The sequence below is a fragment of the Ovis canadensis genome, chromosome 19, assembly GCF_042477335.2.
Source record: "Ovis canadensis isolate MfBH-ARS-UI-01 breed Bighorn chromosome 19, ARS-UI_OviCan_v2, whole genome shotgun sequence".
NCBI lineage: Eukaryota > Metazoa > Chordata > Mammalia > Artiodactyla > Bovidae > Ovis > Ovis canadensis.
In genome coordinates, this window is record NC_091263.1 from 34782134 (window position 1) to 34926312 (window position 144179).

Here is a 144179-nt window from a genome sequence, read left to right on the forward strand (position 1 = left end):
GAGTATTATTTCATTCTGTGCACATATCTGTTATTTGATACCTGGACTGTTACGGTTTTTTGAGTAAAGCTGTTAATGTTCTTTCATAAAAAGAAGGCAATGGTATATAGATAAGTCTGCCCCCAAAGGGAGGGCTATGTTAAGACTGACATTGTTTAGAATTTCTACAATATAATGATAAAAGCAGACCAACTTTATTCCCTTTTACTCTTGTTTTTAAATTCTTCACATGCAATGCATTCACTTACTGCCTGCATCTGAGTTGTTCCCACTATCTATCACGCCCCACCCCCATCAACAGCTCACTAAGACTGTGTTCACTTGGTTCACATTTATTAGTCTATTTCTGGTGTAAAGTCTGGCACACCTGTGGCTCAACAAATGTTTATTAATTTGCTAAACGTATGACCTACCATTGACAGTGATAGATAAAAGCAGTAGAATTCAAGTGAGCTTTCTTGTTTCTAAAGCTTCTCTTAAAGCCCACTATATTTCTATGCTAAAATAAATATGCTAAAATATGAGTAAATGTTTTTACTCTCCTGAAAATACTTATTAAAAAGTCTCCTGGAGGTTTTGATTTTAGTCTGTTAGGCAAACCATGTCCTATGTCATGATACTTGGCATTAGTTTAAAGTAAATGACATATTGCCACTGTTCATTGAAATTTAAAATGTATACACATTGAGTCCTTTCTAACCATTTAACTTCAGTTCTAAACAAACAGCCAACATTCATTTTTATGTGATTTTCAAAGGAGTTTGCACCTGTGCGAATAAATGGCTTAAGATTGATCAATTTACTTTGGAATATTGTTTGCTTATTTTCAACGCTGTTTTTACAAGTGAGAAAGCCAATTTAAAATGTCACCACATCTATGAACAAACCAAAAATTGTCTTCTTGAGATTATACTGACTCTTAAATGTGTATAGATAAACAACTAGCGATTTATTTGTAATTAGTATTCTTTTGTATTTGCAATCCTAATTTCTTGCATTATCTTGACCTCCCACTTGTGGTTTTTCGACAAATAAATGATGTTATGGTCATGTTTTATTGAGGGAAATGACTAAAACTGCCCATGAAATGCACAACTGCTATTTCCTTGGAATCAGTACAAAATTATTTCTGAAGATTTGAAAACAAAAGTTAGCATTTAATTCTTTCCAAGATCAAAGGCATAATTACCAATGCTGGAAGCAAACAATCAGTCCTTCAGACTCAATCTCATTATTTCCTATTTGTGTGAACTCAGGAAATTTACTAAATTTCTCTGTACTTTAGCCTCCTTTGGAAAGAGCAGCCAAACACTTTGAGCCAAACTCACAGGAAGGTTGTGAGGACCAAATGTGTTTTTGTGCAGACCACACTGAGTCCACAAGGACAGCTGAGTTTAGAAGTCAGAGCCTCTATCTCTCTCAGTCCTCTGTGCCCAGAAATCTGTCTTCAACCTTTACAACCATGATATAAATTATGGTGAGTATTTTAGAGACAATGCCACTGAGGCTCTGAAAGATTGATACAGGATTACAACTCTGTCTCAAACATCATCTCGAACTTCACAAACCCTTTCCCTGGTCATTACACTGTAGCTTAAAAGGATATGTCTGGCAATAAGCAAGGTCAAGCTCTGCTGGCTGTTCAACTACTGCAAATTCAACAAAGAATTTTACTGCATTTAATAAATATTTCATATAAAGATCTGACACAAATTCTATCTCAAGTTTCACTTAAAATTTTAAGAAGTAGAGTTATTTAGAATATCCTTTTCAATAAACTAAGAAAACTGACTTCCCCTGAAGTGAAATATGTGAAAACTGCCTGAACATTTGAAATTTAAGACCTACTCCATTATCCATCTAGGCACCTGCATTTCACCAGCTTTGACTTGACAGACAAGATAAATTCTCCAAAATGCACTGATATATCTCTGAAGAACAGAAAATTCCCAGCTTCATCGAATGGGTTGTGTTAGGCAATTTAATTTTTGTATGTCCACTTTGCCCCCTTAAAAGATAATACATCAACAGAGCAATATATTTACAACTGTAGTACTAAGAGTCATTGTTATACATGCTTCGCTGAGTCAAATTCAATGGTCAAAGGTGGAAGCTGAAAATAAATATTCAATCCCCAGGTGGGAAAGATAAGCAGTGAGGCAGAGAACTCCTGAATCATAAATCTTTGCCCTGTCAGACAGGCAGGGAGAATGTAAGCTAATGAGGTGTAAAAGGTACAAATCCATTTCTGGGTTACTATCTGTCTTCAGAATCATGGGTCAGAGATGCCCAAAGTAAGCTGGAACAATCTGTTGAGACAGTTCCTGCCACATTCCCTCATTCAAAGAGTGAAACTTCTAAGTAAACCTATTCATATCTAAGATAGCAGGAGCTCTGGGAGTCAGGATTTATGGCACATGGTTCTTATTTTTTAGGAACCAGGAATTTAATAAACGGGAGGAAAAAATTAAAATGTTTTAAACATCATCTAAATTAGAGTTTATGACTTAGAAACCATCTGATATCCTTCTATGATGATTTTTTTTGTCTCCCACTTAGGCAACATCTGTTTATGCACAGTGTATTTTTCAAGTAGCTCTGTTTATTCTTTTCCAGGATAAGACAGATTTTCACCAAAATCATGTTTAGATGAATATGTAATTATCTCTGGGCTTCCCTGCTGGTAAAGAATCCACCTGCAATGCGGGAGACCTGGGTTCAATCCCTGGGCTGGGAAGATCCCCTGGGGAAGGGAAAGGCTACCCACTCTAGTATTCTGGCCTGGAGAAATTATCTCTAGTAGTGAATGTATGTGTCCACATTATTTAAAACCCCTAACATGAGACCACCTACACTTGGGGTCAGGTTTTTTCATCTCTTCTGGGCCCTCCACCATCCACTCTTGAGTTAGAGTTGTTCCAGAAAACAGGAGTAAAGTGTAGACTGAGGTGACTTCATCAGTGTGCAAAGTAGGCAGGCATGCTGAAAAGGGCCTCACTCTTGATTTAAAGCTTTGTTGTTTCTGTCTTGGAATTGCTACTGATTTTAGCTTTGCACCTATGTTTTGTCAATGAAGTCTGATGGGACAATGAGAAGATGACACAAGGAAGAGATACACCCAAAATGCACATCTGCTGCCCTTCCTTGCCATCCTGCCTGCGTGTAGTGGTGCCAGTGCCCCATAAACACAAAATTCTGATGGATCCATGATATGTGGGAACTCAGGGAGACTTGAAGGTTGTATAATGTAGGCCTGTTCCTTTTATAATGGAGTAAGTGGGGTGCTGATAGCTCTGTGAGACTACACTTTCCATTCAAACCAAAACATGCTTTGAAGATAAAAAGACAACATCATTCTAAGAAACTAAACAGCTAAGGATTCCTATCATATATTTTCTTCTGTGCCAGCCAACTACATATGTAAAAATGGGGACACAGAAGGAGATGGGAACATAGGGAAGCCCATAGTTTATTCTGATTCTTCCCCATTACTTACTGTAAGTTAAATATGTTAGTACAACATGCCTGAAGTGAAGTGAAGTCACTCAGTCGTGTCCAACTCTTTGTGACCCCGTGGACTGTAGCCTACCAGGCTTCACCATCCATGGGATTCTCCAGGCAAGAATACTGGAGTGGGTTACCATTTCCTTCTCCAGGGGATCTTCCCGACCCAGGGATCGAACCTGGGTCTCCCTCATTGGAGGCAGACGCTTTAACCTCTGAGCCACCAGGGAAGCAAAGTAAAACCAATTGTTAGTTTTGTGCAGTGTTTCTATTCTTCTGTTAAGAATGAAAAACATATGCATAAATGAATTAGAAAATATGAACAGTGTAATTTTGGTGAGTTCACCTATGAATGAAATATGCCTATGTTTTCATTAGTAACTAGTATTGCCCAATATAAAGATGAAAAGTGTGTGCGTGCATGCTAAGTCACTTCAGTAATGTCTCACTCTTTGCAACACTATGGATGGTAGCCTGCCAGGCTCCTCTGTCCATGGAATTCTCCAGGCAAGAATACTGGAGTGAGTTGCCAAAAGATAAAAGGTAAAGTCAGGCCAATAATTTAAAATTTTAATTTTTCTTTACATAGATTCTAAAATATCAAGATATGACAAGGTAAGAGAGATCACAAAAGAAAAGGAAAACAAGTCTTTATATTTTAGTGCCCTTAATGGCACTTTTACTCGCTTTTTTAGACACAATCTACATTTTCATTTTGCACTAGATTCCATGCTTTGCTTAGTTGACCCTGAATGCAAGACAATGTTTTAAATTATTAATTATTAGGACAAAATATCATTCCTAGTAATAACTAGATCCAACAGAAATACACTGACTATAAAATAGATGATTTTGGTATAAAAAATCTTATATGGTCTTCCTCTTCCTTCCAAACTAGGTTCTATACATGTAAGTCAGTTGGTTTATTCTGCCCAGTTCATATTCCAAGTTCACTATACATTAAAAATTAACCCTCACTTAGAATACTGGTTAATCAAAATCAAGTACAAGGAAGCATCAGTACCTTTGTCTTCAAGGGTCTGAGGTAAATGAGTGTTACATGGTATCTGAACTCAGATCCTGATATATCATTTTACTGTTTTTCTCCTTTGCTAGGAACACAATGTTTCAGAAAACATTGAGTGAATCACTTTGTTTTCTAGATTCTTCCCCTTGGGACCACCTCTCTGGGAACCAAACTTCCTTGCTGTGATATGCTCATTAACCATAGAGCAGTCATATGTAAATGTTCTAACCAGCAGCCAGTCATTCACTGCCAGCTATGGGAGGAAGTCAGCTTGAATATTTCAGCCCAAAGCTTTCAGTTGATGGTAGGCTTAGGCAGCTAACCACTGGCAGCACACGAGAAATATCAAGTAAGTACTGTTACTCTTTCTAGAACTTTCCTGATTTCCAATCAAAATTATTATAGCTATTTAAATCCACTGAGTTTTGAGGCAATTTGTTATGTAACCATGAACAACCAGAACATCAAGTCTTGTAAACTTGAAAATAGCAGGTACAAAGTCCCATTTAAATGCCCATACAGTTTCTACATTCTATACAAATAGGTTAAAAAAACAACAACATGGTGAACTAATTAGGAGAATTTTTCCGGAAAAGGTGTCATTTGATTCCACAAGACAAGAAACTTGTCAATCAAATTTTTAAGAGAAAAACTATAGGTATACACAATTAAATACATGCTAGAATCATTAAGAGAATTTTTCTCAATCAGCATGTTTGAGGTTTCATTATTCATGACAGAAACATGTCATTCTTTCATAGTGAATTACTGCATGGTTACTTCCAAGAAAATAATCTAAATGAACACAGAAAATTTCCTCAAGGGTTGTTTATTAATTGCCCTCTAACTGTATCATTGTAGTCATAATGGAAGATTGAACAATTTTTCTTTCCATGGATTTTGTTGATCTCCTTGCCTTCTTTGTTAACATCAAAGAAGGACTTGCTTGATTACAATCTACTCGCCAAGAATCAGTAAAATTCTAATCTGAGCAACCACTATGTTTTTAGAAAGTCTTTTGAGAACAGAATAAAGCGAGCAGACAAGTAGAGCACACTGCTTGTTTGAACAGGGATGTATTCAATTCCCCAACTTGCAGTGTACTGAGATACCATAGAGATAAGCATGTAATCTCTTTATCTACTTCTAACAAGCAGAACTTTCTACCTTATTTGTAGGGATAATGTTCTCAGGCTCTACAGAGAAAAGGCAAGTTCAAAACCTTAAACAGCAACTGCAGCAAATACTAATTGAGAATGCAGCCACAAAGGCTTACTCCTTGGTTTGTTTCATAAACTTGGACTCAGAATATCAAGGGGGCTAAGTGTTCATATACCTTGCAGTTGGATTACTGTGAGTTTCTTTTGCTCTTTGAAATCAATTTAGTCTAGCAAATTTGGCTATAACACAAACATTTGTTGAGAAAACCTATATACCTCTATCTATCTGATCTCTTAGAATTCTAGAATGTGAGAATTGGAAATAAGAGAGATGCTACAGCTCTGTGGTTTTCAGACTCTGTTCCATGGAACTCTCTAGTTTTTCATATGTTCCAGAATTTTGGTTTAGCATTTATGTGTAAAACATACGTAATATATTTTCAAATTAAAATATGAATACTACACACATTAAAGATACCTACTGACTGTATCAGGCTTCCCTGGTGGCTCAGAGAGAAAAGAGTCTGTCTGCAGTATGGGAGACCCTGGTTCGATCCCTGGGTTGGGAAGATCCCCTGGAAATGGAAATGGCAACCTGCTCCTATATCCTTGCTTGAAAAATTCCACAGACGGAGGAGCCTGGCCGGCTATAGTCCATGGAGTCGCAAAGAGTTGGACAGGACTGAGCGACTTCACTTTCTTTCTTTCTTTTTTTTCCACTGAATGTATTAAAAACCTCAAAGCCTCCAAAGGGTGGGGTACTCTGAAGATCCCTCTTCTACCTGGGGTGTTTCAGAAGGCATCCTGGGGATCAGACTCATGACTTTGAAAATTTACCCACATTCGGGTTCTGAGAGGAGACATGAACACTAAATGCAGTGAGGTATTATGTATGGCATCCTGGGTGAAAAAGAGAGGTACACTGGGCTCTTCTGAGCATGCTGAGTAGCAGTCTCAACAGCTGTGGAGCAGAGACCATACCCTTGAGGCCCTGCCTTACAGTTTGTTGTTGTTGTTGCAGGTCAGACATTGTGTCAGAAAGTTTACACTGAAGTGAAGTGAAATGAAGTCGCTCAGTTGTGTCCGACTCTTTGTGACCCCATGGACGGTAGCCTACTGGGTTCCTCCATCCATGGGATTTTCCAGGCAAGAGTACTGGAATGGGTTGCCATTACCTTCTCCAGAAGATCTTCCTGACCCAGGGATTGAACCCGGGTCTCCCACATTGTAGGCAGACCCTTTACCATCTGAGGCACAAGCAAAGCCCATGCAGTTTTTATGCTTAGAAAGGATCATTCCTTTTCTTCTGCCATGCCTTTAGGGTTGGGTATTTTGGTAGCTCTTAGAGTGGAGTTAGACTGGGTTTCTGGTTTGTTATTGTGGTGATTACCCCCAGAATACCACAGGCTTCAAGACCCCTAGAGATGCTTTGAGTAGAGTAGGGGCTGGCTTTGCAGAGTTTTGATTAATGTCCCTCTGAATTCAGGTTTAGACCTTTCCCTCCTGATATGCTTCAGCGAGAGTCTCTTTTCCAGCTCCCCTGGAGGGACCTCACCACTGCTTCCTGTTGATGCTCCTCAGCCTAATAGAGAGGAGCAGGGGAAAGTCCTGAGTGGCTGGTCTTCAGTCTTGGGAAAGAACTGTGTTCCCAGCGTTATGGTGGAGCCTGTCCAGGGCCCCAGTTCTGCCTATCCTTGTAGTTCCTCCTGCATATATTCCTGCCTCTCTTCTGGGGGCTTCCCCAGTGGCTTCGCAGTAAAGAACCCTCCTGCCAAAACAGAGAGTGCAGCAGGAGCCACAGGTTTGATCCCTGGGTTGGGAAGATCCCCTGGAGAAGAAAATGGCAAACTGCCCCTCTATCTTGCCTGGAAAATCCCATGGACAGAGGAGCATGGGGGGCTATAGTTCAGGTTCAGTCCAGTCCTGGTCACAAAAGAGTCAGAAATGACCTAGCAACTAAACAAAAAAAGACAACTTCTGGGAATATAATTACTTTTTTAAAAAAATTCCATTTTCCAGTACCCTAAGGATGACAGGTTCTGTCTTCTATACCCTACAAGTTGGAATCAACATTGCCAGAGAAATATCAATAACCTCAGATATGCAGATGACACCACCCTTATGGCAAAAAGTGAAGAGGAACTAAAAAGCCTCTTGATGAAAGTGAAAGAGGAGAGGAAAACAATGGCTTAAAGCTCAACATTCAGAAAATGAAGATCATGGAATCTGGTCCCATCACTTCATGGCAAACAGATGGGGAAACAGTGGAAAATGTCACACTTTACTTTTTTGGGCTCCAAAATCACTGCAGATGGTGACTGCAGCCATGAAATTAAAAGACGCTTACTCCTTGGAAGGAAAGTTATGACCAACCTGGACAGCATATTAAAAAGCAAAGACATTACTTTGCCAACAAAGGTCCGTCTAGTCAAGGCTATGGTTTTTCCAGTTGTCATGTATAGATGTGAGAATTGGACTGTGAAGAAAGCTGAGTGCCGAAGAATTGATGCTTTTGAACTATGGTGTTGGAGACGACTCTTGAGAGTCCCTTGGACTGCAAGGAGATCCAACCAGTCCAGTCAAAAGAAGATCAGTCCTAGGTGTTCATTGGAAGGACTGATGCTAAAGCTGAAACTCCAGTACTTTGGCCACCTCATGCGAGAATTGACTCATTGGAAAAGACTCTGATGCTAGGAGGGATTGGGGGCAGGAGGAGAAGGGGATGACAGAGGATGAGATGGCTGGAAGGCATCACCGACTCAATGGATGTAAGTTTGAGTGAACTCTGGAAGTTGATGATGGACAGGAAGGCCTGGTGTGCTGCAATTCATGGTGTGGCAAAGAGTTGGACATGACTGAGTGACTGAACTGAACTGAACTGATAACACTCAGGTTAAGAACATTCCATCTAGGAGTTGAGAAGGGTTCAGGGGAGTTCTATGCCTCAACCACAGTAGCTATTCTTGCTGTCCCCCAGTCAGTTCCATGAGGGAAGATTTCTTAGGATCTACCACAGTCTTCCTTGTGAGAAGCTGGTGGAGGGCAATATACAAATGTCTGCATCTTGTGAACTACTCCTCATGTGAATCGCCCCCATATACACCATCCACTGGTTGACAGACTCCCAGATTCCCACACTTGACATCCACCAATTCATCAGCTAGTCTCAATTTATCCAATGTTGAAAGAAGTGAAATGCCTCGGTCCTTAGAACTGGCTGAGAGAAAAGAAGTTAAGACTAGAATATTGAAAAACTGCACTATCTACTTCCCACCTTCAATGAAGGTGAGCCATCATTTCTTTTCTTCAGTGTGTCTCATACCCATTTTCTTTTAACTTTATCTTGAAGAAGAATGATATGTTGAGAAATGCTAGTATGTATAGGTAAAAAGGAGTGAAGAAAAGATGAGGCCAAATCAAAAGGACATCTTCAACTTACTTGACCAGGTAATAGTTTCTGACTCTGGGGAGAGCCAAAGCTTCATGTATCATATGTTAGAGGGAGAACAGAGAAATTAAGAAAATTTCCTTCACATGTATTATTAATAATAAAAAATAAATTTATAGGGACAAGACTACAAACCCTATAAACTTATGGTGACTATCTCTAAAGGTAAAGTTTCAGAAATATTGACTGAGTGTTGCAAGAAGGAGAGGTAATGAGCCCTGCAAAAATGGAAAGACCATATGCTCTAGGTCAGAGAAGGCAATGGCACCCCACTCCAGTACTCTTGCCTGGATAATCCCATGGATGGAGGAGCCTGGTAAGCTGCAGTCCATGGGGTCGCTAAGAGTCGGACATGACTGAGTGATTTCCCTTTCACTTTTCACTTTTTTGCACTGGAGAAGGAAATGGCAACACACTCCAGTGTTCTTGCCTGGAGAATCCCAAGGAGGAGCCTGGTGGGCTTCCGTCTATGGGGTGGCACAGAGTTGGACACGACTGAAGCAACTTAGCAGCAGCAGCAGCAGCAGCATATGCTCTAGGTAAGCAAGTGATTCCATCTCATATATCCCTGCAGGTGCCTCTCTCTCTCCAGATTTTCTTTTAGTTATTTGCCCTGAGACTTCAGGGATAATTTCAAGAAAAGTCACAAACTTTCAGTCTGTCTTTTTCTTGTTATAATAGTTGGAGAAGCACTATTCCTGTGGTAGGTACTATGAGAAAGAAAAAAAAAAGATAAAGAAGACAGGAAAGAAGAATGCATTAAATGCATTCCTGACAAAGAAGAATGCATTAAAAGGGAAAGACAAAACCAAGATAAAACTACCACCAATTTGTACCCGAAAATTTTCTACAGAGATCACAATAAAGCTTTAAGAAAGAAATGACATTGAGTTGTCCTTAAAAACACAGAATTTTAAGAAATGGAGAAACAAGATCAGGACAATAAGAGAGAGAGAACGGAATAAATAAAACGAGTTAAAAGGATTTAGAAGAGTTCAGCTTAGGTGGAGAGTAGGGTTCAGGAAGAGAACAGTGGAAACAAGGCTGAAAAGGGGATTGGGAGTAATATTATGCAGGCCTTCAAACACCAGGTTATAGTTTGCATTTTTGATGTCTGTCACTATACATCAAACCAACTTAGGGGAACCCTTTTATAGCGTGCAGAGTATCTATTTCTGGAAACCAATAGGTAAGCCCAAAGACATCCAGCATTACAAGAAAGCAAAGGAAAAGGCAGGTGTTTTCCACCTATTCAAAAACTTTGAATGTTTTCCTTAGACCCAAATACGTGTGATTTGCAGTGGATGTCCTTTTCTGGCCAGATTCTGACTATATACCAACTTATTTTTAGAAAGTTCATCTCCTTCCTCCATAAACATGCTGGGCTGAATCTCATGCCCTGTGTATGCCCAGTAGATGGGTTAATAAGACAATAACACTTTATGCAGAGGCTATTCCTGATACTTGTTTCTTATCTATGTGATCATGCATAACTCTCTGAATAAAGTAGAGCAGTATTGTTCCAGGGCTCATTCAAGCACAAAATAGACTTCCAGTGAATTACAGCAGGCTCCTACTTAAAGAACTATTTGTTTAGATGTTTCTTGAAAGAGTTGAACCAATACTTTGCACACTTTAGTAGACCAGTTTATACAGCCTGGGATTTATGGAGTTGGATTAAAGCTTATCTTGAGGCATTAGTGGGGCATGTCAGTTGCTATGCCCCACAGCAGTGTCTAAAGAGTGATTCAAGGGGAAGTTGAAGAACTGCCCCCATTGTTGACTAAAAAGAAAGACATCTCCTCTAGAGAAACAATGGAACCAAGACCTAGTAAGAAAGAAATGTCCATCTGTTTCATCTGCATTTTCATTAAGGCTTTACCACTTTCAAACTCCTCTGTTAAATAGAAATCGCAGGAGTAGTATCATTTAATAAACCAAATCCCTTCTTTATGGGGCTTAGTTTATATAGTGGCTTACAACTTCCTCAACTCATTTGAGGGATGATATATCTAATTAATACCAGTAGCTCAAAAACTACATTGTGGTGAAAATGAAATAGGTGGGAGGAGGGGGAGGAAGAGGGAGAAGATTTCAAGTAATTATATCTAACATACTGATTGCTAGATATGTTAGATCTTGTTCCTGATTAATTTCAGATCAGGAACTTCTTATTGCCAAATTCAGACTCAAATTGAAAAAAATAGGGAAAACCACTAGACCATTCAGGTATGACCTCAATCAAATCCCGTATGATTATACAGTGGAAGTGAGAAATAGATTTAAGGGCCTAGATCTGATAGATAGAGTGCCTGATGAACTATGGAATGAGGCTCATGACATTGTACAGGAGACAGGGATCAAGACCATCCCCATGGAAAAGAAATGGAAAAAAGCAAAATGGCTATCTGGGGAGGCCTTACAAATAGCTGTGAAAAGAAGAGAGGCGAAAAGCCAAGGAGAAAAGGAAAGACATCAGCGTCTGAATGCAGAGTTCCAAAGAATAGCAAGGACAGATAAGAAAGCCTTCCTCAGCAATCAGTGCAAAGAAATAGAGGAAAACAACAGAGATCTCTTCAAGAAAATTAGAGATACCAAGGGAACTTTTCATGCAAAGGTGGGCTTGATAAAGGACAGAAATGGTATGGACCTAACAGAAGAAGAAGATATTAGGAAGAGGTCGCAAGAATACACAGAAGAACTGTACAAGAAAGATCTTCATGACCAAGATAATCACAATGGTGTGATCACTCACCTAGAGACAGACATCCTGGAATGTGAAGTCAAGTGGGCCTTAGAAAGCATCACTACAAGCAAAGCTAGTGGAGGTGATGGAATTCTAGTTGAGCTAATTCAAATCCTGAAAGATGATGCTGTGGAAGTGCTACACTCAATATGCCAGCAAATTTGGAAAACTCAGCAGTGGTCACAGGACTGGAAAAGGTCCGTTTTCATTCCAGTCCCAAAGAAAGGCAATGCCAAAGAATGCTCAAACTACCGCAAAATTGCACTCATCTCACATGCTAGTAAAGTAATGCTCAAAATTCTCCAAGCCAGGCTTCAGCAACACATGAACCGTGAATTTCCAGATGTTCAAGCTGGTTCTAGAAAAGGCAGAGGAACCAGAGATCAAATTGCCAACATCCGATGGATCATCGAAAAAGCAAGAGAGTTCCAAAAAAACATCTCTTTCTGCTTTATTGACTATGCCAAAGCATTTGACTGTGTGGATCACAAGGAACTGTGGAAAATTCTGAAAGAGATGGGAATACCAGACCACCTGACCTGCCTCTTGAGAAACCTGTGTGCAGCTCAGGAAGCAACAGTTGGAACTGGACATAGAACATCAGACTGGTTCCAAATAGGAAAAGGAGTATGTCAAGGCTGTATATTGTCACCCTATTTATTTAACTTAAATGCAGAGTACATCATGAGAAACGCTGGACTGGAGGAAGCACAGGCTGGAATCAGGATTGCTGGGAGAAATATCAATAACCTCAGATATGCAGATGACACCATCCTTATGGCAGAAAGTGAAGAGGAACTAAAAAGCCTCTTGATGAAAGTGAAAGAGGAGAGTGAAGAAGTTGGCTTAAAGCTCAACATTCAGAAAACTAAGATCATGGCATCCGGTCCCATCACTTCATGGGAAATAGATGGGGAAACAGTGGAAACGGTGTCAGACTTTATTTTATTGGGCTCCAAAATCACTGCAGATAGTGATTGCAGCCATGAAATTAAAAGACACTTACTCCTTGGAAGGAAAGTTATGACCAACCTGGATAGTATATTAAAAAGCAGAGATATTACTTTGACAACAAACATCTGTCTAGTCAAGGCTATGGTTTTTCCAGTTGTCATGTATGGATGTGAGAGTTGGACTGTGAAGAAAGCTGAGTGCTGAAGAATTGATGCATTTGAACTGTGGTGCTGGAGAAGACTCTTGAGAGTCCCTTGGACTGCAAGGAGATCCAACCAGTCCATTCAAAAGGAGATCAGTCCTGGATGTTCACTGGAAGGACTCATGCTATAGTCGAAACTCCAGTACTTTGGCCACCTCATGCGAAGAGTTGACCCATTGGAAAAGCCTCTGATGCTGGGAGGGATTAAGGGCAGGAGGAGAAGGGGACGACCAAGGATGAGATAGCTGGATAGCATCACAGATGAGATGGACATGAGTTTGAGTAAACTCCGGGAGTTGGTGATGGACAGGGAGGCCTGACGTGCTGTGATTCATGGGGTCGCAAAGAGTCAGACATGACTGAGAGGCTGAATTGAACTGAACTGAATTTTAAATATTGTCATTGAGCCTCTCAACTTATTACTATTACCTTTATAAGAAGCATTGAGGATTAAAGACTTGGTATTTTCTTAAAATACTTATCAGGAAGTGACAAAATCTATATATACACTACTACCTGTACACATTTTCATCCACTGCATTCCACAGTACGCATTTCCATCCACTGTATTATTCTGCCTCCTACTGGGAAAAGAAGCATGCCATGATAACGCTTCTGAGGTGCTTGATACATCAAAATGAGATTACTGAGAATTATTAGCAGCTATTTTTTCCTTATGTGTATTAGGCATGCATATTTTATTTTAGCTTAAAAAAGAATGAAATATTAAAGAATGATGCTATAGACAAAAAAGAGTGAAGAGTAAACAATGATACACCAAACAGACTATTTCATCCTACCTTATTTAACTAGGTTTCCTCCCTGTGATGTAATATTTACTAAGATTTAATACGTGATTCCTGAGAAATGAAGCTTTTTGTGGATCAGTAGTTTGGAAAAGACAGTGAAATTAAGGGAACACTTCAAATATATTACATTTAAAACATGTAGTCAGCAAGATTATAAATCCTACAAATCCAGGGTGATTCAGTTCAGTTCAGTCACTCAGTCATGTCCAACTCTTTGCGACCCCATGAACAGCAGTACACCAGGCCTCCCTGTCCATCACCAACTCCCAGAGTTTACACAAACTCATGTCCGTTGAGTCAGTGATGTCATCCAAGCATCTCATCCTCTGTCATCCCCTTCTCCTGCCCTCAATCTTTCCCAGCATCAGGGTCTTTTCCAATGAGTCAGTTCTTCACATCAGGTGACCAAATATTGGAGCTTCAGCTTCAACATCAGTCCTTGCAATGAATATTCAGGACTGATTTCCTTTATCTCCTTGCTGTCCAAGGGACTCTCAAAAGTCTTCTCCAACACCACAGTTCAAAAGCATCAATTCTTTGGGGCTCAGCTTTATTTATAGTCCAATTCTCACATCCATACATGACTACTGGAAAAACCATAGCCTTGACTAGATGGACCTTTGTTGGCAAAGTAATGTCTCTGCTTTTTAATATGCCATCTAGGTTGGTCACAACTTTCCTTTCAAGGAGTAAGTGTCTTTTAACTTCATGGCTGCAGTCACCATCTGCAGTGATTTTGGAGCCCCCCAAAATAAAGTCAACCACTGTTTCTACTGTTTCCCCATCTATATGGCATGAGGTGATGGGACCAGATGCCATGATGATGTTTTCTGAATATTGAGCTTTAAGCCAACTTATTCACTCTCCTCTTTCACTTTCATCAAGAGGCTCTTTAGTTCTTCACTTTCTGCCATAAGGGTGGTGCCATCTGCATATCTGAGGTTATTGATATTTCTCCCAGCAATCTTGATTCCAGCTTGTGCTTCCTCCAGCTCAGCGTTTCTCATGATGTACTCTACATATAAGTTAAATACGCAGGGTGACAATATACAGCCTTGACATACTCCTTTTCCTATTTGGAACCAGTCTTTTGTCCCAAGTCCAGTTCTAACTGTTGCTTCTTGACCTGCATACAGATTTCTCAAGAGGCAGGTCATGTGGTCTGGTATTCCCATCTCTTTCAGAATTTTCCACAGTTTATTGTGATCCACACAGTCAAATGCTTTGGCATAGTCAATAAAGCAGAAATAGATGTTTTTCTGGAACTCTCTCAGTTTTTCCATGATCCAGTGGATAGTGAAGTGAAAAATCCCTTAGTCATGTCCAACTCTTTGCGATTCTATGAACTTTAGTCTGCCAGGTTCCTCTATCAATGGAATTCTCCAGGCAAGAATACTGGAGTGGGTAGCCGTTCCCTTCTCCAGAATTTCTGAATAACTAGGTATTATAATAGATGCTAAGATTATACACATTTGGAATAATAGCCCTTGCCCTCAAGGGGCTCACACTCTCAGTACATATATCAAATAATTATGTTCTACACCCTGGACTAATACTACATATCAATTATATTCCAATAAGAGTGGGAAAAAATTAAAGAATAGATTCATATTCTCTAAGTGAAAGTAGATACTATGAAACTACAAAAAAAAATTCCATAAAAATTTGGAAATATCAAAAACACCACCATGTTAAATGAACAAATCAATTATAAAACACTTATAACAATAAGTTTGAACTTAAAATAATAATAATAAAACACTTATAAAACCAATGCACTGAAATACATATTTTAATACAACAAATTGAATATTATATAATACTGTAAGCAATGTAAAATAAAATAAATTTGTAAAAACAAAATACTATGTGAGTATAGCTTAGGCTAGAGATTATTCTTCAGTTTAATCCAGAAAACCTGCACATGCAGAGATATTGGACTTCCAAGGGCAATTCTGGGAAAAAAGAGTAAGCATATTACAGATTCCCAGAAAGCTTTCTGCAGATACGCTTTGTGTAAATGATAACAGTATCCATATACAGAAATTACAGACAAATAATAAACATTACGCATGTGATTTAGCCCTGATGTCTTTTAAAAACAATGACAGTATTATCAGAAAGGTCTAATCATGAAGAATTAAAAGCAAAGCAAGAGTGACTCTTCAATTACAGAAATGAACAGCCCAGGAAGCTAGATCCCACATTTCTAAATTTGCCTCAACACCCTCATTCATGGAGACAATTCCTTTTCAATTAAAAGGCTCTCTCTTTCCAAGTTAAATTTAGCAATGAGAAAGATTTATATTGGATTTTGTGAGGCAGGCATGGTTACCTTCTGCCTGAAAAGACAAATGGCTCTACTGACATAGATTCTATATGTTATTAATAACTGATAGGGACTTTGTGAGGAAAAAAACCCAACCTGCTTCTATGCATACACAATATTTGCGAACTCATTTCAAATAAGAGCCAGTGGAGAGGCGGAGTGAAGGGCATCTGACATCTTCTGCAAACAGGTAGCAAGGTGAATCTTTAAGATAGCTGGATTTCAGAAGAAGTGAGGAGGAAAAATGATCCCTGATGAAAAACTTTTCACTTTTTTGCTAATATCAAGGAAAGTTCAACAATAAATAAATGAAGGGAGAAAGAAAATAAATATTGAATAAACAACTTACTGAAAACAGACCAAGACATTTGGCGAGACTCTGAAAGCCATTGGATATCTGAAAAGGAAACAGAACTGACAGTCCTTTACTCACCATAATGGAAACATGTTTACTAAACACACTGACAAAGTGATGACGCCATCCCCAAAATAAATGCAGTGTATTATGTTATCTGACAGCATTCTCCATGTACATGATATTTTATGTATGAAAATTATATAGGGAACAATTGCACATCTGCTTCTGTGTTCTTATAAATAATGAAGGGGAACTATTTCTTGATGATGTAGCCTCTCATGAATTTGCTCAGATCAAACCAATTGTGACCCAATTTTTCAAAGTGTCAAAGGCCACCCTTCAGCTCAAGTTGTGATGTAAAATATTTATGGGATTGGCCAAGGGAGAGGGACTAAAAGTCCTTCAATTAGAAATATTGTGTCCTACTAATATGAAGGGTAGAACACTGGAGCATTACATAGCTCCTATCATAGCATTACAGCTGCCTAGTAAGAAAGAAATGACTTTATTCATCAGAAAAACTGATCAAAGGTCAATACTCCTCTTTTATCAGACAACCAAAATAGACCTTGCATGTGGATCAGGTCATGCGGAATCGAGTGCAAGGAGACCTCCTAACGTGTATTCAGCCTGATCCAGTCAAGTCATAATTTAGAAATAAAGTAGAGCTCTACAGATCAACAGTGCCCTGTGGATTTCTTAGAGCATGAAAGTTCTGTAAACTTGCTTCAGTAGTCTTTGGTAGCATCTAAAAAGGGGAGGCCGTCGTCTCCTTTTTAACCAAAGCAACTCTGTCCTTAGGTGTATGATGTATCACAAAATTTTCACTTGAAGAAGGATTCTAGGGATGTAAAAAGTTTGAAACCAACTGGACAATATCTCGTGAAGCATCAAGTGTAGCACTTATTAGAAGTCACAAACCAATCACTGAGAGAGAGGAAATCAAATCCACATCTCCTGACTGTAATGCCAGTATGTGTGCATGTGTGTGAGTGAGTGTTGGGGTGATGATTTGTTTGTTTGGTATTATTATTTATTGTAGGTCAGTGGTGTTTAACTTTGCCTTGAGTTTGATTCACTTGGGGAGCCTATGCCCAGGACACAACTGAGTGTTACATTCAAAACCCCTACAGATAGGACCCAGGTGTCTGTGTTTTTTTGTTTGTTTGTTTTTGGTTTGGGTTTTTTTTTAAGCATCCCAAGTGTTCCCAACAGGTAACCAAGGTGGAAAATCAGGGGCTTTGGCAGAAATTTTGAAATTATCAATACATTTTTAAGCTCATTTTATCAATAAATGTGCCTGGAGTTTGATTTCCTGCTCTGATATGCATCAGCTGTCAAAACTCAGGAATGAAGTGATGTCTTGTGGTCTGTTTTTTCATGTGTAACAGGATGGGTATGGAGAAGGTCAGTTGTTTTCCAATTGTGTTCTTGGGAAGCATATGATTTCGGAAGGGTACAAAAGGGTTAAGAGATGCAATAGTAGATAAGATTCAGTAACTCTTCACCAATTTTTATATTTCTCCATAAAATATTTTCAACTGAGCTTTTCTTTGAAGAAAAAAAATGCTACACTACAGCTTTTCAAGGTTTTAAGATTGCAGAGCTAGAAAACGTCTAAGATGCTTTTAAAATTTAGCATCCAGGTATTATAGAATTTTACAAAAAACTAGTCAATTTAGTCATTCTAAGGTCAGAATTCTAGAACTGGTGTTTTCAGCTCCCTAATTTTCACCAATGTTTTCATCATACACTGGGAGCAAGGGCAATAGAAGGAAGGTTAGTGCTAGTCTATCAAGTGCCTACATTAAGCAGCCTTCCTTCCAGATGCCTAAATAACTAATAGGGAGTAATCATCTCAGTTTTCTCCAAGAACTGTTCCAGTTTTGGTAATGAAAATCTGGTGTCCCAGCAAACCCCTCAGTCATGGGTAAACTGGGACAGTTGGTCATCTATGACTAGCAGACAGATTTGGGTGGCTTCATTCCATTTTTAACTTCATCCCACAATCTCTGGGTATGCTCATTTGATGGAACAGATGAACCCTGGGTGGATGAGTTAATATAACCCAGAAAGGATCTACATCATTTCATCTGAAGGTCTCTAAGAGGGTCTGCAAGTATCAACAGTAGCTTATGTCTAGAGAAGAATGCTGTAATAATCCATTACACTTGGATAGCATTTAATATGTGAGAGCATTTCTAGAAGCTCTGTTCTACTTAAGTGATCTTTGCATATTTTGCAAAACAAAAGATTTAAATTGTATCCATCTTCATACCATCCTCATGAAGTCAGCACATTTTCCATTAGTCTCTAAATGATATATCCATTTCCACCAATCAGTATACACTTAAAATGCTATTTTCTTCCCTTCTTGCTTTTTCTCTCATGTTTCTAGCTTACCCTTCTTACTTTCATTTCTTGTAATGTGACAAGTGAACTCCGGGAGATGGTGATGGACAGGGAGGCCTGGCGTGCTGCGATTTATGGGGTCGCAAAGAGTCGGACATGACTGAGCAACTGAACTGAACTGAACTGAACTGAATGTGACTCAACCCTTGGATATTTCTGCTGTGGCAGGAAGTCTTCATGCCTCATGGGATGTTTTCTCCTTCCTCGATCAGGGTAGCAACAGTAATAGCTGTCATTTACTGAGGACTTACTCTGAACCAGGCACTGTGTTAAACAGCCTTAAGTACATCACCTTATTTGATCTTCACAATTCTAAGGGACTAATACTTATATCCTTCTTTTGATGGTGACCAAAAAGTGGCTTTGAGACATCAAGGATCTGGCAGAAATTCCCATGGAAAATGGCAAAGTTAGGATTTGAGTTCCTGGCTCTCTCTTTCCACCATATCAGTTATCACACTAATTTGTCTTCCCCAAAATATTTTTGCTGCTATATGCTATTACTTGGTCCTAAAACATTTGCCAATTGCTTCCAAAAATCCCTATTCAAAACCACATTATGGTAAACTCAGTAGATGTTGTATTTCCCATAGAACAGGTAAGATGACAGAGACACAGACTTTCCTAAGAATCAAAAGTATATTACTAAGAACCAAGACTTAACTCATTTCACTCTTTAAGATATTTATAAAATCAAATTTAGTTTACCCCTGGGAGGTTTGGGAATCTATATTAGGAGCTTATGAGTTTTCCTAGACATAGGTACTTACATTTTGTGTCATAAGCATAATAATCACTAGAGTTAGTCGTGTAAGCATGTTTGAAATCCTCTATCAGTGTGGTTAATAGAATTTTTTGTAAAGATAAAAATATTCTATATGCAATGGTCTAATATGGAAGATGCTAGCCATATGTGGTTCTTAAGTGTTTAAAATGTGGTTAGTGTATGGGGGAACAAAATAATGATGCTTAATGTTAATTAATTTAAAGTCAATGTCAATAGACCCATATGTCTAACTGGTATCATACTGGAGAAACCAACATCTAGATCAGAGGTCTGCAAACTTACAGCCACAGAAAAGCAAGTTTAGGTAGAACACAGCTACTTTCATTTATTATAGATTGTCCTAGTAACTCAAAAGCAGTCACAGACAAAGTCAAGCAGTTGCAATGGAGCTGTATGATCCTCAAAGACTAAAATATTTATTACTCGGCTTTTAACAGGGGAAAAAAAGTTGCTGATCTCTGGTCTAGTTGGCTACCTGAGGCCTATCTTTGCATTTGTGTCCATAGTGGCCTTTATGCCACTTTCCTTATGCATCTTAATGTGAAAAAGGAAAGAAGATGGGCAGTTTATTCAAAGCACTATAGTATAGACATGCCAAATGCCTACTAATCTGCATTGTAGCAGTTAGTATGATATTCACATAACAATGGATATCCTGAGTCACTCTCAATTTTGTGCCAGTTTACCACAGATTCTTAATAGAAAATGTGGTAGTAAATACACCAAGAAGAATTTTTCTGTCCCTAATTTACTCATTAATTATACAGGGTATTAATTGAATTGAGCTTCCCTAGTGACTCAAACAGTAAAGAATCTACCTGCAATGTGGGAGACACAGGTTCAATCCCTGGGTTGGGAAGATACTCTGGAGAAGGAAATGGCCACCCACTCCAGTATTCTTGCCTGGAGAATTCCATGGACAAAGGAGCCTGCTGGACTACAGTCTATGGGATTGCAAAGAGTCTGACACTACTGACCTGAGTGACTAACACTTTAACTTCTTTCTTTAATTTAATTTGAATTTTAATAGCACTGTAACATTAACTATATCTTCAATTGAACCTGACCATTGTAGGGAATTATCTTAAAATCGGCACTTTTAATGACTGGTCAGTGATGAATCTGAATGCCCTGAACACAGCTAAAAAAAATCTTAAAGTTAGAAATGTTTTATATCAGCCAGCAGTCCCCAACATTTTTGGCACCATGGACAAGTTTCATGGAAAACAATTTTTTCAAGGCCAGGTGAGGGAAAGGTATGGTTTGGGGATGATTCAAGCACATTACATTTATTGTGTACTTTTTTTCTATCATCATTACATCATCTCCACCTCAGATCATCAGGCATTAGATCTTGGAGCTTGGGGACCCTTGTTTTATACTACACACTAGGCAGACAGACATTAGAAATATTCAAGAAAAAAAAAAAAGTACCAAAATAGACTTGAGTTTCTATATTTCCATTATTATCTTCAACATAAGCATTCTGTTTTAACCAAACATGATCATTTACCTCGTTTAATTAGTGATGGTAATTTGAATTTCATAAAACTTGTACCTTTGTTTGCAATTACCATATATATATTCAAATTTGTAGGTAAAGAAAAAAATAAAGGCAGACAATAGAAAACAGGTGAAAGAATAGAAAACAGCACAACACTGACAAGGATTTCAAGAAGCCCTCAGAGCTTAAGAATCTTCTGATGAGGATGCCTCACAGAGACCCCTCCCCGAACTCTCTTCTCATTCTCTCTGGAAGTAGGCTGAATGGAGAATAAATATGAAATTGTTAGTGGTAAAGAATCCCCCTGCCAATGCAGGAGATGCAACAGAGGTGGGTTTGATCCCTGGGTTGGGAAGATCCTCTGGAGAAGGAAATGGCAACCCACTCTAGTATTCTTGCCTGAAAAATTCCATGGACAGAGAAGCCCGGTGGGCTCCAGTACATGGGGTCACAAAGAGTTAGACATGACTGAGTGCACGTGCACACACGCAAACACACATTTTATAATTAACTATTTTGTATAAAATATCTGAATTTTCTGTTTGTAAAATCTTTTGAGATGTTTAGATGACAGAAACAGTATCAAAACAAAGGTGTCATTATGGTTAATAAAATTGCATGAATGCAAAAGTGACGTGGGGTGGGCAGAAAAAATAGACAGCTTTAGTTTTCAAACTAAAGCAAACAGTACTAGCCATTGAGCCTTTTTTACAACCTCCACTTTGTTGACTAGATTAAAAGTATATTTGGACCTTTGTCATAGCCATAATCAGCCTATACAATCACAAGCAAAGGTAAGAAAGAATCCCACTCTGTTGCCATAATCCCTTCACAGGCCCTCCAAGGGGCAATGCATTTTCAACAATCCCTACTATTCATCGGTATAAATAAGAAATCAGAAACATTGTCAACAGATATTCAAAAAAAATAGATATTCAGCTCTTAAAGTTATAAAATTATTATATGAAAAAATTATCTAAATTTCTATGTTTTTTGTCTCCTTCTTTGCCAGTATAATTCAGGATCACACTTGACTGGCAGACATTAGAACATTAGTCTATATTTTCAATTATAACATTTGATAATAAGTGTGATCACTTAGTTATATATTAATAATTAGAGTTGAGTGATCAATAAACTGTGGAAAACTCTGAAAGAGATGGGAATACCAGACCACCTGATCTGCCTCTTGAGAAACCTGTATGCAGGTCAGGAAGCAACAGTTAGAACTGGACATGGAACAACAGACTGGTTCCAAGTAGGAAAAGGAGTACATCAAGGCTGTATATTGTCACCCTGCTTAGAAACGCTGGACTGGAAGAAGCACAAGCTGGAATAAAGATTGCCAGGAGAATATCAATAACCTCAGATATGCAGATGACACTACCCTTATGGCAGAAAGTGAAGAAGAACTAAAAAGCCTCTTGATGAAAGTGAAAGAGGAGAGTGAAAAAGTTGGCTTAAAGCTCAACATTCAGAAAACTAAGATCATGGCATCTTGTCCCATCACTTCATGGGAAATAGATGGGGAAACAGTGGAAACAGTGTCAGACTTTATTTTCTGGGGCTCCAAAATCACTGCAGATGGTGACTGCAGCCATGAAATTAAAAGACGCTTACTCCTTGGAAGAAAAGTTATGACCAACCTAGATAGCATATTCAAAAGCAGAGACATTACTTTGCCAACAAAGGTCTGTCTAGTCAAGGCTATGGTTTTTCCTGTGGTCATGTATGGATGTGAGAGCTGGATTGTGAAGAAAACTGAGCACTGAAGAATTGATGCTTTTGAACTGTGGTGTTGGAGAAGACCCTTGAGAGTCCCTTGAATTGCAAGGAGATCCAACCAGTCCATTCTGAAGGAGATCAGCCCTGGGATTTCTTTGGAGGGAATGATACTAAAGCTGAAACTCCAGTACTTTGGCCACCTCATGTGAAGAGTTGACTCATTGGAGAAGACATTGATGCTGGGAGGGATTGGGGCCAGGAGGAGCAGACGACAGAGGATGAGATGGCTGGATGGCATCACGGACTCAATGGATGTGAGTCTGAGTGAACCCGGGAGTTGGTGATGGACAGGGAGGCCTGGTGTGCTGTGATTCATGGGGTCACAAAGAGTTGGACATGACTGAGTGCCTGAACTGAACTGAACTGATGAAGAATTGATCCTTTTGAACTGTGGTGTTGGGAAGACTCTTGAGAGTCCCTTAGACTGTAACAAAATCCAACCAGTCAATCCTAAAGGAAATCAGTCCTGAATATTCATTGGAAGGACTGATGCTGAAGCTGAAACTCCAAAACTTTGGCCACCTGATGAAAAGAAATGACTAATCAGAAAAGACCCTGATGCTGGGAAAGATCGAAGGCGGGAGTAGAAGGGGATGGCACAGAATGAGATGGTTGGATGACATCACCAATGCGATGGACACAAATTTGAGGTCCAGGAGTTGGTGATGGATAGGGAATCCTGGTGTGCTGCAGTCCATGGGGTCACAAAGTATCAGACATGACTGAGCTACTGAACTGAACTGAATAATATCCAAAGTAAGTTAAGAAATAAGATCTAAAAAGGTGTTAGCTACAACTTCATCTTAGTGAATTTCTAATGTGTTAGGAGCTAAGGGAAAGAGAACACAGAGAAAGGGAAATATAAACCTATTTCTTGAGTTCACAGTTGATACTAGTCTTCTACTGCAGTCTCATCAAATGAATGTCTGAACCCTCTCAAAGAAAGTAAGAACCATGTCACAAGTTAGCTGACTCATTTGTGATATCAGACATCATTTAATCCTGCAGTCCTATCCTTTTAAGACCCAGTAGATAAAGCTGGCATCTTGGAAGCAAATCTATGACTAACTTCTGCTGAAAAATCTCTTTCTCATAGTAAGGAGGAAGAACATCCTCTAAAGATTCTTACATACTAATCACTCCACTTTGGAGATGTTTCCTTTATACACTGCTAATTAAAGGAAAAAGTCTGGGTTATTCAACTGCATATATTAAGCCTGATTGATGTTAATCCTTTTTATATTTAATAAATCTCCAAATCATTTCTATTTAAGACTTCATCATGTCAGGAGTAGGAAATGTTTATAGCTCTCAAAAAATGCCCAAGGGAAAAACAAATCTGCACACATGTAGAAAAACACACACTCATATTGAAATAGGAAGAGACTTCTAATGCAGTAAATCTACAAATAAAATATACCCCAAATTATTGATGGTACAATAAGAAAGCAAAGCTTCATTAACCTTTATATGTACATGCAGAGGTCACATTGCATATATATTCAACTTAGAAAAAAATATTCCAATTATTAACCACCCCAAAATACAGTGATAGATTTTTTTGTGAGCTCTGTGATTTCAAGGCTCTTAGGTTGAATTGGCATGGCAGTGTGGGTTAGCTATTCAGTAGCTCTCATCCACTGAAATAGAGAAACTATTAATAAGGATGCAGTTAGAACCAAACATGGAACAACAGAGTGGTTCCAAATTGGGAAAGGAGTATGTCAAGGCTGTATATTGTCACCCTGATTATTTAACTTTTATGCATGCTAAATGCTGGACTGGATGAAACACAACCTGGGACCAAGATTGGAGGAAGAAATATCAATAACCTCAGATATGCAGATGATACCACCGTTATGACAGAAAGCAAAGAGGAACTAAAGAGCCTCTTGATGACGGTGAAAGAGGAGAGTGAAAAAGCTGGCTTACAACTCAACATTCAAAAAATGAACAATCATGGCATCCAGTTCCACCGCTTCATGGCAAATAGATGGGGAAACAATGGAAATAGTGAAAGACTGTATTTTCTTGGGATCCAAAATCATTGCAGATGGGGACTGCCGCCATGAAATTAAAATACACCTGCTCCTTGGAAGAAAAACTATGACAAACTTAGACAGCACATTAAAAAGCAGAGACATTATTTTGCCAATAAAGTTCTGCATAGTCAAAGCTATGGTTTTTCCAGTAATTATGTATGGATGTGGGAGTTGGACTATTAAGAAAGCTGAGCACCAAGAATTAATGCTTTTGAACTGTGGTGCTGGAAAAGACTTGAATGTGCCTTGGACTGTAAGGTGATCAAATCAGTCAATCCTAAAGGAAATCAGTCCTGACTATTCATTGAAAGGACTGATGTTGAAGCTGAAGTGCCAATACTTTGGCCACCTGACATGAAGAACTGACTCACTGAAAAAGACCCTGATCCTGGGAAAGACTGAAGGCAGGAGGAGAAGGGGACGACAGAGGATGAGATGGTTGGATGGCATCACCGACTCTATGGACATGAATTTGAGTAAGCTCCAGGAAATGGTGAAGGACAGGGAAGCCTGGAGTGCTGCAGTCCATGGGGTTGCAAAGATTCGGACACGACTGAGCAACTGAACAACAACACATCTGTCACTCTTTTCCTCAAGAATCATGTCTATATCCTCTTTATTTGGATCTGTATGGTGTGTGACTGCTTTGGCTAATAAAATACAGTGAAAATGATTCATGGCAGCTTCTAGACCCAGGTCTTGAGCCAATGGCAACATTCATTTTCTGTCTTCTGGAATATTTACTCTTGGAAGCATCTTGTCATGCACTGAGGAAGTCCATGTGCAGTCACCAGCCTTGAATCCTCATAAAATTGCAAGCCATGTAAGTAACCTAAGCTGGAGGTGGATTCTCCAGCTTGGGCTGACACTGCATGGAGAAGAGAGGAGTCATGCCCTTCGGTCCTGTTCAAATTGAAGACTGTGAGCAAAATAAATGGCTGCTGTTGTTCAAATCACTAAGATTTGAGTGGACAATGGGTTATAAGCAGAAGAGACACTTGTCACTTTCAGGCCACAAAAAGTAACAGCTACTGTAATAGACCTTTTCGATCTATCTACTCTCCTGTCAAGAGGGTTTGTAGGAGATGAATGTGGAGATGGAGGAAACAGCATGGGAAACTCTAGATTCCCAGGTAGCTACACAAAAGGAAATTGTCCTGGAATAGCAGCCAGAGCTGCAACAGACTTTTTGCTGGAAAGTGTTAATGCTATTTTGTGATGAAATATAATTTAAGGTCATGTGTTACCATAGTAAAGCCATGCCCCACTCCTGATTGTTACAATATCAATTTCATTCTTCATAGAGAATAAGAATTGCAACATACAAAAATAGGCTTTCAAAACAAGTTATAAGGGAATATTATTTTGGTGAACAGTGAGGATTTTACAGTCAATATCTGGAGAAGGCAATGGCACCCCACTCTAGTACTCTTGCCTGGAAAATTCCATGGGCAAAGGAGCCTGATAGGCTGCAGTCCATGGGGTCGCTAAGAGTCGGACACGACTTCACTTTCACTTTCACTTTCATGCATTGGAGAAGGAAATGCCAACACACTCCAGTGTTCTTGCCTGGAGAATCCCAGGGACGGGGGAGCCTGGTGGGCTGCCATCTATGGGGTCACACAGAATTGGACACAACTGAAGCGACTTAGCAGCAGCAGCAGCAGCAGCAGCATACAAGCTGGGAGGGGGGAAGAAGCTGACTTTGTGTCTCCATGAATATCCGTAATTGTTTCTGGACTATCAAAATCAACTCAAAAATAACTTTCATTAGGAAGCAGATGCAATATTTCTGATAAGTCATCCCGAACCAAACTGGAACAACTGAAAAATCCTTAACCAGTACTTTGATTCTATCTTTTTAATGACAGGAATTTTCCAAAAATAAAGTCCTTCCCTGAATGTTTTATTGAAACTTTTAAAAGACATTTTAGGATGGGAAAGACATGTACACCCATGGTGGATTCATGTCAATGTATGGCAAAACCAATACAATATTGTAAAGTAAAATAAATGAATAAATAAAAGACATTTTTCTGTTATTAAAAAAAAAAAACAACACTAAATTGTGAGACACTGAAAAGGGTGTCAGGCAGTGGTAAGAATAAGCTACTTAAAAATTTTTTTAAATGTGCAGAATTAAGAAGGCCCTGATTTTTCAAAATGTTCCATGATTATAATAAAAATCATACTGTTGATATAGTTTTAGACCAAAAAAAGGAAGTAAAAATCTCACTGGAGAATTTTTTTCCTGGAGAATAAGATTCATGGTACTAATAAGCAACATGGATACTGGTATTCCTGATTGCTGAATTTTTGCTTCTCCTGCTCCTGTCTCCATCTCAATAAGAGGAATCTGCATTTACCCCATATCTGACTTCTGCTTTGGTGGGGCTTAAATTCCAACTCTTTTCCCTAGCTCTGTGCACCTGCGGCACTCTCAGCTCTGCTCTTTAATTTGCTGAGCTGTTGAGTTTTTACTGATGCTGTTGTTGGATTTCCCAGAGCTTTGCTCTGGAACATAAATAATCTAGGATTAAGTATGGCCTAATGGTAATCTGAATGCAGATTTGGGATATATTTCTGTCTTTTACCCGCTGCCAAGATTTCCCTTGTTCCCAGCCACCCAATGACAGTTCCTGCTTAGGTTCTACTCTGCTATGCTATGATGTGCAAAACAGTCGCAGAAAAATATCTGGGCTCAATGTGCTTTACTTCTGTGCTGGTTATTCAGCATTTTTATATAGTTATATCATGTATCTTGTCCAGATTTTATGGTTGTTGTTTATGAAACGCTTTTTCACAGCCTGAACTGGAAATATCCAAACTAACTTTAAAATGTAGTCCTTATCTTTAGAGATACAAGTCAAACATTAATAGCTGATACGAGCTGTTATTTTGGATTTGCATCTAAATAATTTGGAGGGAGAATGTTTAGGGAAGACTGATCATGAGAAAGGCTGTTTCCTTCCTACGGTGAAAAAGTTTGACCCACATAAGACAAGAAATATTCGAGGAAAGGGCAGATAACTTTTTATCTCCACACCCCCTCCAATGGACTGCTCCTAGGCATAATCTCTTTCCTAATCGCTTCTTCCAAGGCATATCATGAGGCTGTGACTCTAACAGTGACCTCCATTATTATTTTTTTATGGTCTGTTACAATGCAGTGGTCAGCAGATAACATATCCCCCGGTATTGTTCCCATTCTCTGTTTCCTTTCTCTTTTATCTTACTCGCACTGCCCTGGGTTAGGACCTTCCCAATAAAGCATGAGCAGTAGAAAAGCTCTTCTACTTTTGATTCTATTTGACTGAATAGAAATACCACAAACACATTTGTTCTCTTTGTAATTCCTAAAGACAATAATATATGGAAGTAGATCTATTTGAATTTGTGATACTACTGTCAGATGGAGGTCAAGTATAGTTGAAATGATATCGGATATGTTGTAAGAAATTACCACATACCATCGACTTTCTGTTTTATATTATTCATAAAGAGAAGAAGCTGAGTCCTAAGAATGTTCAAAATCTTTTCAGGATCACAATGCTACTTAACTAAAGTTAAGTTTGAGACTCAAACATCCAATTCTGAGCTCTTAATCACTATGCTGTTACTTATTATATTACAATACTTTATTATTATAACTAAAGTTTTATTCTTCTCTCATTTTGTTGAGAAAAATGAATACTTGGATATTGTGGGATAATATTTCAATGGCCTAAAAATAAACTTCAGTTGATTGACATTTAAAAGAAAAATCTGTTACTAAATTTTGTGCCATTTTTAAGAATTAGGTGTTTAGAGCTAAATTAGATTTTACTAAAAACAACAAATAATTGGAGTGTTTTGCTCCTCAAGTGTTCCATAGTGAAATTATCTGTTATATTTGAATCCACAGATTTAATGGATTCAATGAATGGCTTCTTTTCCTTTTCTAAGACTTGAATTCCAAGATCTGTGTCTAGATTGTCCCCATAATTCATACATTTGGCTCTTCTCCTCTTTTGCCAAATAGCAAATGTCGCACCACATGAAAGCAGTCAGATGAATATCCTCAGAAAGAACTAACCAAATTGGCATCAGCAACAGAAGAAAGTTAAGCTGTTTGTTCAGTGAAATTTAATTTAAAGCTCATGGGCTCATTCACAAGACCGTGGGTCACTAGAATATTGCTTTGGATTTTTCAAAAGTTCTTTAGTGAGAGAAAATAAAAATAAAGGATAGATATATAAATCTATACCTATCGGTATATCTTCTTATAATGCACGTGTGTGTGTGTGCGTGTGTGTGTGTGTGTGATATTTTAAGAAATATGCAACAGCTGAACTAATAAACAGAAAAGGAGGATTGATCATAGGCATATAAACTAGACAGTCCTCCTTAAATCGAAACAACTATTCTGCTTGCTGGACTTCCCTGGTGGCTCAGGCAGTAAAGCATCTGCCTACAATGCGGGAGACCCGGGTTCAATCCCTGTGTTGGAAGGATCTCCTGGAGAAGGAAATGGCAACCAACCCCAGTATTCTTGCCTGGAAAATCCCATAGACGGAGGAGCCTGGTAGGCTACAGTTCATGGGGTTGCAAAGAGTCGGATATGACTGAGCGACTTCACTTTCACTTTCATTCTGCTTGCTGGATGTAAGCTTGAATGAAGCTGAGTGTTTGTTAATGACTGATTGCTTTCATTACAAATAACATATACAAGAGTTTTACAATTTTAGTCCTCATTGATTTTTCTGATTTTTAAATTCCCTTTCCCTTTTTTTTTTTGGTAATTCCAGTTCTCATATGGGTTGACATTTGGAGTAAGTAGGACCAAAATGAAATTCTTACCTTCTGTCTTCTCCATCACAGAAAGAAATATCAGGGGATTCTATGTCATGTTTTCATGATACCTAAAGCCATCACCATAGTTGCTTCAGCTGCCAAAGAAATCTAGACATATGTAACATCTCATCAATGCAATTTTTCTCTATTATTTGCACTGTCCACTTGATCTTTGTAACAACTTTGAAGCAGGAAAGAATATTTCACATACATTTTAGATTTTTTTTCTATGCCATTTTCCAAATCTATCTTTTATCCCCATTGGTGAGTCAAAAACTCTGTTTTTCTTTTTCTTTAAATAGATCAAATAATTTCCTTGTTCTTGTTTAGCAGGCTTTTGACTACCTGACTGGTTTGCTTTACCAAAATTATGAACTCATAGAGCATGCAAGATTCAAGTTCTTAAAATCCTTTCAGGCAGTATAGGCATTTCTACATTTCCTATATGTTTCATTTCTCAACTTTTTTAAGTAAAATATTTACTGATCACTTTTAAAATTTTGCTTTAATTCCAAAGTAGACCATCCTTTTTCTCTGAGTTTATTTATTCTAACAAACACTTGTACCACCATCTTTTCCTCTATGGCAACACATATTTCTTTCCACACTCATGAAACGCAAAACAGTTCTGATCTTTGAAAAAAAGTCTCCAGGAAGGTGCTAGAATGCAGCTTTAACTGTGCATTTCAACTGTACATGGTTTCAGTTCTCCCTATTAAATTCATTTCTTTCTCCCAGATTATGGTTCTATACAGGTATTATTTTAAACAACTGTTCAGTGATGTTAGATATGCCTCATTTTGTTGGCTTATTTGTCTGCCTGGTGTATATTTACTGAGCATCCCCAGTGTCTGCAATGGGCCAGGCTCTGGAAATACAGTGGTGAATAAGCCAAGGTCTCTGCTCTAAAAAACTTTAATGTTCATTCTGATTGATGAACTAAATCCAAACTGAAGCATGTACTGAACATAAAATACTTAACCCCTCCCTAAAGGATTATTTTAACAAATTGAAGATTGGAAAATATATATTAACAATTGTGTGGGGACCTAATTAAAATTAAAAACTTCTGTACAACAAAGGAAACTATAAGCAAGGTGAAAAGACAGCCTTCAGAATGGGAGAAAATGATAGCAAATGAAGCAACTGACAAAGAATTAATCTCAAAAATATACAAGCAACTCCTGCAGCTCAATTCCAGAAAAATCAATGACCCAATCAAAAAATGAGCCAAAGAACTAAACAGACATTTCTTCAAAGAAGACATACAGATGGCTAACAAACACATGAAAGGATGCTCAACATCACTCATTATCAGAGAAATGCAAATCAAAACCACAATGAGGTACCATTTCACGCCAGTCAGAATGGCTGCTATCCAAAAGTCTACAAACAATAAATGCTGGAGAGGGTATGGAGAAAAAGGGAACCTCTTACACTGTTGGTGGGAATGCAAACTAGTACAGCCACTATGGAGAACAGTGTGGAGATTCCTTACAAAACTGGAAATAGAATGGTCATATGACCCAGCAATCCCACTGCTGGGCATACACACCAAGGAAATCAGAATTGAAAGAGAAACATGTACCCCAATGTTCATCACAGCACTGTTTATAATAGCCAGGACATGGAAGCAACCTAGATGTCCATCAGCAGAGAAATGGATAAGAAAGCTGTGGTACATATACCAATACAGTATTACTCAGCCATTAAATAGAATACATTTGAATCAGTTCTAATGAGGTGGATGAAACTGGAGTTTATTATATAGAGTGAAGTAAGTCAGAAAGAAAAACACCAATATAGTATACTAATGCATATATATGGAATTTAGAAAGATTAACCCTTTATGTAGGACAGAAAAAGAGACACAGATGTATAGAACAGTGTTTTGGACTCTGGGAGAGGGCGAGGGTGGGACGATTTGGGAGAATGGCATTGAAACATGTATATTATCATATGTGAAACAAATTGCCAGTCCAGGTTCATGCATGATACAAGATGCTCGGGGATGGTGCACTGGGAAAACCCAGAGGGAAGGGATAGGGAGGGAAGTGGGAGGGGGGTTCAGGATGGGGAACACATGTACACCCATGGCGGATTCATGTCAATGTATGGTAAACCAATACAATATTGTAAAGTAATTAGCCTCCAATTAAAATAAATAAATTTATATTTAAAAAAATTGTGTGAGTAACAGTATATAACATTCACTGGATACTTTTTCTGCTTTAAGCACTCCTCTAGAACTTTATTGGGAATATTTCATTCATTTCTCATCATGGCCCAATAAGATACATTGTTATAATCACTATTTTACAAATGAAACCAGGGCATAGGGAAGTTAAATAATCTACTATACGATCCATGGAGGGCTCATAGTATTTGTGAAACATGCCACACCCTTGACCAAATAAGTTGATCCTTGGTAATGTAGGCCAGGGATACGGCATTTTATTTTAACCTTCAAAATGATTCTAATATGTGACCCAAATTAAGATCTGCTGCTGTTTCTAAATCCTTCCCCACCTATATTAAAAAGCTGTTGAGCTTGTGTCCTTTAAACATCATCTTGTCAGTCTCTCTGATGAGAAGAAGAAAAGCTGCTCTGTTCATTAAGACTTCTGTGTTTCAGTGTCAAATACGGGTGTGGACAATGAGTTTCAAATTAGGAAAATAAAATTTTCCTTCACTCTCTGCCACAACAAGGTGGAAATTTGTCTGTACGTAAGCTGCTTCTGCTTCAGAGGAACTCAACTGTCTCCTCTGTAAACTGGCTGTGAGTTTTTAAAAGTACAAATATAAGAATCTCAGCCCTTAGTATTACTAGCTCAGTACTGTCTGACTCTTTGAGACCCCATGGACTGTAGTCTATCAGGATCCTCTGTCCATGGGATTCTCTGGGCAAGAATACTGGAGTGGGTAACCATTCCCTTCTCCAGGGGATCTATCTGACCCAGGGATCTGACCCAGGTCTCCAGTATTGCAGGCAGATTCTTTACCATCTGAGCCACCAGAGAAGCCCCATCTCACCCCCCAGAGATGCCCCATCTCACCCCTTGGGCTTTTGCCTTAAATTAGTCCATGCTAGATTACCTAGATTACATTGCAATGATACCAAATCTCAATGGCTTAAGACAAAGATAATAATAAAACCTCCCTTAACTGTAAACACTTCGTAGGATTTTTGGTGCAACTGATGGTGGCAGAGAGTTAAAATAATCCTGAGATTGCAGGGTATGACTTCATGAGCAGTCAAAAATAACAGGAAAAGGCAATTACTCTAGTCTACCCCTTCTGTCTCTTTTGTTAAAGATCAGCTAGCTACCTCTCCTGCAAGGCAGGTTGTCATGGTAATGAAAGGATAAAGGGCATGACATAAGAATAATGGGCAAGAGGTTATTTATAGCCACTTTATTAATGTCTTCTTTGGACCAGGCATGGGGTATTGTATTACCTATCCTCTCATGCCTTTTAACATCAATAAAGTCTCCCAAGAGACCAGCCTCTATGTTTCCTAATTTAATCCAGAATGCTGATAGTTTACAACCACAATTTGAGGATCCAGCCAAAGAACTGGTGATATCCAAGTTGCCTATAAAGGCAAAGAGGAGCTAATGAGGCAGATGGGCAAAAGTGTTTTAGGTTAAAACAACAACAGAATAGCAACTAGGCCCCACATCCCACATATCATGTTCAAAAACCATGGCAGCACGTGAGAGAATGTGCTAACTACCATGTGTAATTCTGTATGGCTAGGTGGGCCAGACTATTCAGACTTAATGCACTATGTTAAAAAATTTGGACTTTATCAAGAAAAGCCAATACTGAATTGATTTGTTCAAGATCATTTATTAAGTTGAGAGGAGAATATTGACAGGATTACTTGGTACATCTTATTCTCAGATTAGAGGACACATGTTTCTCTCTGTGTGTATGTGTGTGTGTGTGCTTATATACCCTGAATGTTCACTGGGAGGACTGTTTCTAAAAAGCTGAAGCTACAGTCTCTTGGTCACCTCATGTGAAGAGCTTACTCATTGGAAAAGATCCTGATTCTGAGAAAGATTGAAGGCAAAAGGAGAAAGGGGAGGCAGAGAATGAGATGGTTACATAGTATGACTGACTCAATGGACATGAATTTGAACAAACTGTGGGAGATAGTGGAGGACAAAGAAGCCTGGCATGCTATAGTCCATGGGATCACAAAGACTCATACACAACTTAGCAACTGAAAAACAACAAGTGTATGTGTGTGTGTGTGTGTGTGTGTGTGTGTGTGTGTGTGTGTGTAAGAAAAGAGAATAGGAAATGGGAAAAGTAGTGACTTAACGACTCCAGCTACATGAATCGGTTATCATTTGAGCTGTTCTTTAGAACAGTAATGAGTTTATAAGAGCCTAGACAAAAGAGCTTTGTAAAATTCTAGAGAATATCAGGGGTCAGGGACAAAATAATGAAAAAAACATAATGACTGGTATGTTTCCTTGCCATCTTCATCATATCCAAAGGCCCTTCACCAAGGCAAGAAACCAGAAAAGAGGGAAATGGCCAGCAGCAAATAGCATCACTTGACACACAGGTCATGGTTCCTCTCAACTAATGTACTTTCCTCCCTGACTCTGACATTCAAATACCCTGTGCTCACCTTGAGTTTCTTTCAGCCTATACTTTTTGTGATCTAAGGAATGAATACTTAAATGACAATCTACACTTCTGGATCAAAAGCAATAGCAGCAACAACAAACACATTTACACTTAGTCATGGAAAGAACAAGATAAATGGATTCCCACCTAATACTTTCTCACTATTACATGCATACACCTTTATTTTTAGTATATTTTGTCTGCCACAAGGTGGGAACTAAATTTCACACAACAAAAGCTTTCGAGTGGGCTATTAATAGACACCCCAAACTCCTAGCCTTAATTTTACCTTTGTCTCTAGCTCTGGGTCATCTGGTTTAAGGACATCAAAAAGGAAAAAAGGAGATAATAATCTATTGTCTAAGTCTCCTGCTTTATCTTTCTGAGACTATCCTCATTTTCTCTGATCAGAGGTGAAGCCTGTGGTTACCTGTTAATCAACTCCTGATAATACTATTAAGAAATAGTCACAAATATTTTCTGCAATATCAGTAAACAGGATCTCACAGTCATCAGCAATCAAAGCACTCAGGAAGGAGAATACCTGCAATCCAGTAGCCATCAGATCACAGCAGCTCATATCGTTGCAAACTTCTATATAAACTGACTCCTCCCCTTGCCTCCTCAGAGCAGTTCTCTCATGGTTACTTGAAATGCTGTCTCCTGGAATTGAAGCCCTAAAACTTCCCACCGAATAAAACATAACTCTCAACTTTCAGACTGAGAATATTTTGTAGGTCGACACATCTTTCAGAAAAAAAAAGCAAAAGAACTGACACCTTCCCACCTCTGTATTAACTTCTCCCTCATTCAATAATGTGTTTTTCTATTCAGATTTCAAGGAATGGCAAATATGACTCTTCTGATCTTCCCAGGGAGGTTATACACCTAGTCCCCTGTGTGTATGTGTGTATTTTTAAGAGGTACAGACAGCCCTCATTACTCTCTGACTTTGGGTTTCTTAAAAGTAGCTGTTGAACTTACGAATCATTATACTCCATCACAATTGTGATTTACAGATTATATAGAAGATGCCCTTCGAATAGTTGCTGAATAAATAATAAGATGTTTGAGTAGCTTTGTGAAATTACACAGCTACTTCTTAAATTAAACCTTTGAGAAATCAAAGTTTCTCAGAGTCTCTACAACAACCCAGAAAACACAGACTGTTTAAGATATCATCACCATGGCCATGTATGTTTCTTCTAAATTCTGACTCTATTTAAAAAATTTAACACTCCACCTTTTACCTCCTTTGTTAATGTGAGACATTTTAACACATTAGAACACTTAAAATACTGAATGTGACTGTCCGAGAAGGAAAAATAATTTTCTCTTTACCTTTCTAGATTCTTGATTGAGATGCCTCTATAATAAAGACACAAATTAACCAGAGAAATACAAGCAGAAGTTTAATATATACCTCCTGTAGACACAGAGCTACCCAAAAAACCTGAGTAGTTCCCCTCAAACACCCTAGTCATCACCTTAAATTGCACCTCTAGCTAAAGACAAAAGTAGTAAGGCTGATGGTGGCATCAGCTATAAAAGGTTGACAGGATAAACAAAATAAACAAAGTTTAGGCTGTTACACAGATTTAAGTCTTCATATTCTCCATTGACAAGAGTTTCTAGAAATTTAGTCATCCTTCTCTTCCTGGTACAGAGGGAGATACCCTTACAAATGGAGATTTCTCTCATAAATTTAAATGTCTCTTACAAAAGCGTAACTTTCACTCAAGTTTTTAGAGCTTTGCCTATGTCAGCCATTTCTTAAAAATAATCAGCCTAAAATAATTCTTATGTCAAAGAGGCTTATTTGGGGGTGACAAATTCTGCCCCTCCATTCACATCCAAATCTGCAGGAAATGACATGATAGCAGAAACATCTCATTTCTTCTTCAGGTAGGAGGGCAGACTGCTGGATGGTTCATGAGCTCAGGGTATAGATATAAACTGCCTTGACTTGCTCCCTATCTCCACCACATACTTAACAAATGAGCCCTTGGGTGAACTAATCACTTTCTCTGTGCATTAATTTCCTCATCTGCAAAGTGGCACTCAGCTCATAGGATGAATATAACATCTAGTACATAGGATTACCATGGGGATAAATAAACTAAGCCATGGAAAATACTTATCACAGAGCCAAGTATATTGCTTTAGATATTAATATTCCAAGTATAAGAGAACATGAGAGCAACATTTACATTTTATAAATCATTTGTCACATTAGGGATATGAGACAATCTCAACCCTCCTTTTATAGCATGTGCTTATTTCGTAGATACATTTTCAACAACCGACGATGGTCACTAGAATAGCTACTGTCAGTAACAAGAGCTTGTAGCTCCCCTGCTTTCTGCCCAGCTCCTGCTGGACACATTACCTGATAGGTTTTCCATGTGGCTGTCAGATGATACATAACTCAACAAAAATATATTTATTGTCTAATATCCTGCATTAGTTCTCTGATAAAAGAAACAAACAAATCATCTGAAACTAATTTCTTAAGGAGATTATGATAGGAACTGTATCTATGAGAGAACGTCAGAGTGCTATAAACAGAGCTAAATTTCCTAGGGAGGAATGCAGTGATTTTTGTTAACATGTAATAGTCTCCATTTTTCTTCTTTATAGCACTGTGACTGGGAACAGGAACAGAGGTCTGAGCATTAGGATACACAAAATCTAACCTTAGGTTTTCCATGGTTTTGACTCACTAGTAAAGAAACCACCTGTCAGTGCAGGAATGTGGGTTCAATCCCTTGATTGAAGAGACCCCTTGGAGAAGGAAATGGCCACCCCTCCAGTATTCTTGCGTGGATAAGCCCATAGACAGAGGAGTCTGGTGGTCTACAGTCCATGGGGTCCCAAAGAGCTGGGACATGTCTAAGCACACAGGACTCACTCACTTTCCATGGTTTAGCAAGGATGAATGTATGAAGCAAGTCCCAGTAGCAGCCCTAGTTTATTGCCTGCCACTCAGGATAAGCTCAATCTTGGTGGTTGAATGCATAAACTAAAGGTAAGTCATTTAATACTGACATTGCCTCATCTGAAAAGAGGAGAAATAATACCACATTTGTGTTGCATTGGCGGTGACATAAGAACATTTCAGAAACACGAGTGCTATTTAAGCATTTAAATTTTCTCTTCTTTCTCTAATGCCCTGGCATACATAATACACTTTTCATTTAGAAGGTTTATCTGATCAAAAATATATTTAGAAACCACTTCATGGGTTTGAAGGAGGTGGATAACACAGAAATCACAAAGTAAATTCAAGTCGACCTTCAGGCCTGTCTAAAGACAGTAAGTTTTAAAAAGCAAACTTGAATTCAAATCTAATAACACCTGTCTAGCTGGTGGATCTCATTATGGTCAGTCCATACATAGTCATCGTTTATAAACCAACACCCAGACCTTTTCTTTTCCATTCTTTTATTTATAAAACAATTTATTTCCATAAGAAAGAGGTGAATAGATTGGAAAAGTTAACAGTTGTAGGAGCACCAGTTACTGTGTTAGTATAATATTGATAATATTTAAAAAGGCAATGATAATAGCTAATAATGATCAATCACCGACTCCATGCTAGAGGCTGCTGTGCCCAGCCAGAGTCATCTGTCCTCAGCCATCCCTCCACTTCTTTTCTCAGTCCCGCTCTCTGGCCAAGAGGTGGACATTGATCTAAATCTGCTTAATCTGCATATTTCCACCATCCTGGCAAAGTAAGCCTGGGGGTTTTCCTACAGATAATGAGAATGAGAAATTTCTCTTTTCCTTTAATTCAACCAGTGGGAGGGTATCAGTCTAACTTGCTGTCTTGCCTTTTCTTCATGTCACAGGAAGAGCCTATCTAGAGATAAAGCAAAGGAAACTAGCACCAAGAGATAAACAGTTTTCTGATTCTATTTTGTGAGTTCCTGGAATCTGTGATATCTGAAGCCAATTAATCTGGGACATTTAAGTGATGTGAATCAATATTTTATTTCAGTCTCTTTGACTGGAGTTTCTATCATTTACAACCTAAAGATCAAAATGCCTATTTTCATTTTTTTCAATCAAGAATAGCACAGGACACAGGGCTTCCCTGGTGATCCAGTGGTTAAGAATCTGCCTGTCAAAGCAGGCGACAGGTCCCATCCCTAATCAGAGAAGATTCCACAGGCCACGGAGCAAAGGGGCCTGTATACCACAACTACTGAAGCCCAAGTGCTCTAGAGCCTGTGCTCTGCAACAAGAAGCCACTGTGATAAGAACCCGGTTTACCACCACCAGAGAGTAGCGTGTGTGCAGCAACGAAGACCCAGTGCAGCCAAAAATACATAAAATTTTAAAAAAGATTCAAAGAGTGAGCACAGAGTCATGAGACATTATCCCTCTGTGGATTTATCAATTCTGCCAAATTCTCATAAAGACAACTTCCAGAGAGTCATACTGCCTTTGTGCCTAAGCATGTAATTTCTAACTTCCCTCTGAATACCCTATTATATCATGCTATTCTATTTGGACTTGGGCTGCTGCACCAGGTTCTCAAACCTTCTTTCTCAATATATATCTACCAACAATAATCTGAAAACTTAAATCTCCAGTTGTGTGTGTATGTGTGTGTGTGCACGCATGTGCACAGACACACAGGTGAAGGGGAGTGTTAAAAAAAAAACTAATTTAAAATATACAATTTGAATACGTGATGCCCCACAAGCATAAGCCTTATATTGAATCCCAAAGTGTGGCTGAATTCTGCAAAATGAGATTCAGAGTCATGGAACAATGGTTTGGTTTATGTTCTGATACTAAAGCTGCAGGTTTTAGTAAGTCACTTTACTTTTCTCATTCACTGACCTCTCACCAATTAAATGAGAGGAATAAGAGTAACAGCCTTTCAACATGGGAGTAGCAACAATTTAGGTGATGAGCAGCTAGAATATGCTGGAAAAATACCTGAGAGCCACTCATGTAGCATTTAATATGCAAAATACACTGTATCTCTAGACCTCCCTGCTCATCTTGGAGAGAAGAGTGAGATTTACTAAGGCTCACGGAAGTTGCCACAAAACCGGCCAGAGGTTCCCTGGTTTTTCTTTTTCTTTAATTGTGCTTTTGCACTCACTCAATCCACTCACAATTTTTATTTCTTACCCCTGCTCTCTCAGCAATACCACTGTTCTGTGAGCTACCTGGGAGTTGCTTAAAATGCCATTTCATTCTAGTATTGAATGAAACACTAGTCTTCACTCTCAGATATTCTGATTTTGAATCTTGGAAAAAGTCTAGAAATCTGAATTTTTAATAACCATGCCCAGTATTTCTAATGCTGGGGATGCACAGATCACACTTGGAGAACACTGAATCTAGCCCATGACAATAGTCAAAGAAACTGAACCCCTTTTCTCTTGGGTTGATGTTTTGATTTAAAACTGAAATGTTTTGGCCACATGTGATGCAAAGGCCCCTAGGAAGATGTTTATATGAAAATCTCCCCATTTGGTACACATTACTAGTGAAAATCCCATAAATAAAAATTGCCTATACTTTAGGAAATATATGAGGTAGACATTATCATTCCCTTTATGTGGCTAATGTTAGAGCCCAGAGAAGGTGAAGTGAAAAATGTATATCATTTGCCTGACTAATGTTGTACTTTAAAACTACCAGTTCTTGCAGAGCATTTTGTATCCACATGGAACTGGGCACAAGAGCAATAAAGTAATATGCCTCAAAGCAATAAGCTTCCTGAATGAATGACTGCCTGTGTATTTTAAGGCAAAAACAGCTTCAAACATTAATTATAAATATTTATATTCTCCTCCAAATATTTTGTGAATGCTGTGTCTTTATTGAATTTCTAGAAAGCAAAGCAACTTGTTAACCTATAAGTTAAATGAAGCTATCATTGTGTCTAATGCAAAACTGAAGGGGATCTCTGTCAAAATATTCTAACAGATTGTCCTGGCATTTTATTCAAATGTTTGTGGAAGACTGGAGTGATACGACACGCTAAATATTTGGTGTTGCCCTGAAAGCTTTTTACCTGAAAGTGTTTTGGTTTAGATTCAATCTATGAAGCAGAAAGAAGCCATGGAGGTAACCTACCCTGACATCTAAACTTTATGAGTAGAGTCAGAGGGTCCTGAAAATTCAGAGATGGACTCACAGATACCAAATAAGTTAAAAGTCAGAGTTATTAAACCCAGGACTTCCTTCCTCGTAAGGCAGTTTTAACTACTATATAAGCAGTACTTCTCAAAGAACCCAGAAAAAAGTTGAACACCTATTTATAAGAGGCCACAAACTTGCATTGAATACTTGGTCTTTTGCATTCACAGACTGAAGCCTTGGATGAGCTGACTAAGTTAATATTCTCTTGTGACAGGACTGTTATCATTTTTCACAGACAAATGATTAAAGCATGAGTTCCATCAGTTATCAATGAAAAATTACAGCTTATTGCATATGGTTGTATATACATTTTTTCCTCTGTTCCTTCATAAGACAATCTACTAAAAAAGACTGTGAGGAGCCCCTCAACTCAGATGACTAGAATTTGAAGACATTAAATGTCTTGGCTGGGCTCCCCCAGATAATGAAACCTGTAGACCTACTGATGCGTGTTCTTCATACTCTCACACAACGGCTTCTGAAAATAACCAAACTTACCTTTAACAGTCTGATTCACATGCCCAACTACCATCTAGGACTTGAGTCCCTCTTTGAAGGCTTAGATAACAAGGCATCTTGAATCCATTTTTCTCTATATATTATTTAAGGATTTTGCAAAGTCACAAATCTGTAGATCTGTTCAAAAGATCCCCTGATATGTAAACTGAGATAATGTTTGCTTTTCTGGTAGTCTTGACAGTTAAAGGCCAGCTGATCAGGAATAACAACATGCCACTGACTTGCTGAGTTTCTCCATTCTTATCTCTAAGGACCAGGCCAACCAGACCACTCTCATAATCACGTGCATCTATCCAGTTCATCATCCATAGCCTGTCTGATCTATAGTTAGATGGTCATAACCTGTATCTTACACAACCAGAAGACTCTGAAATCCAGGGCTTTAGCCTCATAATAGGGGATTTTCTTTCAAGATTTATCATACCTACTCTTAGACTCCTGCCAGAAAAACTGACCCTGCTGTTCTAGTACTACACAAAGATCACAAACAGAAAGGAGAATATCCCCTTATTTTCTTCTCTCTGGAATCACCAGCCATTAAATGGATAAACTCACTTTTGTCCCAACCTTGTAATAGTGGTTGAAGGTGATGATACAGTTTTCAGAATAAAGGATAACCCTAAGTCCAAGTTTATATACACTGCTGGCTAATAAGGAAAAAAGTGTGTCCCAAACATATAACATTTCTTTTTGGACTAAAGCTAAGATATAGAGAGGTAAAAGAATTTAAGACGCTATTGAAGTAAAAGTAGAACTTTCAAAGAAAATCAATAGGTATAGGGGAAGCAGAGAGAACAGATAGCAAAAGAACAAGGCATTAAAAATGGATAGTAACATGGACCAAACTGAATCTGTTCTTATTTCTCCAGGACATGCCCTATCAAATGGAATGACATTATTTTTTAGATCATCAGGTAAGATTTAATGCATATCTGCTTAGCTGTTACATTAAGACAAAGACATATTGGTTGAATTGTCTTTTTATAATATTGATTAGTCCTCCCTTTCCAAAATCTAAGTACTTAGAAAACTAGTGACAAAGTCTTTTAGGAGGCATTATGGAAGGCATTGATTAATATTTGCTGCCATGTAGTCAATGCTGATTATTTATCATGGTCACATTCTAAATCAGTACTCAAGGAGACACACATGCTCCAGTGAGCCTTCTGGGTGTTAGCTGATGGGTAATAGGACTTGCTCAAGCACAAGATTTCTTGAGAAACAAATTAGCTTCTTTTCAGAAAGTTGAGTGTTCTATTTTACTTATCAGCATTCCCCACTATGAAGCACTGTCTCATAATGTCTTATTTTGTGCATGATTTCAGACCAGATAATATTTTCTCATCTGAATTGAAGAGCCAAAATGAATATACCTTGGCTTAAAGCCCAGGACAACCATTTATTAGTTGGGTGACCTTTTGTAGGTCATTTAATCTCTGTAAGTCTCATATTTTTAAAAATCAGTAACATGTAGATAATCATTATCTCATGGAGCTCCTGAGAGGATGAAACAAGATAGAGCAAGTAAAGCCTGTAGCACTGTGTTACTAACACACTGGAAATCTCAATACATTTTATTCATTATGTTATGTTTTTTGATCATTATTATAAGGTCAAGGGGCTTCCCAGGTGACTCAGCGGTAAAGAATCTGACTGTCAATGCAGAAGACACAGGTTCAATCTCTGGGTTGGGAAGATGCCCTGGAGAAGGAAATGGCAACCCACTCTAGTACTCTTGCCTGGGAAATCCCATGGATAGAGGAGCCAGACAAGATATGGTCCATAGGGTAGCAAAGAGTCAGACTCAACTGAGCACACGCACATAAGGTCAACAATCTGCTTCAACAAAGATTTTAGTACAAATGTAAACTGCGGCATGTGGGGTGGCCTCACTGAAACTGATGATTACTGCCAACTAAAGAATGCTGCTGACCATCTGGTTCTGCGAAGAATAGGTCTCTTGCTACTGCAGCTGTTGACCTTCAACACACCCTGAAAGGCATTCAGGGTGGAGATCAGGAACGGAGCACTCTGTCCTCTGGGAAAACTGGCAGCACAGGCCCTCAGATAGTTAGATACTTACAGGAGAAAATTTTACGAGTTCAATTTCTTACATCTTTCCATACATATTATAGAACAATACCAAAATCATTAACTAAGATACCAGTGGCTCAAGACTAGCAGTAACCTTCTACCAAGATATATGCTCATTTGCTAGTACTCCCTTCTTCAAAATCACATATATACTGACCTTCCCCCTATATCTCCCAAGAAGTTCCTCAAAGCTACCTGAGCAGCTGTTTCCTAGGCTAGAGTTATCAGTTTTATCCCCCAATAAAACTGAAACAGCTTTCATTGTGCTTTTTTATCTCAGTCGACATTATAAACCCTTTAAATATTAGTTATTGGCCTCGCCTGCACATTAGAATCAACCAGAGACCTTGAAAAAGCCCCAGCCTTTAGCCTGTTCACCAAGTCACATAAAGGAGATTTTCTGGGGTAGACACCTAGATAGCAGTATTTTTTAAAGCTTCCCAGGGAATAATTTCGACTGGCTATCAAGGTTGAGAATGACTATTTAAAAATATAACTGACCATACAGCCTCAGTCAGAGGCAGGCTTTACAGAACATTATTTCTCTACAGCTTCTAGCCTATCCCTTTTTATGGATCAGTTTTCATATAGGGTAGTTAGGATCAATGGGAACCTCCTTACTCCATCCACGGGGCACAATGGTCCTTAAACATTTTGTGTCACTACTTTTTTTTCTCTTTGAAATATTAATATGAAAAAGCAATATTCTATGAGGATACAATAATGAATTATATGAATTATATCACTTTATTAACAAACTGGAAATCCCTTGATAAACACAAAATTTTAATTGTGGTGTTCAGAAGAAAATTGTAGACATCTCTTTTGGGTTCAGTATCCCATACTTTGCTGTTTTTTGTTTTAACTGTTTAAACAGTTTTACCACTGTTCACAGTATCTCATACTCTTTTGTTTTTCTAGTGTAACACCAAGCAAATTCTGATTAATAAAATACTCCTTGGCAATGGTAATGAGTACTTTTTTTTTGGATATTTTTAAACAACTCATTTGCAATCATACAATATTCTACAATTAAACTAAATTAGATGCCTGAGAGGGTAGCAATATTTTCAGACTATTGTTACAAATATGTCTACTAACAACATCTAACACATTTAATTTCATAATTATGTTATATTAATACAAGAAGCACTAAAACTTAGAATAAGTGCTTAAACTCTACAGGATACATTTATCTGACATGTATTGACAAGAGCACTTCTGATACACTGATAGTGTGCCAGAAGTTTACATAACATTTTAAGGAAATATAATGCCCATGACCTGTATAATTCTGTGTGAGTGAATATGTAATTTTGAAGTGATTATACATGAAAAAGCCTGAGATTAAAACTATTAAAAAAAAGTCTCTACAACTTTTCCAACCAACGTGTATCAATGATAATCTCAGAAATATTTCAGTAGAACTTCAGAGACATTCATCATGCAAATTACTGCTAATAATTGCCAGCTTATTTCAAACAATATTTGTGGACTAGGGAGCTAGGTTATGGTTCTCATTTCCATTTTATACATCATGCAGGTAAAATTTTCATTCCTGAGCGGCTAGAGTTAATTTGTGCAGGACTGACACCTTACAAGTTGGTCAGCACCAAAAAGAACATATCTTACTTATAGCCAAACAGAAAAACACTTGGAGGCCAATAGATACATTAACTGGCACTGTTTACATCCTACTCCACTCCTTCCTTAGCTTTTAACCAGAGCCAAGCTGATCTCATGTAAGTCTGTCTGTATTAGACTCCCATCTGCTCTTCCCCTCCTACCAATCTATCTTTCCCAAGGGTGCCAATCCAGTTTTATTCCTTTGCTGTCTTCTTTTTCTGAGATAGCAAGTTCTGTTTTCCAGGATCACACCACTCTCAGATTTACTTAAGATTAAGTCCTGTTTGGCTTAAGGCTCAAATCATCTTTAATACCAATAACCTACTGGTGGTTCTGCAAACTCATTTCTTGGAAGGAGATTTTTTAAAGCAATCACAAAAAAATGAAACTCACACTCTTATAAAGTGTAAAGATCATTGTTATTAGGTTTGAGATATAAAGCTATCATATATTTTGCTATCCCTGTGTAGAATAAAACTGAGGACAAGCAAAAATACCTTAGCTCTTTGCTCCAGAAAATGCACTTCTGGAAGAAAAGACCTGCAACTAAATGAAACAATATGCTTTTCAAAACTGACATCTTGCTTACCAACGTGTGCTCAGTCATTTCAGTCGTGTCTGCCTCTTTGCGATCCCATGGACTATAGCCTGCCAGCCTCCTCTGTCCATGGGATTTCCCAGGCAAGAATACTGGAGTGCACTGTCATGTCCTCCTCCTTCCTGACTCAGGGATCAAACCCACGTCTCCTGCATCCCCTGCATTGCAGGTGGATTCTTTACTGCTGAGCCACTGGGTTCACCTCAAAAGCCTTAACAGCCATTATATTGTAAATTCAGCCCAATCCTGACATATTCCCCACCTTGCAAGATATACCTTTAAATTGCCCAGGGCAGGTCCTAAAACCCTACAAACCCCAAAGCCCCTCTTCTGAGATTCAATAACCGTCAATGTGTATTCTCTCTTATGGAGCAGGACTAACACACTTAGCTTTTTTTGATCAACAGGTTATTCTGATGGTCTTTAAGAGATGGGAACTGATAGCCAGACTCCATACAACAAAAATAAGGAAACTTGTATAAAGGACATGAGGAAGCAATTCACAGAAGAGGAAATCCTCAGGATATTTAAAATATGGAATATGTCCAAAGGAAAGAGAGTATTTCTAAATAATGCACATGGTAGATGAAATTCCTGACAAAGGAGACATTCAAACTTAGACTTACTTGGAGATTGCCACAGTCTGAATCAGAGGTAAATGATGCAAAGTAAGGAAAGACTTTCAGGCCAAAAAAAAAAAAAAATCAGGATAACCACAGAAAATAAAACTATGTGATGTAATTGGTGGATCAGACTTGTGAGACACGTATATGTCAAGAAAAGGCTGGACAAGGAGCTGAAGACCAATTATGAAGGGTCTTGAGTATTTTAAGGTGTAAAGGACACAGTAGTTCTTTATCAGTACTGCATTCTCACATTGCAATTTAATTCCAAGGGACCATTGCTCAAGTAGGTCATGACTTCCTTCAGGGTAGGGGTGTTGCTGTGAACTCTCCTCCAAGGATCCAAACTGGAGACCTAGCCGAGACATAAAGATATGAAAACATCAGTTTAAAAAAATACAACAAACATCTCTACTAGTGTCTTATGTCTGTGATAGAAATTCATTGAAGCTCTGTGAGTGAAGGAGGCAAGGCATAGATATTCCTTGACATATGAACAAATGCAGTTCAGAAAAGAAACAGAAGGCAGCCACTGACCACAGGCAAGGTGGTAGTATGTTTGTGTGTGTGCATGTGTAAACTAACATGAGCTTATATGTGTATGGATGTATGTTTATGCACTCTAATATGTATACATAATTCTACATGTTCACAACTACTCTGTTTAGAAGGTACTGTTATTATCTTTTCAAAAACATGGAACTGGACAATTTGATTGGATCAGTGAGTGGAGCTGGCACATGAACTAAGCTTGTCTGACTCCTACTCCAGTGTTCATTATATGATATTTCTTCCCCTTGCTTGTCATTTTCCAAAGTTCTTATCTGACAGCGTTTCCTCTACCCTTCCTACAAACAACCCTAACTGTTGACCTTTTTTCCTTCCTCATCATGCCTCAAACAGATACTGCCAGTTTTGCTGACTTGTTAAGTCTCATTAAGTTAAGACCCACAAATACTGTCGCTCTGACTGTGGTCCCCAAAGATAGATGTATGTAATATTCAAGTCATAAGACTGAAACTCAGAATGTGGTTGTGCTTTTCCTAGTGAGTTCAGACAAGGCTCTGTGACTTTCATTTAAGTCTTCTGCCAACAGCTTCTTACAAAACATCTAATATCGGCTTCTTGAAGGCAACCAATTATTAAATGTATTATATTTCTCATAAAGCTAGAAATAATTTACCTTCAGTTGAACTACAACATATTTGAGAATTACCTTTCTTTCTAAAGAGAAATGGGGGCCATTCTCTTGCATTCCTATACGCTAACAATGAAAAATCAGAAAGAGAAATTAAGAAAAAAATCCCATTCACCATTGCAACAAAAAGAATAAAATACCTAGGAATAAGCTTGCCTAAAGAGACAAAAGACCTGTATGTAGGAAACCATAAGACACTGATGAAAGAAATTAAAGATGACACAAATAGATGGAGAGATATACTGTGTTCTTGGATTGGAAATAATTAATACTGTGAATATGATTATACAACCCCAAACAATCTACAGATTCAATGCAATCCATATCAAACTACCAATGGTATTTTCACAGAACTAGAATAAAAATGTTCACAATTTGTATGGAAACACAGTTCAGTTCAGTTCAGTCGCTCAGTCATGTCCGACTCTTTGTGACCCCATGAATCACGGCACGCCAGGCCTCCCTGTTCATCACCATCTCCCGGAGTTCACTCAGACTCATGTCCATTGAAACACAAAAGACCCTGAATAGTCAAAGCAATCTTGAGAAAGAAAAATGAAACTGGAGGAAATCAACCATACTGACTTAAGACTATACTACAAAGCTACAGTCATCAAGACATTATAGTTTTGGCACAAAACAGAAATATAGACCAATGGAACAAGATAGAAAGCCTAGAGATAAACCCACACACCTATGGGCACCTTACCTTTGACAAAGGGGGCAAGAATATACAATTAAGAAAAGACAGCTGCCTCGATAAGTGGTGCTGGGAAAACTGGACAACTACATGTAAAAGAATAAAACTAGAACTTCCTAACACCATACTGACAAACTCAAAATGGATTAAAGACTTAAATTCAAGGCCAGAAATTATAAAGCTCTTAAAGAAAAACATAACCAGTACACTCTTCGACATAAATGATAGCAAGATCCTCTTTGCTACTTCCTAGAGTAATGAAAATGAAAACAAAAATAAACAAATGGGACCTAATTAAACTTAAAAGATTTTGCACAGCAAAAGAAACAGTGTGTTTGTTAGTCATTCAGCCATGTCTGACTCTTTGCAACCCCATGGGTTATTGCCTGCCAGGTTCCTCCATCCATGTGATTTTCTAGGCAAGAATACTGGAGTGGGTTGCCATTTCCTTCTCCAAAAAGAAACAGTAGACAAAACTAATGGACAGTCCTCAGAATGGAAGAAAACAATTGCAAATGAAATAAATGACAAAAAAATTAATCTCCAAAGTGTATATGCAGTTCATACAGCTCACTATGAGAAAAACAAACAGCACAATCAAAAAATGGGCAGAAGTCCTAAACAGACATTTCTCTAAAAAAGGCATTCAGGTGGCCAATAAACACATGAAAAGATGCTCAACATCAGTAATTATTGGAGAAATACAAATCAAAATGACAATGAGGTATCATCTCACACCAGTCAGAATGACCATCATCAAAAAATCTACAAATAATAAATGCTGGAGAGGATACGGAGAAAAAGAAGCCCTCTTGCACTGTTGATGGGAATGTAAATTGATACAGCCACTATTGAGAACAGTATGGAGATTCCTTAGAAACCTAGGAATAAAACTACCATATGACCCAGCAATCCCACTGGGCATATGCTCTGAGATAACCATAATTGAAAAAGACACATGTTTACTGCAGTACTATTTACAAGAGCTAGGATATGGAATCAACCTAGATATACATCTACAGATAATGGATTAAGAAGATATAGTACATATATCCAGTGGAATATTACTCAGCCATATAAAAGAACAAATGTGAGTCAATTCAAGTGAGATGGATAAAGCTAGAGTCTGTTATTGGAGAAGGCAATGGCACCAGTACTCTTGCCTGGAAAATCCCATGATGGAGGAGCCTGGTAGGCTGCAGTCCATGGGATCACGAAAAGTTGGACACGACTGAGTGACTTCACTTTCACTTTTCACTTTCATGAATTGGAGAAGGAAGTGGCAACCCACTCCAGTGTTCTTGCCTGGAGAATCCCAGGAATGGAGGAGCCTGGTGGGCTGCAGTCTATGGGGTCGCACAGAGTCAGACACGACTGAAGCGACTTAGCAGCAGCAGCAGCAGCAGCAGCAGCAGCAGCAGAGTCTGTTATACAGACTGAAGTAAGTCAGAAAGAGAAAAACAAATATAGTATATTAACACATACATATGGAATCTAGAAAATGGTATTGATGATTCGCAGGGAAGGGATGATTCAGATATAGAGAACAGACTTCTGAACACAGTGGGGGAGGAAAGAGTGGGACAAATGGAGAAAGCAGCATGAACATATATACACTACCATGTAAAAGAGATAACTGGTAAGAAGTTACTACATGACACAGGGAGTCCCCTGCTGCTCTTTAATGACCTAGAGGGGTGAGATGTGGGGAGGGGAGAGGAGGGAGGCTCAAGAGGAAGGTGATATATGTATAATTATGGCTGATTTGCATTGTTGTACAGCAAAACCAATACAACATTGTAATTTTCCTCCAATAAAGCTTTTACTGAATATTATTATGCAAAAAGAAATAAGCCAAATCATCACCTCAAGATCAAGAATTATTTTGAGATACCTACTGAATATAGTCATAAGCAAAACCTCAGTGAAATTTTATGCAAAAGCTATACATTAGAAAGACAGGAAGAACAGCAAATCTGACTTTCATCTATTTTTAAGTGTAAGCTTTATATCCACACAATGGCAAAATGCTTCCATATTCAAGGCTATATCTAGTCATTCAAAGAAAATTAGACAACTGAGGAAAGTTTCTGGATAATTCTGGTTTTTCCTAAACCTCACATCTAAAATCTGTAAAAAACTGATGTGAAAGAGATAAAGGCAGAAGCTTCTGGAAGGTCAGTTTCCTGTGAACTTCAGTGGGAGGCAGCAGTATTTGACTCTTTCTCCACTGAACAACTGTTAAGTAGGAAAATAATTTCTTTTACTAGAACATTCCTGCTGGGAACAGAGTTAAGACCCACAAATTCTTTGGCTCTGTAGTTGTGCTCACATTCTGTCAGGCAATGAGAACTAAAGAGGCAGAAGTACTTGTCTTAGTCAATTCAGGCTGCTATCTATAACAAAGGACCTTACCCTGAGTGATTTAAACAACAGAAACCTATTTCTTGCAGTTCTGGAAGCCAGCCATCCAAGATCAAAGAGCCAACATGGTGGGGTTCTGGTGAGGACCACCTCTTCCAGGATACACACTACTGGCTTCTTGCTGAGTCCTGACACAGAAGAAGAGGAGCAGTAGCTAATTCTCCATCTCTTCTTATAAGGGCACTAATCTCATTTGTGTCTGCTCCACCCTAATGAGTTAATCAACTCCTGAAGTTCCCACCTCAAAATACCATACCAATAAGATTAGGGTTTCAGGTCTTCCCTGGTGGCCCAGTGGTGAAGAGTTGGCCTACCAATGCAGGGGACATGGGTTTGATCCCTGGTCCGGGAAGATCCCATATGCTGTGCAACAACTTACCAGCTAACTACTGGTTCAACTAACTACTAAGCCAGCACTCTAGAGCCCGTGAGCCTCAACCACTGAAGCCCACATGCCTAGAGCCTCTGCTCCACAGTAAGAAAGAAGTCTGCACTGTGAAGACTGCACTGTGAAGAGAGAAGTCCACTGCAATGAGAAGTCTGTGCACCACAACTAGAGAGTAGCACCACTCTTGGAAACGAAGAAGGCCCTTGTACAGCAATGGAAATCCATCACAGGCAAAAATAAAATAAAGCAAATATTGAAAAAAAAAATTAGGGTTTCAACATAAGAACTGACTGCAGGGGCAAATATTCTACCTTGCCAATCTTTCTTTGCTGACTACTTCAGCACTCTCTTTTATTTCTTATAAATATTGAAGTGATTAGGAGATCAATTCTACTCCTGAAACTACTTGTTTGGCTCAACTCATTCATGCCAGAAGTATTCACTGTACACCTATGTGTCAGTCAGTTTTAGGCATCACTGCCACGGTGACAAATGAGACAGATTTGGTTCTTGCCTTCCTAGAGGAAACCAAGAGTCTTACCATATTCAGTACTGGGATATAGTTAAAAAGAACTAAAGGTCAATGAACTATTTCCATGTTACTTTTTCAAGCTTTGAGCTATTTTAGAAAGGTAAAATTTAATCCTAAGAGATTCTAGTGCTTTGCTTAGTTGCTCAGTCATGTCTGACCTTTTGTGACCCCATGGACTGTAGCCTACCAGGCTCCTCTAACCATTGGGATTCTCCAGACAAGAATACTAGAGTGGGTTGCCATGTTCTTCTCCAGGGGATCTTCCCAACCCAGGGATCAAACCCAGGTCTCCCTCATTGCAGGCTGATTCTTACCATCTGAGCCACCAGGGATGCCCAAGAATACTGGAGTGGGTAGCCTATCCCTTCTCCAGAGGACCTTCCCAATCCAGGACTCAAACTAGGGTCTCCTGCATTGCAGGCAGACTCTTTACCAGCTGAGCTACCAGGGAAGACCAAGAGATTCAAACTGCCTTCAAAGGATGACTTAGGCTGATAACCAATGCTAATTAAGAGCACTGGAACCAGAAGAAGGCAAGCCATCCATCACACTTTCTTAACTGGTTGAACTGAAAACTGTAAAATATCAAGAACTTATTAATTTGTTGATTTCAGTTCATTTTAAGCAAATGGCACACACACACACACACACACACACACACACATCAAGGACACTGAATTGAAGGGAATTTTCCTGCTCTCATGTGAGGATGTTCCCTGGTAGTTAAATATGACTCTAGTTAACAAATCAACATATCACTGTGACATTTTAGAAGACATTTATATTTCTCAGAACTGTTTAAGATCATGTCTGAATTATCGCTCATACAGAAAAACAGGTGATTACACACTATATGTAATTGCAAAGCAGAGGGTGTGTGTGTGTGTGTCTGTGTGTGTGTGTGTGTGTCTGTGTGTGTGTGTGTCTGGGTGTATGTGTTAAAGGAAAATTGAGTGGAAGTGTAAGAGGAGTGGCAGGATCTGTTTTGTCTAAGTCTGCCATCTTCATGCCAATTACAGTGAAAAGTGAATGCCCAATAACGACATGAGTTGAGAATTACCAACTGTATAATTTTTCATTTAAAAGGGAAACCATAGTAAGCTTCCTGTGAATTTCTTCTAAGGAGCACAGCAGTGAGCTGAACTCAGAAGACAGGATATTCATGGCTCTTTTTAGCTTCAGGATTTATTTCTGTTTCCATGGCAATTCTGTCACATAAAACTGCATTACTCCTCTTGGTAAGAGGTCTTTCATTTGTCATATATACCAGTAACCCTAAAAGTACCTTCGGTGATTAGGCCCAGTCCAAATGCACAGCAAACTGGCTAATATATTTATTTTACATCAATAGTGTTGCTCCATTTTAATGACAATGGCATTCTTATTTGGCATTTTATTTGCTACATCAATTCTAAAGTCCTATTTTATTAGCTAGTATGGGTCTTTTGAGTATAACTGCACTAGAGCTGCAGAAGTCAATAAAAGTGATAAATTAAACATACCAGTCAATCATTTTTCCTTTCCTCAGTTTAACAAATCCCTCTGTAACACAGCCAGCACTGAACAGCCAATGCTAATGTCCTCCACTTATGTCACTGTTAAAAATAATAATTGATTGAGACTTGAACGTGGCTTCAAGAGCCATTTGAATCTCTAATGCCAATGCAATATTACTATTAGGCTATTATTAACAATCTCTTGGGCACTTCACACTTACCCATTCCATTTTGAACTCTTGTCAGAGCACCATTTGATCACCATTTTGAGTGATATAAGTCAGAATCATAACTTTAGAAACTTAGGGATCCAAGGATCTCTATACTCCAATTTCTTCATTTTAAAAATGAGGGAAGAATCCCGGTGAGAATAAATAGTTATAAAGTCAAACAGTTTAGAGGCAAAGCCTGAAGAACAAGCTAGGATTTTGCTCACATCAGGACAATTGAAGATAAACTATATGTTCACTGCTTCACTCCTGGGAAGAAAAATTTACACCCACTCCCCCAGGGATGTTTTCTAAGAATCATGAGTAAGCTTTGAAGTTGTATGCACATTATTTGGATGAGTAGAATTGAACTGTGTATTAGCAAGCGTTATATGAATATTATTCAAATGCAGTGAGTTTAACTGTACAATGTAACTGCATGTTTTAAATACTAAATATATTGAGTTTCCTGTGTAAAAGTTGACCCCTTCTGACAATGATTTATATGACTATCTATTCGAGTGATACTGGTGGTGAGTGTGTAAGATGTGCATTAATTTACTGGGTTATATCTGAGGAGGCATGAAACTAGAGGCAAGACATCTACCCATATGGCTAATCTTGACACCCAATACACAATAAAAAGGGAATCCAGCCCCATCCAATCAAAGTGTGGTAGCCATCTTGACCAGACATATAAGCCTGGTTAGAGACTGACTTCATCTGATGAGAAATGTCTTCACTTATCCCTGCTTAAGCAAATTGGTTGCTAACTCAGAGTCCTCTGGAGGCCAACAGGTGTCTGAACTCTTTTCTTCTAGGAACAGACCATTCAAGAAGCAGTTATATTACCCTGGCTTCCTGGTTTGCCTTCCCACTCACTAGTTTGGGTATCCAAGATCCATGGAGACCTCTCTATATTCCTCTGCTAGAAACAAATCTATTTTTTAAATTACATTAATTTTATTGGAGTATAGTTGCTTTGGGACTTCCTTGGTGGCTCAGTGGTAAAAAATTTGCGTGCCAATGCCAGAGATGCAGGTTTGATTCCTGGGTCATGAATACTCCTTAGAGGAGAAAATGGCAAACCACTCTAATGTTCATGCCTGGGAAATCCCAAGAACAGAGGAGCTTGGTGGGCTACAGTTCATGGGGGTCCCAAAACAAAGGTTGTTCAACTATTAGGTTTGCCTAGACTTAAAATAGGGAAAATGGAGCGTTTCAATCTTGATTTTATTTTTCTGATTAAAAAAAAAATAGTTTTAACTATAGTGAGTTATTTCTAACAAGGAATACATTCAGAGACCAACTGGTCCTATCCTCTGCCAACACCAACATACCACTAAACTACCAAATAGTCATGCAGGATCTACTTGAGTACCTTGAGTGACAGTTAAATCACTAACTTCAAGATAACTAGTTCATAATCCTTCCAAGAATTGTATTAATATGAAACAATTTTTAACCTTATAGTTTCCATATATAAAGCCAAATGGAAGAAACCTGGCCTCTTCATCATGACACTGATTTGCATTTTTTAAAGATAGTTATTATGATCTTCCTGAATATAGTGTGAGTGAATGAAAATTGCTCAGTCATGTCCAGCTCTTTGCAACCTCATGGACTACGTAGTCCATGGAATTCTCCAGGCCAGAATACTGGAGTGAGTAACCCTTCTCTTCTCCAGGGGCTCTTCCCAACCCAGGGATTGAACCCAGGTCTCCAGCATTGTAGGCGGATTCTTTACCAGCTGAGCCACAAGGGAAGCCCAAGAATACTGGAGTGGATAGTCAATGCCTTCTCCAGCAGATCTTCCTGACCCAGTAATTGAACCGGGGTCTCCTGGATTGCAGGAGGATTCTTTACCAACTGAGCTATCAGGAAGCCCAAATATACTGTTCTCCAGCCTAAATATTCCCAGTGGTTCCTAGTCCTATTTGGAAAAAGAGACTATCTATAGAACAAAATCTACCAAGCGCCACAAGACATACTTTCTATTTTCTTTTGGGTTACAATATTATTTTGCCTAATTAGAAATGAAGTTAAATTCCTGCCCTGTAAATAGTTTCATCTGTACCATTTTTCTGGACTCCATGTAGAGAATGGGAGGTGGACGAAGGGAAGGGGGAGGGGTGAGATGAATTGGGAGATTGGGGTTGACATATGTACACTAACATGTATAAAACAAATAGCTAGTAGGAACCTGCTGTATGGTGCAGGGAGCTCAGCTCTGTGGTGACCCAGAGGGGTGCGAAGGGGGCATGGCGGGAGTGAGGCCCAAGAAGGAGATATGTGTATACACAGAGATGATAAGTTCATTGTACAGCAGAAACTAACAGCACTGTAAAGCAATTATTCTCCAATTGTTAAAAAAAAAAAAAAGGAAAGACGTGAAGTTATGTTATCAGGGATAATTCCTATCTTGGCATTTTCTTATATCAACAAGCATCACTCACTTATGAGTGAACTGAATATCAGTTCAGTTCAGTCCAGTAGCTCAGTCATGTCCAACTCTTTGCGACCCCATAGACTGTAGCATGCCGGGCCTCCCTAATTCATCACCAACTCCCAGAGCTGGCTCAAACTCATGTCCATCAAGTCGGTGATGCCATCCAACAATTTTATCCTCTCGCATCCCCTTCTCTTCCTGCCTTCAATCTTTCTCAGCATCAGGTCTTTTCAAATGAGACAGTTCTTCACATCAGGTGGCCAAAGTATTGGAGTTTCATCTTCAGAGTCAGTCTTCCCAATGAATATTCAGGACTGATTTCCTTTAGGATTGACAGATTTGATCTTGCTGTCCAAGGGACTCTCAAGAGTCTTCTTCAACACCACAGTTCAAAAGCATCAATTCTTCAGCGCTCAGCTTTCTTTATAGTCTAATTCTCACATCCATACACGACTACTGGAAAAACCATAGCCTTGACTAGATGGACCTTTGTTAGCAAAGTAATGCCTCTGCTTTTTAAAATGCTATCTAGGTTGGTCATAACTTTTCTTTCAAGGAGCAAGAGTCTTTTGATTTCATGGCTGCAGTGACCATCTGCAGTGATTTTGGAGCCCAAAATGATAAAGTCGCTCACTGTTTCCATTGTTTTCCTATCTATTTGCCATGAAGAGATGGGACCAGATGCCATGATCTTAGTTTTCTGAATGTTGAGTTTTAAACCAACTTTTTTACTCTCTTCTTTCACTTTCATCAAGAGGCTCTTTAGTTCTTCTTCACTTTCTGCCATAAGGGTGATATTGTCTGCATATCTGAGGTTATTGATATTTCTCCCGGCAATCTTGATTCCAGCTTGTGCTTTATCCAGGCCAGCTTTTCTCATGATGTACTCTGCATAGACACTAAATAAGCAGGGTGACAATGTACAGCCTTGACACACTCCTTTCCTGATTTGGAATCAGTTTCTTCTTCCATGTCCAGTTCTAACTGTTGCTTCTTGACCTAAATACAGATTTTTCAGGAGGCGGGTAAGGTGGTGCTGTATTCCCATCTCTTTAAGAATTTCCACAGTTTGTTGTGATCCACACAATCAAAGGCTTTGGCATAATCAGTAAAGACAAAATAGATGTTTCTCTGGAACTCTCTTGCTTTTTCAATGATCCAATGGATGTTAGCAATTTAATCTCTGGTTCCTCAGCCTTTTCTCAATCCAGCTTGAACATCTGGAAATTCACAGTTCACATACTATTGAAGCCTGGCTTGAAGAATTTTGAGCATTACTTTGCTAGTGTGTGAGATGAGTGCAATTGTGCGGTAGTTTGAACATTGTTTGGCATTGCCTTTCTTTGGGATTGGAATGAAAAGTGACCTTTTCCAGTCCTGTGGCCACTGTTGAGTTTTCCAAATTTGATGACTTTATTGTATGGCACCTTAAACTGTAGACTTAAGATATATGTGGTTCCTTTAGAATATTTCAAATTATTTTACTTACAGAATAAAACCATTTATATCATAACCAAAAGCAAAGTTTACAAATCATATCCATCTTAGAGAGATGACTTGTTGAATAGAAATGACAAAGGGCTTCTTATTGGTTGAGAGATTTAGAAATGTCAGAGTATTGGAAGGTTTTTAAACCTATGCATGGAGAAGGTGATGAGGATTGGGAGCTATGGAGATAGATGCAAACTGTGACAGCCTCAGTTATAAGCAATAGACATATACATACAAGCATAAATATTTAGCAAGTAATAAAAACACAAAAACATGTTGACTTTCCTTCAGACTCAAAAGGCACACAAGGAAACACTTTAATTTATACCATGTTTTTACTTTATTATTATATAAACCCTATAATATTTGCAGTTTGTAAATATATATTCAAATAATGTAGAAAAAGTTAATCTTCAGTATTTTTACTACTAGAAAGAATCTATGCTTGCCAGTTGATCAGAAACTCTAAGAATATAAGCAAGAATTTTACCCCTAGTTCCTTGCAGAGTTCCTGGTATATAATACATATTAGTGGGAAGAGGAAAGACAGTAATAAAATATGAAACTCAAAATATATCTCAAAGTATTAAAATGGTAGCATCTTCATTTTACATGGTAATTTAAGAACAAAAAGAAAAATGACTGCAAGCTGAAGCAGTACAAAATAATTTTAATAAAGAGAGAAATTACAGCTGTTCTGTAAGCTGTAAACATCATTGTCAAAATAATAAAAACTCTCTTACTAACACTGATAAATGTATAGGGAAATGAAAAAGGAGTAAAACTAATATTTATTTAGTACACTATAACTCAAAATATTTGTCAAAAAGTGAGAATTAAAGTGTGTTCTTTCACTGTAGAAATAATAATAAAGAAAGCCTATCAAGGTCCGTCTAGTCAAGGCTATGGTTTTTCCAGTGGTCATGTATGGATGTGAGAGTTGGACTGTGAAGAAAGCTGAGCGCCGAAGAATTGATGATTTTGAACTGTGGTGTTGGAGAAGACTCTTGAGAGTCCCTTCGACTGCAAGGAGATCCAACCAGTCCATCCTAAAGGAGTCCTGGGTGTTCACTGGAAGGACTGATGCTGAAGCTGAAACTCCAATACTTCGGCCACCTCATGCGAAGAGTTGACTCATTGGAAAAGACCCTGTTGCTGGGAGGGATTGGGGGCAGGAGGAGAAGGGGACGACAGAGGATGAGATGGCTGGATGGCATCACCAACTCAATGGACATGAGTTTGAGTGAACTCCAGGAGTTGGTGATGGACAGGGAGGCCTGGCATGCTGTGATTCCTGAGGTCGCGAAGAGTCAGACACGACTGAGCAACTGAACTGAACTGAACTGAACTGATCAAGACAGGAGTTCCCCTTCTGGGAAGATAGAATTGCACAATTATTCCTATCTTTCCACTAAATACACTAACAACCTAGTACATTACACATAAGCAATTATAAAGAGACCCTTAGAGGTGGAGAGAAGAAGGCAGACCAGCTTGAATGCTTGTGACTCAAAGAACAGCAGGGTGGTGAGTTCTCTCGATTTTCCTTTTCCTCATATACTGAGTCATTTCCCTTTTCCTCAATGACTCAGTGATGGAGGAAAATGCTGCAATGTTCTTCCAGTCATTTATGTTGATGGTCTCCTTTGTATTAAAACTGGCAAGCTTAGATATACATGATGCAAAAAAGGATCTAGTTTTGGGGGGATATCATATAAATATATTTTTACATAATATAATGCCAGATGAATTTATTTCTATAATGGATTTTAAAAACATTTAAGAATAAAACAGCCCACAAAGTGACAGTGATACTCTCTCAAGTATCACCTAAATTAATAATTCAGTAACAAATTTTTAATTTTCATTCTTGGCAATAACAGTCAAGTGACCTAACCTTATAATTAACTTTCCTGATTCTACCCTCTTTAAAGATTGTTCTCTTAACTTATATGCTGGTTACATAAGCCAGTTTACTTGGTACTCAGCTTGGATAAACAATGAACATTGAAGATTTCACTGTAATTCAAATAAGTTATTGCATTTTAAAATAGGGGCATTTTCTGGGTGAATGTTTAAATTCTCCATTCACTAACCTTGGTGTAAGATGTTTTATCAATTGACAATTGAAGAATATTCACTTTGGGAGAAGCACAAATGGCTTTTGTCTCCTCTTAGTATGAAATAATTTTTCTGTATTCTAAATTTCTCTATCTTGGTTCTTCTAGTGACACTTACATTAATTTTCTTTTAATTATAAAGATTAATGCTCAGATACTATTTCTCTCTATCTCTCTGGACCTTGTGCTCCTTAAAGTTCTTTAATGTGTGGTTTTATATTCCTCTTAGAGCCAAACTCAAACCATTATCAATAGAGAGTCAGTCATTAGAAAATGAATCAAAAGGAAGTAGTTTTTGGTGTTTTTCCCTCACTGTGTTATAATTATACTTTATCAAAGAAATAATGTTCATGAGATTTCAACCAAGGCTTTCACTTGAACAATGAAAAAATTCTCCAGCTAATGAAAAAATAACAATAAAATTTTTTTGATGTATATAGAACTTATAAAACTCTAACAACAAAAACAACAACAAAATTTCACAAACAATCTGATTAAAAATTCGGCAGAGGAACTCCATGGGGCCACAAAGAGTCAGACACAAATGAGTGAGCGTGCACACAGACACACAATGAAAAGAAATTTTTCAAACAAGAACATCCAAATGACCAACAGGTACATGAAAAAAATGTCTAACTTCATTAATCAGGGAAATTTAAATCAAAGCCACAAAGTGGTAACACTTCATATCTGACAATGGCTATCATCAAGGAAACAAGAGATAACAAGTGTTGGCCAAGATGTGAAGAAAAGGGAACCTTTTGACACTGCTGGAGGGAAGGAAAACTGGTACAACTGCTCTGGGAAACATTATGGAAGTTATTCAAAAACAATAAAAGTGCAGCTACCATAAGATCCAGCAATCCTACTTCTGAATATATATAGATAAATGTCTCTCTAAAACTGAGAACAGGATATCAAAGAGATATATGCCATGTTTATTGCAACATTACTCACAACTGCCACAAGGTAGAAACAATCTAAGTGTCTTCAAGGGATGAATGGATAAAGAAGATGTGTATACATGGATATGGAATACTGTTCAACAACGAGAAATAAAGAAATTCTGCCATGCAATAACATGGATGGACATTGAGGGCATGACTCTTAGTGACATAAACCAGACAGAGGAAGACAAGTACTGTCTTATATCATTTATATGTGGAATCTGAAGAAGGTGAACTCATAGGAAATGAGTAAAATGGTGGTTACTAGGGGCAGGAAGTGGAGAAATCGGGGAGACATTGTTAAAGGGTACAAACTTACAACTAAAAGATGAATAAATCCTAAGGGTTTAACTCACAGTACGGAGGTTATAGTAAAGAATACTGTATTGTATACCTTAAAATTACCAAGAGATTTGATCTTAAATGTTCTCACTGTAAAAGAATTATGTATAAATGTAGCATGTCAACACATTGTACAGCATAACTTATACAATATTATATGTCAATTAAGTCTCAGTGAAATAGCTATGTAAGTAAGTAAATAAGTTAAAAAATAAAGAAAACAAGTAAGCTGGAAGGTATAGTAGGACAATATTGTGGAAAGGATGAGAATAACAGATCATAATTCTGCTTATTTTTAATGTAAAAATTAAATGCATTTTAAGAATATTGTGTTTTGCTATTCAGTAGTAATGTCTTGGCTTATTAATAAAATATAATTTCTAATATGAGATATATCTATCCCACATATCCACACATACCAAGTTAATAACTATACCAACTGGAATTGAATATTTACTTCAACATCCTGTTAAGTGACAAAATCTTGTTTATACCTTTTTATAGATAATATTTTCAGAATGAAATTGGTCTGTATGCCTGAGGCTGATTTGAATTTGTAAGCATACATTGGTGTAAGTCTAACAAAAAAATTATGCTTTTCATACTTCTACTCACTTAGCACTGATTATATAGACTAGCATATATTGTTATCCAAGTTCATAATTAATTAGTCCTTAGAGCTACAAAAAGTAAAAATATCCTGTGGGATTTTATATTCATAATGTAATTTTAAAATATATTTTGGGGCCAAGAATTTTAATTTATCAGGAATCCAAGCCTGTCTTAAACTTATTTCAGGCACTGCACAAATCACTCCTCAGCTAGCTAAGTCTCTAAATAAAAGTTAAACTGGGTTCAGCTTCCAAAATAAGTAAACAAATACATCTAACATTTGTCTCCAAACACACAGAACTTGGATTGAAAATATGTTTTAAAAAAATCCCCAAAGTCACATTATTATAACTCAAAAACAATTAAGAATGACAGTCTTAGAGATACAACAGGTTTCATTCTCAGTTGAACATTTCCGATCTCTTTTATCACCAGTCATGATATATAAAGTTCATGGCACCATTATGTCGTGCTATAGCCTACATTTTGAAGCTGCCTAAGACCACTAAGTGCAGGCGGCTGCGGCTGGCACACTAAGCGCAGCTGAGAGGAGCTACCTCACGTCCGAGGTCAGGGGCAGTGGCCTAGAGTGCCAGGCTGCGACGGCCAGAGGAGCTACCCTGCGTCCAAGATCAGGGGCAGCAGCCGAGAGGAGCTACCGCAGGTCCAAGGTCACAGGCGACGGCCAGGAGGAGCTACCCCACACCTGAGGCCAGGGGTGGCGACCGGGAAGGGCAACCCCACATCCAAGGAGCGGTAGCTGCGAGGGCACAGGAGGGCCTAGAGGAGTCATCCCACATTGAAGGTCAGAAGGGCGGTGGTGAGGAGATACCACTCATCCAAGGTAAGGAGCAGCGGCTGCACTTTGCTGGACCAGCCGTGAAGAGATACCCCACGCCCAAGGTAAAAGAAACCCAGGTAAGATGGTCGATGTTCCAAGAGGGCATCAGAGGGCAGACACACTGAAACCATACTCACAGAAAAATAGTCAATCTAATCACACTAGGACCACAGCCTTGTCTAACTCAATGAAACTAAGCCATGCCTGTGGGGCAACCCAAGACGGGTGAGACATGGTGGAGAGGTCTGACAGAATGTGGTCCACTGGAGACAGGAATGGCAAACCACTTCAGTATTCTTGCCTTGAGAACCCCATGAAAAGTATGAAAAGGCAAAATGATAGGATACTGAAAGAGGAACTCCCCAGGTCAGTAGGTGCCCAATATGCCACTGGAGATCAGTGGAGAAATAACTCCAGAAAGAATGAAGGGATGGAGCCAAAGCAAAAACAATACCCAGCTGTGGATGTGACTGGTGATAGAAGCAAGGTCCGATGCTGTAAAGGGCAATATTGCATAGGAACCTGGAATGTCAGGTCCATGAATCAGGGCAAACTGGAAGTGGTCAAACAAGGGAAGGCAAGAGTGAACATCAACATTCTAGGAATCAGCGAACTAAAATGGACTGGAATGGGTCAATTTAACTCAGATGACCATTACATCTACTACTGTGGGCAGGAATCCCTCAGAAGAAGTGGGGTAGCCATCATGGTCAACAAAAGAGTCTGAAATGCAGTACTTGGATGCAATCACAAAGACGACAGAATGATCTCTCTTCATCTCCAAGGCAAACCATTCAATATCACAGTTATCCAAGTCTATGCCCCAACCAGTAACGCTGAAGAAGCTGAAGATGAATGGTTCTATGAAGACTTATAAGACCTTTTAGAGCTAACACCTAAAAAAGATGTCCTTTTCATTATAGGGGACTGGAATGCAAAAGTAGGAAGTCAAGAAACAGCCGGAGTAACAGGCAAATTTGGCCTTGGAATACGGAATGAAGCAGGGCAAAGACTAATAGAGTTTTGCCAAGAAAATGCACTGGTCATAGCAAACACCCTCTTCCAACAACACAAGAGAAGACTCTACACATGGACATCACTAGACGGTCAACACCAAAATCAGATTGATTACATTCTCTGCAGTCAAAGATGGAGAAGCTCTATACAGTCAACAAAAATAAGACCAGGAGCTGACTGTGGCTCAGATCATGAACTCCTTATTACCAAATTCAGACTCAAATTGAAGAAAGTTGGGAAAACCGCTAGACCATTCAGGTATGACCTACATCAAATCCCTTATGATTATACAGTGGAAGTGAGAAATAGATTTGAGGGCCTAGATCTGATAGATAGAGTGCCTGATGAACTATGGAATGAGGTTCGTGACATTGTACAGGAGACAGGGATCAAGACCATCCCCAAGGAAAAGAAATGCAAAAAAGAAAAATGGCTGTCTGGGGAGGACTTACAAGTAGCTGTGAAAAGAAGAGAAGTGAAATGCAAAGGAGAAAAGGAAAGATATAAGCATCTGAATGCAGAGTTCCAAAGAATAGCAAGAAGAGATAAGAAAGCCTTCTTCAGCAATCAGTGCAAAGAAATAGAGGAAAACAACAGAATGGGAAAGACTAGAGATCTCTTCAAGAAAATTAGAGATACCAAGGGAATATTTCATGCAAAGATAGGCTCGATAAAGGACAGAAATGGTATGGACCTAACAGAAGCAGAAGATATTAAGAGGTGGCAAGAATACACAGAAGAACTGTACAAAAAAAGATCTTCACGACCTGGATAATCACGATGGTGTGATCACTCATCTAGAGTCAGACATATTGGAAGGTGAAGTCAAGTGGGCCTTAGAAAGCATCACTACGAACAAAGCTAGTGGAGGTGATGGAATTCCAATTGAGCTGTTTCAAATCCTGAAAGATGATGCTGTGGAAGTGCTGCACTCAATATGGCAGCAAATTAGGAAAACTCAGCAGTGGGCACAGGGCTGGAAAAGGTCAGTTTTCATTGCAATTCCAAAGAAAGGCAATGCCAAAGAATGCTTAAACTCCCGCACAATTGCACTCATGTCACACGCTAGTTAAGCAATGCTCAAAATTCTCCAAGCCAGGCTTCAGCAATACGTGAACTGTGAACTTCCTGATGTTCAAGCTGGTTCTAGAAAAGGCAGAGGAATCAGAGATCAAATTGCCAACATCCGCTGGATCATGAAAAAGCACGAGAGTTCCAGAAAAACATCTCTTTCTGCTTTATTGACTATGCCAAAGCCTTTGACTGTGTGGATCACAATAAACTGTGGAAAATTCTGAAAGAGATGGGAATACCAGACCACCTGACCTGCCCCTTGAGCAATCTGTATGCAGGTCAGGAAGCAACAGTTAGAACTGGACATGGAACATCAGACTGGTTCCAAATAGGAAAAGGAGTACGTTAAGGCTGTATATTGTCACCCTGCTTATTTAACTTCTATGCAGAGTACAACATGAGAAACCCTGGACTGGAAGAAACACAAGCTGGAATCAAGATTGCCAGGAGAAATATCAATAACCTCAGATATGCAGATGACACCACCCTTATGGCAAAAAGTGAAGAGGAACTAAAAAGCCTCTTGATGAAAGAGGAGAGTGGAAAAAGTTGGCTTAAAGCTCAACATTCAGAAAACGAAGATCATGGCATCCGGTCCCATCACTTCATGGGAAATAGATGGGGAAACAGTGGAAACAGTGTCAGACTTTATTTTGGGGGGGCTCCAAAATCACTGCAGATGGTGACTGCAGCCATGAAATGAAAAGACGCTTAATCCTTGGAAGAAAAGTTATGACCACCCTAGATAGCATGTTCAAAAGCAGAGACATTACCTTGCCGACTAAGGTTCGTCTAGTCAGGCTATGGTTTTTCCAGTGGTCATTTATAGATGTGAGAGTTGGACTGTGAAGAAGGCTGAGTGCCGAAGAATTGATGCTTTTGAACTGTGGTGTTGGAGAAGACTCTTGAGAGTCCCTTGGACTTCAAGGAGATCCAACCAGTCCATTCTGAAGGAGATCAGCCCTGGGATTTCTTTGGAAGGAATGATGCTAAAGCTGAAACTCCAGTACTTTGGCCACCTCATGCGAAGAGTTGACTCATTGGAAAAGACTCTGACGCTGGGACAGATTGGGGGCAGGAGGAAAAGGGGATGACAGAGGATGAGATGGCTGGATGGCATCACTGACTTGATGGATGTGAGTCTGAGTGAACTCCAGGAGTTGGTGATGGACAGGGAGGCCTGGCGTGCTGAGATTCATGGGTTCCCAAAGAGTCGGACACGACTGAGCGACTGAACTCAACTGAAGACCGATATACATAGTGGCACATTTTTAGAACTGATAAAGTATAAAATATTTGTTAGAAAAAGTGTTAAGAGTAAATTGGTTTTGGACATTTTAAGATTTAGAAAATTTACAAAGGAGAGACCCTGTGGAAATAGAAATGGATTGGTCCTCACTGGTGAAGATGTTACTTTGGGCTTCTCAAGTGGTGCAAATGGTAAAGAACCCACCTATCAATGCAGGAGACATAAGAAACACAGGTTGGATCCCTGACAATGTTGGGATCACAGTTTGTCATTATCAGAATGTGGTCATTAATTGTCCCTGAAAGTGAAAGTTTTAGTCACTCAGTCATGTCTGACTCTGTGACCGCATGCACTTTAGCCCTCCAGGCTTCTCTGTCCATGGAATTCTCCAGGAAAGAATACTGCAATGGGTTGCCATTCCCTTCTTCGGGGGATCTTCCTGATCCAGGGATCAAACCCAGGTCTCCCGCATTGCAGGCAGATTCTTCACTGTTTCAGTCATCATGTGTCCCTTGCAGCCATATATGGCCAGTGAGCCTTCCTTACCTGAACGACTGGATCTGGGATTCTGTTATGAAATATGCGAGACTGTCCTTTCTCAAACACAGTAAAGACTAAGTGAGAAGGAATTTAATTAGACTGGGAGACCCAAATGTTGGAAAACACTCTCTTGAGACCGGAGCCACCTGATATACAGTGATTTGCTCTGCAGACTTTCAGTGACACAGTCTCCCTCTTTCAAACAGTTCTTCTGAGAAAAATGACCCAAACTCTTCAAATTCCATCTGACAGAGTGTTTCCCAGCATATTCTCTTCAGAGCACTCCTTCCAAGAAAGGTTCCCCCAAATGATTCTGTGATTAATACAGACTGATCATGAAGAAACATGGTAGCTAAGAGGATTAAATTCTGCAGTTGATCTCCTGATTTGGAGACCTGTGTTTTCACAGGTATATATCTTAACCTTCTGTGCCTAAATTTTCCTATTGTAAAATGTGGGTAACAATAATATCTAACTCATAGGATTATTGCAAAAATTAAATTAGATATTATACATACAAGGCTTAGAACAGTGCTAGGTATGAATTAAGCACTCAATAAATGTTAGCTACATGTAGCCATAAAAATAAACCTGAGAAATTCTTCAACAATAACTCTCTTCTGAAGATTATTATAAGTGTGAGCATATGAATGCTCTGAAAAGTACTTAAAGAAATTGGTTTAACCCAGTATTTCCCAAACCTAAATAGCTGATCATTTAATGACTCATTGAACTAGTTTTTCAGCAGAATATCCTATGAAAAGCCATCTTGACAATTTTTACTGATGCCAAAACCAAGTTGAGTGGATGGGTATTAGACCAATACAATCAGTAGTTATAAGAAAAAAGGATCCACCATCTTTTAAAAAAAAACTCCATTCTCACTGTAAGAAAGTAATTACTTGATCACATTGGAAGAGAACTATGTGACAAGATGTATGAATTCAAGGGCTAGCTGCATGAACTGAGACAGGCGAACCCAAAAAATGAACTTTGAAGCACTCTTAAGAAACCAATTATATCCCAATTTAGCAGTTATCTGTTGCTGAACACTTGAATGACCCTTCATTTACACTACTGCTGTACCCTAATTACTTATCAACACTTATCAATTACTTATCTACACCTTACAGAGAAGGGAAGGCTGATGACCCTGCCTTCAGCAATACAGCAAAGCTTCTAGAGATCATTTAAGACAGATAGCTGGCCTCTATGATCAAACTCAAAAAAATAACTCCTTGAATTGAACACTCAATAGTTCTAGGCATTTCATATTACTAATTCTCACAAAAATCTCCCAGTGGGCATTATAACTTTATACATAAAGTAACTAAAGCTGCAAAGCAGTTGAGTTATATAATTAAGAATCTGGTAACAGATTCATCCAGATCTATGAGATTTCAAAACGAGTGCTTTTTTTTTTTTTTTTTTTTTTTTTTGTACTATGTTGGCTACTTATACACTGATTATCAACTGTTCCTTCTTGATTTTTTTTTAATCATCTTTTTCTCCTATATTGTTAGCTCTTTTCCTATGATACTGACTCATAAGATCCTTAAAGAAATGGAATGAAAGTCTTCTCAGGGAAGATTCTGAGAAAGCAAATTCTTATGGATTGGTACTCTCTTAAGCCAGTCCTTGGTGGGAGTGGCTTCTTTTCTTTTCTAGAAACCCAGAAAAGACTGGTGTGGCAGCTTTGAAACACTAACTTCGAGAAGCTTGCAGTGGAGACTGAGTGCCAAGTTGCTTCAGTCATGTCCCAGTCTTTTGTGACCCCATGGACTGTAGCCCATCAGGCTCCTCTGTCCATGGGATTCTCCAAGCAAGAATACTGGAGTGGGGTTACCATGCCCTCCTCCAGAAGATCTTCCCAACTCAGAGATGGAACCCATGTCTCATGTCTCCTGCCTTGGCAGGTGGGTTCTTTACCACTAGTGCCACCTGGGAAGCCTTGCAGTGGAGTCTTAAAAAAAAAAGTTGGAGTTTGGAAGCTGGGAATTGGTCTAAGGCCTTAAATTTTTGGAGGTGTTAGTTTTCTAATAAACTCAAGCTTCCCTGGAAAGTTTCTTCCTCAAATTTGGTGGCTAGGGGCTAATATTTCAGCAGCTATAGGAACTCAACTTCCATAAGTTAATGGCAAAATTGGATTCAGTTTAGTTCAGTTCAGTCGCTCAGTCATGTCCAACTCTTTGCGACCCCATGGACTGCAGCATACCAGGCCTCCCTGTCCATCACCAACTCCCAGAGTTTGCCCAAACTCATGTCCATTGAGTCAGTGATGCCATCCAACCATCTCATCCTCTGTCGTCCCCTACTCATCCTCCCCTCATTCTTTCCCAGCATCAAGGTCTTTTCAAATGAGTTGGCTCTTTGCATCAGGTGGCCAAAGTATTGGAGTTTCAGCTTCAACATCAGTCCTTCCAGTGAACACCTAGGACTGATCTTTAGGATGGACTGGTTGGATCTCCTTGAAGTCCAAGGGACCCTCAAGAGTCTTCTCCAACACCACAGTTCAAAAGCATCAGTTCTTCAGCACTCAGCTTTCTTTACAGTTCAATTCTCACATCCATACATGACTACTGGAAAAACCATAGCCTTGACTAGACGGACCTTTGTTGGCAAAGCAATGTCTGCTTTTTAATATGCTGTCTAGGTTGGTCATAACTTTCCTTCCTAGTTATATGGAATTCTGCTTCACCACCAATATTTTAAGAAATGCATGTGTTTCTAAAGATAGCGAGGGACAGCTACTCAGTGGAGAAAAAGAACCCACTGATTCTGTCATCATCAGGGTCTATTACTCAGAAATAAAGTTAACAGCAGTCAACATCAAGGCCAAGTCAGTGTTGTGCTAAGACAAATAGGAAATCAGAATCCGCCTTGTATTCCTTTTATTTCCAAATAACCTTATTAGAATTAAATCCCAAATGTGCCCAAGATGGGCTGGAAGGATTTACAGTCTACAAGTGTCTAATGATTAGAGATAAATTTGGGTATCATTAATATAGTACCTATGGGGAAATGTTCAATATTCCTGGCTTTCATATTTGTTGTAAATTTGTATTAATGACTGTCAGTGGACTTGCTCAGTAATTGGACTATAACATTAATGAACTGATGTTGATTTACCATACCTGAGGCTGTAAAATTATAATTACAAATGGCTGTTGAAAGAGGTATCAAGTCAGAAATCATACACCGATAATAGTACAAAGTACATAAATAACTTGAAGATGTATCATGAATTTGGGATACAAGCCGAATGAAGAAACAAAGAAGATGCAGTCTCTTGGAGGCATTAAAACTTACCAGCTTTAGAAAGAGCTTTGTCTAGATAGAGCTGACACTCTTGGGACAGTAAATCAATATTTTGGGGTTGGCTCAAATTGGCAGTCCAGAACTAGAACAGATCGGGGGCAATGGAGGTGGTTAAACCATGTTATTGAGGGCCTGGCTTGCCGTACTGCCCCTCATAATGTAGGCTTCATCCTTAATAGACCCATTCACGAGTAAGACAATTTCTAGCAGCAAGTGTGTTTGTATTCTTTGGCGTTTCATATGCAGTTGAAAAGAATAAGTCAATTCCCACAACCTTTAAACAGAAGCACTGAACTTCCTGCCAATTAGGTCATAGCACCAGGGGGAATGCCATGGTGTGAATAAAACGCAGGCTTGGGATTTCCCTGGTGGGTCAATGGTTAAGAATTCACCTTCCAATGAAGGGGACATGGGTTTGATCCCCAGTCGGGCAACTAAAGCCTGCACACTGCTACTACTGACTCCACATGCTTTAGAACCTGCTCACTACAACTAGAGAAGCCTGTGTGCTGCAAAGAAGATTCCACATGCCACAACTAAGACTCGACACAGCCAAAAACAAAAAACACCCAGGCTTTAGTTTTCTGATTTACTGACCAAGACAAGAGAATGTCATTATCCTAATAAGTTTTGATCAATCAAGTTTACTCTAAAAATAGGAAATTCAACCCCATGAAAAACCCATATCTACAGGTTGTTATTTTCAGTGAATATATTTCATAATATTGAAGATATCATTTCCTCAAAAAAGATATCATATCTTTTTATTCTTCAAGAATCAAGTAAATATATTTGCTATAAACACAAAGAAGGGAGTGGTGAGGGGTGAGTTTTTTATCTATACAGACATAATTAACATCTAAAGGATGGCTTTTACTATGTGACCTATAAATGAGAATGTTTATTCTGTTTCACAATAAGGCTGAAAGTGAAAGTGTTACTCATTCAGTTATGTCTGACTCTCTGTGATTCCAAGGATTATATATAGCCTGGCAGATTTTTCTGTCCATGGAATTCTCCAGGCAAGAATGCTGGAGTGGTAGCCATTCATTTCTCCAGGAGATCTTCCCAACCCAGTGATCAATACCAGGTCTCTTACACTGCAGGCAGATTCTTTACCATCTGAACCAACAGGGAAGCCCATTCATTTACACATGCATACATATACATATACATAGAATTAGAGGTTTAAACATATGCAGATATCTCAAATGTCTTAAGTGACGTTCTTTTAAGCTTTCTAAGTACCCACCAGTTGATTTTATAATTTAATAACAAATAACCACACCTCCAAAAAACAAAAAAAGTAAATTGATGTGGATATCCTATATTTCTGAGGATAATTACTTGAATCAGAGATGTCTGCTTAAATTAATTTACAAACAGTAGGTAAGTAACTGGACACAGAAGACACTTACAGAGGATTTCACATATAATTCACATCAATGAACTTTTACACACCAGTTTGACTATATCATGATTAGCTGTTCTCTATATTTCAGTATATAAGATGAGAATTCAGAACAGATTGAAGATAATGACTTTCTTCTTAAGTGTTCTCAGATTCTCAATATTGCCTATATGTCAATTGCCACACGGTTACGTTGGTAAAACTGGGAGTTTAAAGAGGCTATGGTGAAGCCAGGTCTTGGCCAATGCTAGAAACAATCACCTAAGGGCAACATTTTCAGAAAAGTTTAACACAAATACCCCTTGGGAATAACTATCCATGTCTCAACTGAACGCAATGAGAGAGAAATCAACACTGATCACCAAGTCCAACAAGTGGGGGTTGGGACACCTTGCTATTTGATTGAATGAAAATTGTGGAGAAGATAAAAAAGAAAGCAAATCTTGGCCAACAAACAAACAAAAAAGTGAGGCAACATGCCTAGTAGAATTTACAGGGAGCTACAAAGAATCTTAAAATAGTTTTCTTTATTATGCAATTAAACCTGAACTGTGTTAGATATTATTAAAGAACCTTAGGCTTAGTTATTAGGATGAATAATGAATTTCATCTTTCCTTTTTCATTTTGCCAGGTACTGAGGATAAAGTAATAAACAAACATATTACTTGATTGTATGCACTTAAAATTTAATGTGGGAGACAGTTCTTGAACACTATCACAAATATATTATTACCAACTGCAATAGGAGGTGTCAAAGAAAAGCTGAAAGTGTCATAAGACTGTCTGACATAAGAATACAATTTAGATTTGGGGGATAATCCTTAGAAACAGTGGAATTTAAGCTGAATAAATAATAACTATTCAGATTTAGAACTGAAATAAAAGGCAATCTATGAAACTAAAGTTGCCTGTCTAAGGGCTCTTAAATGAAAAAGAGATTTAAGAACAATTTAACCAAGGGCATGGCATCATTCAGAAAAGGTGTTTTTTTTTTTTTCTCTCTGATTTGTTATCCCATGACATTCACTCTCTACTTTACATTAGAAGTCATATCAGTCTGTATTTAGGCACCTCATCTATTATAAACAACTGATCTAGGTATTTGAAGTTTTAAAAAAGATTGCCCTTGCAAAGTCGGTGACATTATGATTAGACTAGATGGGGAAAATTAGTAGGTGCTCTGATGAACTTGTAATACAAAGGGTACACTTAAGATGAATTTCAAATTTGCTTGACATGTATCTTTAAAAAAGTTTCTAACTCTGTCCACTATTAAGGCTTAGAATCAATGGTCAACTGAGAAAACTCTTGACACCTGGAATATGCTCTTTACCATTTCCATAAATGGAATTGGGGAACTTTAGAGCAATAGCTGGGGTAGAAAATGTACAAGATAGACCTGGAGCACATCTAAACCAGAAACAAAGAAAATTTTCAAAAGTAATGCTGCTCATGCCAAAGAACTCAGAATCTTCCTATGGCTAAAGATGAGGAAATCGAACATAATAACTGCAATGATTGAAACACATTGAGTATTTTACAATCCTTGAATTCAAAATAATAAAAAAGGAAGAAAATCTGTCTTTTTTCCCTTTAGAGAAGAATGATAGTGAATCTACTTGCTAGTTCAAAAACTCATAAAAAAATAAATGTGGGGATGGGTGGGGAGGATGAGTCAAATATTTAACCTACCCCATGCATATGAACTATACCTTGGGGTAGCCAAATAATTAAAAGATGCTTCTCTTTCTAAATTGGGATAAGTAAGACTGCCAGAGCTTTAAGTATAAATAGGATAGTAACACATATGGTAATAACAATTACATTCAAGAATTAGTGAATGCTTTATTCTGTATAGGGCTCTATACTTAACATTTTGCATATATCATGTAATTCAAGCTTCACAGAATTTTGTCCCAATGTTAGGTATTACTCCCATTATAAAATAAGAAAACTGCCATTTAAAGAATGTGTCATATATCTACAAAGCACTTGAATTATGAATTAAATCTGTAAACCCAAGTTATCTAACTCAGTGGCCTGCTTTCTTAACTATATTGACCAAGAATGATAGAAACAAGTTAAAGAGGTTATAAGAGAAAAAAAGGAGTATCTAATATGCTTTTGGCAGATTGTGAAGCTTCCAGGAAGAAGTGATGTCTCAGTAAGATATGATGGATAGTGGTATTTACACATAAATGAGTACAGTGAGAGAGACCACAGGAGGAACTTACCAGGCAAAAGGAACATCTTGAATTAAAGCCAGCATGCTTGAGAGAGGACGATGTATCACTTAGTTATCGTTATGCAACAAACCATCCTAAAACTTAGTAGTATAAAGTAGTACACAATTATTTCTTAGGCATATGTGGCGTTCATTCAATCAATGCCACACAGTTCTTACATTGGCAAGGATTGTTTGTGTATCTGTGGATTAACTAGGGTCTCTGTTCTACATACCTCTCACCCTACACTGGGGACAATGTCCTTCTCTTGGAAAGGTCAGAAGAGTTAGAAGGTAAACAGAAGCAAGATACTTTTCTTTAAATATATATATATATTCATTTATTTATTTAGCTGTGCCAGGTCTTAGTTGTGGCACATGGATCTTTGATGTCCAATGTAGAAGGTGGGATCTTTAATGGTGGCATGTGGGATCTAGCTCCCTGACCAGGGATTGAACCCAGGCCCCCTGAATTGGGAGTGTGGAGTCTTAGCCACTGGACCACCAGGGAAGTCCCAAGCAAGCTTTTTGAAAACTAACGTTAGGAATACTAGGTAACTGTCTCTTGCTCACTCTATTCCCCGAAGTTAGTCAGAAGACCAAACAGTGCTGGAGATTTCAGAACTCAACCTAGTAACCAGGTACACAAAAAAAGCAGATAAGTAATTGGGGCCACCACTGATGCAAATATACCACACAAAGCTAGGAGCTGCAAATGGCACATAACATCTGACAGTAGAGAGCCTTAAGGGCTTAGACGCAAAACAAATCTAGAATTTAGCCCAGTGTCTATTTTAGCATCATTTGTAGGGAAAGCTATGAGTGAAATATGGATGCTATTGTACCAGGGCTATTTCCTCTTTGTAACCTCCAGAATCCTTCTTTTCTCTCTCATCTTTAAAGTGTTGTTTTGAAAGGCAATACTTCAAGTTTGTTAAGTTCTCCAGAGACCAGAGAATTTCTATGGTACAGGACTACTAACAGACTTGACTATGCCATGCTAATCAGCCCTTCGGTCAACACGCTTTCACAGACACTCAGTGTGTACTTCATGGATGGAAAGAGGAAACAGCATTACCTATTCCAACAGCATGCATAGTATGCCCGAAATCAGAAACTGTCAGACTCTTTCAATACAGCCAGCTCCCTTACCTCACACTTGCTTTAAAAATGGGAACATACTCTCTTTTATGACTTTGCTGTATCTCTTCGATGAATCTCAATTACAGTACCTATGAGCTGCTGCTGCTGCTGCTAAGTCGCTTCAGCTGTGTCCGATTCTATGTGACCCCAGAGATGGCAGCCCACCAGGCTCCCCGTCCCTGGGATTTTCCAGGCAAGAACACTGGAGGGGGTTGCCATTTCCTTCTCCAGTGCATGAAAGTGAAAAGTGAAAGTGAAGTCGCTGGAGTCCTGTCCGACTCTTAGCGACCCCATGGATTGCAGCCCATCAGGCTCCTCCATCCATGGGATTTTCCAGGCAAGAGTACTAGAGTGGGGTTGCTATACCCAAAATGTGAATTTGCTCTCTCTCCAGCTGTCACAGAGGAAATTAGCTTAGAGATTAGCAGTGGTTTAAAGCATAAAATAAGAAAGAAAGACACGGTCAAGTGTCATTCTCTAGGAGAAAATTTCTTCCTTTTTTTTTTTTTTTCCTAAGTCAGAGCCAGGTTTTAAAATCTGGAAATTCTAAAGTTGTCTTTTCACACATGGTTGAGTTTTTTTTTTTTAATTTTTTAAAAATTTTCTTCTCCTAATGATGTTAAAGTCTCCAGATATAAATAGGATCCCTTTTAAAAAATCACTCACTTAAAATCTTTCCCTGTTTCTTCTACAGGGATCATTACACTCAGGTTGATTCTGTGACATCTCATCATCATTATCTGTGGTTTGGGGATGTAGAGAATGTCTCCAATGCATGGAATTTCCTTAGCTAATCATATCAGAAATGATTTCATGTCATTGTTTTTGAGAGTAATGTGAACACAGACATATAGTTCATTTCAGTTCAGTTCAGTCGCTCAGTCATGTCCGACTCTTTGCAACCCCATGAATCACAGCACGCCAGGCCTCCCTGTCCAACAGCATCTCCCGGAGTTCACTCAAACTCAAGTCTATTGAGTCAGTGATGCCATCCAGCCATCTCATCCTCTGTTGTCCCCTTTTCCTCCTGCCCCCAATCTGTCCCAGCATCAGAGTCTTTTCCAATGAGTCAACTCTTCTCATGAGGTGGCCAAAGTATTGGAGTTTCAGCATCAGCATCAGTCCTTCCAAAGAACACCCAGGGCTGATCTCCTTCAGAATGGACTGGTTGGATCTCCTTGCAGTCCAAGGGACTCTCAAGAGTCTTTTCCAACACCACAGTTCAAAAGCATCAATTCTTCGGTGCTCAGCTTTCTTCACAGCCCAACTCTCACATCCATACATGACCACAGAAAAAACCATAGCCTTGACTAAATGGACCTTTGTTGGCAAAGTAATGTCTCTGCTTTTAAATATGCTATCTACGTTGGTCATAACTTTCCTTCCAAGGAGTAAGCATCTTTTAATTTCATGGGTTCAGTCACCATCTACAGTGATTTTGGAGCCCAAAAGATAAAGTCTGACACTGTTTCCACTGTTTCCCCATCTATTTCCCATGAAGTGATGGGACCAGATGCCATGATCTTCGTTTTCTGAATCTGACATATAGAATTGGATTAAAAAAACTGGTTACTTCAAAGTTACAAGAAAATATAAAAACATATAAATAAGAAAAAATATAACAGTGGCTAGAAGACATCTTCAACTAAATAACTCAAATAACAAAGATGCATAAGCAAAAAATATATATATATTCAAAACATATCAAAAAGTCTTAGAAACTTATTTAGACCAATAAACTGCACAGACAATCTCAACTCATTAAACATGCTCTTTTCATTTATCATCTTTAGGCATGCTATATATTCTGCACCCTTGCCTTTTTTTTTCCCCCAAGCTTCATATGTCTTCTAAGACTCTTGATTTATAGGTATCTACTCCATCCCTTTCCTTTCCTTAGAATTTATCTGTTAATGAACCCAAGTCATTTAACTAGTATTTTCTCACAGTCTGGACTTTGCCATCTGTACCATTATGGTGCAGATCAAGTTTTTCTGTCTTTTGCACTTCTTGAAAATTGGCAGGTGTATCAAGGGACTTAATCAGAGTTACTTCAGAAAGATTATAGGTAGTCACTCTGGGAAATAGTTCTGCTGTTCCTCAGTAAAGTTAAACAGAGTATCCATATGACCCAGTATTCCCATTCCTATGTATATATTCAAAAGAATGAAAAACATATGTCTACACAAATACACACACAAAATGCTTATAACATTTATAGCAAATTATTCATAACAGCCAAAAAAGTAGAAACAAACCAATATCCATCAACTGATGAATGGATAAACCAAATTCAGTATATAGTGGAATAATATTCAACAACTAAAAAGAACAGAGTACAAATAAATACTACAAAATGGATAAATTTAGAAAACATTTATGCTAAATGAAAAAAGTCAGTAACTAAAACCACATGTTGTATGATTTCATTTAAATTAAATGTCCAAAACAATTAAATCTCTTGGAGCAGAATACAGATTACTGACTGCAAGCAGTTGGGGAAGGAATGAGAAATGAGTGCTTATGGATAGTAACTTCCTTCTTAGGGTGATAAAATGTTCTGGAATGAGAATATTACAATGATTCACAACTTCACAAATATAATAAAGACCACTAAATTATACATTTTAAAAGGATGTAATTTTTTGGTATGTGGATTATATCTGTTTTAAAAGATTTCAGATCATATGAAAGCAGGTACATAATTGGGGTACCTCTTATGTAATGTGAGTGTCAGCTGATGCTCAAAATCTAAATCTAATAATTCACTGAGGAATGCAAAGTACTGATATTCTAATTCTTTTTTTTCATAACAGGGATATTTTATTTAAAAATTCTTCTCATCTTGTATTTGGTTAGCCAATGATAAACTTTTCATACAAAAAGTAGAATAAATCCTTAATTATTTCTATTTTCCAACTTTAAAGATAAATACCTGATTCTTTATCATCCTTTGAAAGAAGTTAATTCACATATGCATGCATGCACACACGCGCATACACACACACTAACTATGAATTCACGAGTTGAAATAGACTGAATATGTTTTGATCGGCTGCAATATTACCCTTCTTAAAGCCCAAACAATCCAATCTTTGGTCAGGGGGAGCCTTTACCAACACGCTCCCAAGTACATTTGACATAACTCTGGTAGTTTTTAATACTTTCCTCATTCATCTTGTATATTTCCTGCTTGAGACCTGGAATTAGCTATTTCCCCAACAAGTCTTGGTTTCTTAGAGCAAGAAGTGGTACTCTAAAAATCACAGTCTGGACCCTTAATATGCTTAATGTTACTGGGTTAATCAAGGTTTCAGATCTCTTTCAGAATCAAATAAGATAAAGGCATATAAAGACATGTCTTTACATATACATATGTGCATGCATGCTAAGTCACTTCACTCCTTGTGACCCTATGAACTATAGCCTACCAGGCCCCTCTGTCCATGGGATTCTCCAGGCAATAATACTGGAGTGGATTGCCATGCACTTTTCCAGGGGATCTTCCCAACCCAGGTATCTAACCCATGTCTCCTGCATTGGCAGGCAGATTCTTTACTACTAAGCTACCGGGGAACCCCATGTATGTGTGTATGTATATGTGTGTATATATATAATATAAAAGATATGTTCTATCATTAACTGCAAAATATATATTGAGTTGATGTAATGGTTTCTATTGTTCAGTCACTAAGTTGTGTCTGACTGTTTGCCACCCCATGGACTGCAAGACACCAGGCCCCTCTGTCCTCCATTATCTCCTGGAGTGTGCTCAAATTCATGTCCACTGAACTGGTGATGTTATCTAACTATCTAATCCTCTGTCATCCCTTTCTCCTTTAGCCTTCAATATTTCCCATCAAGAAGGTCTTATCCAAACACCTCTATTTAAAACACAAAGCTACAATATCTTACTATATCTCTTATATTATACATCTATTGCTCCTTTCTTCATACATCTATTGCTCCTTTCTTCTACACTGGTAATGAAGACAAGTTTTTTCACATTACACACATAATCATTTTAAAATACGATGTTAATATCACTGATGCCAATCAAGTTCCTAGGAAAAATTAAAACCATTTTCTATATGCAGTCCCCAATCTCCTCCTCATTCATTTGTGATTTGCCATATATACATTGCCTGATAACTTTAGAAAAATATAGAAACATTTAGGAAAATCCTGATACAAATCCTTGTATCATTTCCTTAATGCCTTCTACCTTATTATTAAATAGCATGTTGCACTAAAAACTCTTTGTGGATATATATTTCCAGCATATTTGATCATTTGTAAGGAAGTTACTTTGCTCCTTATTATCTTTTTCTTATTACAATAACCTTGAATGATATTTGGGCTTCCGTGGTGGCTCAGCTGGTAAAGAATCTGCCTGCAGTGCGGGAGACCTGGGTTCGATCCCTGGGTTGGGAAGATCCCCTGGCGAAGGGAGCAGCTACCCACTCCAGTATTCTGGCCTGGAGAATTCAATGGACTATATAGTCCACGGAGTCAGACATGACTAAGCAACTTTCACTGAATGGTATTTGGCTTCAAAATAGTTTTTGTTATATATTTTTGTGTGAAACTTGTTGACGTGAAACTTTCTAAGGAGGCACAGCTCAGGGCATCATTACTAAAGTCACAGAGCTTGCTCATCTATTGTATGTACACTGTGTTCAAAAATATGGCAGCTCACTTTTCGGGATTTCCCGGCTCTGATCTAGAGTTTCTCTATTCTTTTCTCTATTGTGGCTATCCTGCTCAATTTAGATCCCATCATAGTAGCTTCTCTTTAGTTTGAGGTCCTATCCTGGATAGGAACCCTGGAAGGTAAGTTCGGAAGATCCATGAGTGCTCTAGGTTCTTCTGTCCTTTATATTTATCCTTTACACAAGAGAACAAAACCCTCTTGGTGTCAGCTGCTGTTTACATGTTGACCCTCCTGCATACAGCTGGCTCTTTGGGGGTTCTCTGTTCTTTGGGTTCTCATGATTGTTAGACACCACATGGCTTCTCTCTGCCCCATGACCACCATGTACATCCTGTAGCTATTTATGGCTATCCCCACTCATGTGTATTTTGAAATGTGTGAGATGCCTTTCATCTGGTCTTCTTGTTACAAACAGTGTTATGGGTTTTCGTTTTTGCTATATATTGCAGCAATCTGGCTTTATGTGGGGAGTTAGAGAGTTTCAGCAAAAGATGTCCCCTTTGACACCATTTTTCAAGAATGCTGCTCATTGGTTTCTGAAATAATCAGACTTGTTTGAAAATGAGTTTTTACATATGCAAAAATAATTACTTAGAAATAATAGGAAAGCTAAATTTCTTCAGTGATGCATGTTACAAATTTCCTTGACCAAAACTTTTCAAACACACTTGAAATTTTAAACACTCTCTATAGAAGGACAACAGTTACTTGAGTTTCTACTGATAACATAAATATCACAATCTACTGCACAATACCCCACACAGTGATATCAGAAAAACTACTTGGGGGCTTCCATGGTGGCTCAGTGGTTAAGAGTGCAAGGCAACGGACACCAGTTTGATCCCTGGTCCAGGAAGATCCCACATACTATAGAGCAACAAAGCCTATACACCACAGCTATTGAAACTATGCTCCAGATCCCAGGAGACTCAACTACTGAGCCCATGTGCCACAAGGAGCCCACATGCCCTAGAGCCCGTGCTCTACAAGAACAGAAGCCACAGCCATGAGAAGCCAGCACGCTGAACTAGAGGGTAGACTCCACTCGCCACAGCTAGAGAGAGCCTGTGTATAGCCATAAAGACCTACCAGCAGCCATGAAAATGAAATAAAATAAATGAAATATTTATTATGATAAAATAGAAATAAATAAATATTTTTTAAAAAGAATTACTTGATGTAGTGGCATAGCTGGAACCTATCCATCACAAGCGTGATCATGTTTCTTCACTATGAAAAGAAATTAACAAAAAGTTTCAGAATACTCTTTTCACATTTCACAAATCATACAATTCTGCTCCAAAACAAACAGCTTTTTCTAAATTGGTGGTCCTATTTTGCGTCCTAGTTGCCTTCAGAGTTTTTGAAATTTGTTTGTGTACTTTATTTTATTTTTTTTTAATTTTAAAATCTTTAATTCTTACATGCGTTCCCAAACATGAACCCCCCTCCCACCTCCCTCCCCAGAACATCTCTCTGGGTCATCCCCATGCACCAGCCCCAAGCATGCTGTATCCTGCGTCAGACATAGACTGGTGATTCTATTCTTACATGATAGTATACATGTTAAAATGCCATTCTCCCAAATCATCCCACCCTCTCCCTCTCCCTCTGAGTCCAAAAGTCCGTTATTCACATCTGTGTCTTTTTTGCTGTCTTGCATACAGGGTCATCATTGCCATCTTTCTAAATTCCATATATATGTGTTAGTATACTGTATTGGTGTTTTTCTTTCTGGCTTACTTCACTCTGTGTAATCGGCTCCAGTTTCATCCATCTCATCAGAACTGATTCAAATGAATTCTTTTTTAATACTTTTTTATGTAGACCATTTTTAAAGTCTCAATTGAATATGTTAGAGCATTGGTTGTGTTTTATGTTTTGGTTTTTTGGCTGCAAGCCATGTGGGATCCTAGCTCCCTAATCAGGAATCAAATCCTTGACTCCTGCACTGGAACGCAAAGTCTTAGCCACTGGACTGCCAGAGAAGTCCCTGTACTTAGTTGTTTATTAGTCTTGGTAAAGAATGATTTTATTAAGTGAAATTTGAATCCAGTTTCACATTCTACAGTCATTTGTAAACTATCAGCAAAGCTGACAGAAGGCAAAAGATTGGTGTAGACATGGAGCTGATTCACTTCCCCAAATCTCAGTTTACACTTCTGTAAAATGGAGATGATGAAAATAGATGAAATAATGAGCATTAGACTAAAAACAAAATTAAATAATGAACATGAGACTTTTATAAAACATTAAGTCATGATGTAAAGCCAGTAATTTCTGTGAGTAGTACTCCTCCTCCTAAGTAATGGAATTTCATATATTTCACATGTATGCTAAACTCTTTTGAAGAAGGACTGATTTTCATAAATATGTTGTCATTTCTTCTGCAGCACCTGCTGATTCAAAATGAAATATTATTAATTCACCTGTTTCTAAAAATGTGTGTTTATTTCTATGGAAATTTCCATAAGGCATACAGGAAGCGTTACAAATATCAGAGTTGCCACAGCATGGGAATATGAGGACATTTTACATTCTGCCAATGTCATCATAAGAAGTTAACAGCCACGGTAGTAGCTGCAATTTAAGTAGAATTCTTTTACCATATTTTACTGTGAAATCTCCATCTTCCCACTATTTTCTATTTTCTACTGGAGTGTAAAGATAGGTCAAATGACTTTCTTTGATTTATGTTGAGTTCTCTTCTATCATGCTCCTGTTCATCTTGTCTAATCAGAGATCCACACAACCTATGCCTCTTTGTACACCCTCAGAAAAGATCTTCCTTCCAGATGCTGTACATATATTGTCAAGTTGTTCCAATGTAAAGACAGAGTCTATAAGAAGAATTTCTGGGCAAGTTATCACACAGTTTCAGGACTGAAACATGGAATAAAAAGCCATTAAGGGATATGGATTTAAGCAGTCTTCACACTCCCTCCAGGCCTGTGCACTCTTCCATGAGACAAATTGGACAGTGCTTTTCCTCTGTGGTAGCTCTGGAGGCTTGGATTGTTCAGAGGAAACACCTTCCTGGTTTGGTTTTGTGTGGCAGCTCAAAATGGCACAAAGCACCCCTTCTTTTAAACTCAGGTTCATGAACTCATGAAAAGGAACCTAGTGGATGAGTTTTACCCTCATTCGGAATCCAGTAAAATTAAACTCCCCAAATAGACCTATGTGGGGTTTGTTAGCAGTAAAATTTGAGAAAACAATGAAGCTAAACCCCTCACCGTGCCAAATTCTTTTACTTTTCTCAGATTTAGGAGAGTCAGATGGATTACCTCACATAAGCAGACCATTTGAGTAAAAGTAACTTATATGCAGAGTACATCATGAGAAATACTGGGCTGGAAGAAGCACAAGCTGGAATCAAGACTGCCGGGAGAAATATCAATAACCGCAGATATGCAGATATCACCCTTATGGCAGAAAGTGAAGAGGAGCTAAAAAGCCTCTTGATGAAAGTGAAAGAGGAGAGTGAAAAAGTTGGCTGAAAGCTCAACATTCAGAAAAGGAAGATCATGGCATCTCGTCTCATCACTTCATGGGAAATAGATGGGGAAACAGTGTCAGACGTTTTTTGGGGGGGGCTCCAAAATCACTGCAGATGGTGACTGCAGCCATGAAATTAAAAGACGCTTACTCCTTGGAAGAAAAGTTATGACCAACCTAGACAGCATATTCAAAAGCAGAGACATTACTTTGCTGACTAAGGTCCGTCTAGTCAAGGCTATGGATTTTCCAGTGGTCATGTATAGATGTGAGAGTTGGACTGTGAAGAAGGTTGAGCACCGAAGAATTGATGCTTTTGAACTGTGGTGTTGGAGAAGACTCTTGAGAATCCCTTGGACTTCAAGGAGATCCAACCAGTCCATACTGAAGGAGATCAACCCTGGGATTTCTTTGGAAGGAATGATGCTAAAGCTGAAACTCCAGTACTTTGGCCACCTGATGCAAAGAGTTGACTCATTGGAAAAGACTTTGATACTGGGAGTGATTGGGGGCAGGAGGAGAAGGGGATGACAGAGGATGAGATGGCTGGATGGCATCACTGACTCGATGGACGTGAGTATGAGTGAACTCCGGGAGTTGGTGATGGACAGGGAGGCCTGGCGTACTGCAATTCATGGGGTCGCAAAGAGTTGGACACGACTGAGCGACTGAACTGAACTGAATTGAATCTTATTTTATATACAACAGACAAACATTGCATTGAATTCCTTCCATCTATTACACAAAATCTATAAGAAAGAAAAGAAAAGTTGAAATGAATTTTATATATGTGTGTATATATATATATATATATATATATATATATATATATATATATATATATTTGGTCAGCATTCAGTAAATTATTACTAGTATTTTAACAATTTATCACTGACAGGACTGTGTGGAGCAAATGGTATCATGCTCTTTCAATAAAAAGTGCAAAGTGATCACAGAAAAGGTATGTTTTAACAAATTTGAACCACCGTTTTCCTACCAGAATTGTTTCAAATTCCCTTACAAACCATTTAGGCTTTGTCAGCATAGAAGTTCTTTATTCTTTACTTTTAACAAAATGAAATTCTGTAGGAGATAGTGCCTATATTTTCTTTTTAAATTCAGAAAGACAACACATGCATCAAGTAGGAATTAGAAAGGTTTTCAACTGAGGTTAAAGCAAGTTACTTTGGCAGTTCATCTACTGTTCAGGATGATCTGCCCACAGATCTGACAGGATTGTGTACCAGAACAAATTTCTTATACAAGCTCTAGGCAATGACCTTGTAAATTTTCCTTTGGTACAACCTCTGTGGCTTACATTACAAATCAGTCTCTAATCATTCCTTCATTCCTTAAGAGCAAAACATTATTATTCAGCTTTCCCTTGTATTGTCATTTTCATGTCTGGATCAGATAAGCTTGGATAAGATCTCCTTTCAGGAGTTTTGTAATGTTCAGTTTCCGACAAAAAGTGCATTCTCAGTAGAAAAAGCTCATAGCTGCCAAATGTAGATTTAAACTGTCTAACTGGCTTTATTACTTGAAAGTGTTTCTTAAATCCTTAAGGCAGTCTGAACCAATGCTGATGAAAAGCACTTGTGTCTGAAATTTAACCCTTTTGTATCAGGATTCTGAATACTAATTCATCTGTTTGGCTTGGGAGAGACTTAAAATTATCTAGTGCAAAAGTCTAGCTTTTATAAAACAGGAAAGTGAGTCTCTGAGATATAAAGGTCACAGAGGAAGGCAGATTCAGAGCCTGAATCTATGTGCCTCTGTAACACTGCCAATATTCAGAGACCATCAGCTGGGGTTGAAAAATGAGAATAAACAAGGTCAGGGGTCAGACTATCTTGACTTGAATCCTAGCTGTTCCATTCTCAAGCACCATGACGTGAGTCGTCTTGACTGTCTCAATCACTTTACATGTTACAGCACCAAGACACACAGATTAGAAATTTTAGATTACACTGTCCTAACTTCACATGATTAAGAAGCTCCTGCAGAGCCATTGGTCCAAAAATCATACTGCTCTCTTGGCATAAATATTTTTTGAGAATCCATAGAAAAACTGAATTGCATTCATTCTTTTCTGCCCAATTTCTGTCCTTTTAGATATACTTGTGTTCATGCATGCTAAGTCCCTTGTGTCCAACTCTTTGCGACCCCACAGACTGTAGCCTTTCAGGCTCCTCTCTTCATAGGATTCTCCAGGCAAGAATATTGGAGTGGGTTGCCATGCCTTCCTCCAGAGGATCTTCCTGACCCAGGGATGGAACCCGCATCTCTTACATCTCATGCATTGGCAGGCGGGTTTTTTACGACAGTGAGAGAGCCACATCTTTACATTTCCAAGTTGTCTGAGGGTGTCTTATTGAAACCCCTAAATAAACAAAACCAGTATCTGTTTTCTAAGGATATCAGTAAAGCCATAGATGAAACTATCACTAGTTGGCCCCTGGGCCTATCTTCAGTGGAAAGGTTTCAATTTTAATCTATGAAGACTGAATCTCACCTTCTGCCTTCACGAACTTTTTTAAAAATTTTTTAAAGTTTCAATACTCGTAGTTTTAATTAATAATTTTTAAAAGTTTTATTTTCTACCTTCTAATACTGTATGATTCAATTGCTTTTAGTAAAGTCACAGATTCATACAATCTTCACTTCAATCAAATTTAGAACATTTTTCATTACCCCAAAAAGAAACCTCACACTCTACAGCCATCTATCTATCCCCTAGCTCTGGCTACAGCTAATACACCTTCTGTTTCTATCAATTTGCCATTCTGGATATTTCATGTGAATGGCATCATACAATATGTGGTCCTCTGTGACCGATTTCTTTCATTAGCATATTTTCAAGGGTCACCTATGCTTAGCGTATATCAATAGGTATACTTTTTTATTTAAATTTACAGTTTTCTTTTGCATAGTTCACTTCCCTTCAACACAATTATATGCACATATACACACATATACATATACACATATATGTACATATACAACTTCCAGGACAGCAGGAAGGCAATCGAGGCTTCAGGGGACAGTGTGAAGGCAAGCAAGGTGTCAGGGGACAGTGGAAAAGAAGTAGAAGCTTCAGAGGACAGCGATCAGGAGGTGGCAACAAAAGTAACAGATTCTAAAACAAAGGCCAGAAGTGGAGTTTTAATAAAGCATTTGGACAATAATTTTAGTTAGAGGATTTATTTGGCAAAAATAGAACTATGCTCAGCAACGTGGAACTGAACATTATTTTTCATACAAAGTTAAAACCACATTGTATTTCCTTCCTGACCGCTTGCCCCATCCCCATCTCTTCGAGAGAGAAAAGCTTCATATAAATTATTTCCTCTGATTGATGACTGTCATTTATAATTTTATTGCTACTTTTGTCTTGGGTATTCCTTTGGAAAAGGTGTATGGATTCATTACATATTCTAATGTATTGTCTATAGATTATAAGATAAAATCAAGCATGTATCTGCTGATACTTTTTAAGTTGACCTGTGTTTATACTTGTAATGTCTCTTAATAACAGCCTTCCCTGGTGGCTCAGATGGTAAAGACTCTCCTGCAATGCAGGATCCCTAGGTCGGGAAGATCCCTTGGACAAGGAAATGGCAACCCACTCCAGTAGTCTTCCCTGGAGAATTCCATGGACAGAGGAGCCTGGCAGGCTACAGTCCATGGGGTTACAAAGAGCCAGGCATGACTGAGCAACTATCACTCACACACATATATATACACACACACATAGATATCAGTTTTTCAATTATAGAAGACATTTTAGCCGATTTATGCAGTTTTAAATCAATCTTTAATATTCTTATATGTTTTGTTAAGTGATAAATAGAGGGCAAGGGGATAAAAATATTTCACTACCAAAGGCAGGTGGTGCTGGTGACAGAATGGGGCAATTCTATGTAAAAAGGAAAATACATCTGCAGAGTGGAATGGGAAACAGCAGGTGCCAATGACTTCAGTGCCACATGTATCCTTATAATTCTAATTAGCTGTGCACAAGGTTCATTTGAGGAACAGGAGGAGATTGTGCTCTTCAACACCTGCGTGAACATCCCCTTCCATCAAATTATAGGATGCTTTCTTCCTGGAGTTTCATCTTTAACTGTATGTTTTCAATGTGCCACAGAAAAAAGCAAACCACTTATGTAAAATTGCTTTGATGTGGTGGTAGGTTAGAGAGATTTTTAAATTGCTACCAATTTTAAATTGCTGCCAATTTTTAAATTGGCTGTGCCTTAAATCAGTTTTTAGTAATTACTAATACCTAGTTTTATTTGACTTAATTCAAAAGTCTGTTTCCAAAATAAAGAACTGATGAACCACTGTGTAAAGCTAGTCTTCTGTTTTTTAATCTCCAGAGTCTGGAAACTGATTTGAGGGTATGGATTTTTTAAAAATAATGCTTCATTAATAGTACCATGGATATTTCAAACTGATTTATTAAAGTAAATTTAAAAAGAGTAAGCAAAACCAAAATAATCTGCAAGATATAAATATTTTATTCTATGATACCTACAACAAAGCATATTTTTCTTCATTGCTATTTTAATTTGAATGAATACAGAAAGAAAAATTAATAGTTCATATCCCTGGATTCATGTTGCACAGCATCTTATTTAACGTGCATGTTCTTTAATTGAAAACCTGGCCTCTTTTCTTCTCATTGATACCTGAGACGTAAAGCTTTCAAGTATGTGACTATGATGTCCACCTCTCAAATGGACCTTGGCTTCCACTGCACTCTCCCATGGCATTTTTACAGCAAAGGCTAAAGAGTTTGGAAGCAGTTCATGCTTTACTGTCTGTGTAATATGAAGAAAGTCCATTCCCCTGGTGGATTTTTGTTAGGGCAGAGTGGAAAGATTTCTTAACATTCCAGTGGAAAGCATTCCTCTCATAATGAAACCATGTAAATTTCTTAAGAAATTTTTCTACATAAAGCCCAGGGAGGCTCAGTTCAGTTCAGTCGCTCAGTCCTATCCGACTCTTTGTGACCCCATGAATCGCAGACGCCAGGCCTCCTTGTCCATTACCAACTCCTGGAGTTTAGACAAACTCATGTCCATCGAGTCGGTGATGCCATCCAGCCATCTCATCCTCTGTTGTCCCCTTCTCCTCCTGTTCCTAATCCCTCCCAGCATCAGAGTCTTTTCCAATGAGTCAACTCTTCACATGAGGTGGCCAAAGTAGTGGAGTTTCAGCTTTAGCATCAGTCCTTCCAATCAGCTACCATCAACTACACTTACCAGAGGATTCAAAGACTAAGAACTGATGTTTTGTTCAGTTTTCCAATGTGGAAACTGGGAAAACTTTTTATGTGCCAGCAACTTGACACTTATCAAATATCAGCTTAATGAGTGAGGCATAATTCCCCCCTTTTTACAGATATGAAAACTGAGGTTTACATACTTGTCCCATAGTTACGCAGATGGTAAGGGATATAAGCGTACCTGAACTCCTTGATTTCAAAGCACACCAAATTATCATGCTATCATGCTTCTCAAGCAAGCTACAAAAGGAAATGTCCTTGTGGGTTCAGTCTGATCTCTCCTGGACTCCAAATTTAGTATTAAGTTTAAATTTAACTAAGCTTAAGCTGAACTGTTTCTTTTTTTACATATCTCTATGGAGACCTTATAACCCAACTAGTTGAAATTTTAAATCCTTTGCTCTGTTTTTAGATGAGGAATCAAAACATATGTGACAATGATTTTTGATCACCTATTCAGATTTCTTCTCCTTTAGGTGTAAATTCTGTAATTCAGGGTAAGATTCCCTCAGGTTCAAGGATAAAACCAGAGTAGTCTAAATTATTAGTATGTGAATTCCCCTGGCAATTGGCAGGGATGCAGGCTGGAGAGTTTAATATGTGTCCTAAATTGGCTCAGACCACAGATAATGAAATGCTGCTGGCAGCCTTTTTACTACCATTGGAGAAACCAGTCTTAGGATGAGGACACACCCTAGGGCAGCAGAACAACCTAGAGCCTTGATGACATCATTAAACCATCATTGGTGCCTTGCCTAGAGCCTGCCTTACCTTTAAAACTCCTGTTTTTGCTTTATTCTCTAATATAATAACTTGTTTTATTGTTCATTCAATTTGAGTCAGTATGTTTTCTTATTTGCAGCCTAAAACATTCTGAATGATAGACTCACTGTACATCAGTTTTTCTTTTAGGAAAATTAGTTGTTGATTATATTGGCTAAATAATGCTGAAACCTATAAAGGAAATTTTCCATTTTCTGACTTTTCAAAAAGTATTTGGAACACAATGCACAAAATTTAGCTGATCAAGGAAACAGCCAAATTATAACACAAGCAAATTTGAAGTTTATGATACCTAGGGAAAAAGAAAGAATTCAAAATGAAAGGGAACTGGTGATTCAGAGTCAGTACGTAAATAATAGCTCAGAGTGGCTTTTAAGGGAATCATCCACCATATTATATCTCAAGCAAAATATAAAGTTGAAACTACTTAAGATGCCATAATATTTTTATAATTAGGTATTGGCTAAGGGCCCTTGACAAATTTTGGCCTGGATATTCACAAGATAAAAAAAATTTAGCTACCAATAACTCAATGGACGTGAGTTTGAGTGAACTTCAGGAGTTGGTGATGGACAGGGAGGCCTGGTGTGCTGCAATTCATGGGCTCGCAAAGAGTCAGACATGATTGAGTGACTGAACTGAACTGAATCCTCTTGCATAGTTTCTTTTGAAAGTGTTGATATGTTTGTTGCTCATAGAAAACTACTTTCTGTATATGGACATTTTTTTTTCTATTTGGATAAATTATTTTGAATTATGCAAAACTACAAGCCAAATTTTTCTACATATGAATTACAAATCCAACAGAAATAAAGGAGACCTCGGGGGAATACACCACATCATCACCTTTGCAAGATTTTTTATCAGAAGCCACCATGGAGGAAAGAAAAGGCAAATTTCTCTATTCTTTGCTCCAGCCACCAAGCCTCTTCCCTCCTTTCTTTGAAATTCTTTAAGTGGAAAATCAGGTCTCTCAGAATTGTGAAGATGTACTCAACCTTGTAGCCTCACAGTGCAGCATATTGCCTGGCATCTAATAGAGGATGGATGGGCTTTTCTGACGGCTCAGTATCTGCCTGCAATGCAGGAGGCTTGCAGGAGACATGGGTTCAACCCCTGAGATGGGAAGATTCCCTGGACAAGGGAATGGGACCCATGTTCAAATGAGACTGGTGGGCTACAGTCCATGGGGTTGCAAAGAGTCAGACATGACTTAGCGAGTAAACAACCAATAGAGGTTGGATAATATCAGACACTAGATTGTGAAGAACAATCTGTGTGTTCTCACAGATGTGTGGTCTTCCAAAGACCAAAGCATTGGACACTTGTTGATCCTAACAAATATATGTTAAATGTATAGGAGCACTTGTACTTGAGCAGATTCTCAATGCATGTTTATTAAATATATATACAATTCATGGCCAAATTTCAACATTTGCTAATTTCCTTGGTTCCTTTCACTGAATTTATCAAGTATTAGTGAAATACTTATCAACTTTAAGGATACCTCATTTTATTAAACATGCTAAAAGAATCGAATGGAGCAGAATTCTGGAAATGTGTCTGTGGTTTCCTACAATGATTAATGTGACTTTAACCATGACACTTCACCTTCCTGAGACTCACACTCAGCATACATTACATAATGTGTGCAGGGGGAAGCAAAGAGATGAAGCTGTACTGGTATCTGGCACAGGAAAGAGAATAAATACGTATTAGCGTCTTGTTTGCTTATTAGTTCTTTTTTAAAAATACTGAGACAAGATTCCTATGCTATAAAACCTACCCTTTTAAGGAGTATAATTCAGTAAGTTTTAGTATATTCACAAGATTATGCTCCCCAAACTCCATTTGGTACCCCCTACATCCCATATGGACTCCTGGTCTCTGGCAAACACTGGTCTACTCACTTTCTCTATGGACTTGCATATTCTGAACATTTCATATAAATGGAACTACACAATACATGGCCTTTTGTGTCTGGCTTCTTTACTTATCACAACATTTCCAAGGTTCATCCAGTTGTAACATGAATAGCTACTTTATTCACTTTTAGGACTGAATAATACTCCACTGTTTGCATAGACCACATTTCTTTCTTCATTCATTAACTGATGAACATTTGAGTTGTTTCTGCTTTTGGCTACTGTAAATAATGCCAATAAATATTTGTGTACAATTATTTTTGAAGATACACTTTAATTTCTCTTGTGTATATAAATAGGGTCATAAAGAAACTTTAACTTTATTGAGGAACTATCAAACTCTTGTAAATCAGCTGCTTCATTTTATATTCCTGTTAGTAATGCATGAGGGTCTGACTTCCTCACCATTTCATCAATAGTTATTCCTCTTTTTTATTATAGCCAACCTAATGGGTTAAAAATGGTATTTCAGTGTAGTAGTTTTGATTTGCATTATTCATGTTTTCCTGATGTCTAATAATTTTGAGAATGCCTTCCTATGATTACTGGCCATTTCTACATCTTTGAAGAAATATCTATTCCTATTCAAATGCTTCATCCATTTTTGACTGGGTTTTGACTTTTAATAGTTAAGTTGTAAAATTTCTTTATATGTTCTGAATATTAGATCCTTATCAGATAATTGAAGTGTACAATAAATATTATTACATTGCACTTTTGCTAAGTGATTAAATATATTTAATATTTATTACAGAATTACCATAACAATTAATGGGGATTCTCTGGTAGCTCAGATGAAAAAGAATCTGTCTGCAGTGCAGGAGACCCAAGCTTGATCCCTGGGTCAGGAATTAGTAATCATTGCTTAATAATATAGATTAATATCAGAAAAAATAAACTAAAAGGCAAAAAACTGTTGTTAGAGTTAAAGACGGGCATTTTAATGAAAAAACAGTTGTTGCTAAACCTTCAGTTATCCTTTGGTTACTATTTGCTTGTTATATATTTTTCCAATCTCCAGTTCAGTTCAGTCGCTCAGTCGTGTCCGACTCTTTGTGACCCCATGAATCGCAGCACTCCAGGCCTCCCTGTCCATCACCATCTCCCGGAGTTCACTCAGACTCACGTCTATTGAGTCAGTGATGCCATCCAGCCATCTCATCCTCTGTTGTCCCCTTCTCCTCCTGCCCCCAATCCCTCCCAGCATCAGAGTCTTTTCCAATGAGTCAACTCTTCACATGAGGTGGCCAAAGTATTGGAGCTTCAGCTTCAGCATCATTCCCTCCAAAGAAATCCCAGGGCTGATCTCCTTCAGAATGGACTGGTTGGATCTCCTTGCAGTCCAAGGGACTCTCAAAGTCTTCTCCAACACCACAATTCAAAAGCATCAATTCTTCGGTGCTCAGCTTTCTTCACAGTCCAACTTTCACATCCATACATGACCACTGGAAACACCATAGCCTTGACCAGATGGAACTTTGTTGGCAGAGTAACGTCTCTGCTTTTGAATATACTATCTAGGTTGGTCATAACTTTTCTTCCAAGGAGTAAGCGTCTTTTAATTTCATGGCTGCAATCACCATCTGCAGTGATCTCTTACTTTAGACCTATTTTTATCTTTGAATCTAAAGTATGGCTCTTGCAAATACTGTGTATTTGGATAACATAAACTATTCTGTCAAATTAGCCTTTTTATTAGAGTGTCTAACCTACTTCCATTTAACGTAATTAATGGTAAGTAAAATTTTTACCTGCCATTTTGCTATTTATTTTATATATGTCTTGAGTCTTTTTTGTTCTTCTCTTTCTCCTTTACTGCCTTATTTTTTGTTAAAAACCTATTTCCCTATGTATCTTTTTCATTTCCATATAATTCTTTTACTATTTTTTGTGTTATTTTCTTAGCAGTTGCCCTGGGGATTATAATTAAAGCTTATAATGATCTAGTCTGGATTAATTTCAACTTAATTTCAGTAGCAAACAAAAACTTTACTCTTATATACTTCTGTTACCTCCTCCTCATTTACTGTCATGCAAGCTACATTTCTACACACTGATGCTCATAAACACAATTTTATAACTATCATTGCTTTATGCAATTATCTTAAAAATCAGATATGATTTTTAGAAAGAAGTTACAAAGAAAAATACATTTACACTGTATGCTTCATTGGTTTCATTGCCTTCATTGTTTTTCTTCCTTTCTTCTTGTGGATTCAAGTTATTGCTAGTGTGCTTCCATGTCAGTGTTAGGGTCTTCCTATAATTCTTTCAGGACTGGTTTGCTAGCGGCAAATCCTGTCAGTTTTTGTTTACCTGGAAATGTTTTTCTCTTACATTTATGATGGGTATAGAATTTTGGGTTCAGTATTATTTTTTTCTTTTGGCACAGTGAATATTCATTCTATTGTATTTTTGTCTCAATGACTTCTAATGAGAATATGAGTGCCCCTCCCCAAACACACACATATTGAGGTATTTTGTCCAAAATGAATCACTTCTCTTGCTGCTTTCAAGTTTTTCTTTGGCTTTCAAAAGTGCAATTGTGATATATTCTGCTGTGGATCTATTTGATTTTATCCTATTAAGGTTCATTTGGCTTCTTAAATGATACATTAACATTATTCATCATATTTGGGGAGTTTTCAGTCATTATTTTTTCAAATATTACTTCTATTCCCATCTCTTTTTTCCTCTGAGCCTCATATAATGCATATATTATATACCTAGTGGTAAACACCTAGTGGTAAACCACAAGTGTCTCAAACTCTTAGCCTTCTTTTATTCTTTTTTCCTTTTGTTTCTCAAACTGGATAATCTCATCTGATCTACATTCAAATTTGCTGCTTTGTCTGCAAATTGAAGATTAAGACTGTATAGTGAATTTTTCACTTCACTTATTCGACTTTCCCATTCTAGAATTTCTATTTTTTAATAATTTGTTTCTCTTTATATGCTTTAGTGAAACATCCTTCTCATATTTTCATTTAGTACTTTACAAGTGGTTTCTTATAATTCTCTGAATATCTTGAAATTTGATTTAAAAATTTTGTACTATAAGCTTCTGTATGCTTCCTTTTTTCCTGTGTGTGAATCATACTTTCTCATGTGTTTACATGTTTTATAATTTTTTAACTGTTCATTTTAAAAAGGTAACGTTGCAGCTCTGTACATCAGATTTTTCTCCTTCCTCAATGTATACTGTTGCTGCAGTTTGTTATTGGCATGGTTGTTTGTGAATTCTTTCAAGTCTGTATTCTTTGTTGATATAGCCACTGAAATGTGTGTGTGTGTGTGTGTGTGTGTGTGTGTGTGTGTGTGTTGCTTAGTGGTCAGATAATGATTTTGCACATATTTTCTCAAATACCTACAAGCAATAATAAGTCTCCTCATCTTTGCCAAGGACTCTGTGGATTTTGGGGTATGCTCTCAATTCTCAGTCAAAATTTTTACTCTGTCTTAGCCTTTATTTCCTGTATACATAGAACCTTAACACTGGCCAGAGGTGAGACCTTAGGACTGTATCAGGAATTCAGGATCCACACAGCCACAGCAATGTACATAGGTCTATATATGCACATCAGTTCAGTTCAGTCGATCACGCATGTCTGACTCTTTGCAATCCCATGAATCGCAGCACGCCAGGCCTCCCAGTACATCACCATCTCCCAGAGTTCACTCAGACTCACATCCATCGAGTCAGTGATGCCATCCAGCCATCTCATCCTCAGTCGTCCCCTTCTCCTCCTGCCCCCAATCCCTCCCAGCATCAGACTCTTTTCCAATGAGTCAACTCTTCGCATGAGGTAGCCAAAGTACTGGAGTTTCAGCTTTACCATCATTCCTTCTAAAGAAATCCCAGGGTTGATCTCCTTCAGAATGGACTGGTTGGATCTCCTTGCAGTCCAAGGGACTCTCAAGAATCTTCTCCAACACCACAGTTCAAAAGCATCAATTCTTCGGCACTCAGCCTTCTTCACAGTCCAACTCTCACATCCATATATGACCACAGGAAAAACCATAGCCTTGACTAGACGGACCTTAGTCAGCAAAGTAATGTCTCTGTTTTTCAATATGCTACCTAGGTTGGTCATAACTTTTCTTCCAAGGAGTAAGCGTCTTTTAATTTCAGGCTGAAGTCACCATCTACAGTGATTTTGTGCCCCAGAAAAATAAAGTCTGACACTGCTCCCACTGCTTCCCCATCTATTTCCCATGAAGTGACGGGACCGGATGCCATGATCTTCATTTTCCTTTTTTTCTCTTTTTAAATTTTTTTTATTTTTTTAATTTTTATTTTTACTTTATTTTACTTTACAATGCTGTATTGGTTTTGTCATACATTGACATGAATCCACCATGGGTGTACATGTGTTCCCAAACATGAACCCCCCTCCTACCTCCCTCCCCATAACATCTCTCTGGGTCATCCCCGTGCACCAGCCCCAAGCATGCTGTATCCTGCATTAGACATAGACTGGCGGTTCGATTCTTACATGATAGTATACATGTTTCAATGCCATTCTCCCAAATCATCCCACCCTCTCCCTCTCCCTCTGAGTCCAAAAGTCCGCTATACACATCTGTGTCTTTTTTGCTATCTTGCATTCAGGGTCATCATTGCCATCTTTCTAAATTCCATATATATTTGTTAGTATACTGTATTGGTGTTTTTCTTTCTGGCTTACTTCACTCTGTATAATCAGCTCCAGTTTCATCCATCCCATCAGAACTGATTCAAATGAATTCTTTTTAATGGCTGACTAATACTCCATTGTGTATATGTACCACTGCTTTCTTATACATTCATCTGCTGATGGACATCTAGGTTGTTTCCATGACCTGGCTATTATAAACAGTGTTGCGATGAACATTGGGGTACACGTGTCTCTTTCAATTCTGGTTTCCTCAGTGTGTATGCCCAGCAGTGGGATTGCTGGGTCATAAGGCAGTTCTATTTGCAATTTTTTAAGGAATCTCCACACTGTTCTCCATAGTGGCTGTACTAGTTTGCATTCCCACCAACAGTGTAGGAGGGTTCCCTTTTCTCCACACCCTCTCCAGCATTTATTGCTTGCAGATTTTTGGATCGCAGCCATTCTGACTGGTGTGAAGTGGTACCTCATTGTGGTTTTGATTTGCATTTCTCTAATAATGAGTGATGTTGAGCATCTTTTCATGTGTTTGTTAGCCATCCATAAGTCTTCTTTGGAGAAATGTCTAGTTAGTTCTTTGGCCCATTTTTTGATTAGGTCATTTACTTTTCTGGAATTGAGTTACATAAGTTGCTTGTATATTTTTGAGATTAGTTGTTTGTCGGTTGTTTCATTTGCTATTATTTTCTCCCATTCAGAAGGCTGTCTTTTCACCTTGCTTATATTTTCCTTTGTTGTGCAGAAGCTTTTAATTTTAATTAGATCCCATTTGTTTATTTTTGCTTTTATTTCCAGATTTCTGGGAGGTGGATCATGGAGGATTCTGCTGTGATTTATGTCGGAGACTGTTTTGCCTATGTTTTCCTCTAGGAGTTTTAGAGTTTCTGGTCTTATATTTAGATCTGTAATCCATTTTGAGTTTATTTTCGTGTGCGGTGTTAGAAAGTGATCTAGTTTCATTCTTTTACAAGTGGTGGACCAGTTTTCCCAGCACCTCATTTTCTGAATGTTGAGCTTTAAGCCAACTTTTTTGCTCTCCTCCTTCACCTTCATCAAGAGGCTTTTTAGCTCCTCTTCACTTTCTGCCATAAGGGTGGTATCATCTGCATATCTGAGGTTATTGATATTTCTCCCAGCAATCTTGATTCCATCTTGTGTTTCTTCCAGTCCAGCGTTTCTCATGATGTACTCTGCATAGAAGTTAAATAAGCAGGGTGACAATATACAGCCTTGAAGTACTCCTTTTCCTATATGGAACCAGTCTGTTGTTCCATGTCCAGTTCTAACTGTTGCTTCCTGACCTGCATACAGGTTTCTCAAGAGGCAGGTCAGATGGAATGGTATTCCCATCTCTTTCAGAATGTTCCACAGTTCCTTGTGATCCACACAGTCAAAGGCTTTGGCAAAGTCAATGAAGCAGAAATACATGTTTTTCTGGAACTCTCTTGCTTTTTCCATGATCCAGCGAATGTTGGCAATTTGATCTCTGGTTCCTCTGCCTTTTCTAAAACCAGCTTGAACATCAGGGAGTTCACAGTTCACCTATTGCTGAAGCCTGGCTTGGAGAATTCTGAGCATTAATTTACTAGCGTGTGAGATGAGTGCAATTTTGCAGTAGTTTGAGCATTCTTTGGCATCACTGCCTTTCTTTGGAATAGGAATGAAAACTGACCTTTTCCAGTCCTGTGGCCACTGCTGAGTTTTCCAAATTTGCTGGCATATTGAGTGCAGCACTTCCACAGCATCATCTTTCAGGATTTGAAACAGCTCAACTGGAATTCCATCACCTCCACTAGCTTCGTTTGTAGTGATGCTTTCTAAGGCCCACTTGACTTCACTTTCCAAGATATCTGGCTCTAGATTAGTGATCACATCATCATGATTATCTGGGTCACAAAGATCTTTTTTGTACAGTACTTCTGTGTATTCCTGCCACCTCTTCTTAATATCTTCTGCTTCTGTTAGGTCCAGACCATTTCTGTCCTTTATCGAGCCCATCTTTGCATGCATTGTTCCCTTGGTATCTCTAATTTTCTTGAAGAGATCTCTAGTCTTTCCCATTCTGTTGCTTTCCTCTATTTCTTCTCATTGATTGCTGAAGGCTTTCTTATCTCTTCTTGCTATTCTTTGGAACTCTGCACTCAGATGCTTTTGCCTCTCTTCTTTTCACAGCTATTTGTAAGTCCTCCCCAGACAGCCATTTTGCTTTTTTGCATTTCTTTTCCGGGGATTGTCTTCATCCCTGTCTCCTGTACAATGTCACGAACCTCATTCCATAGTTCTTCAGGCACTCTATTTATCAGATCTAGGCCCTTAAATCTATTTCTCACTTCCACTGTATAATCATAAGGGATTTGATGTAGGTCATACCTGAATGGTCTAGCGGTTTTCCCTACTTTCTTCAATTTGAGTCTGAATTTGGTAATAAGGAGTTCATGATCTGAGCCACAGTCAGCTCCTGGTCTTGTTTTTGTTGACTGTATAGAGCTTCTCCATTTTTGGTTGCAAAGAATATAATCAATCTGATTTCAGTGTCGACCATCTGGTGATGTCCATGTGTACAGTCTTCTCTTGTGTTGTTGGAAGAGGGTGTTTGCCCTGACCAGTGCATTTTTTTTTTTTTTTTGGCAAAACTCTATTAGTCTTTACCCTGCTTCATTCTGCATTCCAAGGCCAAAGTTGCCTGTTTCTCCAGGTGTTTCTTGACTTGCTACTTTTGCATTCCAGTCCCCTATAATGAAAAGGACATCTTTTGGGGGTGTTAGTTCTAAAAGGTCTTTCTGCCTTCATAAAACCATTCAACTTCAGCTTCTTCAGTGTTACTGGTTGGGTCATAGACTTGGATAACTCTGATATTGAATGGTTTGCCTTGGAGACAAACAGAGATCATTCTGTCGTTTTTGAGATTGCATCCAAGTACTGCATTTCAGACTCTTTTGTTGACCATGATGGCTACTCCACTTCTTCTGAGGGATTCCTGCCCGCAGTAGTAGATGTAATGGTCATCTGAGGTAAATTCAACCATTCCAGTTCATTTAGTTCACAGATTCCTAGAATGTCAACATTCACCCTTGCCATCTCTTATTTGACCACTTCCAATTTGTCTTGATTCATGAACCGGACATTCCAGGTTCCTATGCAATATTGCTCTTTACAGCATCGGAACTTGCTTCTGTCACCAGTCACATCCACAGCTGGGTATTGTTTTTGCTTTGGCTCTATCCCTTCATTCTTTCTGGAGTTATTTCTCCACTGATCTCCAGTAGCATATTGGGCACCTAATGACCTGGGGAGTTCTTCTTTTGGTATCCTATCATTTTGCTTTTTCATACTCTTCATGGGGTTCTCAAGGCAAGAATACTGAAGTGGCTTGCCATTCCCTTCTCCAGTGGATATATGCACATAACCTTCTATAGTCATAGAAATACATCAGAATTTTTTAGTTTCTTGAGGACATCTCATTTCTCAAGTTATCCTTTTATGATTTTTGTTAACCTATTGTTTGATTGAACTATGTTCAACCATCTCAGGTATCCTGAGATATTAAACAACTGCATCTGATTTTTATCTATTTACCTATTTTTTAGATAAATGCTTCTAAAGAAACATAGTCACATCGTCAAACTCTGAGTCAGGTCAAAGATGGCTTTGTGAATAGAGTCTTCTGGAGAATCACTGCAGGTCACATAATGGCAACTTCCTGATAATGGGATTTTGAAGTAGCTCCAATCAAGTTCTACTACCTCCAGTGACTACCAGGATGCTATTTTTCACCATGATTGTGGATTATTGAAGGATGTTTCAGAGATGACAAAGGGAATGAGGACAGGAAAAATTAAAATTCCACAGAGTCTAATATGTTCTTACTGAGATTATTCAAGAAAGCTGTTTTCTTGGATTAACACTCTTCATATTGTTGAAAGCCTTTGGTTAATATCCAGAGCCTAAAAAAAGGAGATTCTGATGATTTTCCCCATGTTTTCATTACATTCATGGAGGAAAGAATTTTTAGAAGTCACTTCTCTCTCATTTTTGTTGCCATCACCACAACCATTTTTTAAAACATATCCCTAATTCATCAATTCAGTGACAATTATAAAAATCAACCTTCCATTTGCCAGCTCTTAGAATGTCTCATTGCCTTATCTGTACTCTATGAGTTAACATAGGGTCCACATAAATCCCGATGTCCAAGGTTTTCTTCAAAGGAAACAGAATTGCTTAAGTTGGAAATACAGAAAAGAATCATAGCCCAGGAGAATTTATGTTTATTTATCATATATTTCATGGTAAGATGAAGGCAAAAGGAACATAAGCCCAAAGGTGTAATTTATATCTTAAAACAAATTTTAGGAAATTATAAGTACAATATAAAAAATCTGACAAACAATCTAGGATCATAATCTGGATGATGTCATTTGGAAAGTAAATAAAAGTATATACCATATCCTGGGGAATATTTAGACACTGTGTTGTTGAGTTTTTGTATGTGTGTGTCCACACATGTGCCTATTTTCCTAACATGCAGAGTTTAAGAACCATTGTGTCTAAAATTTGACAGTACAGTGCATGGGACCATGCTAGATACTGCCCTGCCTTAATCACTTAATCTTTACAAGAATCAATAAAAGGTAATATTCTGAATGAGTAAAATGAGGCTTCAGGTATTTAAATATTGATCAAAGATATACATCAAGTAATCAATTGACTAATATTTGAATCCAAGTCTAACTTAGTATTCCCCACAGAGCTCTCAGTGCTCAAGAAGAAGCACCAATAACAATTCTCCCTTTTGGATACACTAAAGTTCAATGATTGGAAATTGTAAAAAACAAACAAACAAACAAACAAACAACTTACTATTTGCAAGGTGGTGATCTTAGAACAAAGACCAAGATTGCTTTAAGTGCACTGAGAGAGACAGATAAGGAACTAAGTTCTCTGTTTTGAATTAAACATCTATTTCTAGCAGTCTTTGCAATCTTTGTCAAGTCACTTAATCTCTCTGTGCTTTAGTTTCCTCATTATGTTAAACAGGAATATTAGTGTCTATATCTTCATTTACCTGAGGATATAAGCAGATGTACATAATGTCCTTTGACATTAAATTCTGGCATATGGTATTAAGTACACAATAAACGGCAACTAAAAAGAAAAAACTGAAAATTAAAAGCTTTCACCTTCTTATTGAGGGACTGATTGTATATAGCAAATCAGTTTTACTGCTATAAATACATAGCAAAAGAACTTATCTTCTATTTCCTATTTTGAACCAATTATCTCATACAAAAAACTTTCCTGTTTCCTTCCTAATTCCAAGTCAAATGTTCTGCCTTTCATGTTTCTTATTTTAAAATATTTATGGATCCTACCATTTTGGGAGACTTCATATAAATTCATCCCAACTGTTAAGTTTACCTCCAAACACTACATAACTCAATGAATGTAACTTGCTCTGAGACACAAAGCAGGTAGCTTGTATTAAAGTTATGCTAGACTCACTCCCTGACTCTCAAAACAAAATGTTGAGGTGCCCAAATGGAAAACGAAAAATGCAATCTAGCTATATGTTTGGTATTTCAAGTTTTTAGTTTCAATTCAATCAATTGCCCAAACCTGTACCTACTTGATTACCTAATGCCCCATGCATTCATTCAAACTAAGCAGTGGGGGATGGGGAGTGGGATGGGAGTGGGGGGTGTGGGAGGACACTTAAGCTGAGTGGTGGTGGTTTAGTTGTTCAGTCATGACTCTTGTAACCCCATGAACTGTAGACCACCAGGCTCCTCTGTCCATGGGCTGAGTACTAGCAGTCTTTTAAACAAAACAAGTCAAATTTTTCGTTTCAACCAATGTAAAAAAAATAAAAATAAAAAATAAACAAGTCAAATTTTTCAAGTTTCAACTAATATATTTGACATTATTTAAATATATCCTTTGTAAATCTGTTTAGTTGAGGTCCTATAAATGTTAACAGAGCATTTTTGGTAGGCACAAGTAGAGACTCCTGCAGCAAACCATCTCCATCATCTCCTTTTGTACTCCTCAGGGGATTTTAATATCTATTCATAAGCACAAGGAAGTTTTAGTCAGGCTTAGAGCAGGGAGGAGAAGTAGAGGAGTAAGCTTGACATTCATGAGGGTAGGGTCTTTTCAGTCTATCTCTTTCTCTTTTAATTGTAAAGATTTGAAATACTGTGTTCACTTCCATCTCCAGCACCCTGGACAGTGCCTGCTTTCCACTGTAAGTGTTCAAATTATTTTTTGAGTCAAAGATCCTTACAGTTAAGCAATACAATACAGAGGTTAGCAGAATCGACTTAAAGTAACTGCTTAAAAGTAACTCTAGGTTCCACAAGCAGAGCTACTATGAAGCCCAGATAGCAAAATATGTCACATAGTTGTCAAATACATCCATCTCTCCATCTCTAACTAGAACCCACCACTTTACTGATATCCATGAACTTGGGAATTTGGAAACACTCTGGAAAATGGTATTCTTAGTAGAAATGTTGGCATTCTCATAGTGGCCAGTGCAAATAATGATGAGGTCTCTCTAAAAGACCTGGCAACATGGAACATGGAATGGAACATGATTCAAAACACAGGGCTGACTAGTGCTTGGGAACACACATTAAGATTACTTGATCAAGTAATCAGGGGCTCATGCCATAAAATATTGGAAAATAAGAAGTAATGACCAAGTCTGTAATCACATCTAGTAGTTTCTGGGATATCTAATAATTTTCGATCTTGGATTTCTAAATATCTGGGGAAATAAACATGTGTTTATTATTTTTATTATCATTTTGAAGTTCTATGAATTTCTCAGAATTTTCAGGAGATAATGTTCACAGAACCATTAAACTTTCCCCTTTGAAAAATTCATGTAAATTTAGTGTAGGAACTATGCCTGAATTCTATAATTCAAAGACTGTAGCTACAGAAACAGCAACATTTTCTCAGTGTCTAATGCTTGAAAACAACTTAGTTAAAATGTGAATCCATGTTTGAAGTTCAACTGTAATGTGGTTAATTCTAGAAATTTAATATAACAAACGTCTTTCCTTTTGTACAAACTTTTTCACGGCTCTGCACAGGAAACACTGTTCTCAGAGTTTCTTCAGTGTTACGGTTATTGGAAGTGACAACTGATACAGATTAACTAGGCATTCAAGAAGACATTTGCCATTGGCAATCACTAATAATAGACCAGGAATATTTACTTCTCCATCCAAAAGTGTTGTATATTGCCAACAGCTACAGATTCTTTGCAGTTCTTCCCATCAAGAATCAGGTATTATTTCCCCACCACTAGCCCTGTGACTATATTTGACAAACAGAATGAAGCAGGAGGGACTTCGGGTAAGTTCTGAGCCTAAGCCTAAGGATATCTTGAAGTTTCTGCTTTTGCTCTCTTGGAAGACAGTCAATATGTGAATATGCCTGGATCTTCATGATAAAAAACCATATAGAGTGACACAGCTTTCCCTCCTGAGGCTCCAAACCTGTAATTCTGCACATCTCAAATGTTAGGATAAAGATAAAGATGATTCAAACAAATGAAAAGATATCCCATGTTCTTGGATCAGAAGAATACTGGTAAGACAGCCGTACTATTCAAAGCAATCTACAGATTTAATGTGATCACTATCAAAATATTCATGACTTTTTCGCAGAACTAGAACAAACAACCCTAAATTTATATGGAACCATGATAGACACAGAATTGCCAAAACATCCTGAGGAAAAAGAGCACAACCCCATCAGACTTCAGACAATACTACTGAGCTATAGTCATCAAAATAGCTTGATATTGGCACAAAAACAGACATACATTTCAATGGAACAGAATAGAGAGCCCAAAAATAAACCAACAAACCTACAGTCAACTAATCTACTAATATGACAAAGGAGGTAAGAATATACAATTAGGAAAAGGCAGTACTTTCAGCAAATGATATTGGGAAAGCTAGACAGCCACATAACTGAAAATGGTTTAAATATCTAAATATAAGATATGATACCATATAACTCCTAGAAGAGAACATAGAAAAAATATTCTAGGACATAAATCATAGCAATATTTCCTTAGATCAGTCTTCTAAGACAAAAGAAAAAAAAAGGAAAAGTAAACAAATGGGACCTAATTAAAACTTTTTGCATGCCAAATGAAACAATCAAGAAAATTAAAAAACAACCTGTAGAATGGAAGAAAACATTTGCAAATGATGCAGCCCACAAGGGATTAATATTCAAAATATACAAACAGCTCATACAACTCAATATATAAAAATTTACAATGGCAGAAGACTTAAGTAGACATTTCTCCAAAGAAAACATTCAGATGACCAAGAGGCACATGAAATGATGATCAACACTGCTAATTATTAGAGAAACACAAATCAAAACCACAATGAAATTTTACCTCACATCTGTCGTAATGGCAATTATCAAAAATCCTACAAATAATAAATGGTGGAGAACATTTGGAGAGAAGGGAACTCTCCTGCATTGTTAGTAGGAATATAAATTGTTGCCTCCACTATGGAAAACAGCATGGAGATCTCTTCCAGCAATCCCACACCTGGGAATACATCTGGAAAAGATTACAATTCTAATTTGAAACCGGTATGCAGGTGAAGAAGCAACAGTAAGAATCTGATATAGAACAACAGACTAGTTCCAGATTGGGAAAGGAGTACATCAAGGCTGTATATTGTCACCCTGCTTATTTAACTTCTATGCAGAGTGCATCATGGAAAATGCCAGGCTGGATGAAACACAAGCTGGAATCAAGACTGCTGGGAGAAATATCAATAAACTCAGATATGCAGATGACACCACCCTTATGGCAGAAAGTGAGGAGAACCTGAAGAGCCTCTTGATGAAAGTGAAAGAGGAGAGTGAAAAAGTTGGCTTAAAACTCAACATTCAAAAAACTAAGATCATGGCATCTGGTCCCATCACTTCATGGCAAATAGATGGGAAACAAAGGAACCATCAACAGGCTGTATTTTCTTGGGCTCCAAAATCACTGCAGATGGTGACTGCAGCCATGAAATTAAAAGATGCTTTTCCTTGAAAGAAAAGCTATGACCAGCCTACTTCAGTTCAGTCAGTTCAGTCACTCAGTCGTGTCCAACTCTTTGTGACCCCATGAATTGCAGCACACCAGGCCTCCCTGTTCATTACCAACTCCTGGAGGTCACCCAAACTTATGTGCATTGAGTCGGTGATGCCATCCAGCCATCTCATCCTCTGTCGTCCCCTTCTCCTCCTGCCCCCAGTTCCTCCCAGCATCAGAGTCTTTTCCAATGAGTCAACTCTTCTCATGAGGTGGCCAAAGTATTGGAGTTTCAGCTTCAGCATCAGTCCTTCCAATGAACACCCAGGACTAGTCTTAGAGGATGGACTGGTTGGATCTCCTTGCAGTCCAAGGGACTTTCTAGAGTCTTCTCCAGCACCATAGTTCAAACGCATCAATTCTCCATTGCTTAGCTTTCCTCACAGTCCAACTCTCACATCCATACATGACCACTGGAAAAATCATAGCCTTGACTAGATGGACCTTTGTTGACAAAGTAATATCTCTGCTTTTTAATATGCTATCTAGGTTGGTGATAACTTTCCTTCCAAGGAGTAAGCATCTTTTAATTTAATGGCTGCAATCACCATCTGCAGTGGTTTTGGAGCCCCCCATAAAGTCTGACACTGTTTCCACTGTTTCCCCATCTATATCTGAGGAAGTGATGGGACCAGATGTCATGATCTTAGTTTTCTGAATGTTGAGCTTTAAGCCAACTTTTTCACTCTCCTCTTTCACTTTATCAAGAGGCTTTTTAGTTCCTCTTCACTCTCTGCCATAAGGGTGGTGTCATCTCCATATCTGAGGAGGTCCATGAATCAAGACAAATTGGAAGTGGTCAAACAGGAGATGGCAAGAGAGAACGTTGACATTCTAGGAATCAGCAAACTAAAATGGACTGGAATGGGTCAATTTAACTCAGATGACCATTATATCTACTACTGTGGGCAGGAATCCCTTTGAAGAAATGGAGTAGCCATCACAGTCAACAGAAGAGTCTGAGATGTGATCTCTGTTCATTTCCAAGCAAACCATTCAGTATCACGGTTATCCAAGTCTATGCCCCAATCAGTAACGCTGAAGAAGTGAAGTTGAACAGTTCTATGAAGACCTACAAGACCTTTTAGAACTAACACCCAAAAAAGATGTCCTTTTCATTATAGGGGGCTGGAATGAAAAAGTAGGAAGTCAAGAAACACCGGAGTCACAGGCAAATTCATCCTTGGAATGCAGAATGAAGCAGGGCAAAAGCTAATAGAGTTTTGTCAGGAAAACACACTGGTCATAGCAAACACCCTCTTCCAACAATATAAGAGAAGACGCTACACATGGACATCACCAGATGGTTAACACCGAAATCCGATTATATTCTTTGCAGCCAAAGATGGAGAAGCTCTATACAGTCAGCAAAAACAAGACCAAGAGTTGACTGTGGCTCAGATCATGAACTCCTTATTGCCAAAGTCAGACTTAAATTGAAGAAAGTAGAGAAAACCACTAGACCATTCAGGTATGACCTAAATCAAATCCCTTATGATTATACGGTAGAAGTGAGAAATAGATTTAAGGGACTAGATCTGATAGACAGAGTGCCTGATGAACTATGGACAGAGGTTCTTGACATTGTACAGGAGACAGGAGACAGGAGATCATCCCCATGGAAAAGACCAGCCTAGACAGCATACTAAAAAGCAGAGATATTACTCTGCCAACAAAGGTCTGTCTATTCAAAGCTATGGTTTCTCCAGTAGTCATGTATGGATATGAGTATTGGACCATAAAGAAAGCTGAACGCTGAAGAATTGATGCTTTTCAACTGTGGTGTTGGAGAAGACTCTTGTGAGTCCCATGGACTGCAAAGAGATCAAGCTAGTCAATCCTACAGGAAATCATCCCTGAATATTCATTGGAAGGACTTATGTTAAAGCTGAAACTCCAATACTTTGGCCACCAGATGTGAAGAACAAACTTACTGGAAAAAACCCTGATGCTGGGAACGATTGAAGGCAGTAGAAAAAGGGGATGACAGAGGATAAGATAGTTGGACAGCATCACCAACTTGATGGATATGAGTTTGAGCAACTCCAGGAGTTGGTGATTGACAGGGAAGCCTGGCATGCTGCAGTCCATGGGGTCACAAAGAGCTGGACAAGACTGAGTGACTGAACTGACCAATTGACTAATTTGAAAAGTTACATGCACCCCAATGTCCACAGAAGCATCATTTACCACAATCCCTTGTGGCTCAGCTGGTAAAGAATTTGCTTGCAATACGGGAGACCTGGATTCAATCCCTGGGTTGGGAAGATCCGCTGGAGAAGGGAAAGGCTACCCACTTCAGTATGCTGGCCTAGAGAATTCCATAGACTGTATAGTCCATGGGGTTGTAAAGACCAGGACATGACTGAGCAACTTTCACTTTCACTTTTCAAGACATGAAAACAACCCACATAACCCACATGTCCATCAACTGATGATTGGTTTAAGAAGATGTGGTGTGTATATAAAATGAAATATTAGTCAGTCATAAATAAGGAATGAAATATTGCCATTTGCAGCAATATGGATAGACCTAGAAATTATCACACCAAGTGAAGAAAGTCAGATAAAGACAAATACATATATTACATAGCATATATTCATTTATATGTGGAACTTACAAAATAACAGAAATGAATCTACATACAAAACAGAAAGAGACTCACAGACAAAACAAACATAGTTACCAAAGGGGAAGGAGGGGATGGATAAATTAGGAGTATGGGATCAGCTGAAACAACTATACATAAAGGGCTTCCCTGGTGGTTCAGCAGTAAAGAAGCCACCTGCAGTGCAGGGGATGCATGAGACACGGACTCATTCCCTGTGGGAGGAAATGGCAACCCACTTCAGTATTTTTGCCTGGGAAGTTTCACAAACAGAGGAACCTGGCAGGCTACAGTCCATGGAGTCCTAAAGAGTCAGACATGACTAAAGAAACTGAGCACCCATACAGTCACTATACATAAAATAGATAAGCAACAAGGATTTACTGTGTAGCATGGGAAATTACATTCTATTTTGTAATAATGTAGAGTGGAAAATAATCAGAAAGTCACTAGCCAGAGAGAGGGAGAAGAAGGTAAGAGAGAAGGAAAACAGTAAGAAATAATTCTGCTAATAAACAGAGGACGAGATGCTTGGATGGCATCACCAACTCAATGGACATGAGTTTGAGCAAGCTCTGGCAGTTGGTGATGGACAGGGAAGCCAGGTAAGCCACAGTCTGTGGGGTCACAAAGAGTCAGACATGACTGAGTGACTGAACTGAATTGAATAGACTCTCTGGAGTCTATTTGGCTCTCCCTGCTAAACGATCTTACATCAACGTTGAGATGTCTGCTGCCCACACCCACCCACCCTAACTGGCATTCTTAAGAAGCTTTTCATCCCAGGCCTCTTAAATTTTATTTCTCCTTGTTTGTCTAATTCTTGATGGAAATATGATAGAGTCTTCTGGGACAGATGCTACCTGTTGATAAATCTTGCATCTTTCTCTTATCAGATAGACGAAAGCTAATTAGGTTAATAAAAATGCATGGATTTTATCATCAAATAAACTTGTATGGTTTCAGTGTGTCTGCCTCTTAGAGGGCATCAGAGGGCAGACACACTGAAACCATACTCACAGAAAACTAGTCAATCCAATCACACTAGGACCACAGCCTTGTCTAACTCAATGAAACCAAGCCATGCCTGAGGGGCAACCCAAGACGGGTGGGTCATGGTGGAGAGGTCTGACAGCATGATCCACTGGAGAAGGGAATGGCAAGCCACTTCAGTATTCTTGCCTTGAGAACCCCATGAACAGTATGAAAAAGCAAAATGATAGGATACCGAAAGAGGAACTCCCCAGGTCATTAGGTGCCCAATATGCTACTGGAGATCAGTGGAGAAATAACTCCAGAAAGAATGAAGGGATAGAGCCAAAAGTAAAAACAATACCCAGCTGTGGATGTGACTGCTGATAGAAGCAAGATCTGATGCTGTAAAGAGCAATATTGCATAGGAACCTGGAATGTCCGGCTCATGAATCAAGGCAAATTGGAAGTGGTCAAATAAGAGATGGAAAGGGTGAACGTTGACATTCTAGGAATCAGTGAACTAAAATGGACTGGAATGGGTGAATTTAACTCAGATGACCATCGTATCTACTACTACAGGCAGGTATCTCTCAGAAGAAGTGGAGTAGCCATCATGGTCAACAAAAGAGTCTGAAATGCAGTACTTGGATGTAATCTCAAAAACGACAGAATGATCTCTGTTCGTCTCCAAGGCAAACCATTCAATATCAGAGTTATCCAAGTCTATGACCCAACCAGTAACACTGAAGAAGCTGAAGTTGAATGGTTTTATGAAGGCAGAAACACCTTTTAGAACTAACACCCCAAAAAGATGTTCTTTTCATTATAGGGGACTGGAATGAAAAAGTAGCAAGTCAAGAAACACCTGGAGTAACAGGCAACTTTGGCCTTGGAATGCAGAATGAAGCAGGGCAAAGACTAACAGAGTTTTGCCAAAAAAAAAAAAAAAAATTAACTGGTCAGGGCAAACACCCTCTTCCAACAACACAAGAGAAGACTATACACGTGGACATCACCAGATGGTCAACACCAAAATCAGATTGATTATACTCTTTGCAGTCAAAGATGGAGAAGCTCTATACAGTCAACAAAAACAAGACCAGGAGCTGACTGTGGCTCAGATCATGAACTCCTTATTACCAAATTCAGACTCAAATTGAAGAAAGTAGGGAAAACCGCTAGACCATTCAGGTATGACCTACATCAAATCCCTTATGATTATACAGTGGAAGTGAGAAATAGATTTAAGGGCCTAGATCTGATCGATAGAGTGCCTGATGAACTATGGAATGAGGTTCGTGACATTGTACAGGAGACAGGGATCAAGACCATCCCCATGGAAAAGAAATGCAAAAAAGCAAAATGGCTGTCTGGGGAGGACTTACAAATAGCTGTGAAAAGAAGAGAGGCAAAAAGTCAAGGAGAAAAGGAAAGATATAAGCATCTGAATGCAGAGTTCCAAAGAATAGCAAGAAGAGATAAGAAAGCCTTCTTCAGCAATCAATGCAAAGAAATAGAGGAAAGCAACAGAATGGGAAAGACTAGAGATCTCTTCAAGAAAATTAGAGACACCAAGGGAACAATGCATGCAAAGATGGGCTTGATAAAGGACAGAAATGATATGGACCTAACAGAAGCAGAAGATATTAAGAAGAGGTGGCAGGAATACACAGAAGTACTGTACAAAAAAGATCTTCACGACCCAGATAATCATGATGATGTGATCACTAATCTAGAGCCAGACATCTTGGAAAGTGAAGTCAAGTGGGCCTTAGAAAGCATCACTACAAACAAAGCTAGTGGAGGTGATGGCATTCCAGTTGAGCTGTTTCAAATCCTGAAAGATGATGCTGTGGAAGTGCTGCACTCAATATGCCAGCAAATTTGGAAAACTCAGCAGTGGCCACAGGACTGGAAAAGGTCAGTTTTCATTCCTATTCCAAAGAAAGGCAATGCCAAAGAATGCTCAAACTACTGCAAAATTGCACTCATCTCACACGCTAGTAAAGTAATGCTCAAAATTCTCCAAGCCAGGCTTAGGCAATACGTGAACGGTGAACTCCCTGATGTTCAAGCTGGTTTTAGAAAAGGCAGAGGAACCAGAGATCAAATTGTCAACATCCGCTGGATCATGGAAAAAGCAAGAGAGTTCCACAAAACCATCTCTTTCTGCTTTATTGACTATGCGAAAGCCTTTGACTGTGTGGATCACAAGGAACTGTGGAAAATTCTGAAAGAGACGGGAATACCAGACAACCTAACCTGTCCTTTGAGAAATCTGTATGCAGGTCAGGAAGCAACAGTTAGAACTGGACATGGAGCAACAGACTGGTTCCATATAGGAAAAGGAGTACATCAAGGCTGTATATTGTCACCCTGCTTATTTAACTTCTATGCAGAGTACGCTGCATGAGAAATGCTGGACTGGAAGAAACACAAGCTGGAATCAATATTGCCAGGAGAAATATCAATAACCTCAGATATGCAGATGATACCACTCTTATGGCAGAAAGTGAAAAGGAGCTAAAAAGCCTCTTGATGAAAGTGAAAGAGGAGAGCAAAAGAGTTGGCTTAAAGCTCAACATTCAGAAAATGAAGATCATGGCATCCGGTCCCATCACTTCATGGGAAATAGATGTGGAAACAGTGGAAACAGTGGCAGACTTTATTTTTGGGGGCTCCAAAATCACTGCAGATGGTGACTGCAGCCATGAAATGAAAAGACGCTTACTCCTTGGAAGAAAAGTTATGACCAACCTAGATAGCATATTCAAAAGCAGAGACATTACTTTGCCGACTAAGGTCCATCTAGTCAAGGCTGTGGTTTTTCCTGTGGTCATGTACGGATGTGAAAGTTGGACTGTGAAGAAGGCTGAGTGCCGAAGAATTGATGCTTTTGAACTGTGGTGTTGGAGAAGACTCTTGAGAGTCCCTTGGACTGCAAGGAGATCCGACCAGTCCATTCTGAAGGAGATCAACCCTGGGATTTCTTTGGAAGGAATGATGGTAAAGCTGAAACTCCAGTACTTTGGCCACCTCATGCGAAGAGTTCATTCATTGGAAAAGACTCTGATGCTGGGAGGGACTGAGGGCAGGAGGAGAAGGAGACGACCGAGGATGAGATGGCTGGATGGCATCACGGACTTGATGGACGTGAGTCTGAGTGAACTCCGGGAGATGGTGATGTACAAGGAGGCCTGGAGTGCTGCGATTCATGGGGTCGCAAAGAGTCAGACACGACTGAGTGACTGAACTGAACTGAGACTTTTATGCAAACTTTATTCCCCTCTACTATCACTACTGTACCTCATAGCTGAATGGCTTTGTCAAGAAGCTTACACTCCACTAATCTTAAAGTCTTACTCCTAAAAATGGGTTATTATCCACAATTTCAGTGTTTTTAAAAATTAAACATGTTGAAGTATGCCCTAAGGACCTAGAAACTAATAGATGATCATGAAATATCATCAAATCCCTTTCCAAAATAGTTGTAAAGTTTTACAAAACTGCCTATATCATTCCCATTTACCTTAGGCTGTGGAATCCTCCATACACTGACTCTTTTCTCTCTCTTTGGTGATAAATACTATACTAAATATCGAGTTGATAAATGATGAAGTTCATAAGATAAATAATCATTAAAGGAATAAATGTAAACATTAATATTTACTCATCTCAACAAAAGCCATTTTATTAAGCTGAAAGCCCTGAATGAGTAGAGAATTACTGTAAAAAGAATATATTGTCTTGCTGTCAGCTGAGGAAAATATTATCCAGTGCCTAACTTTCAGAAGTTTAGAGATACATTCAGAAGTGCTAGCAGAAGCACAGTTTGAGGTTCTTATCATTTTTGGAAGGTTCTTTGACCCCTTCTACCTGGCTGATTAATAATGACATACACTATTTATAATTACATTTCTGGATAATGGATTAAAAAGTTACATAAGAATAAAATTAATTAGTGACTATTTGCAAATATATTCACAGTGAGATTCATTTAAATAGTGAAGTGTTTGTGCAATTAAAGTATGATTTAACAAAACTGATGTAACACAACTTTTTTAGAAATACATTGCAAAAGTGTGTGTGTGTGTATGTGTGTGTGTATATATATATATTTATTTATTTATTTATGTGGGGCTTCCTTCATGGCTTAGAGGGTAAAGTGTTTATGAAAGAAACATCAGGCAAGGCAGTCCTGGATAGTGTAAGATCTATTAGGGATTAATTAGGAGTTTCTTTCATACCTATAGAAGCAGGAAGTGGTGATGTGCATACTGGTTTTTTGCCAATATCTCAAAGGTCCTTGAAAGATTACTGTATGGTAAACCTATAACTCTTAGGATGACTTTTGATCTCTAGGTTCAAAAAAGTACTTTTAGAGTAGCATCCACAGAAAATAACAAAGGACAAAAGCATCATGAGACTGAATGCTAAAAATGACTTTCCATCTTCCATCTTTGATGTGGGTGGCACTCAAGGGCAGGGAAAGGCTTTGTTTCTCTGTAACACTGTGTCTAACCACAGTAATCATACATCCCAGTGTACTCAGAATTTATTGCCCTGGCATTTGTCCAGGATTAGTTATTCTAAAACAAAGCACTGTTGATCTGAGCTGCATTAAAATAACCCTAAGCTAAGCTAAGTCACTTCGGTCGTGTCTGACTCTGTGTGACCCCATAGACAGCAGCCCACCAGGCTCCCCCGTCCCTGGGATTCTCCAGGCAAGAACACTGGAGTGGGTTGCCATTTCCTTCTCCATGAAATAACCCTAGGCTTTGAAATACCATCAACTAGTACTTCCGGCTTCTACTAGGAATTTCCCAGCCGTGCTGAAAAGAGTAGTAAGCAGAGTTCACCTTAACAAGACTAAATGTGAACGATCAACAGCATGTCCCACCTTATGTTTCCTGAACCTTTTCTGATGTAACAGAATTAAGGTCAATTATCAAGTGCATATCCTGATACACTTGATAGTGAGATATCAGACCAAGTGACCAACTTTTTCTGATTTGGGTAGTGCTGGAGTTAGATTTGGCATTGTTGTTCTGCTGACCATTTAACCACCAGTCAGATATGCTGTGGTCCATGCCATGACCTAAGAGATATAAAAAGCCACCAGTTGGCAGGGACAGTGAGAAACATGGGAATTAGGGGAACAGGAAATATGTACAGTTAAGTTCAGATCAGTCACTCAGTCAAGTCTGACTCTTTGCAATCCCATGAACTGCAGCACACCAGGTTTCCCTGTTGATCACCAACTCCCAGAGCTTGCCCAAACTCATGTCCATTGAGTCAGTGATGCCATCCAAACATCTCATCCTCTGTCATCCCCTTCTCCTCCTGCCTTCAATCTATCCCAGCATCAGGGTCTCTTCTAATGAATCAGTTTTTCGCATCTGGTGGTCAAAGCATTGGAGCTTCAGCTTCAGCTTCAGCATCAGTCCTTGCAACGAATATTCAGGACTGATTTCCTTTAGGATTAACATGTTTGATCTCCTTGCAGTCCAAGGGACTCTCAAGAGTCTTCTCCAACACCACAGCTCAAAAGCATCAATTCATCAGCGTTTAGCCTTCTTTATTGTCCAACTTTCACAACCATTCATGACTACTAGAAAAACCATAGCTTTGACTGGATGGACAGTTGTTGGCAAAGTAATGTCTCTGCTTTTTAATATGCTGGCTAGGTTGGTCATAACTTTTCTTCCAAGGAGCAAGTGTCTTTTAATTTCATGGCTGCAGTCACCATCTGCAGCGATTCTGAAGCCCCCAAAAATAAAGTCTCTCACTGTTTTCATTCTTTTCCCATCTATTTGCCATGAAGTGATGAGACCAGATGCCATGATCTTAGTTTTTGGAATGTTGGGTTTTAAGCCAGCATTTTCACTCTCCTCTTCACTTTCATCAAGAGGCTCTTTAGTTCTTCTTCACTTTCTGCCATAATGGTGGTACCATTTGAGTATCTGAGGTTATTGATATTTCTCCCAGCCAATCTTGATTCTAGCTTGTGCTTCATCCAGCCTGGCATCTCACATGATGTACTTTGCATATAAGTTAAGTAAGAAGAGTGACAATACACAGCCTTGATGTACTACTCCTTTCCCTATTCGGAAACAGTCTGTTGTTCCATGTCCAATTCTAACTGTTGCTTCTTGACCTGTATACATATTTCTCATGAGACAGGCAAGGTGGTCTGATATTCCCATCTCTTTAAGAATTTTCTGCAGTCTATTGTGATCTACACAGCCAAAGACTCTGGCGTAGTCAATGAAGCAGAAGTAGATTTTTTTTTTTTCTGTAATTCTCTTGCTTTTTCTAAGATCCAATGGATGTTGGCAATTTGATCTCTGGTTACTCTGCCTTTTCTAAACCCAGCTTGAACATCTGGAAATGCTCAGTTGACGTACTGTTGAAGCCTAGCTGACTTTTTCAGCATCACTTTGCTACTGTGTGAGATGAGTGCAATTATGTGGTAGTATGAACATTCTTTGACATTGCCTTTCTTTGGGATTGGAATGAAAACTGACCTTTTCCAGTCCTACGGCCACTGCTGAGCCTTTTGAATTTGCTGGCATATTGAGTGCTTTGCAATTCCACTACCTTTGTTAGTAGTGATGCTTCCTAAGGCCCACTCGATTTTGCAATCCAGGATGCCTGGCTCTAGGTAAATGATCAAACCATCATGGGTATCTAGGTCATTAAGATCATTTTTTTAATAGTTTTGTATATTCTTGCCACCTCTTCTAATGTTTTCTGCTTCTGTTAGGTTTATACCGTTTGTGTCTTTTAATGTACCCATCTTTGTATGAAATGTTCCCTTGATATCAGAGATCTCTAGTCTTTCCCATTCTGTTGTTTTCCTGTATTTCTTTGCATTGATCGCTGAGTAAGGTTTTCTTATCTCTCCTTGCTACTCTTTCCAATTCTGCATGCAGATAGGTATATCTTTCCTTTTCTCCTTTGCCTTTCACTTCTCTTCTTTTCTCAGCTATTTGTAAGGCCTCCTCAGACAACCATTTTGTCTTTTTACATTTTTTTCTTGGGGGTGCTCTTGATCACTCCCTTCTTTACAATGTCCCAAACCTCTGTCCATAGTTCTTAAGCAACTCTATCAGATCGAATCCCTTGAATCTATTTGTCACTTCCACTGCATAATCGTAAGGGATTTGATTTAGGTCATACCTGAATGGTCTAGTGGTTTCCCCTACTTTCTTCAATAGTTTGAATTTGGCAATAAGAAGTTCATGATCTGAGCCACAGTCAGATCCTGGTCTTGTTTTTGCTGACTGTATGGAGCTTCTCCATCTTTGGCTGCAAAGAATATAATCAGTCTGATTTCAGTATTGACCATCTGGTGATGTCCTTGTGTAGAGTCTTCTCTTGTGTTGTTAGAAGGTGTTTGCAATGATCAGTGTGTTCTCTCGGCAAAACTCTGTTAGCCTTTGCCCTGCTTCATTTTGTGCTTCATGGCCAAACTTTCCTGTTACTCCAGGTATCTCTTGATTCTTACTTTTGCATTTCAGTCCCCTATGATGAAAAAGACATCTTTTTTTGTTGTTAGTTCTAGAAGGTCTTGTAGGTCTTCATAGAACTGTTCAACTTCAACTTCTTTAGCATTAGTGGTTGGGACATAGACTTGGATTACTGTAATACTGAATGATTTGCCTTGGAAAGGAACAGAGATCATTTTGTCATTTTTGAGATTGCACCCAAGTATTGCATTTCGGATTCTTTTGTTGACTATGAGGGCTATTTCATTTCTTCTACGGTATTCTTGCTAACAGTAGTATATATAATGGTCATCTGAATTAAATTTGCGTATCCCAGTCCATTTTAGTTCACTGATTTCTAAAATGTTGAGGTTCATTCTTGCCATCTCCTGTTTAACCACTTTCAATTTACCTTGATTCTTGGACCCAACATTCCAGGTTTCTATGCAATATTGTTCTTTACAGCATCAGACTTGACTGTCACCACAAGACACATCCATAACTGGGCATTTCCACTTTGGCTCAGTCTGTTCATTCCTTCTGGAGCTATTTTGCTCTTCTCCAGTTGCACACTGGTCACCTACTGACCGGCGGGGCTCATCTTTCAGTGTTGTATCTTTTTTCCTTTTCTCCTATGGAGTGTCTCCTGCAGAGGCACAGGTCAGCAGTAGCCTGCTGCAGGGACAGGGGCTCTGGCTACAGCAGACCAGGGATGCACAGCGTGTGGCATAAGTCCTCCTGGAGGAAGTCACCATTAGCCCCACCATATAGTCTCCCAGCAGACAACCCACAAACTGGAGAATAATTACACCAAAGACGTTCCTACACTATTGCAGAAGTTCTAGGGCTGACAACAGACTTCCCTACCTGAAGATCTAGCAAAGGGACTGAGAATCCCCAGGGAATTTGACTTTGAAGGCCAGTGAGATCTGACCACAGAATTTCCACGGGACTAGGGAAACAGATTCCTGGAGGACACAAACAAAACACTGTGCACACCAGGACCCAGGAGAAAGGAGCAGTGACCCCAAAGGAGACTGAGACAGACTTTCCTGTGAGTGTCCAAGAGTCTCTGGCAAAGGTGTGGGTCAATACTGGCCTGCCGTGGGGTCAGGAGCACTGACTACAACAGTCCTGGGAGCTGCGACATGCTGGTACAAGTCCTTTTGAAGAAGGTTGCCATTACTGCTATTACCCTTACCATACTTAGGCCTCAGGCCAAAATACAGGGAGGGAAAGGAACACAGCCACATCCATCAACCGAAAACTGCATTAAAGATTTACTGAGCATGGCCCTGATTCCCCTATCAGAGTGAGACCCAGATACCCCCACAGCCAGTCCCTCCCATCAGGAAGCTTCCAGAAGCCTCTTATCCCTCACCATCAGAGGGCATACAGAATGAAAACCACAATTACAAAAAACTAATCAAACTGATCACATGGATCACAGCCTTGTCTAACTCAATGAAACTAAGAGCCATGTCATGTAGGGCCACGCAAGATGGACCGGTCATGGTGGAAAGTTCTGATAAAAAATGGTCCACTGGAGAAGGAAATGGCAAATCACTTCAGCATTCTTGCCTTAAGAATCACATGAACAGTGTGAAAAGACATATGCACGGGTAATAGCAAATCAGGAATCCTGCTGCAGAACATATAAACAGTAGTATGACAACTGTCACTGTCACCTGAACCCCCAAAGCAGAAAAGTTAATATCAGTGGTAAACTTTTAAGATTTCTGTCTGTTGCTATTCTCTCCAAATAAATTGAAAACTAACACCCTTGTTGGCACAACACTTATAAAGACAAAAAGCATGGGGCTGTTATGTTTAATAAAATAAGTCTATACCAAAGGTATACATCCCTATATATCAATTTTATCCCAATGATATCACTATAATTGATATTATTTTATATCAGTAAACTCCCAGCTAATAATTTCAATACACTAGGGGACACAGCCCAGAAATCCAAACCCATTAAAATAATCAAACCTTAATCCATATCAAAGGCATAACACAGCACAGATTCAACCAGTTGTTTCCAGAGTTTAAGCTCGGAGAAGGCAATGGCAACCCACTCCAGTACTCTTGCCTGGAAAAATCCCATGGGCAGAGGAGCCTGGTAGGCTACAGTGCATGAGGTCGCTATGAGTCGGACAGGACTGAGCACTTTCACTTTTCACTTTCATGCATTGGAGAAGGAAATGGCAACCCACTCCAGTGTTCTTGCCTGGAGAATCCCAGGGATGGGGGAGCCTGGTGGGCTGCCATCTATGGGGTCGCACAGAGTTGGACACAACTGAAGTGACTTAGCAGCAGCAGCAGCAGGGATAAAACTAGAAAATTCCTCACCTTCACTGTGTCATGTGCCAGAAACTGTTAACAGCCCTGAATATATAAACGTGAACAAGACAAATAGGCTCCAAATTTCCATACAACTTAAATTTTAGTAAGAAAAAACATAATGAACAAAAGAGATCATTAAGCAAACTTCAGTCATACCTAATCAAGTGCCATGAAGGAGGTAAATAGCTAATCTAATACAGAAGAACCAGATTTGAGGGAAATAGCTTTATATCAGTGTTGTCAAGGAAGATCTTATTGAATGACACAGTCTGACATACAAGTGTATGGATGTGAGTGTAAAACATTTCAGGTAGGCAAGTCCAGTTAGTCAAACAGTGCTGAGCAGGGTATGAGTTTGATAATTCAGAAGAAAAAAATAATTATCATCTTTATGGTTTGAGCTCTTCTTGGATATCAGGAAAGATGAACAAAGAGAGATGAAAATGTTTCTTTGCCTTCTCTAGTGGAGTTTATGAGCTCCCCAAAACACCCAAGACACAGTGTCGAGACTATGCCTTCTGACTTTCATGGAAACCACAGAGAACTGATATATACAGGCTAGAGCCTCACAGAGTTCAGTATCTCTAATAGATATGTTTTTCCCCGTGTTTCCCTTTCTCTTACTGAACTGTCTCCTCTGAAAACTTATTAGGGCTTGAGGAGGTGGCGTTAATCATGGCAACCCTAAGGGAGAAGTTGCAGAAGCAATTAATGCTGGAGCTGAAGAATGTCATCTCCTTGCCTTTGGCTGGTAGCCTCAATTCATTTTCATAATGTGGTGACTCTACTCCCCACTGACCCCATAACACATGCCTTCATGTATTGCCTTCACTGCAGAACTGGTTACATTACAGCACTAGGTGAGCATTCTTCTCAAACATGAAAGTCTCTTATGTCAGGGAGTAAAAACACATGGCTTGATGTCTAACGAGACCTAAACTTAGACTAGAGGGCAAAATTTTAAGGAAACTTTAGCTCAGTCTTTCTAAAAAAGAGCTTTCAATGATATAAACAAATCATCTTATATGATACTATGTTTTCCATCCCTAGAAGCATTAAAGCAACAGCTTCTGGGCTTGTTAAGTGATGTTGCATAAAGAGAATCTTCTCCCTGTGAGAAAGATTGTTTTAGAAATGTCCTATGGTCCCTATCTCTAAGAAGCTGAGAAAGAGTTATTAAGTGATTTACTGCAGAAACAGTTCCTGGTTGCCTGAGAGAAAAAAGAACAGTTTCTCTGAAATGCTTGGGCTACTACTACATCATAGGTACAGTATGTATTTACCATGGATAGAGAAAATGCTATTGGTTGGTTGGGAGGTTTTTAAGATATCTGAGTCACTGGATTTGAGTCTTGGTCACATCACTTGGATCCCATTAATTTTCCCTGAAAACATGAGCATTATAGCCATGAATATGAATTCTAATTGCTGTTAAACTTTTGAATTCAGTGTCCCACTTTGATGAGAAATTTCTTGAAACACTCTTTCACTATCTTCAAATTAGGTTCAAGATAATAAATCCTACATATATATATATATATATATATATATATATATATACACTATCAAAACTAACAAATAATGTCACAACTATACTCAAAGGAGAAAAATAGCAGTGGTTTATAATAAATAAATTCATGTCAATATGTAAATAAATTGACACAACTATACTGAAAAACACACAGATGTATATCCTACAGGGAGAAATCACTGTAAACGTGACAATAACAAAGGTAGACTAATTCCAGAGTGTTTCTATTAATGATCCAAAATCTGTAAACAGCATAACTTTTAGCAACATGATTTTTTATAACAATGAATAACTCTTGATAAAGTTTCTAAATGAAACAGAATACAATCTTAGCTCAGCTGATGGAGCAGTTCACCCCCAAAAAATATTTTGAGACTAGGCAAAATGTGTTTTCTTTTTATATGCACAATGAACCTAGCTACTAAGTTCTGGTAATGATAAACAGAGTAGTTCAGGTGATATTAAAATGTCAGATAGAGGACAATTTTCTAATTTATTTATTTATTTATTTTTTGGCAGTGCTGGGTCCTCATTGCTGCGTGGGCTTTTCTCTGGTTGTGGCCAATGGGGACTACTCTAGTTGTGGTGTGCGGGCTTCTCATTGAGGTGGCTTCTCTTGTTGCAGAGCACAGGCTCTAGGGTGCTCAGGCTTCAGTAGTTGCAGCTTGTGGGCTCAGGAGTTGTGGTTCCTGGGCTCTAGAGCATAGGCTCAATAACTGTGGAGCACAGGCTTAGTTGCTTCATGGGATGTGGGATCTTCCCAGACCAGAGATTGAACTCATGTCACCTGCTTTGGCAGAGAAATTCTCTATCACTGAGCCATCAGGGAAGCCTTAGATGACAGTTCTTTTTGTTCTTAGGTACTCCATCCATTGTGACTGTGTGGATCCCTACAAACTGTAGAAAATTCTTAAAGAGATGGGAATACCAGACCACCTGCCTCCTGAGAAATCTGTATGCAGGTCAAGAAGCAAAAGTTAGAATTGGACATGGAGCAATACACTGGTGCAAAATTGGGAAAGGACTATGTCAAGGCTGTCTATGTCAAGGTTGTCACTCTGCTTATTTAACTTATATGTAGAGTACATCATGGAAAATGGTGGGCTGGATGAAGCACAAACTGAAATCAAGATTGCCAGGAGAAATATCAATAATCTCAGATACGCAGATGACACCACCCTTATGGCAGAAAGTGAAGAATTAAAGAGCCTCTTGATAAAAGTGAAGGAGGAGAGTGAAAAAGTTGGCTTAAAACTCAACATTCAGAAAACTAATATCATGGCATCCAGTCCCACAACTTCATGGCAAATATTGGGAAACAGTGACAGACTTTATTTTGAGGGGCTCTAAAATCACTGCAGATGGTGACTGCAGCCATGAAATTAAAAGATGCTTTCTCCTTGAAAGAACAGCTACGATCAACCTAGCAAGCATATTCAAAAGCAGAGACATTACTTTGCCAACAAAGGTCCATCTCGTCAAAGGTATGGTTTTTCTAGTAGTCATGTATGGATGTGAGAGTTGGACTATAAAGAAAGCTGAACACCAAAGGATTGATGCTTTTGAACTGTGGTGTTGGAGAAGACTCTTGAGAGTCCCTTGGACTGTAAGGAGATCCAACCAGTCCATCCTAAAGAAATCAGTCCTGAATATTCACTGGAAGTACTGATGCTGAAGCTGAAACTACAATTCTTGGGCCAACTGATGTGAAGAACTGGCTCATTTGAAAAGACCCTGATGCTGGGAAAGATTGAAGGCAGGAGGAGAAGGGGACAACAGAGGATGAGATGGTTGGATGGCATCACCTCTTCAATGGACATAAGTTTGAACAATCTCTGGTATTTGGTTAAGGACAGGGAAGCCTGGCATGCTGTAGTCCTTGGGGTTGTAAAGAGTCGGACATGACTGAGTGACTGAATGAACTTAACTGAACTCCATCCATTGCAAAACAGCTGACATTCCTGGCCTCTATCTATTAATGCTTCTCCATCCTCATTAATGTAAAAACAAAAGGGAGACAAAGTCCACCCACAAATGTCCAAAATAGCACCTGCGGAAATACTAAGTTTTTTGAGAGTTCTGGCATCAGAGTAGGACAGATACAGTATCTTCACTTCCCTTAGCTGTGGGAGGCTGTTAGAGCCAAGTGAAAACTTAAACAGGATTGACTTTCTGAATCAGTATGGATTCCCTGTAGCTGAGGCACCTTAAGAGCACCAGTTTCAAAGTGACCCGAGGAGGCACATCCTTCAGTGCACTGACCCAGATGTCAGTGCTGTGATTTCAGATCACCGGAGATAGGCCTCTCAGAAGAAGGACTTCCTTTTGAAATTAGCAAATGAGAGCTCATGTCTCTTCGTGCAACCCTAGTGTTGGTTTACCTTGCAAACCATTTCTCTGCTTGAACCATTTGGGTTTCTGAGTGGTTATTTAGAGCTAAAAGCAGCTTTCATTGAGCTTAATCTGGTGACCTTCCTTCACATTGAACTAACCTATGTGACATCCTTTATTCCTAATGAAAAAGTTAATACAATTTATTAATTTCAAAATTACCAAATACCATTTCATCAGTGAAAGTGTGAATAAGGAAATACATTAAATTTAGCACTTAGAAGAGCTGAGGGAAAGATGAGGATGTAGAGAAAGGATGGGGGAAGAGACATCTTGTCAACATCTAATTCTCAGAAGAGCTCCAGAATTGATGGGCCACCCACCTCTTATTGCATCTCTCAATACATATATCATTTCAAACTAATAACTTCCAAAACTGTTGAATAAACTATTTTATTTTGCTCTAAATTTTTCCTGTTAGCAAATCAAATTCTCCAGATTTGCACAGAAGGGATAAAATTTCAATGAACAATCAGCTGTTCTCATTTTCCAACGTCTCTATCTAGATTTCCCCTCACTCCACCCACATAGAAAGAGGAAATATGGTCAGAAGTGGACAAAATGGGCAAAATGTTTCTCCCAGAACAGCATCATCACAGTGTGTGTGTGTGTGTGTGTGTGTGTGTGTGCGCGCGCGTGCGCATGCGTGTGTGTGATAGATAGAGGGATAGAGCTAGAATGAGGGGTAGGGAGAGACTGAGAAAGGGAGCGTGGGTGAGAGAGAAAAAGAGAGAGGGAGAGAATTAGTTCCTGAAAAACAAAATATTCATTGCTACAGGAAGGAACTAGGAAAACCTTATGAACAAACAGGTTCTTTGCAGTCTTTAATGCAAAACAGCTGTTCACACCATTCTGATGACTCGCCATTTACAACACACTTTCATAAGCAAGATTCCATTTCACCCTTGCTACAAACCTCTGGTGTAGCTATGATTGTCCCCAATTTATAAATAAGGAAATAGAAGCACAAAGATGTTCATAACTTTCCTTAAATCACACCCTGAGTAACAAGGGGACCAAAAGATCAAGTTACCTGACTCTAGGTTCAGAGCTCTTTTTCTTTTTCATGTTACTTATTCATATAAATTGAGTTTGTTAAATTATAGGCAAGCTGAGCAGTAGGCCCAAACAGATGTAATATGTAAAGGTACCCAACTCATGTTCTGATTGTTGTTTTATAAATATATTGTGAAGATAACTAATTTCTATAGTTCAATAAGTAAAATAATAAGCTCTAAGAATAAGACTGGAATTTTCTGATGGACCTAGTATGATTGGTTTGGAAAGAGATTAAAGACTTTAAATTCTGCCTCTCAGGAAAAGTAGCATAAGGTATTAAATATCCTGTGATTTTAAATAACATTTGATGGTAATGGTGGGAATATGACATCTGTAACAATATGTATGATGCAAGTGATTAGAAAACGTTCCAGATATTTTTCAGATATAAATCCTATTTAAATATAATTTTATAATAAGTGACGTCTTACATTGAAAAATACAAATGATTTAATTGAGTTTTCTGCTTCACACAAAGAACAGTTGTTTTCCACGGTGTAAAATTTTTATTAATCATGTTTTGAATACAAACCTAGCTACAAAGATGGGTCAGTGTGTAGGTACTGAATGTTATAGTGAGAGCTTGACCTGTTGGCAGCATTGTGTCAAAGAATTATAGCACTGGCCCTCAACCTTTTTGACATCAGGGATTGGTTTCACAGAAGACAATTTTTCCAAGGACTGAGGGGAGACGCAGGCAATAGAGAGTGGCTATAAATACAGATGAAGTTCTGCTCCCTTGCCTGCCACTCACCTCCTGCTGCACCAGTCCATGGCCTGAGGTTGGGGACCCCTGAATTATAGGATCATAAGGTCACCATCAGCGAGCTTTTATTTTAATCTTATTTTAAGATTTAAGACAATCTGGTCTTAGTCTCTAGGATATTTCTAAGACTAGAGAGACTCGAGCAGGTATCTGCCACTATCCTCACATGTGAACTTCTCAACTCTGGAACCGTGTCTCAGAGTTGGTGAGTTCAGCTACTTTACATGGACTCAGTCTGCATTATATATCCAAGAACACAGCAGTAAATAATCCCCACTATGTGCTAGCACTGTGCTGAGTGTTTTTATCCAGGTTTTTCTATTTTATCCTCATATATTCCTTGGAGGTGTTATGTTAAGGTTATGCTAGAAGCTCTCACAAAAGAAATCCATACTTTCAGAGATTCTTATACGAGATATTTCTCACAGAAAAATCAGAAAAATATTCTTAGTTTGTAGGCAGTTTTCTTCCACGTGGTGACTCAGAGGTCAAAGTTCCTTTCACCAGGAGACTAAAATCTCCTAGAGTAGGAATAAACAAACTCTGGCCTGGTGTCTAAATCTGGCTGCTAACTGGTTTGTTTGTTGCTTTGTTTTTAATGATCCACAAGGGAAGAATATTTTTAAAATTTGTAAATAGTAGAAACAAAACAGAAATCTAATATTTCCTGACACATAAAAATTATATGGAATTCATTTTTAGTGTCTCTACACAAATTTTTTTTGAGACACAGCTATGCTCATCTGGTGTACATATTGCCTGTGACTGCTTTTGCTCTAAAAGGCAGAATTGAAGAGTTGCCACAGAGATAGTGTGATTCACAAAGCCAAAATATATTTACTATCTGGCTGCAGTGAGCTGAATGTGTACCTCCAAAATTCGTATGTTGAAGTCCTAACTCCCAGTGTAATGGTATTAGTAGGAGGGTCTTTGGGGAGCAATTACTTATAGACGAAGTCGTGAGGTACAGCGACTGTGATGGGAGCAGTGGCTTTACAAGCAGAGAAAAGGACTGGAGCTCGATCTCCCTCTCATTCTCTGTGTCTCTTTGAGATATGTGAGAACACAGCAAGAAGGGTAATCATCTGCAAGGTAAGAGAAGGACCTTCACCAAGAGCCCAATCATGCTGACATCCCTGACCTCATATTTTGAGCTTGTGGGAAATAACTGTTAAAGGCATCTACTATTGTTATGGCAGCTCAAGCTGACTAAGGCATTGTTCCTTAACAGAAAAAGTCTGTTGACTGTGACCCTAGAACTTTCTGACAGACTGAAGTTCTACCCACAGAAAGAGAGTGGGAAACAAATTATAACTCAAAGTTGAGAGACGTTAGTGGCTTTCCCAAGGTCTTAGGATTCCATGTTGCATATCCAGGATTCAAACATAGATCTCTCTGACCTCAACTCTCAAAATCTAACTTTATTCTTAGGCTCTTAAATCTCCTCACTAATGTATTCATTTATAACTTTCTAAAAGGATGTATCTTTGGGAAACTGATGTCAGGCAAACACGCCTCATCACATTGTTTTACTTTAACATGCACTGAACTCTAGCTATGCTCTAATAATAACTTTGAAAAAAAAGCATTTAGTATGAAATTTAAAAACCCAGTGTGACTCTGCATGTAATGACTATGTGCCAACCAGTTAATAAATCTTCAAAACAATAGCACTGTTCCCAATAATGTTTTGTATTTCAAAATGATTAATTTTAAACAGTACTCTATATCCCTTGTGTATGATGCCTCAGATCCCATGAGATAAGCAAAACAATCTCTATGCTACTGTGGAATGGAAATAAAATATGATAGGATTTTCTGATGACTCTGAGGAGTTGAATGGCTCCTATGGGACTGCCAAGTTAATTAAAATGAACATAGGATTACTATACTCTATTATGGCACAATTATTCTCTTCCCTCCTTTTTTGTTCCCTCCTTAACGACTCTACAATAAAGGTCAAAGTGAGAGAAATAAATGACAATTTTTCTAGTTATGCTTTTGAATGGGATGTTTTCCACTAAATTTAACAGGACCTAAGTTTGCTAGGTTGGAATTCCTTGATGATCACCACCTCATGTATAAGGGGATAGAAGAACTAGAAAGAAATGGTTATGAACTACTGGTAATCACAACTGCTCTAGGTGTACTTACCTTATACTTAGACCTGCAGAACAAGCAGAGACAAAATGGTCAATTGATGAAGTGGTAGAGAAGGTAGGAGAGATATACAAAGGTTGATATACAAAGACTGGGCACATAATGGGTTTCTTTCTTTAAAAATACTTCATTTAAACTATACTCCAGCTGTCTATCTAGCATTTGTAATTGTCCACACACACAGACATGCTACACTCTTAATAAACGAGAGAATGTGTTTCATTTAGGTGGGATGCTTGATGTACAGCAAACATAGGATTTGAACATACAACTTTCTTTACCTTTTGACATCATGTTGCCACTGGTACTTCCCTGGTAGCTCAGTGGTAAAGAATCTGCCTGCAATACAGGACGTGAGAAGATGTGCGTTCTATCCCTGGATTGGGAAGAACCCCTGAAGAAGGGCATGGAAACCCATTCCAGTATTCTAGTATTCTTGCTTGGAAAATCCCACGTACAGAGGAACCTGATGTTCTACAATCCATAGCATCACGAAGAGTCAGACACAACTGAAGTGACTGAGCACACACACACGTCCATGGGCCCTCAATGTGATGGCCACTCATTCTCCATCCATGTTTAATTCCACCCTACCCATCAGTTCTCTCTCGAAGCCATAACTGAGCATAACCTGGTTTTTGTGGGTCAGTGTTAAACGTTATACACCTGTCAAAGCCATCATATCAGAGAGTTTACAGCCAAATACCATGTCAGGTGAAGTCTTTTTAGTTCCAGGTATCAGAAAAATGGGCTCAAGTAGGGGAAATAATGAAATTAACTTTGGATTACTACTTAGGCACACATAATTATTATAATGAACAACTTCCAATAAGCCTTGACTCACTAGCTCAAAGACATCTCCAAGGACTTGGCTTCCTCCATCTTTTGTCTTTATCTTCTATAGTATCCATTTCATTCCAAAACCTATCCCTTCAGTATTTCAGGGAAGAAACCAGAAAATCCAGAAATGACATGGTTCTTCTTTCACAATGAACAGTAAAGGAATCAGCTTCACCCAAACTATCTTGACACATCTCCTCCATCTGCATTTTAATTATACGGTCTTATATCACATGCCCAACCCTGAATCAATTTGTCATCAGGGTACTGAATATACACTTGTTCTAGCCCCAGTCATATTCTCTAGTCTTAAAGTATGATAAAAGTTAATTTCTTGGAAACCACGTGAAACCACAAATAAAAATCAGCTGCTAGTCCATGGGGTTGCTAAGAGTTGGACACAACTGAGTGACTTCACTTTCACTTTTCATTTTCATGCCCTGGAGAAGAAAATGACAACCCACTCCAGTGTTCTCACCTGGAGAATCCCAGGGACAGGGGAGCCTGGTGAGCTGCTGTCTATGGGGTTGCACAGAGTTGGACACGACTGAAGCAACTTAGCAACAGCAGCAGCAGCAGCTACCAAACAGGAAAAGAGGGGATGGATGCTGCAGAAATATATCAGTCAAAACAGGGTAGATTATTTTGTGATAACAAATGATCCCCAGATCTCAGTAGCCTAAAACAACAAATGTTCATTTGTGCTATTCTTTCATCATTGCCAGCTGGGCATTCTGATCTATGTCATCACTGCTTTCTAGGATCAGTTTATAGAATGGCCACTTTCTGGACATTTGACAAATAGATTAGAAGAGGGAGAAGAGAATATGAGGACATATGCACTCACTTCTAAAGAGTCTTCACATCAATTTTGATTGAATGTCAAAAACAGGTGATAAGGCCACAAAGGAGGAGAGGAACTGCATGTTCATGGAAGGGAAGAGTTAAAATATTTGTGAGGAGCCTTCATAAATATTCTAAGAAACAACCAACAAGGGGCCATCATATCTATCCTGAGTTAGAGAAAGAGTTTAAACACCACAAAAGTATTTAAAGAGGATGATGTTATAAACTTGAAGAATTAGGGTCTCTCTAGCTTCAGTGGTAAAGAATCCACCTGTAATGCAGGAGACGTGGCAGGAGCCATGTGTTCAGTCCTGGGGTCACGAAGATCCCCTGAAAGAAGAAACGGCAACCCACTCCAGTATTCTTGCCTGGAGAATTCTATGGACAGAGGAGCCCGGCAGGTTACAGTCCAGGGGGTTACAAAGAGGCAGACACGACACAGCGACAGCAGCAGCCGGGAAAGATGCTGAATTGCTGTCAGCTGCTCCCCTAATCCTTATCCCTTCACTGATATTTTCATTGTATAATAATAGTTATATCACAAAGTTTATAGCAGGAGAATCAACCAGAACAAAGAAAATACATGGAGTTAGCAACAATACAGTTATAATTATTACTTTATATAATTTTATGTATTTTAAGGAAGATGAGAGAAGAAACCACAAGCACATTAAGAGAGAGCTTATTATATTAAGTTTTCTAATTAGAAAAAAAGAAAACATATGGAGTTAAGATTAGATCATAAAGGCAGTCTATCTTCTGTTGTATGTCCAGGCAGTATATTCAAGGACCTGAATGACATTCCTTTAGAACTCACAAGCATTGCATTTACTCAAAATCTAATGGGAGAGATATGATCAGAAGAAAGCTGAGGCTAATTTTAACTTTAACTTGAAACCACCAGTGATTTAAGAAGCTTATTTGGATGTTATCAGAGTGCATTGTGACACTCCCCACTTTTTTTTTGTCTTTTCTAACAAGAACAAACAAACAAAAAACCAAACAAAAAAACCTTTTGTGACACCCCAACCAGAAAAATGTATACTCTGTAATTGTGATTTAAAAATCAATCTCAAAAAGTCATTGAGAGAATAAATAACAATAAAAGAGAAATAGAATGGCCTAATAGAAAAAGAAGAGTTCTGAAAGACATTACCCAAAAAAGAACTTTGATGGGTGGTCTCTATGAGATTAATGTGCAAAAAGAAATCAAAACTCAATCCATTCTTCCTTTAGAAATAAGCAAAAATGCCTTCACAGGAAAACTTTGTTTTCAATGTTAGTTTTTCTTTTAGTAAAGGGAAATAAGAATCTTAAGCACTAATGGAAAAACCATCCCTAGAGCGATGTCACAGAATTTTATGAAGTGGGAAAAGAAATGATCAAAGGGTCTTCCCATGTGTACATGCTGCATTTGGCATTCTAAAGAGTTTGACCATCTAACTCTGAGATTTTTCTTTACTGATATCTATCCAATTAACTGTGATAGCTTCTTCGAGGCTAGGAAAAATACTGTATCAAACTTAAGCATTTAAAAGTTTATTCCTTACTTTATTAAGTAAATATGTGGTACATTTCAACCACACACAGTCTAGGAGCTGGAAACAGACAGGAGTAAACTTTCTTAAACTCCTTTCTCATGTAAGTAAAGGTCCACTTTAGCTAAGGTTGGTGCATGGCTGTGGGGATGAAACACATGGAAATCACAAAGTCAGTATTCCTCTTAGAACCACAGAAAATCATAAAACAGAGCACAGAAAGAAGAAATATCAAAGGTCCTGGGGGCAGGCAGTGCAGACATGAGCAAGGAAGCAAAAGAATAGTGACAATTAATGATTACATCAGGCTGATTGAGAGGCTTGAACAGGTCTACCTTTTATACAACAGCTCAGTCAAATCTAAAAAGAAGGATATGAGGCATGCTTTATTATCCCCACTTCACAAATGAGAAAACAAGCACTGAGACACATACACTAAGTGACTTACCCAAAGTCACATCCATCAGCCTAGCTCCAGAATTTGTGCTCTTAACCACATGTGGTCACTGACAAAACTAAAACAGAGAAAATAGTTCATTTTCCATTCCTAAGAGGTGGACAATGTTAAACTTGGAGAAATTACTAGGACATTAGAACATACTTTTTTTGTTGTTTGTTGGTTGTTTTTTTTAAATTTATGAATGCTGGTATCAACTTGCCTGCATAGGAATAAATAAATCATTTATTTATGGAAAGACATTTTTGCCAACAAGGGTTCAGCTAGTCAAAGCTATGGATTTTCCAGTAGTCAAGTATGGATGTGAGAGTTGGACTATAAAGAAAGCTGACTGCCAAAGAATTAGTGCTTTTGAACTGTGGTGTTGGAGAAGACTCTTGAGAGTCCCTTGGACTGCAAGGAGATCCAACCAGTCCATCCTAAAGGAGATCAGTCCTGGGTGTGCATTGGAAGGACTGATGTTGACACTGAAACTCCAATACTTTGGCCACCTGATGCAAAGAACTGACTCCTTGGAAAAGACCTTATGCTGGGAAAGACTGAAGGCAGACAGAGAAGGGGATGACAGAGAATGAGATGGTTGGATGGCATCAAGCCTCGATGGACATGAGTTTGAGCAAGCTCCAGGAGTTGGTGAAGGACAGGGAAGCCTGGTGTGTTGCAGTCCATGGGGTTGCAAAGAGTCAGACACGACTGAGCAATTGAACTGAACTGAACTGATAAGCACCAGAGATTAAAAAGAGTCACATTCACATTAGACTAATTTCAGAAACTAAGAACATAAGTTATCCTGTAGTAGAGATCAAGTATCTTCATGTTGTTAAAGCATGTGTCAATATGGAATAATGATTATACAATAAATTAATACATAAATGGATGAATTATAAATGTGTTCAGTTTTTATTTTCAAACTTCTATCTTCTTAAGTTCTTACTGATATTCTTCAAAGAAGAATCAAGAATTTTTTAATGAAGTACAAAAACAAAATAATTATACAATTCCTAAAAGAATTCAGAATGTCTTAAGAATGCATATCAGGATAAACCATACTGTTTGCTTCCCCTGACCTTACATGGGACTGGGGAATGGGGCACTCACCACAGTGGAAACTCATTGGTAGGATTCATTTGATGAACTCAGTGCATCTAACTGAAAATGGTTCCCTGTGCATACTCAATTATTTTTATAACCTTTGCTCCACTGGGAGCCTGGAGTCTTAACTACTGGACTACCAGGGAAGTCCTAAAATTTTGGGTTTTAGGCATAGTCAATGGTGTGTATTTATTCAACTGTTTCAATTAACTAAGAGCACAAGTTTCTACTTCGCTAGATAAAATACAGGATGCTCAACTAAATCTGAATTTCAGATAAATAATAAATAAATTTGAGTATAAGTATGCCCCAAGCATTGTATGTGTTTGATTTTTTCCCTCTTATCTGGCAAGTCTGTCACCAAGGTCTAAGAAGCAGGGGTTGCCCTGGGAGAATGCTGCAGCGCCAGACACATGTATCTGCCTATAAATTGGTTCTGCTACCCTGAGTAAGTTGCCCTATACCACTCAACTTCAGTTTCCTTATTGGAAAAGAGAGAGGAGTTAGACTACTTGAATTCTGAGGACCCTTTCTTCTGTACATTTGATAGATTTGACTAGTCTCTAACAATCTGGACTACATGCAGAGGAAAGAAGAATGATGTCATTTTTGTAAAATGTCCTGTGAGGCAGAGAAATAAATTATTATTTCTCTTATATCACTTATTATCATTCTCTCCAAGAAGAGGAGAAAAAAAACAACAACAGCAGCAAATTAGACAAATGATGAGGGCAGGACTCGGCTGTCTTCTGGAGATTTTCAGCTGGATAAAAGAGTGTGGCCTGGGGTGTGCTCCTCTCAGAAAGATTCCTGCTGTTCTCCTTGGAGGTTACCATTTGTCCCACCCACAGGGTTCCAAAATTAAGAATCAGTCTCTTTTATGAGGAAAAATAATTCTAATGTATTTATAAGAAGCTAAGATATACAAAGCTGTGAGAAAAATGCTTTTAAAATTATATTTGCATTCATTTAGAGCATAGAATGCTGAATGTAACTATTTTAGCTCAAAAAGTTTTCTGGGCTCAGTTTTTGCTATAAAATAATTACTTTTTGTGGAGTAGTAGACAGTAGCAGGATATAAAGGTACAGCTGTGCCATTGCCATTTGTCTAACTTGGCAAGACTAATTCATACCCCTCACACCACTTCCCCTGAGAGCTCTATATGAAGGATTATCCCAGTGCCTTCATTGCTCCATTGTTCTTAATTGCGCAGCATTTCCTGTTCTGGCTTGAGGTAAATTAGAAATGTAAAGACTTACATGGAATATATGTGTGAACAGAAAACCAGCTATTCTTCTTTTCCTGGGAATTAAAAATACAGTTCTTCAGTTTCTATATTGTGAGCACCATTTCTTTCCAGAGAAGGATAGAAATACAAAGCTACTTCCCACTGTGGCCAAGAGATTCTGGGAAACCTTTTCATAGCAAGACCATGAACACAAGAATATAGGGCTAATTTGGGGAAATCACCACATAAGAGAAATCCCTGGAAATTTTTGGCTAGGGTGTGTGTCACAAGCAAACACAGATGTTCCCTAGGTTAAATGGACTTTTTCTCCAGGAATTGCATTTTTTTTCCATTAAAGGAAGTCCAGGAGAACCATGAATGTTATTCTCTACCATGAAAAGCTCCACAACTGCTATGCCTAATCACAGTAGAATTTAAAAGTTAGAGAGAGGAGGCTGACAGGATTTACTGGCCCCTGAGGACCAAACTTTATTGAGCCCATCTTTGCATGAAATGTTCCCTTGGTGTCTCTAATTTTCTTGAAGAGATCTCTAGTCTTTCCCATTCTGTTGTTTTCCTCTATTTCTTTGCATTGATCACTGAGGAAGGCTTTCTTATCTCTTCTTGCTATTCTTTGGAACTCTGCATTCAGATGCTTGTATCTTTCCTTTTCTCCTTTGCTTTTCACCTCTCTTCTTTTCACAGCTATTTGTAAGGCCTCTTCAGACAGCCATTTTGCTTTTTTGCATTTCTTTTCCATGGGGATGGTCTTGATCCCTGTCTCCTGTACAGTGTCATGAATGCAATGATCCTGAAGCTGATGCTGAAACTCCAGTACTTTGGCCACCTCATGCGAAGAGTTGACTCATTGGAAAAGACTTTGATGCTGGGAGGGATTGGGGGCAGGAGGAGAAGGGGACGACAGAGGATGAGATGGCTGGATGGCATCACTGACTCGATGGACATGAGTCTGAGTGAACTCCCGGAGTTGATGATGGACAGGGAGGCCTGGCATGCTGCGATTCATGGGGTCGCAAAGAGTTGGACACGACTGAGCAACTGAACTGACTGAGGACCAAACTGTTTTGCCATGATCTATACTGTGCTAAGTCACTTCAGTCCTGTCCAACTGTTTGCGACCCCAAGGACTGTAGCCTGCCAGGCTCCTCCATGCATGGGATTTCCCAGGCAAGAATACTGGAATGAGTTGCCACTTCCTTCTCCAGGGGATCTTCCGAACTCAGGGATCGAACCTGGATCTCCTGAATTGCAGATAGATTCTTTACCATCTAAGCCACCAGTGTAGGCCCTGTACAATTAGAGGATTCCATTTCCACCTAATCTTGAGGGCTGCCCTGAAAATCTTCTGTAAGCCTTCAACTCTGTTTATTATTTCCTGAGTCACATACACAGGACAGTGAGCAGGATGGAATCAGAAAATATAATTCTCAGTCAAGATTTTCCAACCTTGACGCTACTGACATTTGGGGTAGTAACGTTCTTTGTAGTAACTGTCCTGCATACTACAGAAAGCTAAAATGACACATCTGGGATATACACAGCAGTGACAGTAGCATATCACCCCTTAGTTGTGACAACCAAAAATGTCTCCAGACACTTCTAAATATCTCCACGGAGAAGGCAACAGAAAATTGATCACGTTTAATCCATAAAAGGAGGGGCTTAGGCTCACAGGGTGGGATTTAGACTATGATAAAATAAAGCCCAGAAATATTAATATATGAAAGGTGTCTATATTTCTTCTCTCTGTGTTGTTCTATTCCCATCTTGATAAAGACAACCTCACATAAATTGTACAGCTTACTGGGGCACCATAATCATTTAAGGTAAACAAAGCATGTTGACTGTAAATGTTGCTTTTCTGTCTTCCGACAAACAATTTTTTTGAATGTTGCCTTCTTGACTATCCAGTCTCTATAGGATATATACCTCTCAAAACCCCACAGTTTTCAACTTACAACAGATGTCCTTAATTGGCCTATATAGTTCTTTAAGATCTAGCGCCTGGCTACCCTACAAGCCTCCTCTCCTCTTTCTACCCAATGTGTATTTTCAAAATCATCTGTTACTATATCGGTCCATCTCTCAGCCTGGATTGCATGTCTCCCCCATGAAACTGTGAGCTCACTGAACACAGACTCTGTATGTTTCTCCTTTTATTTTCAACACTAAGCATAGTTCCAGCATAGTAATGTCCACTAATTCTTTTAGATTTTTTTTTAACGTGGACCAGTTTAAAAGTCTTTATTGAATTTGTTACGATATTCCTTCTATTTCATGTTTTGGTATATTTTGCCATGAGGCATTGAGAGAGTCATTTCCTAGGCAGGTTGATAAGAAGTCTAGGGGTTCCCAAGGAGAGAGGGGTCTGGAATTCTCAAGGAGGAAGACAGGACAAACTTTTTTTTCTCTACATTCCTTAGGATTATATAACAACAATGTATTCTGCCTGAGGACAGTCTCTGGATTAAACCTTCTGGCTAATTCTGTTATCTTAAAATGTAAATTATGGGAGTAGGTCTGGTGAGGTCTTTACAACCTCCAGACATTCTTTGGATTCATTGGAGAGTATATAACTTCATTGCTAACACTAACACGCGGGTATTCTTTCTACCCCCTTCTGATGCCTATGTCAGAAGCTTTCTCTATCTCCATTATACTTTAATAAAACTTTATTATACAAAAGCTCTGAGAGATCAAGCCTCGTCTCTGGCCCCGGATTGAATTCTTCTCCTCCGGGGGCCAAGAATCCCGGCGTCGTGATTCAACAACAACCTTTCAGCATGTGGGATCATAGCTCCCCAACCAGGAATCAAACCCGCATCCCCTGCATTGGAAGTCAGTCTTAACCACTGGACTGCCAGGGAAGTTTCCACTATTTTTTTTAAAGGATGAAATTAAAGTAATAGTATTTCTTTAAAAACTCTTAAATGGCATTTCTATTTTCTTACAAATCATCTCTACTTTCATACAAATTATCTCTACTCCCTTACAAATCATCTCTACTCCTTCAGTCACCTCCTCCTTGTAGTCAAAATTATTGGACTGGCCAACCAAATAGATACAGAATTGATTCAAAGAGTAAGTTTTTTATTTTTCCCCTGAAAATATAGAACTCCAGTTACATATCTGAAGATTTAAATGAGGTTATTGTGAATTTATTATCCTGCTTGTTATTAGTTTTTCAATAGAAGGGTCTGTTGCATAATGATTAATAGATAAAAAGTGAAAGGGGATGCTATGCCTAGGGTTTCAACTTCTTTAAAACTTTCCCAGAATGAAGTAGTTTGCATATGTTGATGGGGAAAAGAAAGTAGAGTAGGTCAATCAAGTAAAAGTAGCGAGAAAATCATATTTCCTTTGGATATAGCAGGAAAATCATTATGGAAAATTAAACCATTTCTCTAATTCATCAAGACATAATTCTTTTCTTTCTTTCTGGTTTTTTTTTTGGGGGGGGGGGGAGGTGGCTGGGAGGTGGGGGGTAGTTCCCTCTCGGCTACAGTCCTCTATTTAAAAACCTGAGAACCAAGTAGTGACCTTAGGTGCCAGCATGGCCAGGCCTCTTCTTCACCCCCCAAAAAGAGGATGGGACATACAAAGATTCTGGTTTTAGGAGTGAATTAAAATTTATTTCCTTTTCTTCATGCCACATTAACAAGATTTATGGTAAATGAGAGAATGTACAAGGTAGTTTTTCTGTCAATTCCCTGAAGCTGTTATGAGCCAGGAAAATAATCTAAATAAAGTTCAGTGGCAATGAAAGCATGAATTGTGAAGCACAGGAATGCCAAACTAAGTCATGTTTCATCAGTCACCAAAATTAATTCTGAATTTCATGGACTCACACAGACTGTCCAAACAAGTACACTGGGAGTCATGTAAGACTAATAAGAAGGACTGAGATAAAACACCAAAGCTGCATTTATTTGTTAACTGTGTACTTTCCACTGGTCATCAAGGAGAACTAGAAACAAGATCTCTAGCTAAAATGACATTTGGCCTAAGAACTACTATAAACTATAGTAGGGGGTGAGGGAATGGGTATCCTTTAATGAAGGGGTTTGCAAGCTTTTTCCCTGTAGGGCCATATAATAAATAGTTTAGGCTTTGTGGACATATCATGTCTGAGGCAACTACTGAGTTCTGCTCTAGTAACAGGAAAGTAGCTGCACACTAACACTAACAAATGGGCTATGTTCCAGTAAAACTTATTTGCAAAAACAGGTGATGGGCTGGATCTGATGGGAGGGCCACAGTTTGTTATCCACTGCTGTTTTAATGTCAGGCAACAAAGAACTGAGTGAGAGCCTAAATAAGAAGCAAGGTGGAGTTTGTTATTCCTTCCTAATTTCTCAGTAGATGCATGTTTGCATTTAATACTGCATAGTCATTAATTTAAAATGGAACCTCCAGTGACTCTGAAAGGGCAATTAGTTAAAACAAGGTAAAAGTGTAAAGCGTCTGTCAGTTAGCTATCTGATCTGTCTCAATCCACACATGTTAAGTCAGTGAAGGAGCAGAAATGTAATTTTCCAGAACACACAACGAGACTGCTCTGCATGCCTCTAATGAGGAAAAGCTAATTATTTTATTATCTTAACATAAACCTCCCCAAATTAAATATTTCCAGGGTTATAAACTGTTTGCCTCCAAGCTTCATTAAAAGCTTAAAACCAGCCATTTCACTTTTGAAGGCAACATTCTTGGTCTCCTCAGAGTTCAAATAAAGCCTTGACATTTTTACAGATCTTTATCTTTTTCACATTAAAAAAAAAAAAAAAGACTCTGTTTATGTTTTTCTCCTCACTGAGGACTGATTTTTATGTGTGCCTTAATAGGCAACTTGGCCTTCCCCAATGGCTCAGTGGGTAAAGAATCCACCTGCAATGCAGGAGACACAGGAGAAGTGGATTTCATCCCTAGGTTGGGAAGATCTCCTAGAGGAGGAAATGGCAACCCACTCCAATATTCTTGCCTGAAAAATCCCATGGACAGAGGAGCCTGATGGGCTACAGTTCAAAGGGTTGCAAAGAGTCAGACACAACTGAGCAACTGTGTATGCATTATACATTAGCATTTTATCTCATATATCTATACCTATGTCTGTATATATATCACTAGCTTATTTATCCTCCAAGCTAAGTATTCCAACTGTTTGTATTTTTCTTTCCATATTTTGGCATTACAACCTCATTTGGCTGAAACTTTTACCTCAATTTATTTAATCCCATGGATTTAAATTTCAGAATATATAGGTAGAGAGATGAGCCAAATAACCAAGTTTTGCTCCTGAATTTTCTGATCTGTTATTGAACCTGTAAAGCCCAGGGTTTTCATATTTCTTTCTCTCTTTATTCTGAGTCAACAAAAAGCCAAACTTCTTTTAAGCCATTAAGTAAAATTAAGTCCCAAGTGGCAGTCCCAAAACCACTGGTGTTCAATCCTTTCCTCTGTTTCTACAGGGGGAGGTATCAAGCCAGTTTTTAATTTTCATTACCTGTATTTGATAATATGTGATCATATTCAAATGTTTTTATTGCCTCAAGCTTTAAAGCACCTTTCACTCATTCTCTCTTGGGTCAATTTTTTTTAATGTCCTTTATTCTTCATAATATCCAGAGCAAGCCATGTCCAATTACTATACATGTTCCCTATTCTTACTTGAAGTTTGACATCTTCGATTACTGAAAATAAACACATTCTCTTGGAATTTTGGTGGCAGAGGACAGAACAGTGATTGCTACCTGCAACAGAATGCCGGCCATAACAACTGCATTATCAGCCAAAGACAGGCTGTGTTCTCACCCACTTGATTACTTCCTCTGGGAAGAAACCTCGGCAACTGGAAATGCAGTACTAATTCCTTTACTATGTTTTAGAGAGAAGCTTGATAGGCTCCAGGTTAGACATTTACAACTGGCTCTCTGTTTATATTTCACGGAGCACTGAAATATGAAAACACCTGAAGAAGTGGACTTCAGACTGGATACTAACAACTGTTAGCATTTCCTGAGATGATAGATGTCAATCTAATCGCACTAGGACAATAGCCTTGTCTAACTCAATGAAACTAAGCCATGCCTGAGGGGCAACCCAAGACGGTGGGGTCATGGTGGAGAGGTCTGACAGAATGTGGTCCACTGGAGAAGGGAATGGCAGGCCACTTCAGTATTCTTGCCTTGAGAACCCCATGAACAGTATGAAAAGGCAAAATGATAGGATACCAAAAGAGGAACTCCCCAGGTCATTAGGTGCCCAATATGCTACTGGAGATCAGTGGAGAAATAACTCCAGAAAGAATGAAGGGATGGAGCTAAAGCAAAAACAATACCCAGCTGTGGATGTGACTGGTGACAGAAGCAAGATCTGATGCTGTAAAGAGGAATATTGCATAGGAACCTGGAATGTCAGGTCCATGAATCAAGGCAAATTGGAAGTGGTCAAACAAGAGATGGCAAGGGTGAATGCCAACATTCTAGGAATCAGCGAACTAAAATGGACTGGAATGGGTCAATTTAACTCAGATGATTATCATATCTACTATTGCGGGCAGGAATCCCTCAGAAGAAATGGAGTAGCCACATTGGTCAACAAAAGAGTCTGAAATGCAGTACTTGGATGCAATCTCAAAAACGACAGAATGATCTCTGTTCATCTCCAAGGCAAACCATTCAATATCACAGTTATCCAAGTCTATGACACAACCAGTAATGCTGAAGAAGCTGAAGTTGAACGGTTTTATGAATACCTATAAGACCATTTTAGAACTAACACCCAAAAAGATATCTTTTTCATTATAGGGGACTGGAATGCAAAAGTAGGAAGTCAAGAAACACCTGGAGTAACAGGCAACTTTGGCCTTGGAATGAGGAATGAAGCAGGGCAAAGACTAATAGAGTTTTGCCAAGAAAATGCACTAGTCACAGCAAACACCCTCTTCCAACAACACAAGAAAAGACTCTACACATGGACATCACTAGACGGTCAACACCAAAATCAGATTGATTACATTCTTTGCAGTCAAAGATGGAGAAGCTCTATACAGTCAACAAAAACAAGACCAGGAGCTGACTGTGGCTCAGATCATGAACTCCTTATTACCAAATTCAGACTCAAATTGAAGAAAGTAGGGAAAACCGCTAGACCATTCAGGTATGACCTACATCAAATCCTTTATGATTATACAGTGGAAGTGAGAAATAGATTTAAGGGCCTAGATCTGATCGATAGAGTGCCTGATGAACTATGGAATGAGGTTCGTGACATTGTACAGGAGACAGGGATTAAGACCATCCCCATGGAAAAGAAATGCAAAAAAGCAAAATGGCTGTCTGGGGAGGCCTTACAAATAGCAGTGAAAAGAAGAGAGGCAAAAAGCTAAGGAGAAAAGGAAAGATATCAGCGTCTGAGTGCAGAGTTCCAAAGAATAGCAAGAAGAGATCAGAAAGCCTTCTTCCGCGATCAATGCAAAGAAATAGAGGAAAAGAACAGAATGGGAAAGACTAGAGACCTCTTCAAGAAAATCAGAGATACCAAGGGAACATTTCATACAAGGATGGGCTCGATAAAAGACAGAAATGGTATGGACCTAACAGAAGCAGAAGATATTAAGAAGAGGTGGCAGGAATACACAGAAGAACTGTACAAAAAAGATCTTCACGACCCAGATAATCATGATGATGTGATCACTAATCTAGAGCCAGACATCTTGGAAAGTGAAGTCAAGTGGGCCTTAGAAAGCATCACTACAAACGAAGCTAGTGGAGGTGATGGAATTCCAGTTGAGCTGTTTCAAATCCTGAAAGATGATGCTGTGGAAGTGCTGCACTCAATATGCCAGCAAATTTGGAAAACTCAGCAGTGGCCACAGGACTGGAAAAGGTCAGTTTTCATTCCTATTCCAAATAAAGGCAATGCCAAAGAATGCTCAAACTACCACACAATTGCACTCATCTCACACGCTAGTAAAGTAATGCTCAAAATTCTCCAAGCCAGGCTTAGGCAATACATGAACCATGAACTCCCTGATGTTCAAGCTGGTTTTAGAAAAGGCAGAGGAACCAGAGATCAAATTGTCAACATCCTCTGGATCATGGAAAATGCAAGAGAGTTCCAGAAAAACATCTCTTTCTGCTTCATTGACTATGCCAAAGCCTTTGACTGTGTGGATCACAAGGAACTGTGGAAAATTCTGAAAGAGATGGGAATACCAGACCACCTGACCTGCCTCTTGAGAAATCTGTATGCAGGTCAGGAAGCAACAGTTAGAACTGGACATGGAACAACAGACTGGTTCCAAATAGGAAAAGGAGTACATCAAGGCTGTATAGTGTCACCCTGCTTATTTAACTTCTATGCAGAGTACATCATGAGAAACACTGGACTGGAAGAAACACAAGCTGGAACCAAGATTGCCGGGAGAAATATCAATAACCTCAGATATGCAGATGACACCACCCGTATGGCAGAAAGTGAAGAGGAACTAAAAAGCCTCTTGATGAAGGTGAAAGAGGAGAGCGAAATTTTGGCTTAAAGCTCAATATTCAGAAAACGTAGATCATGGCATCTGGTCCCATCACTTCATGGGAAATAGATGGGGAAACAGTGGAAACAGTGTCAGACTTTATTTTGGGGGGCTCCAAAATCACTGCAGATGGTGATTGCAGCCATGAAATTAAAAGACGCTTACTCCTTGGAAGGAAAATTATGAGCAACCTCGATAGTATATTCAAAAGCAGAGACATTACTTTGCCGACTAAGGTCCGTCTAGTCAAGGCTATGGTTTTCCTGTGGTCATGTATGGATGTGAGAGTTGGACTGTGAAGAAGGCTGAGCACCGAAGAATTAATGCTTTTGAACTGTGGTGTTGGAGAAGACTCTTGAGAGTCCCTTGGACTGCAAGGAGATCCAACCAGTCCATTCTGAAGGAGATCAGCCCTGGGATTTCTTTGGAAGGAATGATGCTAAAGCTGAAACTCCAGTACTTTGACCACCTCATGTGAAGAGTTGACTCACTGGAAAAGACTCTGATGCTGGGAGGGATTGGAGGCAGGAGGAGAAGGAGACGACTGAGGATAAGATGGCTGGATGGCATCACGGACTCGATGGACATGAATCTGAGTGAACTCCGGGAGTTGGTGATGAATAGGGAGGCCTGGCGTGCTGCGATTCATGGGGTCGCAAACAGTCAGACACGACTGAGTGAGTGAACTGAATTGAACTGAGATGATAGATAGCTGGGCTCCAGTTAAGGCATTTACAGTCTGCCTCCTGTTTGCCTTCCAAAATGGAAGTAACAATAAAAACAGGGTAAATAGTCAGTGTTTGTCTCTTATAAACACCTTAAGGTAATAGTCATGGCAATAGTAAAGGTAATAGTCATGGCAAGGACATTGAGGGGTGAAACTCTGAGTAAGGGATTAAGGGATCTCCACTACCCCCATTCTGGGGACAAGGGAGACACTGCACATATGCAGAAAGGCTCCTTGTGGGTCAAAATTCAGGGAATAATACCAGGCCATAATGAATCTTGCTCTTCCAGAAGCCTTCACTTTGAGATCCATTTGGCTGAGGGGTTATGTGCACATCCAGTGGAGAGTCCCAGGGCAAGTCAAATGTGGGAAAAGAAACCAGATGACTGGTTTGACAAAAGACAAAGACCAGGAAGAACTGACCTATATAAATGACTTAACCACCTCTCTACTGCACTCCTCCTCATTGAGGAGATGCCCACCACTTTCTCTCCAGGTATGCATCTCTACCTTGCCTCTGTCTTAACTAAACAAACCATTTCTCTGTGTGCTCTCCTATTTGTTGGGCTATCTCTAGTAATAAACTTTGTATCTGTATTTACAGTTTCTGCCTCCATGATAAATACATTTTTCACTGGGGAAAAAGATTCAGGGATAAACAGCTTCTAGCCTCTAACCCTTGCTGGTTTGATGGCTGGGATTCCTGGTTTTCAACCAGGCTGCTGCTTCTGCTAAGTCGCTTCAGTCGTGTCTGACTCTGTGCGACCCCATAGATGGCAGCCCACCAGGCTCCCCCATCCCTGGGATTCTCCAGGCAAGAACACTGGAGTGAGTTGCCATTTCCTTCTCCAGTGCATGAAAGTGAAAAGTGAAAGTGAAGTCGTTCAGCCATGTCTGACTCTCAGCAACCCCATGGACTGCAGCCTACCAGGCTACCCAGGTTCAATTCCTGGGCATGGAATTAAGATCTAGCTTCACACAACTGCTTACTGTCAGATATTACTGAGATCAGAAATGTCACAGAGCCTTGGAATCTCCCATGTAAGCCTATATTAAAACCTTGTTAAGATCCTCAGTTTTATTATGTGTCCTCATTTGGAGTTCTTAAGAACTGTTCATAGGAGTAAAGGAGGAAGAAAGAAATTTATATATTTATAAGAAGACAGTGGCACAAATGACCAACTGAATGCTTTCAGTTTTGGCTCTGTTTTTTTTTTTTTTCCCCAGGGGTGAGGGATAGGGGTGGGTGTGGATTGGGGTGACTATGAGGAATAACCGGAGGGTTGATGCAAATGCTCTGTACCTTGACTGGGGTGGTAGTACATGAATCTGCACTTGTAGACACAGAAATCTACGTGCACATTGTACCCATGTCAATGTCCTGGTGTCAATATTTTACTATCATTACATGAGACATATGCATTGGGGAAAACTGGATGACAGGTACAAGGGACTTCTCTGTACTATTTTTGCAGATATCTGTGAGTCTATAATTATTTCACAGTAATAAATTAGGGGGAAAATATCCTTCCAAAGGCACACCCAAGGCCTAAGAAACTCCTCCCTCAGATATTTCAAAATAGAAGAGCAATATCATTCAGTATGTTTTCTTAAGAGTTGCTTTAAGTTTAAAATGCATGAGCAATCACCTGGATTTTTTTTTTTTAATTATTTCAGAAAGGAGGGCTGTGAGAGCCCCCTTGTCACAATAATCCGATGAGTGTGAGTATCAGATTGAATGAAGGATAGAAATGAATATCATGGTCTCTTAAAATTTTCTCAAGATACTGCACTTTTATTTCTAAGTCTTTGAACTAAGTTTTCCAAGCAAATGCCATAGCTGAGTTTTTTGTTTGCTTGTTCCTGTGGTTATTTGTTTACTTCCTTTTTTTTTTTTTTTGTCAGAAAAATCTGAGAACCCATGAAGGGGTGGGCACCAAGGAAATGTATGGGAACATCTGTAATTTGTGTATAAGTTTAAGTAGACTGTCCTGTCTCTTCTGAATGAACAAAACTGGATTTCTGAGAACCCAATCTTGGTTCTTCTCAAAAATCACAACAATCAAGCATTTGTGCTTTCTAGGTAAGCAGGCTACAGAGACGAACTTTAACCATTTGTGTAGTGTAGAGTGTTAAAAACTAAAGAGAATTAAAAGTTTTAATAAAGCTTAAAAAGAAGAAAAACTAAGAAGAAGTTGCTTTCCAGATTTCTCAAATTCTAAGGTCTTATCAGAATTCATAAGACAATATGGGTTTCTAGTCCACAAACACACATTCTTCCCTGAAGGCCCAGGGGGGCCTCGGCTTTTGAAGCTGCTGCCTACTTCTCTTGACAGGCACTTTAACTAGAAAAAAAATGCAGAAGAAGGAGAAAATTATTCTTTAACTGCTCAGGAAAGTAAAGAGACATTTGCTTTATCATTATAAATCCATTTTACCAGCTGGAGGTAGTAAAATTTAGCATTTAGTTAGCTAAAATTTAGCATACCCTTAAGAAGATGGATAGAGGGGTATGAAAGCACTCTGGGAAGAAGTGGAAAATTGTCAGATTTATGGAAGCATAGAATGATGGTTACCACAGCTGGAGAGAGGGGAAATGGAAAGGTGATGGTCAATGAGAACAATGTTTCAGTTATGCTAGATAAGGAACTTATGGAGATCTGCTATATAACAGATATAACTGTACATAGCTAACAATACTGTATACTCAACACTTAAAATCTGCTAAGAGTGTAGATTTCATGTTAAGTAATCTTAACATATACACACATGCACACTCATGCAACTAATAATAAAGGGTATGGTAGGAAATTTTGGAAGGAAATGGATATGCTTATGGCCTTAATGGTGGTGATGGTTTCACAGAAGCATGGACTGCAGCATGCCAGGCTTCCCTGTCCTTCACCATCTCTTGGAGTTTGCTCAAACTCACACCCATTGAATCAGTGATGCCATCCAACCATCTCATCCTCTGTCATCCCCTTCTCCTGCCCTCAATCTTTCCCAGCATCAGGGTCTTTTCCAATGAGTTGACTCTTCTCATCAGGTGACGAAAGGATTGGAGCTTCAGCATCAGTCCTTCCAATGAATATTCAGGACTAATTTCCTTTAGGATTGACTGGTTTGGTCTCCTTGCTATACCAGGGACTCCCAAGAGTCTTCTCTAGCACCACAGTTCGAAAGCATCTATTCTTCAGTGTTCACCTTTCTTTATGGTCCACCTCTCACATACATACATGACATCTGGAAAAACCATAGCTTTGACTGTACGGACCTTTGTCAGCAAAGTGATATCTCTGCTTTTTAATATGCTGTCTAGGTTTGTCATAGCTTTTAAAGAGTACACATTTTTTAATTTTCTGGCTGCATTTGGATCCATAGAGGTTTTGGAGCCCAAGAAATAAAATCAGTTACCGTTTCCACTTTTTCCCCATCTATTTGCCTGAAGTGATGGGACTGAATGCCATGATTCTAGTTTTTTGAATGCTGAGTTCTAAAACTCAGCTTTTTCACTCTCCTCTTTCACCCTCATCAAGAAGCTCTTTAGTTCCCCTTCACTTTCTGCTATTAGAGTGGTTATCATCTGAATATCTGAGGTTGTTAATATTTCTCCCCACAATCTTGATTCCAGCTTGTGAGTTATCCAGCCCAACATTTTGCATGGTGTACTTGGCAT